This window comes from Brachyhypopomus gauderio, unplaced genomic scaffold (assembly GCF_052324685.1).
Source record: "Brachyhypopomus gauderio isolate BG-103 unplaced genomic scaffold, BGAUD_0.2 sc34, whole genome shotgun sequence".
In the NCBI taxonomy this organism is placed as follows: domain Eukaryota; kingdom Metazoa; phylum Chordata; class Actinopteri; order Gymnotiformes; family Hypopomidae; genus Brachyhypopomus; species Brachyhypopomus gauderio.
Genome location: NW_027506866.1, coordinates 3,932,810 through 4,063,207, shown reverse-complemented (window position 1 = coordinate 4,063,207; position 130,398 = coordinate 3,932,810). Strand labels below are relative to the sequence as shown.

Sequence of the window (130,398 nt, the reverse complement as noted above, 5' to 3'; positions counted from 1 at the left end):
CCACCGGCATCACAACTATTTAGTATTAATTTGGCCCAATTCAGAAATACATGAATGAGCATTATGATAATGCTCATTCATGTATTTCTGAGGGCCAAATAAATACTAAATAGTGCGTTATTGTATATAAAGTGGGCATATAATAATATTAATCAACAATATTGTTGATAATAATTATTTTATGCCCACTATAAAATTATATTTTGGGAGATTCCTTTCTGTAGGTTATATTTGACAGCAATAGGCAGGTTGTCATTTTTTCCAGTTTGTTGTCAAACAAATCCGCGGAGCGGATCAGAATGAAAACGGGGTTCACCTTATGGCCTACAAGGGGTTAGGAGGAAGAGAGGTGGAGAAGGCTAGCTCCAGGGTGCCAAATACCTGAGTCCAAAAAGAGAACAATTTAGGGCAAAACCAGAACATGTGAGGGTGATCTGCCGGCGAATGCTGACATCTGGGGCATGAATCTGATGTCGTAGGGAATATCCTCGCTAATCGAGCATTGGTGTAGTGTAGTTAATGAATAATTTTAAACTGTAACACTTTATGTCTGGCACATATTGAAGATTTATAGTCATTTCTGAGGATTTGGGCACACTGACACGTAAGACCCCGTTCCCAATCCGCCCTGCGCGGTTCGGTTAAATCCATGGAGGTAGGGGCTAGCTGATTATAAATAACTGAGATTAGGTCTTTAGTTGTAACGTCAATTGTCAAGATAGAATCTATTTTAGATTCAGGAGGGCGACTGGGAAAATGAGTAAATGAACGTGTGGCGTAGTGACGGATTTGGAAATAACAGAAAAGGTGATTATTCGGTAGGTTGTATGTATGTGCTAAGGCTGAAAATGTAGCAAAGAATCCATCTATATACAGGTGGTTTATTGAAGTAATGCCCTTGTTATGCCACACTGTAAAAACTGGGTCTGTAAGGGACGGTTGGAACTGACAATTATTTAGTATCGGAGCACAGGTGGACCCCTGTGTAAGGCTGTAGTGTTTCCAAAACTGTGACCAAATTTGAATAGAACTCAGCACAACTAGGTTATTTGTGACACCCCTGCAGTTTAAAGGAAGTTCTGCACACAGCAAAGAGAGAAGCGAGAAGTTCACAGAAGTTATCTTCAATTGCGCCAATGAGGGGGAACCTTTAAGAGGGCCCTGGTTTGACCAGTATGCCAATTTAAACAGGTTGCATGCTCAATAATAACGCTTAAAATTGGGTAAAGCAAGTCCACCTTCCATCACCGGTAAATGTAAAAAGCATTTGCGTAGATGAGCCAGCTTATTACCCCATATAAAATTAGTCAACATGCCGTCTAAAGTATGAAAAAAGGATAGATTTAACAGAATGGGAACATGTTGAAATAAGTATAACAATTTAGGGAGTAGCATCATTCTAATAAGGGCAACACGACCGGCCATTGACAGGGGGAAGGATGACCATCGCATTAAATCTCGTTTAATATTATCAAGTTTGGGACCAAAGTTTGCTTTGAATAAGTTTCTAAAGGAGGATGTAAAGTAGATACTACTAGGGAGTTTTTCCTTGCCACTGTCGCCTTTGGCTTGCTCACTGGGGGCTAGGACTCGGCACTTGTAAAGCTGCTTTGTGACAACAACTGTTGTAAAAAGCGCTATATAAATAAAATTTGATTGATTGATTGATTGAGATACCCAAGTATGAAAATCCTTCTGAGACTTTTTTGAATGGGAGTGAAGACAAAGGAAGTTTGCTGGCTGGTGCATTGATAGGATAGAATTCACTTTTTTGAAGGTTAAGTTTATATCCTGAAAGTTGACCAAACTTTTCTAAGGTATTTAAGACCGCTGGAAGATACGATTGGGGGTCTGACATATATAAGAGTAAGTCATCTGCGTAAAGAGAGACTTTATGCATTACCTGATTGCGCTGTATACCCTGAAAGCAGTGGCGGATGCTGGTCTTTCAAGGAGGGGAAGCTCAATTTCGGCTTGACTGATAGAAGTCAGTCTCCAAACACAAGCAGCTACAACAAAAACCACCAGAAATAGAAGCTCGATTTGTCGCTAGTCGTTTTTAACGAAGAAAATGCCGCCAAGAAGATTAGGAAAATCTCCGGTTCAACTCAGAACAGAATGAAAAAAAAATTAAATTAAATGCTCCCGCGGAGGTTTACACCAAAAGATCGCTGATTCGCTTATTTAGCTGTCAATCAAAAAGGGATTCAGCCTCAGACAGATCATCCAATCATCATGAAGAAGCTGAACGTCCAGGCCAGCCGAGGCCAGCCCACTGCCCCATAGACCCCCAGAGACGCTGAGCGTCCGATGGGCAGGACAAAGCCCAGCATTTATCCAATGGCTCGTCTCATTTCGCTGCACTCTTTGCTTCACTATTGAACTCTGTAGACGCTCAGCGTCCACACCGTTTAAAGCACTGTGAAGCTGCAGGACTGAGTGAGAGGAAAGCCGCATCGTTACCAGTGATAAGAAGCTGATTCTGAACAAAAGTTGAGCGCGTTGTAGCGCATATTTAGTCAATGACATGTACACACAACAGTATATGTCTGATCACTTATTTTTTGACATTTTAGGGGAAGCTGAGCTTCCCTTGCAGTCTTAAAGCAATCGCCACTGCCTGAAAGTCACACTTGTGACGTCTGCATGATGGGAACAGAAGCGGCCGGAGGCGAGGGTTGCAACTGAGGAAGTTTATTTTCCATCTCACAAAACGAGGCAAAAGAATAGCACTGCAGACAACAATGCAGTAAAACTCTAGGCGGGTATGGAAACTCCAACGGCAGCGTAGCGAGGTCCAGCTTCCAACAGCCAGCGAGGCAATGTGCAGCACTGGACCGAACGACTTGCGGGAATAAAAAGGTGCACAACATAATAGGAAACAGGTGCTAGTACTCTGGTGACCTTGATGGTGGGAGTGGTGTTGTGCTCGGGGGCGTGTGTGGTGTGTGGTTATGAACGGGCACATGCGCCCTCTGGTGGCGACCCGGCCTCCCCACCGTGACAACACTCAGAGCAGAGCCAAATGGCTAAAGGTTCAATTGCCAGATTAAATAATAAGGGTAATAGAGGACATCCCTGCCTGGTGCCTCGTTTTAGGGGAAAAAAGGTTGAACGAGTGTTATTTGTTGAAATTGAGGCCATAGGGGACGAATATAGCAATCGGATCCACGCTATAAAACCTGGGGGGAAGCCGAATTTATGGAGAATATGGAAAAGGTAATCCCATTCAATCCTATCAAACGCCTTTTCAGCATCTAATGAGATAACTACTTCAGGGGTTTGAGAGGGCAAGGAGTAAATAATATTCAACAAGCGTCTTGCATTATAGAAAGAATGTCGTCCTTGCATGAAACCGGTTTGATCAGGTCCGATTAAATGAGATAAGGCTGCCTGTAGCCGTGTGGCTAGGATCTTTGAGAGAATCTTGTCATCAACATTTAAAAGGGAAATTGGTCTATAATTGCTACACTGGGTCAGGTCTTTGTCCTTTTTTAGGATCACAGAAATCAATGCTTCATTCATAGACTGGGGTAATTTGCCACATGTCCAAGAGTCATTATAAAGCCGTGTAAGAATTTGTTATTAAATTCTTTATAAAATTCTGTGGTATATCCATCCGGGCCAGGAGATTTACTAGTTTGAAGGGCTTTGATTGCCATTTGCACCTCAATGGCAAGGATAGGAGCTTCAAGGGTTTCTACCAACTCTGCATTTATCTGGGGGAATGTCAAGTCATCAAGCACCTGAAACGGGACTTTGTGTTGGTAGTCGTGGTCAGATGAGTAAAGGCTGGAGTAGTAATGTAAATAGGGTCTGTTACAATCTCTTCATCAGACGTTTTTATGACGCAATTATTCTCGGGGTCGTTACGACTCTCACTTGATATGACAGGAATCTGCCTGCTTTGTCTCCTGATTCATAAGATGACATGCGTGCTTGGGAAAGTTGCAGTGCTACTCCATAATTCCATCGAATTCTGCACAGAGTTGTACACGTTGTGTATCTAGCTGCTGTGAGGGGTTAACGGAGAGACAGGAGTCCAGGTGCACCAATTTGTGTTAATCTGTTCCTCTCCACCTTCCTCGACTGAGATAAGTATGAGATCACCTGACCTCGCATATAGGCCTTAAATCCTTCCCATATCCAGGACAACGCAATATCAGGAGTGTCATTAAAAGCAAAATAGTTGTCTATATGAGTGTGGATGTGTTGGCTAAAACCCTCTTCCGCTAACATGTGGGAACTAAATTTCTATAGAGGTTTTTGGTATGCGACATCTGGTAATTTTAAGTCTAATGATACGGGCGCGTGATCTGAGATTACCATGGGATGATAGTTACAAGTTGTTACAAAAGGCAGAAGCTGATTATCAAGGAAAAACAAATCTATTCTAGAAAATGAATGATGTACGCCAGACTTCAAAAATCCCCCTATTGAGCCTAAAGCAAAGACATTCCAAAATTAAATGAGAACTTAACTTACAATCCCTACCCACACAATCCTGTGAGACTGAGCACAGGGAACTCAAAGGGTCCAAGAGCATCCCCTCTAAACGCCTATAAGCTCCAGCATTTAATGAAACATGAACATTTAACCAGAAAAAGGGAAACACCCTAATAACTATCAAACTGTAAACCAAAAATAAACATCCAGAAGCTAGTGTTTATGCATGTGTGGGTACATATATGAGTAAATTTATGTTGGGATGAAGGTGTGTGGGTGTATGTGTGTAAGGGTGTATGTGTGTGTGGGTGTATATCAAAAAGATCACAGCAGGTGGAAGAGCCTTTTCTTTTAAAACTCCACAATTGTGGAATAATCTTCCTGCCTCTATTCGGGACTCAGACACAGTCTCAATGTTTAAAACTCGATTAAAGACTCATCTGTTTAGTTTGGCCTTTGATTAATCTGTTACATATTTACCACATCACATATCTTTCTTCTCCGAGGTTCACCTGGGGAGTAACACTGCAGTTGGAGCCTACAATACCAGCATCGCTGCTCCGACACGGAATGAAAGCCTGGCGTTCATCAACAGACATTTACAGTGACAATATCATAACCCAGAACTTTCATTTTTACCTTTACTTAGTCTGATTGTGTGATTTGTGTGTGACTTGTGTATTTGTCTGTATTTTGTGTAATTTGTGTGTTAAGGGGCCACCCAATGGAGGAGGGGTTCCCTTTTGAGTCTTGGTTCTCCCGAGGTTTCTTCCTATTCCCCACCATCATAAGGAGTTTTTCCTCGCCACTGTCGCCTTTGGCTTGCTCATTAGGGTTCTGGACCCATAGTATTGTTAACCTTTTAAATCCTGTAAAGCGCTTTGTGACAACATGTGTTGTGAAAAGCGCTATACAAATAAACTTTGATTGATTGATTTGATTGATTGATTGATTGATTGATTGATATGTGTTTGGGTGAGTATGGATGTCCAATGTAGCAGCAGTTGGTGAACCATTGCAGTGGTCATTTGAGCTGTGTTTTTTTTCTGCCCTTCCCTTTTTATAATAAATAATAATAATAATAATAATAGTCTTTATTTGTATAGCACCTTTCATACATACATGCAACTCAAAGTGCTAAAAACTACTGAAAATAAGGTAAAAAAATTACTTGTCTCTCCCCCTCATTTCTGTCCTGTCCTGTATGGTGGAGACTGGGAACAGGCTGAACTACTCTCTGCAGTGGGGGTGGTGGGGCACCACATTTTAGGCTGTTATAGTTGGTGATTGTGTAAGGCACCTCCTCCTGTACTCTTTACTGTATTTTAGACATTGAGGGCTTTTGAGGGGATGGTGTGGATGAACACTGACCAGTGGCTGACCATGAACACTGAACACTTTTATTACTATTGTACTGTATTTTACAGAATTGTTTTCTTTTGATTCTTACATAAAAATAAAGTTGTCCACCACAGATGAGGGGGGGGGGGGGGGGCAAAAAAATAGAGTAGTGACTCTGAAATCTCTTCTGGTAAGATTGTTGTTGTGTTTTTGGAAGAGACACACTGTAAAAAGTACCATCTTGATAAGTTAAAATTGCTCAAGATTATTATTCTATTTCAAGTAGCTGAGAGTTTTTTGTATAAATTTGTGTAAAAATATCTTTACCTATTGGCAGTTTTTATAAGACAAAAACTACTGAAAATAAGGTTAAAAATATCTGTGCCATTTTGAATAATCAATATGCCACTTATATACCACTATAATTCAAATATTATGTTTGTGACTTCTGACTTCTTCTCACTTTGTGACTTCTTGCAAGAGAGCTTGCAGTCTCTTGTGGCAGGCAGCCAAAGGTGTGTATTGAAGCAGCCACCACCCACACCTGAGACACGCCTCATTTACATAACACTGGAGGTCCTGTGCCTTTTGGAAATGCTGTGGGACCTGGCAGGGATGACTGCCTTTTGGCAAAGGCTGAGGCACCCCAGTGTTAAGGACCTCACAATACACACAGCGTTGTTCGACGACCTCCGATGAGTAGTCTTCGAAGATGTGGATAGGGTTGCCCCGAAAGTAAAGCTTACCCCGCTTAGCACGCGCAGCTCGCACAATCTGTTCCTTAACTTGAAAGTAATGCAGTCGCACTATTATCGGTCGTGGTTTGGAACCTGGTTGCGGCTTTGGGGCTAGTGATCGATGTGCTCTGTCCACCTCGGGGGCAGCTGCCAATACATTGCCAAGAATCTCGAAGAGACACGAAGAAAAAAAAGTAGTAGGTTGCAGGCCCTCTATTGATTCTGGCAGGCCCACAATCCTTATGTTATTTCTACGGCTTCGTGATTCCAGATCGACAGTTTTAGCATGAAGCTTAGTCACAGTCGACTCTAACGTGGCGCAGCGGTCCTCTAGGGTTCGTACCCAGTCGTCAACGGCGTTCATGCCGGCTTCCAACGTGGACGTTCGTTGGCCAATGTCCAGTAAAGTGGTCTGGAGCTGGTCGAACCGGGTTTCCATCGCCGTGCATATGGAGTTGCGATGTTCTTCTAGCAGGCTAGTTAGTGTTGACATGCTAATCTCTGTACTCGAACAAACAGGTGAGTCTGGTTTTCCAAAAAAGTCCTTTTTCGCTGACCTGGATGATTTTGAAGTCATCGTAACGTTAATTAGCCGTACAGTGGTACCTCAAGATACGAGTTTAATCCGTTCCAGACCCGTGCTCGTATCTCGAACTGGTCGGTTCTCGAAGCAATTTAACAATGTAAAGTATTGTAATTGGTTCCGGTCCTTAAAAAAGTCACAAAACTAGCGTAAATGTGGAAAAAAAGACATGTTCTTTATTAATAAAGGCACACGCAACATGTATAATTGATACTGTATACACCGTATGTACTGTTACTCATTGCAAAGCACACGTGCAAATGGCTGTGATGACCGGGTACAGGAGTCGACCTTACCAACACCTCAAGAATTTAAAAAACGCTATTGGCTGCTAGAACGCGCTAAATGACGTCATCTCCGCACATACAGGTATGTTTGTGTTTTTGAACCTAAGGTTGTGGGGGAGGGAGAGAAAGAAAAGCGTTTGAGTGTGTCTTTGAGCTGATTAATGATTTCTTTTTTTCCATATAGTACTGTACTGCCACCTAGTGGTTCATGCTCGTATCTCGAGCGTGCACTCGGGTGTCGAACAGAAATTTTGCTCGTCTCGGTGCTCGTATCTTGGATCGCTCGTATATAGAGCAGCTCGTATCTCGAGGTACCACTGTATATGGTTTAATAATAAATTATTACGAAGGTGTATTGGCTAGGTAATCGAAGCGATTGACTAAAAGTTCTGCTAATGCTATATGGAGCTCAGGCATACATGTCTTATCCACTCCGCGCCATCTTAGATTCCAGTCTACACCTTTTCTGAGAGTTTCCATTATATTGAAGCGGGTTCTGGAACCGAGACAGAAACTGCTTCATCCAAAAATCCAGAGGAGGTAAACTTTATTTTTCACGCAACTCAAACAACAGCACTGTTTTCTCTCTCACCCCTTCCTCCACCCCTGGCACGTGCAGGCGCCGCCTACCCAGTGTCACTTAAAGGGCAAAGACTCCTTGAGTGGCCAAGTGCCTGTCCGTTAGGGAATTCATTGTGAGTAGTAGTAGTCGCTACAATATAACCTATTGGGTTTACCATTGTCCTTAAATGTGATGCCACCTTTTTTGGAAAACATAGGACCTCCCATAGGCCTTATTGGCTCCTTAGGGTCTATCCTTTAAGCTTCGTTGGTTACGGGTATTCCCCCTTCACACACTGGCATATGTATATGTGTGTTATATATTACGCCCATCTCCATATACAGTAGCATATGGGCTGGCTGCTCTTTTCCTAGAAAAACCCAAGATTTATGACCATTACATCATACACTGCTACTGCTGTCCCGATCATGTCTCGGTCATTAGAAGTCTGAGGAAAATGTGCATGCTCCATGTGTCTGTGCATGCTCCACACGTGTCTGTGCATGCTCCACACGTGTCTGCGCATGCTCCACACGTGTCTGTGCATGCTCCACATGTGTCTGTGCATGCTCCATGTGTCTGTGCATGCTCCACACGTGTCTGTGCATGCTCCACACGTGTCTGCGCATGCTCCATATGTGTCTGTGCATGCTCCACATGTGTCTGCGCATGCTCCACATGTGTCTGTGCATGCTCCACGTGTCTGTGCATGATCCACGTGTCTGTGCATGATCCACGTGTCTGTGCATGCTCCACGTGTCTGTGCATGATCCACGTGTCTGTGCATGATCCACGTGTCTGTGCATGCTCCACATGTGTCTGCGCATGCTCCACATGTGTCTGTGCATGCTCCACATGTGTCTGTGCATGCTCCATATGTGTCTGTGCATGATCCACGTGTCTGTGCATGATCCACGTGTCTGTGCATGATCCACGTGTCTGCGCATGCTCCACATGTGTCTGCGCATGCTCCATATGTGTCTGTGCATGATCCACGTGTCTGTGCATGCTCCACATGTGTCTGTGCATGCTCCATATGTGTCTGTGCATGATCCACGTGTCTGTGCATGATCCACGTGTCTGTGCATGATCCACGTGTCTGCGCATGCTCCACACGTGTCTGCGCATGCTCCACATGTGTCTGCGCATGCTCCACACGTGTCTGCGCATGCTCCACATGTGTCTGCACAGGCTCCATGAGTCTGCGCATGCTCCACATGTGTCTGTGCATGCTCCACAAGTGTCTGCGCCTTGTTAGCACTTGGCTAAGGTTTTTAGGAGTCCCCTAGATTTTTCCTCCACAGAAAAAGCAAAAAACAATACAGTTTTAGTGATCTGGTCTAAAGACCTGCATTTTAATAAGTAGGTGGATGCTTTTGCATATGAATTGGTGAGTAAGGAAATGTCTGGTTTAAGAGTTCACATGGTTACTGTGAGTTAATGGTTGGTTTAATGAGCAGAGCAATTGAGAGATTTGCAACTTGTTTGTGACGTTCGTGGGTCGGCGAAGGACGAGACACAGAATCCTCATTTGACTTACGTCACTTTTAATGTTTACACTGATTGCGCAATAGCGCACGAAGAACAGACACTCTTACACAGAGACAAGCATACACTACGTGCAGACTTAGACAACGACGAGCACAGGACACTGCGCGAGCACACATTAAATAGACAAACCACATTAGCCCCACGTGATCACGAGACGATTCACAGGTGAGACTTATTAATCACACAACATAACCCTAACCACGGATATCCACTGACGCAGACAAAGCACGTGGACAACGTTTACACACGCCCAAAAGGGAGGGGCCGGGGTCCTCAACGTGACAGACGCCCCCTCCAAGGGCACTACCCGTCCCGGGGTGCCAACAGGACCGAGTGCCCCGAACCCACGACGATCCGACGTCGGATCCGACGCGCTCAGTCCTGCGTCTGGGAGGTGACTGCCCTTGGCGAATCGTCCGTTACGAATCGCCTAGCACACCCTCCCTGGGAAGACGGGGGAAAAGACGTTAGACACACTAAACGGAACATTCACAAACACACACACAGGCACGTTTACACATAGTGGCACAAGAGGGAAAAATGGGTTAGGTACACAAAGGGGAAGACTGACAAACACTGGAACACACACACACGACATGGGCGCCAGGCTTCGCGCCAGGAGGAGAGCGAGTAGGGGAGAGAGATCCGGTGCTGCTGGCGCTGTGTTGGGCACTCCCCCTCCTGCCTTCGCTGCGAACCCTCCACCGGGTGCAGCGCGGCGGGCGTACGCGCCCGGTGCAGCACGGCTGTCGTACGCGCCCGGTGCAGCGCGGCTGTCGTACGCGCCAGGTGCAGCGTGGCTGTCGTACGCGCCCGGTGCAGCGCGGCTGTCGTACGCGCCAGGTGCAGCGCGGCTGTCATACGCGCCAGGTGCAGCGCGAGGGAGCTCCTCCACCGTGTCCATATTCTCCTCCTCGCCCTCCAGGATCCCCTCCATGGACTCCGCCGGGCTCTCACCCCGGGAACAGTCCATGGGGCTGGCCCTGGAAGACCTGGAGGACGCGTTCTCCCCCGGAGTCCTCCGCCCCTTTACAGTCCCCACGGAGGAGGGAAGGCTCTCTTCCTCATCCTCCGTGTAGGGGTCACTCTCCGAGACACCAGACCCCACGGACGGGGAATAGTCCTCCGGTACCGTAGGAGAGGGACCTACAGGCGGAGGGAGGTAGTCCTCCTCTTCTGACACCTCCTCCTCCTCCTCTTCACCGTAGTCCACGGTGGTGTCGTCGCAGATGGACGGAGGGTACTCCTCATCCTCCTCCCCTCCCCAACATAGTCAATGGTGGGAGCGGAGTAAACGGACGGAGGGTAATCCTCTTCTTCCTCCCCCTCCTCCTCATAGCCCACGCTGGGAGAAGGGCACACAGGTGGAGGGGGGTACTCCTCCTCCTCTGACTCCTCCTCGGACTCCCCCTCTCCAAACTCCTCCTCCGGGGTCGACGCGGTGGCGCCGACTGTGCAGGCGCCCACCCTCTGAGGCGAGAGGGCGCGGGAAGGAGCGGGGTTTCGCTTCCTCCACATGCGCACCATCGCGCCAGTAGTTACAACGCGGGATCCTCGGTCACTCCTCGGGGAGCGTGTAACGATTGTCGAGCGGCCGAGGGGGCACCTTGTAGCGATTGTTGTAAAATAAATGGGTCTTATTTTTTACATTGAGGGGGCGGGACACCTCGCCTGAGGGGGCGACGCCCCCATTCGCCCCCCCGTGGCGCCGGCCCTGCTTATTAATCACTCGACATAACCCTAACCACGGATATCCACTGACGCAGACAAAGCACGTGGACAACGTTGACACACGCCCAAAAGGGAGGTGCGGGGGTCCTCAACGTGACATTGTTGAGGAAAAAAGTATGAATTTATATTTTTGAAGTGATAAAATTACAAAGTCAGTGGTTCAAAAAATGTGCCGATTTCCCTTTTATATTCACACATGGCTACTATAATTGCTGGTACAACATTTGAAGTTCTAGTTTAATTTGTACACTGATAGTACATATGTAACATTTGTAAAAATAAAGTGAGAAAAAAGTTTACTGTATGTTATTTTGTTGAATTTATGTATATTTATGACTCTATTGACTCCTAGACAGAGTACAACAAAGTGCCATCACCAAGAACCAAGTGCTGACCATCTCACTAGGTTTACTAGCCTACACAGTGCTCAATCTGACAAGAAGCATACCCACTTTGAAAGCAAGATTGTCATGGAGCTAGTGTGTTTAAGTATCTCATGAATTGTTAAGATTTTTTTATTGCCATTGTACCTTCCAGTTAATAAATATGTATGCCCCTAATGATATGCACATTCTATGTACACACAATGTAATGACAAGAAATTATCCCACAAACTGTCTCCCATACAGACATTAGGTAGCTATTTATCTAACAAACTACATAGTGCTGAAACCCTTTTACACGCTGGGACTTCACTGAAAGCAAGAAAGTTAAAATAGTACAAAAGTGGGAAAATGTAGTACTTCAAAAGTACATGTAAATCCATATATACCATCAACAGTAGAAGAAGAGATGACTATGGTGTCATTTATGTTGACTTGTTCTTCTGTTCCATTGACATTAGATGTAATGATGCTGTGACTGTCAAAGGTCATATTGCCTGAAGTTGTGGTGTCACAGACCGGTAAACTCATTGAGCCAGAAACATCTAGCATATTAACAGACTGATGTTTTGTCCTTGGTCTGAGTACAGTGCTGGTTTCACTGTCACTTTCAGAAGTGGTATCTGCAATATAATCTTCTGCACTCTCTGATGAAGTGTCAAATGATTCACCAGTCTTCCGAGATCCACATCTTCCATCTAAAAAAGGAATATGTAATATGTAATATAAATTGCAGAGATGTAACAACTGATCAGTATATTGAACAAGTCTGAAAGCATGATATTTCACATTATGTTCATTATTATTCATTATTCATCATTCATTATTATTACTACATTATTATGAACTGAATAGTTTGTTTGTTTGTTTATTTATTTAAAAGGGGACAATGCATTTTCATAAAACACATGATTATACATGGTTAAAAAAGCCAGAATTAGCCAAAAGGCTAGTTTTCATCTGTAGTCCCCGGGCCATGATGTAAAAAGGCAGTAATAAATTAGAAAAAACTAATTAGAAATTACAATTTAAAAAGAAGAAAGTAAGAAGGGGAGGACAGACTACAATACAGTATAATACAGAAAAAACACTTAGTATGCAATTTAAAAGAAAGACAACAATTTATCATATCACTAAAACAGCAGGCTTATCTTTTAATGTTGGCAACTATAGGTATTAATAAGCCACATTTTCAAATTTTTTGTGAATAGTAATGAATAGTTTTACATTGTAGTCAGACCTGACAAGTACTGTTCTCTTGTCATTTAGAGACCATAAGTCATTTAGAGACTCTTGTCATTTAAAGAACATAATCCAATGAATAACTGACAAAAAATAATTTAACTAAGTTTATGTTTCCCACGTAATTGCAACGTACCATGATACATTTCTTCCTTCTTAGTCTTGGAATAAATATCTCATTTTCATTTTGAAACTCTGTTGCAATCTATAAATAAAAGCAATAGAAACATGGTAATGAATATTTCATATGAAATTAAACAAAAACAGCTGAACAGTAGGGTTGCCACCTATGTCTGACAAAAAACAAGGACACTGTTATACAGACACAGGGCGGCGAGTGTAATCTGTTGACGGGGGGGGGGGGGGGGGGGGTGGCGAACGTAAAATGTTACCGGAGGGGTTTAAAATGGACACAGCGAGAAAAAAAACAGATTTAAAGTGTGCAGAAACAGTATGAATCGTGGTTTGAACTAACCTAGTTTTTTTTGCCGGGACCGAGTATTAAAAAGAACAAAAACCGGGACAAACCGGGACAGCCCGGTAAAACCGGGACAGGTGGCAACACTACTGAACAGACTTTTGACACTTCATGCTCATGATAAAACACTATTACAGTTCCTTGTGTGAGCCAGTTAAGTCTACATTTTTTTCAGAAACGTACAATTCTTCAGAATGTTACTTTGATGTATATGGTGCACAGCATGTAAGTAGACTGAGACATTACATTTAAATGTTTGGTTTAATGATTTATACTTTAAAAGCTTAGGGTATCGCCACGGAGGACCACTGAAATATGGTAGTTATGCGCACGTCATCAAGTAGTGTCGCATGAAGGTGACGAAGTAGCGCGTAAGAACCTCCCAGTTCTTAAATCCTACCTGCGTGCTCCGTCGTTCCTCGGCAGAGGGAGGAGCCAAGACGTGAGGGAGGGAGGATGAAGTTCTGAGATATGTGACCTTACTGGATACTGTACTGCTGGACACTACGAGGAGCAGTATGCAGTATACAAGTATGCTCTTCGCAACAGCCTCGGTAATGCCCTTTTATCTTCGGTAACTGTGTTGATCGTTGTGTGAGAAGAAAATTCAGTTCCCTTTGGTGGGCCTTTTTCCAAAGTGAAGTGAAAATCTTAGTTTTCGTCCTTTTACGGACAAACCTTGACAGTATATACACTCCGGTTCACATTTTGAAGACCTAATATTTTGATTGTGCTGAAAACGTTTATGAACATAATGTCGTTGTGTGAATAGATTTATTTTCATGCTTATTTTGAAAACTGTTGAAAACACTAAAATTGCTAAACTAAAGGCTTATCTTCCTTATACTTAAATATTGGGTTGGGCCAGTAGTTCCGCTTCACCTCCGCCATAGCAGCACTGCAGACGAACCCAGGGTTAAGACGGCTAGCTACAACATCATCTGTAGCACAAGATAGATGACGTTAGCCAAACATACTGGAATTTAAAAGTTATCTACTTTAAAATAACACTGATATACGCATCTTATTGAATATTTTCGTTGAAGTTAATCGGAGTTTTGCTGGTAAGTTAAAAATGCTCCCTTAACTAGCTAACCTGAATCACTAAGCTATCCATGTTGAGTACGCGACTTGTTTTGTAGTTATGAGTAAACATTTGTGTTTGTGATCGGACAGGCCAAAGTGTTGCAGCCTTCGTGTCTACAATTTTGTAGACTTTGTTGTGCCATGACTGTTTCAGTCCAGAATAACGTTAATGTTAAATGACGAGGGTTGCTAGCGGTCCGATTACACCATTTCCGACTTGTTCGCATAGCAGCTAGTTAGCTAGCTAAACTCGGGTCCTAATAGTTAAACTTGAACGTAACGTTAACTACATTCATAATTCCCGCGATTGGCTAATTTACATTTTGTGGTGTAACGCTGGAAGATTTCCTAGTTTGTTCAGTTTTTATCCCAAAGAGTAATTCTAAAAATACTCTGGCTAGATATTTTCGACTGCAGATTACTGAAGGTAGTGTACAGCTAACCAGCGTTAGTGACACTCGCTCCACGGGCCGGCACACTGATGACCTGCATTTGTGGGTTTCTTTTGCATGTATGGAGTTACCGCTCTCTAGAAGACGGTCGTATGTTCTTAAATATTTTTCTTAAGCTCTTGCAGTAGTAGGAAAGCTGGATTATGACACATTGGGGAGCACCAGTGTCTACCTGTCCTAATGCTTTAGGATCAGCTAGCTTCCCCTGTCTGACTCAGTGTCTTGTGTGAACTCTCCAATAAAAAAGGAGAGGACGGGCTTTGCTGACTCCAGGAAGCCCTGTTCAGAATTTCCTTTTATAGAAGCTGCAAATACAAAAGGCCCCTGGTGTCTTCCTGTAAACAGTTCCTGTACACAGCTACACATCTGTGAAAGAGAGGAATGAACAGTTCTTTGTTTTTGCTCAGATTTGGTCAGATGAAGCATGTGACCTGTAGCTTTCATGGCTGTCAGGAACCGGAAATGCTTCTGTTATCCTTTATCCAATCAGATGAAGGGAAAATTGACGCATTTTACTACTTCTATTTTTTCTCCCTTAAAGTTTATTTAAATCAGTCTCTATTAAAGTATAAATAAATTTTCCTCATAATACATTTTAAGATTAATGTAGTTTTAATGTAAATTAAAACTAATTAAGATTAATGTGGTTGAAATGCTCTGATTAAAAGTATACTTGACTAGTGCTGGGCGGTATGACAAATTCTGTATTTTTCGAAATTATATCGGTTTCACGGTATTTGACGGTCGTGTCCATTAGCACAAAACACAGCGCTGAAGAGCGGAACGCGCAAAGTTACAAAAATCGAGAGGCGCACGAGCTCGCGAAAGCGGTGCCACCGCAATTGCGTAATTTTTGCCGCGCAGACGCTCGCGACACGCGTCAAGTATAAGCGTCTTTATGGGTGGTGCAGCAGATTGATCTTGATCTTGATTGATCTATGATAACAAAAATAAACACCGGTTTTTGGTGCGAACTGGTATACCGCCCAGCACTACTTGACAATAGTAACATTATGACTGTTCGTGTAGACAAATTAGGCAACAATTGATTATTTTGGAGAGTAGACAGTATGTAGTACTGTGCAAGTGCTGCATGGACATATTTATGATTTGCATTGTATTGGTTGCTTATTAGGATACTGTTTATATTTGGTTTTTATATTTTTAGGTTTTTAGGCTACTATATTGCATACTGCTGCATTTTGGTTTAGTTATGCATTCAGGGTTGATATGTTTTGTAGAATTGTGAAATAATAGCCTAAAGGTGTAAAAATGTACAAAAGCATTCTTGCAGCCCCATGGAACAGATCCTTCCACATTTCACTGCTTTGTAAAGCTTGTTACTGCAACATCTGAAATATTTTTATTTGTATATATATTATAATGTAGAAGAGGGGTCAGCGTTTTTCCGTAGGTTTTTTTTTACCTTTTCCCCTTGTGAGTATATATTGGTTTCTTAGCCTAATGTCCCAGAGAGGCAAACCCTAGTCATTATGGAAAAAGCAAGTTAGAACTTGAAGGCAGTCTTCCTTGCAGGGCTCCTCTTTTATGTGCTATGGCATTGTATCTTGGCTTGATCATTTTAAACTAATCTCCTATTACAGGTCTACCAAGCACTACTATCACTGCACATTTTCCCCTTTTCTAGTTCCTCTTAAGTTTAGATTCATGAAATTGAACATGTCCTTTTCACTACAGCGTGCATTTTTTTCTTCTTAGCTTTTTCTTCAGTTTCAGAGCCTGAGTTTATCTAACTGTATCTGAACAGCCATCCCAGCATCACAGCAGAAGAAGGCCTTCTCAGAGGCTCTGGTGTATTATGTTATCGTAGCAATGCGCATAGCAGAATGAGAACAAGACTGCACTCGTGTTGTTGGAGTCTGATCTGGAATGAGTGCTACATGTATCAACTTGCCACCTTTTTTCAGTGGAAGCACAAAAGTGACCCACTCAGTATTCTACACACATCCCAAACCTGGAACAGAGCGTGTCTACTGGAAGGGGTGAGTTGGTTCTTTTGGGGATTGGCATTTTGCAGCTTTATTTTGGTTTTGTCAGAAATCATGGAGTAGATGTTTATTACAACTTTTCAGCATTAAGTTTATAATGACTCAAAGAAGCCCATCCAGCTGGTTATGGTAATACATTTCTGGTTATGGGACCGCCCAATTTAAAATAATTGAGAGTTTATTTTGTGGATTCAAAATATGGTCTTGACAGTATATTTATATCATAAGGTAGTAAACATGCTTTGACTTTGTCTAAATCACCTGCTGAGCACAAATTTTCATTTTGAACATAAGCACTGTTTACTTGTTTTGTTTTCTGTCATTGTCTTTAGTTTTAGGATATGAACTAATCTGCATTGTAACTTAATTATATCGAGTTTTAAGGGCTGCATGTTAACACAAGTATCCTGGAGGAAACCATTTTATTAGTTGTTATTAGGGCTGGACAATACAGGCAAAATTAATTTCCCAATATATTTATTCATTTCGGTCAATATGATATAAATCCAATATCAATATGAACAATATAAACCCTACACAAAACTGCCAAGAATGCCCACAACGGATGTCTGTACCTACAAATGTCTGAAAAATGAATGTCAAGTATATGAAGCCTCCTCCTAAAACTAAACTGTATTTACTTTAAAAATAAAAATAGTACAAATAAATCAGTCAACCTTTTATTTGTATTCAGCCTTCATATATGAAAATGAAGTAAGACATCGTCAAATAAACAAACGTCAGCTTTGTCAATGTTAATATCTTCGATAGTCTCCTCTTTTATCAACTAGGGTAAACGCCCCTATTAAGCTCACCCAAATCTAAAATTTGACGTATTCAAAGCAAAAGTAATTGTTTAGCAGGAGATGTTAAGTTAAAATGAAATTTTAATCTCATGTAACAATGTTGATTTTAATCTTAATAGTTTTATAATTTATAATAGTTATTAAAATTTAAAAGTCAAAAGTCTGAGGTGTGCTTAATGGGTGCAGCTCACAAGAATATTTTACATAAAGTATTGTTAATGTAAATAATTTCAATAATTTAAAATTGAATTTAGACATGGAAAGTCTGTAAAAATAAGATATTGCTAATTATTTTACCTTAATTTATACAGAAAACTGACAATGATTGTTTTTAGACCATTAATGAACTATTCACATAGGCAGTCTAGTGAGCTTAGAGAGCACCCTGAGCTTAATGGGGACAGCAATACAGTGAGTCCCCGCTTAACGATGGGGTTAGAGTCGGAAAAGTCTGTCGTAAAGCAGTTGTCATTGTTAAGCATGACCCTAGATTTAGATACACTTTGATTGTAAATACAGTATAGAAAAAACGATGTTTTCGTGCGTGCGTACAACGTGAGAAGGGCTGCGGTGGAGGCTGTGCTGCGTCAGCTTATTGTACACAACACCCCACCAGTGGAGCAAAAAGGGGGTATGCAGCGTATGCGACGTATAGGGGCGCTGCACTAGAGGGGGCGCCAAATCGATGAGCTATAATACTTAATTTGTGTCCATCTTACGTTCGAGCCCCCCCCGGGTCAACAACTTTCGTTGCACCCCACTGTGCTGGAATAAAAAAAATAATAATAAAATTAATAATAAAAAAAAAACGGACTCCGGTCCGTCGTTAAGCGGGGACTCGATGTACTTTCACATAAAAAATATAATGGACTTTTTGGAATAATGGAATGGAATATTTAACGCATAAAAAAAATTATCGCGATTGACGCAGCTGGGCATTTTCTTCCTGTGGAAAGCTGATCTGTGACCGTCCGAAATGCTGTACTTCCAGGTAGCATGTCCGAGGTTATGAAAAGTGCCCAGTTGCCTACTGAAAGAACCCACTGCTTTAATGGTTGAGCAGAACGTACTGCATAGAAATCTAGTGCCTACTGCTTAAGTATGGCTTTTCGGATTCAGCCAAGGATGGAGTTTTAGGTGGAAAGTTTTCCTGAAAACAAAAGTAATTTGCATAGTCTGCAAAGCAGAATTTAATTATCACAGAAGTAATTCATCTTTGACATATCACCTCAAAGCAAAACACTCTACCAAAATGATCTTTTCTTGTTCTTTAAAATTTGCACAGTTGGTAATAATAATATTCTTTATTTGTATAGCACCATTCATACATACATGCAACTCAAAGTGCCTTACAGAATAAATAAAAAAGAAACATTAAAAGGAAGCAAATATAAGTAAACAAAAATAAAATATTAAAAGAAATTAAGATAAAAAAGAAACAAACACAATAAAATTATGAAATAAAGTGACAAATTATAAAATAATAGACAACATAATGTAAATAAATGTAAATAAGATGGAGTTTCTTAACTAAAAGCAGATCTAAACAGGAAGGTTTTGAGATTATTCTTGACGCTGTGCAGGGATGAAATGCCTCTGAGCTCTTCAGGAAGAGAGTTCCAGAGCTTTGGGCCATAGTGGCTAAAAGCACTATCGCCAATCTTTTAATCGGCTTTTACAACATAAACGGGGGGGGGGGGGTCTGCTATCTGTTTATTGTTGCCATAGAGGCAATCCCCAGCCTCGTCTTGAGATCGCGGTGCGCATTTTCAAAATAAGAGCGGATGGCGCGATTGGAAAAAAAATCCTAAAAAAAACTTTTCAAAACAGCTCGCGGACCAGAAATAGATGGCCCCCGGGCCGCTATTTGATTATGGGGGTTCTAGAGAAATGTAAAGTTGAGTGTCATCTGCATATTGATGATAACTCAGAATCAGAATCGCCTTTATTGTCATTATAATTTACATTACAAGGTGCTTGCCAGTACAGTAAATACACACACAACATAAAACATAATCTATAAATTGAGGTAGTGCCGCATATACATGTTTCTTGGATTACTTGCGTGATATTTTGAATATTGCACAAGCTATATTACAATGTATGTTACAAATATTGCACATATTACAAATATTGCACATATTGCCCGTGGGAATTATTTTCATGGGTTATATTTCACATGGCTTGGGAACTTGCATTTAGTGCAGTGATGGCTCTAGAATAAAAGCTGTCCCTGAGCCTACTTGTACGAGTTTTGTGCAACCTTGCAACAGGTTAAACAGGTGATTGCTGGGGTGGGATGAGTCCTTGGTGATGCTGACTGCCCTTCTGAGGTAGCGAGAGGAGGCAATGTCCTCCAGGCTGGGCAGGGAGCAACCAGTGATCCCCTGGGCCGTGTTGATCACCCTCTGCAGCGCCTTTTTGTCTGCCACTGAGCACACTCCGTACCATGCCGTGATGCAATACTCGAGGATGCTCTCAATGATGGAGCTGTAAAAGAGCACCAACAGTTTCTCCTCCATCTTGTTCCTCTTGAGCACTCTCAGGAAGTGGAGTCGCTGCTGGGCTTTCTTCAACACTGTTGTGTTTGCAGACCAGGAGAGGTTGTCGGTGATCTGCACACCCAGGAACCTGATGGAGCTGACCCTTTCCACGCAGACTCCGTTTATGTGAAGCGGGGCTGGGTCAGTCCTGCCCTTCCTGAAGTCCAGAATTAGTTCCTTGGTTTTTTTAATGTTCAGAGGCAGGTTGTTGGTAGAGCACCACCTGGACAGCCGGTCTATCTCATCCCTGTAATCCGACTCATCTCCCCCTGAGATGGGCCCGACCACGGTTGTGTCATCTGCAAACTTTATGATGGTGTTAGAAAGATGGGTCGGAGAGCAGTCGTAGGTGTAGAGGGTGAACAGGAGAGGGCTCGGTACACAGCCTTGGGGGAGCCGGTGCTGAGTGTGATGGTGGAGGAGAGGTGGGGGCCTAATTTAACAGACTGTGGGCAGTCTGTGAGAAAATTCTGTATCCACTGGCGTATGGGGGTGGAGATACCCAGAGCCGTGAGTTTGTGGACCAGAATCTCCGGGATGATGTGGTTAAATGCTGAGCTGAAGTCTAGGAAGAGCATTCTTACGTAGCTCCCCCTATGCTCCAGGTGACTCAGCGCAGTGTGGAGCGTGATGTTTGTCGTCCTCTGTGGACCGGTTTACCTTATAGGTGTTTAGAGACCAGACTTTCAAAGCACTTCATGACTACTGGTGTAAGTGCAATAGGCCTGTAGTCATTTGTGCTCTCCACCACAGACGTCTTCGGGACTGGTATAATGATGGAGGACTTGAGGCAAGGTGGAATGATGGCCTGTGACAGGGACATGTTGAATATGCAGGTGAAGACCCCCGCCAGTTGGTCGGCACACGCTTTTAGCACCTTTCCCGGTACTCCGTTGGGGCCAGCCGCCTTCCTGGGATTCACCGCCTTCAATTCAGACTCCATCCGGATGAGCCAGCAGCTGCTTGTTTACACAGGCGAGCAGCGTGCTAAGGGCTATGCTAACGTTAGCATCGGAAGCGATGTAAACAGCGAACACGATGACTAATAATAATAATAATCTTTATTTGTATAGCACCTTTCATACATACATGTAACTCAAAGTGCTTTACAGTATAAATAAAAGAAACATTAAAAGGAGATAAGACAAAGACAAAAAGACAGAAGAAAATTTTAAAAGAAATTAAAGATAAAAATATTAAAATAACATAAAAAGTAAAAAGTGAAGTAAGTAAGATAATAAAAAGTAAAGTAAATAAGATAAGAAACTCTATCTTAATAGTTTTAACTAAAAGCGGATCTAAACAGGAATGTTTTGAGACTGCTCTTAAAACTATGCAGGGATGAAATGCCTCTGAGCTCTTCAGGAAGAGAATTCCAGAGCTTTGGGCCATAGTGGCTAAAAGCACCCTCGCCAATCTTTAATCGGCTTTTAGGAATCACCAGTAGATTACTGTTTGAAGACCTGAGAGACCTGACTGGAACATATCTAACCATCATTTCACTTAGGTAAAGAGGGGCAAGACCATGAAGACATTTAAAAACCATGACTAGAACCTTAAAATCTATTCTAAAGCTGACAGGTAACCAGTGCAGTGAGTGGAGTGCAGGTGTAATATGATCTCTCTTTCTCCTGCGGGTCAGAACCCTTGCAGCCGCGTTCTGAACTCGCTGTAGGTGCGAAATAGAGCTCTTTGGAAGAGCAGATAGAACAGCGTTACAATAATCTAGCCTTGATGTGATAAATGCATGGACAAGTTTTTCACTGTCAGCAGGAGAGAGCATATCTCGGACCTTAGCGATGTTTCGAAGATGAAAGTAAGCTGTCTTGCATGTAGTCATGATGTGTGATTTGAAGCTGAGCTCATTATCAAAGGTGACGCCCAGGTTCTTAACACATTGTCTGGCTTTCAGATTCATTTGATTTAAATAAGTCTGGACATCATTCCTTTGTGAATCACTGCCAAGAACAAGAACCTCTGTCTTCTGTTTATTTAACTGCAGAAAATTGTCAGACATCCATGTCTGTATATCATCTATGCAGTCAAACAGTGAGCAAATTGATTTTAGGGCTTTAGGTTCTAGCGAGATATAAAGTTGAGTGTCATCTGCATATTGATGATAACTAATACCATGTTTATTAATGATGTGTGGTAATGGAAGCATATATAGGTTGAATAGTAACGGCCCAAGAATTGATCCTTGGGGGACACCACAAGTTATTTTTTGACGTGTGGAGGAAGAGGTACCTAATGCTACATAGTAATCACGCCCAGTTAGGTACGATCTAAACCAGTCTAAGACTAAGCCACTAAGGCCTACCCAGCTCTGTAGTCGATCAAGAAGTATTTCATGATCAACGGTGTCAAAAGCGGCGCTTAAATCTAGCAGAAAAAGGACTGAGAGTTTGCCTGCATCCTTATTCAATCTCAAGTCATTTACTACCTTAACTAGGGCTGTTTCAGTGCTGTGGAGAGCTCTGAAACCAGATTGAAAAGTGTCATTTATTTGATTTACTTTGACATAGTCATTCAACTGGATTGACACTACTTTTTCAATGATTTTGCTAAGAAAGGAAAGGTTAGATATAGGTCGATAATTATTAAGAATTGTGGGATCAAGATTTCTGTTCTTTAATAGTGGTTTAACCATTGCAGTTTTAAAAATTTTAGGGAATTCACCCAATTGCAGAGACTGATTAACAATCGTTAGAACTTCATTTGCTAATGAGCTCAGAACCTGCTTGAAAAAGCTTGTTGGTAAAGGGTCCAGTTCACAAGTAGAGGATTTTAGTGATGAAATCACATCAAGTAGTGTTACCATGTCAACTTCTTGGAAATAAGACATATTAAAGTTAGGCTGAGTAACTGATATAAGGGTTGATGGTCTATTAGTGCTTGTTGCTATGTTCTGCCTTATACTAGTAATCTTGTCCTTAAAAAATATAGCAAACTCCTCACATTTTTCAACTGAAACAGTCTCAGGGAAGCCACAGGAGGTGGGGTTTACTAGCTGATCTATGCTTCTGAACAAGACAGCTGAGTTATTATTGGATGAATTGATTAAGGTAGAGAAATAGTTTTTCCTTGCTGATTTCACTTCACTGTTGTAATTCTGCAATGTTGTTTTATAAATATCAAAATGTACTTGCAATTTTGACTTTCGCCAACGTCTCTCAGCCTGCCTACAATCTTGCCTAAATTTTACAATAGATGGAGTGTTTCTCCAGGGCATCTTAATTTTACCAGAGATTATTTTAGTTACCTTTGGTGCCACAGCATCAATACAGTTCCTAACTCTGTGTGTGAATGTTTCAACTAGCTCATTCCCATTTTCTGAGAGGGGAGGGAGGGACTGTATCATGTCTGTGAAGGCCACGGCACTGCCAGCACTGAGATAACGCTTGGTTATTGTGCGCTTTTCACTGAGTGTTCTAGTAGATAATGACATGTTGAAAAATACACCAAAATGGTCAGAGATTGCAACATCAGTAATTTCAGTATTATTAACCTCTATACGTTTAGAAATGACCAAATCTAAAATGTGGCCATGCTTATGAGTTGGGCCTGATACATGCTGTATGAGATCAAAAGAGTTAAGCATCCTCATGAATTCTGAAGTGATTGGATTTGTGGATATATCCATGTGAATATTAAAATCCCCAGCAATTAAAACATAATCAAAATCAATTAAAATCCTTGAAAGCATTTCTTCAAAATCTTCAAGAAAATCTGCATGTAGTCTGGGAGGATGATAGATAACAATCAAAAGAACTGAATAAGTACTGTTGAGTTGTACTGCCAGATATTCAAACGTAGGATGTTCCCCTAATGAGATCTGCTTACATCGGAATGCTTTATGGTAAAAACATGCAACACCACCACCTCTCTTATTTACTCTGGAGACATTAAAATAGTTAGTCGGGAGGTGAAGCTTCATTTAGCACTATTGCTCCATTGCTATCAAGCCAAGTCTCTGTTAGAAAAAGAAAGTCCAGACAGTAATCTTCAATTAATTTAGCTATTATAAAAGACTTGTTTGTGAGTGAGCGGACATTTAGTAAGGAGACTTTGAAGACTTGATGTGTTTGATCAGCATCGCTTACATCACTTGTGCATTTCACTGGGATCAAATTTTGTTTGTTACAATGTATTGTACCCTTATGTTTTCTTCTGATTACATTTTTATTTCGACTCTGAGAGCCATGCCACCGGCTATTTAAAATAACTGGAATGTAGCACTGACTAGGAGCATGGGTTCCAGTGTGTCAGACCTGAGAATTCACTGAGTGTGCAGGAGAAGTGGGTGAGTTCCTGCAAGACAGCAGACTGTAGTGTTGCAGAACCTCTTCAATCTCCTGGAGTTTACCTCTGAGACTGTGGACAGATTCTCTGACAGGAGATGGTGGGCTCCTTTGACTGACATTACTGACGTTACTGCTGGCGGTTGGGTGCAGATTCCGCATGTGAGTGATTCCATACATTAGATTGTCCACAAGCATTTGAGTCCCAGCCCTGTTAGGGTGAAGCTGATCAGGTTTAAAAAGCTCAGGACGCCTCCAAAAAATGTTGAAATTGTCAATGAAGTTTACCTTCCGATGTGCACAGGCTGTAGTGAGCCAGCTGTTTAGAGCCAGCAGTCTGGTAAAGTGACCACTGCCTCGACGTGCAGTTGGTATCGGTCCAGAAATGAACACTTCACACCGGGAAAACTCCAGAATGTCGAGCAGATGGTTAAAATCCTGTTTCAGTATCTCAGACTGTTGTTTGTAAACATCGCTAGAGCCGACATGTACAATCAGTCTTTCCGTAGCTGGATGGTCATGCAATATGTGTGGAATCATGGGTATCACTTCACAGACAGTAACACGAGGAAAGCAAAAGGCCTTAATACTGTTGCTCCATACATCTCTGATGACTGAGTCCCCAATTAGCAGCGTTTTGGGCTGTGGCGGTGTTCCTCGTCTTCTTTCACCGTTAATGCCTCGGCGGCTAACATGGTTACCACCCCGATGGCCAACATGGTTACCACCCCGATGGCCAGCATGGTTACCACCCCGATGGCCAACATGGTTACCACCCCGATGGCCAACATGGTTACCACCCCGATGGCCAACATGGTTAGCATCCCGATGGCTAACCCTCTTAGCATGCTTGTTAGCATGCTGCTGGCTAACACAGTTGGCAGCCTGGTGGTTGGTCCGCGAATGGCCAGAGTTATTTGCAAGCTTAGCAGCCAGACTGGAGTCGGATCTCTGATGCTGATTGGGGTGCGTTTGATGTCCTTGATGTCCTGGAGAGGGAGGCAGTATGTTGTGATGAGACTGCTCAGTTTCTGCTACTTCAGTTGAGGCAAGAGCTTCATATCTGTTATCGAGAAGAATGTTCTGTTCTGAAGATTGCTGCTTTCCACCGCTGCTGTGCTGGTTTCTGCTACGTTCCTTCCCCCGAACAAGAGTCCAGCCCTTATCATTGTTGTTGTTAACAGGATTAGGAGTTGAGGCCAAGATGAGCTTAGGCTTTGCCCCCAGTACATCCCAGCGACAATGGAGAGAAACGTCTCTTTCTTTGCCAGTCACAGGGACGGTTTTGTCAGCGGTTTGTGTGGCAAAAATCGAGTCCAGATATTCTTCCTCCTCCCTTATAGAATGTAAGGTATGGATTCTTTCCTGAAGTTCTGCAACCCTCTGAGACAGTTTGATACACTCAGAGCAAATAGATGATGTGGAAGCATGAGGCATAATCGCAAAAGCACCGGGCACAAGGCTCAAATATCCAAGTTAAAAATCCAAAGTGCAAAAATAACACCCAATAAGTTCTGGCAGGTATTTCACAGCTGAAAACAATATCAGCTGCTGATAAAACAGTGCACAAAAACCACTCACAAGGAAGAGGCGCAAAAAACAGTTCACTCGCAGTGTCGGACTGTCGGAATGTAAAAAATGCTAAATAATCCTTTATAGATGAATGTAAAAAAGCTTACCAAGTGAAGTAACGAGTAATGGATCCTTTTAACTTGTAAAAATAACTTGAACTTGTAGATATAACTCAAATAAATGAAAGGACAAGCAGAGCTGACAGAAAAGCGTCTGTACAGGAGGAAAGCAGGAAGTCACTCCCTTGGAAGATAAAAAGGTCTGCACGAGACTGCCATGCCCTCTAAATCAGGAGAACAGTGAGAGTCTACAATCCTGCTGCTGCTGCACCACTCACGGTTTACGTAGACACATAGTCCCCCACCTCTGCTCTTACCGGAGTCGCTGGTTCTGTCCTGCCGGTGTAGCGTGCGGCCTGCTAGCTCTACTGCAGCGTCGGGGATCAGTGGGTGTAGCCACGTTTCCGTGATGAGCGAAATACTGCAGTTCCGCACAAAGCTGATTGTCGCCATTTGTAGCTCCAACTCGTCCATTTTGTGAATGATCGATCTTGCGTTTGAGAGGAAGAGACTCTGTAATGCTGGTTGTCTGCGTAGCCTAGCCTCAGGGCCTGACCGGCATCCACGCTTTTGTTTCCTGTGTCTCCACCTCCCCTTTCGCTTGCCGGGCAGGCTGGTGATCCACGGAGACCCCGGCGGTCTCGCCATGTCCTCTGGAATGTTGTATTTATGTTGGAAATCGCTGGTAACAGTCAGATTGTGCCTCAGACCGATGTCTATCAGGTCCTGTCGGCTCAGTTTAGGGTCAGCTTGACTAAAAACTATAAACAAACATGAAAAAACAAACAAAAACAAGCTCCAGATTGGAGAGCTAAGAGCCGCTGCACCCGTGCGCACTGCCATCTTGCGGCCATCTAACTAATACCATGTTTGTTAATGATTTGTGGTAACGGAAGCATATATAGGTTGAACAGTAACGGCCCAAGAATTGATCCTTGGGGGACGCCAGAAGTTATTTTTTGACGTGTGGAGGAAGAGGTACCTAATGCTACATAGTAATCACGCCCAGTTAGGTACGATCTAAACCAGTCTAAGACTAAGCCACTAAGGCCTACCCAGCTCTGTAGTCGATCAAGAAGTATTGATCATGATCAACGGTGTCAAAAGCAGCACCTAAATCTAGCAGAAAAAGGACTGAGAGTTTGCCTGCATCCTTATTCAGTCTCAGGTAATTTACTACCTTAACTAGTGCTGTGGAGAACTCTGAAACCAGTCTGAAAAGTGTAATTTATCTGATTTACTTTGACATAATCATTCAACTAGATTGACAAAACTTTTTCAATGATTTTGCTAAGAAAGGAAAGATTAGATATAGGTCGATAATTGAGAATTGTGGGATCAAGATTTCTGTTCTTATAGTGGTTTAACCATTGCAGTTTTAAGAATATTAGGGAGTTCTCCTAGTTGCAGAAACTGATGCAATCGTTAGAACTTCATTAACTAATGAGCTCAGAACCTGCATGTTGGAAGAAAAGCATGTTGGTAAAGGGTCCAGTTCACATGTAGAGGATTTTAGTGATGAAATCACATCAAGTAGTGTTACCATGTCAACTTCTTGGAAATAAGACGTATTAAAGTTAGGCTGAGTAACTGATATAAGGGTTGATAGTCTATTAGTGCTTGTTGCTATGTAGGGTTGCAGCGGTAACCAGTTTCACGGTATACCACGGTATTAAAATGCACGGTTATCATACCGTGTGCGTTTGCTTATTACCGATAAAAAGCAAGCCAGCGGAGAAACTGACCCGCGCAACTCCGCTCCGGTTCAGCTACTCAGCACAGCGGTGAGAATGGCAGAAAGTGTATCAGACTTAACACATTTTTTAACAAAAAAAAGCTAAACTAATGTCAGTGGCGAAAATGACGTAATCGCGGTGGCTGTGCCCGTGCGCGAGGGTCTCACGCGCTGTCGATTAGCGAGGTCGTGCACCTCTCGAATACCTCGAATTTTGTAACTTTGCGCGCGCCGCGCCTCAGCACAATGAACAAAGTATTCGAAATAATTCGCTTTTTCATCACATTATTTAATGGTTTATTTTCAAAACGCCCAATCTTAACGTCTTCACGTTCTCTCGTTTCGTCCTGGAATTACAAGAGGCTCGTATTTGTTAACGTAATACAAAAGAACTGTGCGGAGTCGCGCGCTACGGTCACTAGTGAAAAGAATAAACCTAGCTTTTTATGGTCCTTGCTTTCACTGGATGTGAAAGACGCCATTAATTTACATGCGTTCATTTTCAAATTCTAACGTGCCTGTTTTTCATATGTTAAAACCAGACTCGGGGTGAAAGCCTTAAAATAGAAATCTCTATTGTGATGATGTCAGAAATAAATCCTATCTTTCTGCAGTATCTGGTTATATTCTAACTTGGCAGTACAATGGACGTTTACAACAGTTGTTGATCAGACACTGACCCAGGCTGAGTTTATCAGATATTAAATAATTTAAACTTAAATAATTGTACTGAAATCCATGGTTTAGGTTTCTCTAATTTTGCAGTATTTATATAAACATGTTTACAGTGTATTTTTTTTAAAGGAGACATTTTGTATACAATAGTTGCAGGTTTCTACAATAGTTAATTGAACAAAAAAAACTTGTTGTAATTTCTTTAAGGGTCAGTGTATCTTTTAATAATATACAAACTAACTGTGATACCGTGATAACCGTGATACCGCGGTATTTTCTGAGACGGTTATCATACCATGAAAATCTCATACCGTTGCAACCCTATTGCTATGTTCTGCCTTATACTAGTAATCTTGTCCCTACAAATATTGCAAACTAATCACATTTTTCAACTGAAACAGTCTCAGGGAAGACACAGGAGGTGGGGTTTACTAGCTGATCTATACTTCTGAACAAGACAGCTGAGTTATTATTGGATGAATTGATTAATGTTGAGAAGTAGTTTTTCCTTGCTGATTTCACTTCTGTTGTAATTCTGCAATATTGTTTTATAAATATCAAAATGTACTTGCAATTTTGACCTTCGCCAACATCTCTCAGCCTGCCTACATTCTTGCCAAAATTTTACAATAGATGGAGTGTTTCTCCAGGGCATCTTAATTTTACCAGAGATAGTTACCTTTGGTGCCACAGCATCAATACAGTTCCTAACTCTGTGTGTGAACCAACTCATTCCCATTTTCTGAGAGAGGAGGGAGGGACTGTATCATGTCTGTGAAGGCCACGGCCATTGATTTACATGCGTTCATTTTCAAATTCTGACATGCCTGTTTTTCATATGTTAAAACCAGACTCGATGTGAAAGCCTTAAAATAGAAATCTCTATTGTGAGGATCCTGTCAGAAATAAATCCTCTCTTTCTGCAGTATCTGGTTATATTCCAACTTGGCAGTAAAACAGACGTTTACAACAGTTGTTGATCAGACACTGACCCAGGCTTAGTTTATCATGTATTAAAAAATTTAAACTTAAATAATTGTACTGAAATCCATGATTTAGGTTTCTCTAATTTTGCAGTATTTATATAAACAAGTGTACAACCTATTTTTTTAAGGAGACATTTTGTATACAATGGTTCCAGGTTTCTACAATAAATAGTTCATTGAACAAAAAAAGAATACTTTTGTTGTAATTTCTTTAAGGGTCATTGTATCTTTTAATAATATATGTAACAAACTGTGGTACCGTGATAACCGTGATACCGCGGTATTTTCTGAGGCGGTTATCATACAGTGAAAATTAAGCATCCTCATGAATTCTGAAGTGATTGGATTTGTGGATATATCCATGTGAATTTTAAAATCCCCAGCAATTAAAACATAATCAAAATCAATTAAAATCCTTGAAAGCATTTCTGCAAAATCTTCAAGAAAATCTGCATGTAGTCTGGGAGGATGATAGATAACAATCAAAAGAACTGAATAAGTACTGTTGAGTTGTACTGCCAGATATTCAAACGTGGGATGATCCCCTAATAAGATCTGCTTATAGTGGAATGCTTTATGGTAAAAACATGCAACACCACCACCTCTCTTATTTACTCTAGAGACATTAAAATAGTTAAAGTCGGGAGGTGGGTGGTGTTGACTTTGTCTGAAATTCAACTAGCACATAGTTCACAAGAGATAATCAGTGTTAAAACTTGAAAAAAGATTAAATCAAACAAACATACATATGAATATAAGTACATGTCTTATGATGATTTTTATTTTACATTTAAATATATATTACTAAAATAAAAAAAAAGAATTACTAAAGTCTTAATAAGGAAAAATTTGATGATTCGTGATTAATCACAACAAATTTTGCAATTAGTTATTTTTTATGATCGACAGTTCTAATAATAATATAATAAGCTAGAAATACTGATTTTGTTTATACTTAAGCTTTTCTCCAATGGGCTTATACTGATGCTCTCCAGTTTTTATGCTGCTGTACCCTTTAAGCTCATGTAAAAATGATAAAATATTTTTTAAACCCTGCAATCTACAAAAAAAAAATTCCCATCCATTTGGAAATAAATGATGTGCTAAATAGTAAACACAAGAAATTATCATATGTGATTTAATATATTGGTGTCTTCAGCAATCTCGTACGACTAGCATGCTAATTACCAATTTTTAATTAACTGTAACTTTCTTTTGCATCCAAATTCCAACTTGTGCTAGGTTGTGTTAAAATTAATAATCTTTTAAATTTGTGAACAATTGGTGATACTTACCCAAATTAAAAGTTGCTGAGGGGTCTCTCCAGATCAAAATGTGGCTTTCAAAATGGCCACCGGGAAGTGGGAACATTGACAGGATGATTTCAGAATATGCAACTGTATGATTAGCTTTAAAATGCATGGGATATTTAAACAACTACATGTATTGATTTAGTTATCAAGCGAGATAACTTGTTTCTGTATTAGCATAATTTGTGTTCAAAGTTGCAAGTGTGCTTAATCAGTAAGTGAGCTTAATAGGGGCATATATAGTCAGCTTTATTATCGCTTGTTGAAGCTCGTTCAGTCACGTTTGTATTACAGTCAGCGGTACTCATTTTGCAGCTAGTACGTGTCACGTTGGAGCCAAACCAAAACGAGCATTGCCTGCCGTTGCTGAGCACAGGCTGTGTGCACGTGGTGGACGTCATCAGTCACTGAATGCAATGAACTAATTGTAGCGCCCTGTTATGTACATTGTAATGTTGTAAATATCGTTTATCGAAATCATATCATCGTTATTGAAAAATGTTTCTATTGCAATATGTATTGATATTGAGTTATTGTCCAGCCCTGTTTGTTATATTAACATTCTTGTTTTTTTTTTGTTTTTAAATAAGCATTAGCCTAAACATTATTAACATCCTCTTGGACTGCTCCTCTAGAACTACTTGCTGTATTATGAGTAAACATACTCCATTGTTAAATATAGTGCTTTTTAAGCAAGAGTTAAATAATACCCTCATGGTACCTCCATTATTGGGCTTTCTTAATTCCTTGATATTGAGTTTTTAAAGCATAGCATTTTCTACGTTTAATTATTTCTTAAGGTCTGTTTCCTATCATTGGATTTTTCCTGAGTGTGTGTTACTTTTATGGCTACTTTTATGTTTAGGGAGGAACCAGAACTAAACCTTCAAGATTCGATTCAAGAGAACTTTATTGTCAAAAATCTATGTAACAAGGTTAACACAGAAGTTTGAAATTGCGTTTAACCCATGGGTTAAAGTTCTCCGTCACTACGACGGATTTCCGTCATTTGATTTTTTTGGGGAAAAAATCCGTCAAATCATAATAAACAACACACGCGCGTGCTATCTGTTTTGTGGCCGAAATATGATTCTCACTGGCGCTCATCAGCGCTGGATGGATGACGGCGGTGTCATTTGATTGACTTGCGGTTCATTCCGCCTTCAGATTTGCGGATGTTACGTAGAAAAGTTTTTACCCCCCTCCTGCCTGGCGTGATCGTAGCGCGCGACTCTGTACACCTGCGCGAACGGCGGAGGCTACTTGCTGCGTCACATTCTTTTTGCAGTGTAGTCCGAAGCAATATGTGGTAGTATAAAGAAACACCCCTCAAAACAGGGGAATGAACATTTACCTGACCAATTGTAATGTTGCATTAGTGCTGGAATTTAGGCTAAACTACTTTAAAATGCTTGAAAATGTAACTACTTCGTTTCACAACAAATATCTGTCTGACTGAACAGTTATTACGTTAACAAATACGAGCCTCTTGTAATTCCAGGACGAAACATGAGAGAACGTGAAGTCGTTAAGATTGGGCGTTTTGAAAATAAACCACCATTAAATAATGTGATAAAAAGCAAATTATTTCGAGTCATTTCGAGTATATGTATAAATATTTAACTTAAATGTAACGTTGAGAACGCGTTGAAATGGACCTTGAAAGTGACGTACAAGTGCTTTAATTCCACCTTATAAAGGTGTATGAACCCGGCAAACATGACTTGGTTCACTGCGCTGAAGCGCTGTGCGCGCTAAGTTACAAAACTGCGAGGCTCTCGCGCACGGATGGAGCCACCGCGATTACGTCATTTTCGGCGTGCGGACCCTCGCGCTGCTCACGCCACTCGTGCTGCGTCAAGTATAAAGGCTTAAACCAGGCTTAACATGGATGGTGTTGTTCTGTTTGTATTTAAAAGCTCTATCCAGTGGTGTTAATTTTTTGTAACATACCTACTTAAAGCATGTAATCTTACGGCTTATGTTTTTGCGATGGTGAATCTGATAAAAACAAGAGAGCTTCATACCTCTCACCAGGATTCACTAAATTTGACTTGATCTTTAAATAATTTTCTGGAAGAGGACCCTCAGATAACTCCATTATATAAACATTTATGTACATTTATTGCTCAGGTGTTCATTCTCTCTTCTCTCCTTACACAGGCTGTTTAGATAAATATACTTTATAAATGTGTTTATTGTGTAGAATTAGGCAAAAGAGGCCGTGTCCCAACTACACTACATTTTCAGTAATTGCTGGCATTGTCTTTTGCCAGGAAAAATTTTTCAGTCAAATGAAAATTTCTTGCTTTAACCCATGGTTTAACCAGTTCCAATGTGCAGTTAAGCAAACGTATAAATAGGACATTGATAATCACTCACACGCACACACACACACACACACACACACACACACACACACACACAGACAAGCAGTGCAAATTAACATACTGTTACAAAACATTAACATAGTAATACAGAGACACAAACACACACACACACACACACACAGAGTGTGCAGTAAAAAAGACTAGACACACACACACACACAGTATGCAATAAAAAGGCTAAAATACTAATCAATAAGTAGACATACATACATGCACATAGCTGCAGAAGGAACAGTCGTGGTCGTATAGATTATGTTTCAAGTAATTTGGATGCAATATTACAAGGTGCAAGGGTAAGTGCACGAGGCATGGTGAAAGAATTATGCATGGAATGTTCATAGGTAACTTTGAAATGTTCATATAGTTCACATCAGTGTGTTGATGAGTCTGATGGCTTGTAAAAATAAGCTGTTTCCCAGTCTGGTAGTACGGGACCGTAGGCTACGGTAGCGCTTCCCTGATGGGAGTATTGAAAACAGTTTGTGTGCTGGGTGTGTGGGATCTTTGGTAATGTTCATTGCTTTCTTGAAGCAGTGTGAGGTGTACAGATCCTTGATGGCTGGTAAGGGTGATCTGATGATCTTTTCTGCAGTCCTCACCACCCTCTGTAGTGCTTTCTTGTCTGCAGATAGACAGCTGCCATGGCAGACAGAGAGGTTGCTGGTCAGGATTCTTTCAATGGCACCCCTGTAGAAGGTGGTGAGTGCGGATGTGGGCAGGTCGGCCCTTCTCATCCTCCGCAGGAAGTGGAGTCGTGTCTGCGCCTTCTTGACCAGGGCGGTGGTGATGCTGTCATTGTTGTCTGTGATGAGACCCACCACTATTGTGTCATCGGCAACTTTGATGATGTGATTTGTTTCAAATCTGGCACAGCAGTCGTGGGTCATCAGCGTGAACAGCAGGGGAGATAGCACACATCCTTGCGGCACCCCGGTGTTTATGATGGTGGTCGCTGAGGAATTATTGCCAACTCTGCCTGACTGTCTGTGGTCTATTTGTGAGTAGGTAAACCTTGCCTGGTAACCTACTGTAGCTTGCAGCAGTTTTGCAATAGCTGTATTGTGTGACAGTTTTTGTGACAAGTCACTATTCTCTCAATGTGATTGTATTAGACCTTGTGTTGTTATATACTAGAGGTGTATTCAACTAAGGATTTTCATAGTCGAATCTAATTCGTCAGATTTTCCCTTTAGTCAACTAATAGTCGAATCGGGGTTTTTTTTTTTTTTTTTTAAATCATTTAGAGCTCCTTAAACGGGATCCCATTCTCATTCAGGACTTTTTTCCACTTCAAAGTAAAAGCGTAAAACACTCAGATAAATAAATAAACATGGTAGGTAGGCTTTATTCAGCTTTTATTTATTTACTTATTTATTTTTTAATGAAACGTTAGAGAACATTAACAAAAAACCATCAGTGCAGTGCGCATATCGAACTGTCAGACAGGCACTGTGCAAAATGTCAAAATATATTAAAGTATGCCTGCCTGAAAATTATTTTAAAAATTGCCACACAACAGCAAAAAAATTATAAGGAAAGATTCAAGTAATGGGGTTTAAAAAGCAAACAACAACAAAAAATGTTTATAGGCCTACTTGTTGAGACGCACCACGACGAGACGACATGACCGAAACGACAAACGACTGAACTGTTTTTTTTTTTTTCTTTGCCTTACGCGTTTTAAATGGTATGCCATGTTGGTTGTTGTCGTGCGAAATGAAAGACGTTGATGACAACTTGCACTTTACTTTGTTTCATCTCTATCTTTTTCAAAATATGGAGTAGCCATTATAATCTTGGTAGATGCTGACTATCCTGTAGCGTGTTCAGCTCCGCTCATTTGGATTGTGCAACTGCAGGGTGTGATTTATTAATGTGTAGTAAGGAAGATGCCTATTGTTAATGCGCACACATCATTTAAAATATTTATTAAAAGAAATTAGGATGATTTTATTTGACAAAAATCTATTAATAACGAAAACAAAGACATTTCATGTTGCAACTAATTCTTAGCAGCATCCTTGGGCACCCCCATGCAGTTAGAATGGTACATTCGACTATGACGTTCATGGTCGACTATGGGATATAGTCGACTATAGTCGAATCAGCAACTATTGCAGGTCACCCCTATTATATAGCCTACCTTCATTCAGTCATACCTATTAAGGCTTCATTAATGAGATCGGATTTCTGGGATGGTAGGACATATCACATTCATTTGGTTATGCATTCAGACCTGATGACTTTCTTAGTACAACCTCTAACAGTAAACTAAGCCGTTGAGATGCAAAAAGATATTTCTATTCAGAAACACTGGCTATGCTGCTGTCTGAAATTTCAAACATACAAGTTAATGGAAGGATACAGAGTTCTGTGACACAAGAAATGTAAGTGAAGTAATGGTTCTCCATCCCATGGTTAAAATATATTGACTCCAACACATTCATTGTGATCATATACAGTCATGGCCAAAAGTTTTGAGAATGACACAAATATTATATTTTCACATGATATTCTGTCCTTTGGTTTTTACGTGTTTGTCAGATGTTATTATCACATACAGAAATATAGTTGCAATCATATTATGAGTAGTGGTGGGCGTTAACGGCGTTCGTTAATTTGATACTCTTATCGGGCGATATAAAAATTATCGCCGTTAATCTATTCTTAAAGTTGGGTTGGGAACTGGGTCAAAATGGGTAAGCAAACTATGATGACTTTCAACTTGATAGTTTAGTTCGGCTGTATTCCTAACCAAATTGCACAGTAGAGGCGAGAACGAGTTTTCAAACCTGTGAATTACAAATCGTACGTGTGTTTAGATGGATACAGCCACGAAGTCACCTGGTTTGCTTCATGGAAAATTCATTTTTAGGAACGTAAAGTGTTACCGGAGCGGCGCTCGGAGCGGTCGTTTTCTGCATGGTCCTAGCGCTAGACTCGTCGATATTTAAATATTTCTTTTTAACCGTTAAAACTGCAGAGGACCAAAACCGGCTTTTGAAAAAAATTACGTAATTACATATTACGTCTGTGAGGTTAAATGTACTAAATGTTGGCTTACATTTCAAATATCATGTTTAGCAGAATATACATGTTATCAACCCCTTTTAATGTACAGTATGTAGGCTTACAAATTCATGTTTAACTGAATAAATCATTGAACACGAGTAGCCTACATTTTATTGAGCATGTTTTTTTTTCTTCAAGTATCAAAGTAGAACAGCTTCCTCAGCAGTCATTGATGCATTTTGGAAACAGGAGATGAGCCCCTGGTCTAACGCACCCCCTGTATTAAGAAACCCTATCTCATAAACTGACTTTTAGTCATTACTTGGGTAGCACGCACATGAGACATTTTAATAGATTAATTCCAAGATTTCAGTGAGATTAATCTAGATAAAAAAAAATTAATCTATGCCCACCCCTAATATATATATATATATATATATATATATATATATATATATATATATATATATATATATATATATATATATATATATATTATATCAACTTAATAAGCAAACGGAGCACTTCCGAAATCGGCTATTTCAATGACACAGTGGCCAGCAGTTTCTGCCCAGAACCAATCAGAGGACAAATTGCGTTCCAATCATACAAACGTTCTTCATTCATGTTGTGACGTTATTCATTTATGGCTAAGTGGGATGAGAAGCAGGACCTAGTGCTATCTATGCCGGGGACAAGGCAGAAGAGCGTACATTTACCACTATAAAAAATCTTCATATTTTGCGGTAAAACAGTTACTGCCGTTCGCTACAGCTTGCGTTGAACACTGTCAGAGCTAGCCACAAGCTCTTGTGACCCATTTTCATGCCTGTTTAAAGAATTAGGCTTAGGCCAGTGGTTAGCAACAACCAAGAGGCCACTTCAATAGCCGCTTTGTCATGCTGGTATTAAAAAATATTTTGTAGGTTAAAAAAGTATTAAATTCAACTTAAAAATCTCTGTATATACCCTGTTAGTGCACACACTGTCTGCTCATATTTTATAGATATATATATTATCATATTGACTTAATAAGCAAACAGAGCACTTGCGAAATCTGCAATTTTAATGACACAGTGGCCAGCAATTTCCGCCCAGAACCATCGTAGAGGCCAAATTGCGTTTCAGTCATACGAACGTTCTTCATTCATGTTGTGACTACATTTACCACTACATTTACCACATCATACATTTACCACTACATTTACATTTACATTTATGGCATTTGGCAGACGCCCTTATCCAGAGAGACATTTTTATCTCATTTTTATACAAGAGAGCAATTGAGGGTTAAGGGCCTTGCTCAGGGGCACCTCAGTCATGGCCTCAGGTCTGGGAATCGAACCCACGACCCTCCGGTCACAAGACCAGTTCGGACATTTATCCCCACATTTACCAGATCGTACATTTACCAGTGGATTTATTTGGGTTATTAATGGTTTAAATCGTTTTCATATTTTGCAGTGAAGCGAAGTTACTGCCGTTCGCTACAGCTTGCATTGAACACTGTCAGAGCTAGCACAAGCTCTTGTGAAAAATAGGTAGATAGACCTATTAAGTTCGCCTCAACCCCATGTAGTTAACGGTGACATAAAATAAGAAACATTTTTTTTCTAGTGTCTCTGTAGTTCTAACTGGTGAATCCACGGACGTGTGAGGATAACATTCGCGCCGGGGCTGAAAACGTTGAAGATGAAGTTGTAAACTCTAGGGTTAGGTAACCCTAACCCTAGCTTTCAGTCTTCATTGTGAGAAAATGGAAGAAGACGGGTACAGTTCAAGTCAAGGCTTGAAGTGGCATACCAAGCAAAATCTCGAATAAACAGAAGCGAATGATGTTGAGAACAGTTAGAGTCAACCCACAGACCACCACCAAAGACGTACATCATCATCTTGCAACTGATGGAGTCACTGTGCATCGTTCAACTATTCGGCACATTTTACACAAGGAGATGCTGTATTGAAGAGTGATGCAGAGGAAGCCTTTTCTCCACCCACATCACAAACAGAGCTGCTTGAGGTATGCTAAAGCACATTTAGACGAGCCAGCTTCATTTTGGAGTAAGGTGCTGTGGATTAATGAAAACAAAATTGAGCAGGGTACCCGCGGGTCCTTAAAAAGTCTTAAAATGTCTTAAATTTAGTTTTCCATATTCAAGGCCTAAAAATGTCTTAAAATGTCTGGAATTTTATGAGGGGAGGCATTAAATTATTATAAGTGTGTGTTGTTCAGTTGTTCTGGCGCGGTGTGAACTTTGCCGAATCTAGCGCTAGGACCATGCAGAATATAACCGCTCCAGGGTCCTAGTGCTGGATTCAAAGCGTTGGAGTATACGGCCTCAACAACGTCAACAATTTTCGTTCGCCACCCACGTCAACGATGTGGAACACACCTGCATCCCCAGTAATAGTATTATTTTTTCTTGTGAGAGGTATTAAAAAGGTTTTAAAAGTCATTGAATTTGAGATTTAAAAATGTGCAGATACCCTGATTGAGTTATTTGGCCATAACAAGGGATGTTATGCATGGAGGAAAAAGAACACATCACTCCAAGAAAAACACTTGCTACCTACAGTAAAATTTGGTGGTGGTTCCATCATGCTGTGGGGCTGTGTGGCCAGTACAGGGACTGGGAATCTTGTTAAAGTTGAGGGACGCATGGATTCCAATCAATATCAGCAGATTCTGGAGACCAATGTCCAGGAATCGGTGACAAAGCTGAAGCTGCTGGATCTTCCAACAGGACAACGGCCCTAAACACTGCTCAACATCTACAACGACCCTAAACACTGCTCAACATCTACTAAGGCATTCATGCAGAGGAATAAGTACAACATTCTGGAATGGCCATCTCAGTCCCCAGACCTGAATATTATTGAAAATCTGTAGTGTCGCTTAAAAAGAGCTGTCCATGCTCGGAAACCATCAAACCTGAATGAACTAGAGATGTTTTGTAAGGAAGATTGGTCTAAAATACCTTCAGCCACAATCTAGACTCTCATTAGAAGCTATAGGAAGCATTTAGAGGCTGTTATTTCTGTGAAAGGAGGATCTACAAAATATCTTGGTGAGGACTTTTACTTTCTGAACCTGGAGTGTCCACCTCCTGAAGGTAATCCATAAGCTAAAATTGTCACTGTGCTCCAAATCAATGGGACTGAAATGCATTAGATCTACCCTCTAATTTCAAATTTCATCTTCTCCAAACAAAGTCTTACCAAGGGCAGCAACAAGCTCAAAACTCTCAAATATAATAAACAGGTGACTTGTGGGCAAGTTTGGGAAAAAAATAAAAAACCCAACATATAATACTGCACTTAGATTCACTAAATTCCATTTAGTTTTTTACAGATATTGTATGCAATTTAAGCAATAAAAATGGTTTGTTAAAAAAAATAAACCAGTTGTGTGACGATGGGGGCGTGGCGAAGGATGAGTCACGGAATCCTATTTACGACTGACGTCACTTTTATTATATATATGTAGAAAGCGCGTATAGCGCACGAAGAACACTAAACATCAACGGAGACGTGTATACTTTAGACAACGACGAGCACAGGACACTGCGCGAGCGCACATTAAGACAAACCACATTAACCCCACGTGATTATGAGACGAGTCACAGGTGAGACAGATTATCACAAGACATAACCATAACCACGTAGTTCCACAGACGCAGACTAAGCACGTGGACAACGTAAACACATGCCCAAAAGGGAGGGGCCGGGGTCCTCAACGTGACAAGTTGTTTATTAAGAGACCTGTCTTCTCTTCTGAATGTTCACTATTCCTCCGTAGTAAAATATTTCTTATGCAATGACTTGATTAATTGATGGAGTGCTTGGTAGAATATGTGATTGCTAAAATAATATATGGCTACTAAGGATGTATATCTTCACCACTAAGGTAGATTCGATACACATCTCGATACACTATCACCGAAATGCTTTATAACTGCGATACTCTGAAACCCCTTGTCGATACGATGCGATTCAAATCACTCCTGTTCACGATATGATGCGATTCAAAATGATTTGATAACGATATGACTTATCAAACCGAATCCTCATATAATAAGTGATCATACGATACAGTTAGTTGAGGTTTGAGGATGTATTGGCCTAACCCATCAGTTTACTCAATAGCACAATTCTACTTTACTCTCTAACAATTTAAGGGATGTATGCATCTGGTTGTTTTCAATGGAGCAAAACCAATACATAATATAAAAAAATGCATAATTCAGTATATTCAGACAGAGCATTAATTTATTCAAGTGAATTATTCAGTTATTTTCTCCATCTATATTCATACAAAACGTTTAAAACACAAGATGAACAGTTTTTAAAAGTACTGTATTAACAATGTGCATAGTGAAAATTATGATCTGCAACACTACTGTCTGCTAGACTTACGAGGGGGTAGCGGCCGCAGAGATGTCCACACCGTGCCGTCTTTTCATGTGTGTCGCCAGGTTCGTTGTGCTACTAACGTATTTGATAGCCCCACGGCATTGTTTGCAGATTGCGTGCGTTTTGTCAAGTTGACCACCTCACTTAAAAAACCTGAAATATTGCCACACGTTTGATTTGTGTGTCTTGCACATATTTGGTGCATTAAATATCTCTTTGTCGTTGCTAATTTGTTTCCCTGTTGTGTACATCTGCGTGCTTGCGTCGGTACCTGAGTATACGATGGTGCATTTATGTTGCCTTGAAAAACAAAGAAATCAATAAAAATAAAAAGTATGTTGCCTCTGTAAATACGTTAGAATAAGGAATAGATACTGGAAAACAAAACACCCGATTTAACCATGGTATTTGCAGATGCAAAAAGGCTAGAAGAGATGCACCGTAAATTCGCCCGCAAATTAAACCCGATGCACGTTGAATCGTAGACATGTGTGCCGAATCACCGATGTGAATCGGTGAATCTCCCCATCCCTAATAGCTACAGTTCTAATTGTACATAGCTCAGAATTCTGAGAATCATAAAATATGCATACAAATAGAGGGTCTTTATTCTTTGTAACTGATTTTACAAATGACCAATAGGTAACTCTGTGACACACCCCACCCCCCATGCAGTGATCTTTCAGTCACCCTAACCCTAGGATCAGCAGTGATGTCCAACCGGAGTCCATGTCATCTGTCCTCTAGCCAAGGGTTTTTTTTTTTTTGGTTGCTTTTACTAGATGCAAAAGCAACCAAAAAAAAAAAACAACTTGTAGTGGACTAAATTACATTGGTTTGTTATAGTTGAGATATGCATGATGTCATGTGAGAAAGCTTCTCTATATATTGCGGAAACCACAATATCAATTTTGCAGTATTCATTATCAGTTTATTTATAAGTGTTCTTTGCTACCATCAGCAGGTTGGTCTCTAAAGCCCTCCGTGTGTGTGCGTGCATTTTCCTGTCATGTCTGATAACGGAGAGCTGGAGGACAAACCCCCTGCCCCCCCAGTCAGGATGAGCAGCACAGGCAGTAAAGACGGTGTGCCAACAAATCACAACTCCAAGCCCCTCCCTTCTGTACCTGAAGAGAGAAAGTCCTCCCGGAACAAGATCATCTCTATCTTCTCTGCAGAGAAAGGTCAGATGGGAAACGAGAGGAACTTCCTTAAACTTTACTTTGGCTTCCTGCATGGTGAACAACACCTTGTCAACTTTTGGTCACTTTGTATCTTGTAACTTCTGTACTTTTGCAAAATGCAGAAATGTTGAGCCTAAAGCAGAGTATTTACAAGTGTTTGTGCTTTTAATGAATGAAATTACAAATGAAAATGACTAGAACTTGTCTAACATTTTTATTAAACACAAAATGATAAATTATGATTTTACTAAAACTCCTTTCTGGAGGCTTCTGTTCATAGGTGACCGTAGGTGCATAGCAGTCACAGCACTATGTTCCTCAATAGTGCTAAGACCATTATTGGATGCCTTTAAGTCAGTGTAGCTGTCCTTAGTGATTACAGCTCTTAACTCTTGCACAGGACCATAAACATTTATCATGATGATAGTTTAATTAGACTTATTATTGCAGGAGCAGTTTGGCCAACCATGATGTATAAAATGTACCTTAGTTGGAACTGTTATGAATCAGTGTTTACATACTGACGTGCTTTATATGCTTTGTCCTTTATATGTTCGCACAGCACTCTCGCTGATTATTAATTTTTTTTACTAAAGCAGGTTGCAAAGGCTGTTAATTAAAAGAATATAACCATATCTATCCCTGAATATAACCATATCTATCCCTGAATATAACCATATCTATCCCTGTCTCCCCTGCTTATTACAGGAGGACGAAAGAAGGACAAGGATAAAGAACGGCCAGAGATCTCTCCTCCCTCAGACTTTGAACATACAATTCATGTTGGCTTTGATGCTGTTACAGGAGAGTTTACTGTAAGTGACTCTTGCTCTGTTTAGATTTACTTGAGACAGAAGAAGAGATCCACCGACTCAGCTCTGTTTTTGTACTTTAAACATTTGATATTTGGTAAGTATTTATATATCCTTTATTTTGTTTGGTTTTTGTGCAGGGGATGCCAGAGCAATGGGCTCGGCTGCTACAGACCTCCAATATCACCAAGTCTGAGCAGAAGAAGAATCCTCAGGCAGTGCTGGACGTTCTCAAGTTCTATGACTCTACAGGCAATGGCAAGCAGAAATACCTCAGCTTCACAGGTGCGCATTACCACATTTATTTTGTTTTTTGCATTGAGTTGAGAGTTGAGTCTAGATTTGGATTTTAGGGGTTAGGAGCAGTACAATTGGTATTCTGGACTTTAAGGTGGAATTAGTGGTACTGATCACGCATTAACAGTGTCAATGGGGCAGAGCGAAGCCAGTGTGGGTTTATGTCTGAATAGGTGTTTGTTTGGTTAAAAAGTGAACATGGAGGGGGACCGAACTTGGACGCTAGACCTCACAGAGCTTTCTGGAGGTATTGGAGGCTTAATTAAGTGACAAAGATAGGTGCCTACATGACAACTAGGGAGATGATGATAACTGCAAAGATTTTGCAAAAAAAATCTCAAAGAAATACATTCATTTTGGAACTCCTTCAGATAGAACCAATAAACTCAAGAATAAAGAGTAACTAAACATGCTGAACCGATTGATTTATTAGGTCCATTCATCCATTCATCATCACTTCATACTTATGGTTCTCATCTATCCATACCTTTTGCTCTTTTATTCATCCCTCCATCCTCCCATTGGAATCCAAAGAATTTATAAATCCTTTAATTTTTAGGTTATTGCCATCAAACTTGGTTGAAAGTCTCAATCGATGACCCCAAGCACCAAACTGCATGTCCTTCTGATGACTGTCTTTACACCCCTTCTATTCTTTTATTCATCCCTGCATGAATGTGTAATGACAAAGGTTCATTTCATTTCATCCACCCACTGATTTTATAACTCTTTCAGGTATTAAGATAGAACATCTGACTTTGCTTTACTGATTGCACTACTAGGCCCAGTCACCATCCTGCACTTCATACTGGTGGCATTGTCTATCCATTCTTTCAATTGTTTCATTCATTCCACTATCCCTCCATAGGAATCAATTCATTTTATAACTCCTTCAGTTTTCAACTTATAGCCATGAAGCTTGGTGAAAGGTTTCACCAGCTGAAACCAAGCATCAAACTGCACTTCATTCATCCCCCCACCCTCCCATAGGATTCCAAGTGCTTCAGCTGTAAAGACAGATTAACTAAATTTGCTGTAGTTAATAAACTCCTAGGTTCTATTGGAAAATGCTTTATGTACAAAAATTTTGTTTACAAGCTTTCTAGTTACAATTCTGTCCTTTACTCTTAGATAAAGATGCTCCTCCAGTGAAGAAAGGTTCACAGCCCTCACCACCCAGTGGCAAGGACTTGGAAGATTTTGATGACGATGATGCACCTCCCCCTGTAGTTGCACCACGACCTGAACACACCAAATCTGTAAGTGATCTGACTTTGGTGATTTAAAATGTATCCATCGGGTGTTTGTTTGATGGCTTGCAGGTAGTTTGTTCATAACAGATTAAAAGTTTGAAAATTGTCCTTTTGAGTACTTATGTTGTCCTGGCAGCATTTTGCCCCTCTCCTCCTTTTGATTCCTTAGTATGTATTTGTTGTTTGCTCCATACCTGTACAGGTACTTACTCGGCCCTCCATGATTGACCCCATCCCACCACCTGCTGCCAGTGGTGACATGGATGGCTCCAAGGCTGCAGAAAGACAAAAGAAGGCCAAGGGCAAAATGACCGATGAGGAGATCATGGAGAAGCTGAGTAAGAATCTTTCTCTCTTAAGCTTGGAACACAAACCTTGCAGAAGAAATCTATTTAATGTTCATAAGACATCTTAAATCTTCTTACGAAACCTAAGAATCTTCTTTTGGTTTCTGATTTGGTTTCTGATTGCATACTGAGTTTAGGTTTATTTTCTTTTAGGAACAATAGTTAGTATTGGAGACCCCAAGAAGAAATACACACGATATGAAAAAATTGGACAGGGGTAAGTGTGTGAGAATCATTGCTTCATCATTGTTTCAACCTCAGGAACCTGAATATCATCAAAATCATTTTCTTTAAAAATGAACAAATCTTGGGCCCAGATGAAATGATGCAAAGAGCATATCTATTCTTAGTGAAACATTCTACGAAAAGTATTTTCAGGACTGGAACAAGGGCAGAAACTACAACATATGATTCAGTCCACAGAATACCATTATAACTGTATAATGTTAAGTCTTTAATGGCAAAGTCCTTAAAGTTTATTATGTATGTCAAGTCAAAAATGCTGGAATGGTTAATGAAAGCAGTCTGGATAAGATTATGCAAGTCATAATACTAATTTGTATATAGTTCTGATTGTTCTCTTTGTGCTATATATACTGTGTGTGTGTTCTCTTTGTGCTATATATACTGTGTGGGCGTGAGTGTGTGTGGGCTGTGCGTGTGCGGGCGTGCGTGTGTGTGTGTGTGTGTGTGTGTGTGTGTGTGGGCTGGGCGTGCATGTGTGTGTGCGGGCGTGTGTGTGTGTGTGTGCATGCACGTTTAGACATTCCACAAGTTTTATATATATATATATATATATATATATATATATATATATATATATATATATATATATATACACACTACCGTTGAAAAGTTTGGGGTCACCTAGACAATTTTGTTTTGCCCTGAAATTTCATATTTTTATTTATCAAATGAGTTGCAAAATGAATAGAAATATAGTCCAGACATTGACAAGGTAGAAATAATGTTTTTTTTTTTTATTTGAAATAATTTTCTACTTTAAACTTTGCTTTCGTCAAAGAATGCTCCCTTAGCAGCAATTACAGCATTGCAGACCTTTGGCATTTTAGCTGTTAATTTGCTGAGGTAATCTGGAGAAATTTCACCCCATGCTTCCAGAAGCCGCTCCCACAAGTTTGATTGGGTTGATGGGCACTTTTTTCGTACCATACGGTCAAGATGCTCCCACAACAGCTCAATGGGGTTGAGATCTGGTGACTGCGCTGGCCACTCCATTACCGATAAAATACCAGCTGCCTGCTTCTTCTCTAAATAGTTTGTGCATAATTTGGAGGTGTGCTTTGGGTCATTGTCCTGTTGCAGGATGAAATTGGCTCCAATCAAGTGCTGTCCACAGGGTATGGCATGGTGTTGCAAAATGGAGTGATTAGCCTTCCTTATTCAAAATCCCTTTTACCTTGTTCAAATCTCCCACTTTACCAGCACCAAAGCAACCCCAGACCATCACATTACCTCCACCATGTTTGACAGATGGTGTCAGGCACTCTTCCAGCATCTTTTCAGTTGTTCTGTGTCTCACAAATGTTCGTCTGTGTGATCCAAACACCTCAAACTTTGATTCGTCTGTCACTTTTTTCCAATCTTCCTCTGTCCAATGTCTGTGTTCTTTTGCCCATATTAATCTTTTTCTTTTATTAGCCAGATATGGCTTTTTCTTTGCCACTCTGCCCTGAAGGTCAGCATCCCGGAGTCGCCTCTTCACTGTAGACGTTGACACTGGCGTTTTGCGGGTACTATTTAATGAAGCTGCCAGTTGAGGACCTGTGAGGTGTCGACTTCTCAAACTGGAGACTCTAATGTACTTGTCTTCTTGCTCAGTTGTGCAGCGGGGCCTTCCACTTCTCCTTCTACTCTGGTTAGAGCCTGTCTGTGCTCTCCTCTGAAGGGAGTAGTACACACCATTGTAGGAAATCTTCAGTTTCTTGGCAATGTCTCGCATGGAATAGACTTCATTTCTCAGAACAAGAATAGACTGTCGAGTTTCAATTGAAAGTTTTATTTTTCTGGCCATTTTGTAAGTTTAATCGAACCAACAATTGTAATGCTCCACACTGCAAAAAAAAAGTCGTAAAAAAACGGTAACATGTCTGGCAGCAAAAGTTGCCAAACAGTTACCGTAAAATTACAGTAAGATACCACACATAATTCAACAATGAATTACTGTAAAATTACAGATTTTCCCTGTATTTATTCTTTGTAATTTCACAGCCAAATTTGAGTAAAATTACAAATTTTCGTTGTAAGAAAACACAGCTAGAATGTTAAAATAACAGCATAATTAGGTTACTTCATGGTATTATTTAAACAATCTACAAATGAACTTGTCAAAGTACAGAGGTAATCTGTGAATATATGTTCATATCCTATAAACTTACAGTGGATAACTGTTAAATGTTGGTTGATTAACGCACAAACTCTTACAATGTACTGTTTATCAATGAGATTTCAACATTAAAATAATTGGATTCTGCTTTTTAAATACACAAAAATAATGTAAAATTATATTTTAACCCTATATAAAAGTAGTTTCAAAAGTTATGTTTAATTTAACATCCAATGGTCCAATAAATATGCTACTCTTTCCTATTAATTTACGGTGCTTGGGATGTATTAACATCTTAAGTTTCTGTTAAAACTACCAATATTACAATACATTTCTGTAAACATAAATATGTGGTTATTTTGGTCTTTAAATTCCAGCTTACATGAACATTTTACAGTTACCTTTTATTTCAGCAGATAAAAGAATGGTGTACTTACATAAATTAACAACATATAAAACAATGTAAAAACATTAACCAAAACAATAAAAGCAATAATAAAAGCTCAGCCATAATACATACTTTCAATCTCTTTATTTTGACAGTTGAACTTCAACAATCATGACAACTGAACTGACTCTAAAAAAAATAAAAAAAACACAAAAAGATGGTTACTATGGATTTTTACAATGTTCTCGAAGTTGAAAAGATTTATATTAAATGGGATTCTAAAATATAAACAATAATTTGAACTAACAGCACTAGTTATCTTATATCATTCTCAGTTTATTGTGTAGTATGGACTGTAGCAGCACGTGCCAATTAAAAGATTCAGATTAGGATTGCTTGGGAAAAATGTTTTTGTTTCATTTACACACCCAGTAGAAAATCAACAACTTGAAAAATTTAGCTACACTGAATATGCTTCTACAATGAGAACTTTTAATTGGCTAATACAAAGCACAAGGGCCAATCACAGAATCTAATACTTCAAAAATCGTTACAGATCATAAAAGGGCTTACACAGTTGTTTAAGGCATTTTCAACAGTAACAGTAAGATGGTAAGGGTGCTGAAATTATTTTAAGAATTGCGCCTAGCTATATAAAACGATCACATCAAATATCTCATAGAACAACATCACTTCATTACCACTGTGCACTTGTGTTCAGTCCCAGTTCACTCACTGTTAGCTGTCACTACATAACAGTTTATCATTAACTTTATCAAAAAAGATGTCGTATTAGGACACATCCAGAAGGAAGAAAATTCCATAACTCCAGGTTTTGAACATTATGGCAGTTTCTCTCAATGATCTTGTTAGGCATCTGTCACGTAGGGCTACGCCCCCTCTCCTAGGTGTCACTCCAGTTTCCCTGTTCCTCGTGTCTGTAGTTCCTTGCCCGTTAGTCCCGCCCAGCTTGTCTGTTTCTATGGTTTCCCATTGTCTTCCAAGCCCTTGTCATCAGTGTTGTCACCTGGTCCTAGTCTAGTCCTGTGTATTTATAGTCCTTGTATTTCCCATGTCTGGTTATCGGTTGTTTTGTGCATTCATGTTCCTTGTGATCTCTAACGTTCGTAGTTTTCCGTTTCATGAGTGAGTCCTCCTAGTTGTGTTTGTAATTCATGTCCAGATTGCCTGACCTTGACCACGTCTTTGGAATTCCTTAGAATAAATCTCGCTCTCCTCAGCGTTTGTGTCCGCCTCCCTGTTCTGCCTCGCGCAGATCGTTACAGCATCATTAAACCAGTGCCCACTGCCGCATCTGTGAAAAGAGAAAATCAAATGTTTGTTTTAACCTGCAACCTGTAGGCTATATAGTAATTCTGGGACATCGTGTGCACTTTTTAATCAATTTAGAATGCATAACATTGTAATGTAAAATGCAAAACAATTCTGAAATCACAATAACCCCAAATATCAGACAGTTTTGTTTGACATCCAGGAAGATACGAGGCATGTTGGTCAGAATTGGGCCTGATTTTGGCAGCTGTGTATGGTTTTGACTTTTTGACATTTTTACAGGGCTTGCAGCTGTAGAGTTCTTGCCCCATTATTCAGTTTCTAAAGTAAACCCATCCATTTCTGACCAGGCTTTTATTAGGGTTCACACACATAGTGTGGGAACCCTATTGTAATTGCTCGAGTTTTTCTTATTATTATTATTTTTCAGGCTGTAAAACGCATACTGCAGCCTAGACCGTAAGGCCCAGAAACACCAAACTTGGCAGACAGGTGCACCAGAGGTGCAATGAGGGAAACCCAGACAATGACCCACATTGGCCTGATGGTGGCGCTATAGCGCAGCATTTTGTGTTTTGGTCCATATCTCCTACACCGTAGGTCATAGAAACGAAATTCCACTTCTGATGGATTCCTTGGCTCAAACCAAACAAAAAAGCCTCAAGGACCCTTTAGCTCCGCCCACTTAGATTTCGAGTTAATTTGCATAATGTGCAAAATCGCACACATCTTTGAGCCCAAACTTGTCCCTGGATTTTTCACATACATGCACATATGTGGTATCAAAACGTTCAGAAGAGTCTGAACTTTAAAATCTATCCAGCAAAAATGCAAATTTCATCACTACCTAGTCAGTATAAGCCAATCAAATGAGAGGGTGTAAACTCAATAGTAAATTTTGCGCATATGAAGCTCTAACTGCAGAAAACTTGCATGCAATGAGATGACACTTCACAGACAGCTTCCCTCTGAGGGTCTGGGGCAGCTCGCAGAGGTTGCCATACCTCACCTGCTAGGGGGCGCTATAACATGCAAAAATTTGCCCCATGCACTCAGATTGGCCGATCCACATGAAACTTGGCAGACATCATCTATGGGCCTCTGGGAACCAGGTCCTAAAGCAGACATGCCATACTTCCAAAATGGCTGACGTAATCGGCCAATCAGTGATCGGCACGCGTTTGACAGGCTTACCATTGGTCGATCTGCACGAAACCTCTTGGGTGTGGACAAGTGCACACCCCCTATGACATAATCCAGCCGGGTGTCGATTGGCCACTGGGGGGCGCTATTGCAAATAAAGCAAGTATATCCCCTACATAATTCCACTTGGGAACATGCAATTAGACTCTTTTGATTCCTTGCAGTAGTGCGAACAACTTTCCCATTACATGTCCTATTAAAAAATGCACAGTTTATTTACAGTTATTAATAGTTTGAAATCATCACTTTTCATACTCCTCCTAGGATTTTCATACTATCATGTCAAGCAAAGTCTTATAATACTCTACAGAGTGTGAAATCAAAAAACAATCCAAAGATTTTGGATTTTAGGACACTTATACCTGCTAAATATTTTTTTACGGACAGCATCGATACATATAATATTCATATTCTTGAAGCTCTTTCATATTTTATCCAATTCTGACCAAAATGCACAAGCCCATTCAGAATCCCATCCTGAACAAACTTGTCAAGTTTCATCTAAATCGGTTATCGTATGGATTTACAATGCAGTATTATATACAATGCATAAAAATGCATGTAAAGTCCCTCTGTCACCTTCTCCTTCTCACACGCACGTAAGCTGAAACTCACACACTCAGTCTCTCTCACACTCTCACCCACATTCCCCCTCCCATCTCTGTGCCCTAAGTAAACATTGCTCTGGCTACCTAGATCTCTCTGTGTCTATTAACCAGGCACACACACATACAGGCGCAAGCAGGCCTTCCTATAGCATTCACAATGACACTTCCCTAGCCATACCCACCCATATCTCAGTGACTAACACATGCTCATACAAACTGATATTTGGCTTCTTTTTTGTCTCTCTCTCACACAAACACACAGACACACACACCTTTATACCTATATGTATGTATAGTTTCTATGTATACTTATGTATGTATGTATTAGTATATGTTGTCATAGTTTGAATACATATACTACCACACACACACACACACACACACACACACACACTTCTACCTAAATGTATGTATAGTTTGTATGCATATCTATAGTATATGTATAGTATATGTCAGTCATGCCAGTGATGTCAGTCATATCAGACATGCCAGTCCAGTCATGTCAGTTATATCAGTCATGTCAGTGATGCCAGTCATGCCAGTCATGTTCTGCCAGTCATGTAAGTCATGTCAGTCCTATCAGTCATGTCAGTCCAGTCATGTCAGTCAAATCTTCAAATCATTACAGTCATGCCAGTTATGTCAGTCATATCAGTCATGTTAATTTTGTTCGTCATGCCAGTGATGTCATTCCAGTCATGCCAGTCATATCAGTTATGTCAGTAATGCCAGTCATGTCAGTCATGCCAGGCTTTGCAGACTACATTCATACTTTGAATACACAGGCAGTCATGTTAGGCGTGCTACGTGTACAAGGAGTGAAATAACAAAGCATAGTCTCTGGCTCCCTCAATCTCTCTCTGTCAGTAATATACAGGCCCAATCATGTATAGACAAGTGCAGGCCTTCCTATACTGTTCACATAGATGCAGCCATAGCCAGATGTGCTATTTTTGTGTCTCCCTTTCTGACACACACAGATGTCATCACACTCTACATCTGTAGAGCACACACTGGCCAAACCCAAACAGCTTTTTTTTCACTTTTAGGTCTAAAGGACCTTTTGGGCTTCCTTTTGCCTATTGAGGCCAAAATGCCTATTGGTGTGTGAACCCGCCAATCGCCGCTTGCGGCTATATTTGGAGTTTGTGATTGCTTAAAGTGGAACAACTTTCAAAAGTGACTGCACATAAGCTCATCATGGGACCATTTAAAAGTCATACAAATGTTTGTATACATAACCAAAAAACATAGCTGCTTATCAAGTAGTGAAATAGTATTACTCATACTGGTGCCTTGATTTGTGTGCACATACTAGTCTTGAAAGAGGAGTTAGCAAAGAACATAGTAGAGGTGAAACAAGTGTAGATAGGGTGATGTGTCTGAAGATAGAAGTAGAAGGTCTGACATTGAATGTTGCCAGTGGTTATGCTCCACAGGTTGGATGTGAGGAAGAGGAAAAAGAGAAGTTTTGGAAGGATCTAGATGAAGTGAAAGTATTCCCAGTGAGGAGAGAGTGGTGATTGTAACAGACCTATATGGACATGGTGAAGGAAACAGATGAGGAGGAAGCAATGGGTAGGTTTGGTGTCAAGGAAAGGAACCAGGAAGGACAGATAGTGGTGGATTCTGCCAAGAGGATGGAAATGGCTGTAGTCAACACTTATTTCCAAAAAGGAACATAGGGTGACCTATGAGAGTGGAGGGAGGAGTACACAAGTAGACTACATTCTGTGTAGAAGACAAAACACGACAGAGATTGGAGACTATAAGATTGTGACAGGAGAGAGCGTGGCCAAACAGCATCGTATGGTGGTGTGTAGAATGATGTAAAAAAAACGTCAAACCAGAGAAGACAAAATGGTGGAAACTGAAGAATGAAGGAATGTGGTAAAGAGTTAATAGAGGAGCTGTTAAAGGCGCTGGGTTAGACTTGTTAAGGATAGGAATGGTAATGGTTTAACAAGTGAGGAGAGTGTGATGAGAAGATGGAAGGAGTACTTCGAGGAGGTAATGAATGAAGAGAATGAAATGGAACAAAGAGTAGAGTTTGGAAAGTTTTGGAGGGGATGAAGAAGGGAAGGCAGATGGACCTGATGGCATACCAGTGGAGGTACGGAAATCTCTAGGAGAGATAGCAGTGAGGTCTTTGACTCAACTATTCAACTTTGCTTTGAGGATGGACCGGTAGGGTCAGAAAGAACTTCACTGAGTGCTGTCTGCTTTTAGAGCTTGTCAAAGCAAGCTATGAACAAAAGGGAAAGATCTGACTTATTTTTATATTCCCTCATTCCGTACATGGAAAAAACACTACCACACTGGCAAAGGATACTAGTTTGCGTTATTTTTAAGGAGGCTGTCGGTCTAATTAATTTACATTTCAAAACTTTAACATTGTTGGATATCCCGAAACACAATAAATTAGGATTCAAATACAGAAATGTAATGTCTCTCTGAACAGCAGCATGTTAATTTGTTTTGTTTTTTACTGTGTAATGAATCCAGAATAATTCCAAATATTTTGCAGGTTTATTCAACAATAGATGAAATCTAAAATTACACGTGTACAAGTAATAATAGTGCAAACATTTTGTGCAAGGCTGTGTTCTCTCAACATTTAGTAATAATAAATAATAATAAGTAAATAATAGAAAAATAAGGTTAAAAAATAAAATACAAACAAAAGCTCTCTTTTCTGGTAATAGCACAAACTTTTTATAGCTAGAGCTCAGAATCACAGAAGCAACATAGCCAACATAAAAGCACAAAAACTTGCAGTTTTTTCCAAAAGTTAGGTATACTCTGTAAAATGCTGTTTGTCTGTACAACCTAAAAAAAGACATTAGAAGTATTTATTTAAAGTTGATTAAACACTTGGCCTGGCTGTGCTCATTTTAACTATGTTTATACTTTCGAGACTGACCGTAGCGCGCGACTCCGCACAACTCGCGTCACATTTTTTGCAGTTTTGTCCGTAACGATATGTGGCAGTTATAAAGAAACACCCCTCAAAAACGGGAAGTAACATTTACCTGACCAATTTTAATGTTGCTTTGTGTTTCAGGTTTGAAAAGTGCTGGAATTTAGGCTAAAGTACTTGAAAATGCTTGAAATTGAAACTACTTCGTTTCACAACTGTCTGACTGAACAGTTCTCCTGTAGCCTATTAGGTTAACAAATACGTACGAGCCTCTTGTAATTCCAGGACGAAACATGAGAGAACGTAACGTCCTTTTTTAGGTTGTAAACAACCATTAAATAATGTGATAAAAAACGCCATGAACAGATTAAAATAAACTGGCTAAAACACGTTTGAAACCAAAACTACTATAACACAACGTGTCAGACATCAACTTGTCGTCAGAATGCTGCTCATAATAAAATAATTAAACACTCCCGGCAAAGCAGCGATTTTTGAAAAAAAAAAACTAAGACATATCTTCAGTTGATATTGAACACGGACACTTGGCGTGAACTGGTGCTTCTGTGCTTCAGTCGGGCTCGTCTTTACCTGCGACTCTGAATAACTGAACGTAACGTCTCCAGGCACCTGGCGCTCAAATTCAAACTAGTGATTCTCAGCATTCATTGGCTGAACAGACCAGGCACCCACGATTCTGTCCAATCACCACACAGAACTGTTTGCTGATCTGTTTCCTGATGGATGAATGTATGGATGGGTCAATCGATCTCTCTCTCTCTCCCCTCCGCAAACTTATTTCTATATATTGCAAAGTTTTAACAGGTTATCTTATGGGCCTTTCTGAAAAAAAATCTCCTAATGCCTTATATCTTTGGGCCTTCTCACGAAAAGCCCTTGATTGCCGAGGATTGAGGGCCCAAATATTTTATATTATTCACTTGCTTGAGCAGAGTGGAGCAGTATTGCGTTCTAAACTTGTTGCTTTAAATGTCATTTCAAATAAAAGGCTGTTGTTCAGTACTTAGTGTATCTGATTCAATTTACAGCTGGTTTGGTAGCAGAGTTATTAATGTATATTTAGAGAATTGGAAATGGGAAATTTAACAATATTTTACTTCAAATCTTAATTCACTATAATTCCAGCTTTGGTCAAATGTAGATGTTAGGCTGCTGTTTTTTGGTTAAATATAATTTCTTTGATAACATGGAATTTTAATATGCCATGAATTTACTGTTTGAAAATGGAAAATTACTGTGAAGTTACAAAAGGCATTGTTCTGTGTTTTTACACTGAAAACTGCATTTTTACACTGATAACTACTAAATTAAAACTCAAGACCCTTAAAAAAAATATACAATCCTGTTATAAAACAAGAAATTCTTGTAATTTAAATTTACACTTTGACTGTATATTTAAAGGAGTTTTCTTTAAAAAAGTCATTTTCCTGTATTTTACAGGTATATAAATACAGAAAAATACTGTATTTATTTACAGTAAATATCTGTAAAAAAAATGTTTTTTTTACAGTGCAGATTCTCAACTAGCTTAAAGGAAGGTCAGTTTTATAGCTTCTCTAATCAGCAAAACTGTTTTCAGTTGTGCTAACCTACTTGCACAAGGGTTTTCAAGGGTTTTCTAAATATCCAATAGCCTCCTTACAGAGTTAGCAAACACAATGTACCATTAGAGCACTGGAGTGATGGTTGTTGGAAATGGGTCTCCATACATCTATGTAGATATTGCATTAAAAACCAGACGTTTACAGCTAGAATAGTCATTTACCACATTAATAATGTATAGAGTGTATTTTTGATGCATTTAATGTTAGCTAAATTGAAAAAAAACAGTTTTTCTTTCAAAAATAAGAACATTTCTAAGTGACCCCAAACCTTTGAACGGTAGTGTATATACAGTTGTGCTCAAAAGTTTACATACCTTGGCAGAATTTTTTGCTTTCTTGGCCTTTTCTCAGAGAATATTAATGATAACACAAACCTTTTTTCCACTCATGGTTAGTGGTTGGGTGAAGCCATTTATTGTCCAACCACTGTGTTTTCTCTTTTTTAATTATAATGACAACCAAAAACATCCAAATGACCCTGATGAAAAGTTTACATACCCTGGTGATTTTGGCCTGATAACATGCACAGAAGGTGACACAAATGGGTTTGAATGGCTACTAAAGGTAATATACTCACCTGTGACCTGTTTGCTTGTAATCAGTGTGTGTGCATAAAAGCTGAGTGAGTTTCTGGGATCCAGACAGACTCATCCAGCATCTGGATCTGGAAAATTGTTCGTGATGCAAAGAAAAACCCACAAATAACATCAGCTGAAATCCAGGACTCTCTGAAAACTAGCGGTGTGACTGTTTCAAGATGCACAGTAAGGAGGCACCTGAAGAAAAATGGGCTGCATGGTCGAGTGGCCAGAAGAAATTACTGCTTGATTACTACTTAAACTTGGTCAAAATTGATGGAAAGATGAATGCAGCACATTATCAGCAAATACTGGAAGCAAATTTGCACTCATCAGCCCAGAAGCTGCGCATGGGACGCACTTGGACGTTCCAACATGACAACGATCCAAAACACAAGGCCAAGTTGGTGTGGCATTGGCTACAGCAGAACAAAGTGAAGGTTCTGGAGTGGCCATCTCAGTCTCCTGACCTCAATATCATTGAGTCACACTGGGAAGATCTCAAGCATGCAGTTCATGCAAGACAGCCCAGGAATTTACAGGAACTGGAGGCTTTTTGCCAAAAAGAATGGGCAGTTTGCCATCTGAGAAAATAAAGAGCCTCATCCACAACTACCACAAAAGACTTCAAGCTGTCATTGATGTTAGAGGAGGGGGCAATACATGGTATTAAGAACTGGGGTATGTAAACTTTTGATCAGGGTCATTTGGATGTTTTTGGTTGTCATAATTTAAAAAGAGAAAACACAGTGGTTGGACAATAAATGGCTTCACCCAACCACTAACCATGACTGGGGAAAAAAGGTTTGTGTGTTATCATTAATATTTTCTGAGAAAAGGCCAAGAAAGCAAAAATTCTGCCGGGGTATGTAAACTTTTGAGCACAACGGTATATAATGTAATTGTTAATACATAATAAGTAATCAATAATAGATTCTACTTGTTGTAGAAGTACCACAATATTGTGAAAACACTGTACATTCTATTTTGATTTGTTTTATTAAATATGTTTAATTTATAATTGACATGTTTATTTAGAAATGTTATTTACAAAGCAGAATTTTTCCAGAATTATTTACAAAGCAGAAACATTTTATTATTTAAAAAATTTTATATGCCTAAAAGTCAAAGCGGATTTAATTCCATTAATTACAGTTAATATTATAGTAGAATTATTTATTTTTAACTGGTTTTGATTATTCTTTTTTCTGCAGTGCATCTGGAACTGTGTTTACTGCCATCGATGTTGCTACGGGACAAGAGGTAAGTTAGCATGCCGTTGTGTGATTATTAACTTGTTTTTCTTAATGTAATGTCTAATATATGGCAATTTGTTTTCGCTTATAAATGTAATGGTGAATCTTCTATATTAAAGATGGGATCACAATGTAGATATGTGCTTGAGAGATTATTTACAATACCACTATAAATATAATGAAATGATTATTAAATAGTAACTATTTATCACTGATAATTAACACTTTTAATCTGAAATACATGTAAACATTGTAAGGCATAGTGCATGTGGAATAAATGGTAAGTATACAGAACTCACTAATGAGTTATCATAAAATAGAAAGAAAACTAAAGAAATTAACCATAAAACCAGAATCATCTTACATATCTAAAACCACACAAACAGAAATCTATCTAACCTGTGCAGACAGCCTATGAATATTAGTTTGTCTGTCAGCTTGAGGAAAATCATGCAGGCAGTCATGGCCTGGTGGTAGGGAACTGGTCTTGTGATCGGAGGGTCGTGGGTTCGATTCCCAGACCTGAGGCCATGACTGAGGTGCCCTTGAGCAAGACACCTAACCCCAACTGCTCCCCGGGCTAGGGCTAGGGCTAGGGCTGCCCACCGCTTTGGGCACGTGTGATCCACAGCCCCCTAGTAATCACTAGTGTGTGTGTGTGTGTGTGTTCTAACTGTACAGATGGCAAAAAAATCGGAGGACAAATTTCAATTGTGGTGAAAAAAATCACAATTGACAAAAAAATATGGCACACAATATAAATCTAAGCTTGCAGAACAAGCTTAGATTTATATTAAGGCATTTTCCTAAAAGAAGGGGAAATAAATGTGTGTGTGTGTATATGTATGTGTGTGCGTGTATGTGTATATATATATATATATATATATATATATATATATATATATATATATATATATATATATTAGTATATATATATATATATATATATATATATATATATATTAGTATATTAGTATTAGTATATTAGTGGTGGGCCGTTCGTTAATTTGATACTCTTATCGGGCGATATAAAAATTATCGCCATTAATCTATTCTTAAAGTTGGGTTGGGAACTGGGTCAAATGGGTAAGCAAACTATGATGACTTTCAACTTGATAGTTTAGCTCGGCTGTATTCCTAACCAAATTGCACAGTAGGGGCGAGAAACCTGTGAATTACAAATCGTTCGTGTGTTTACATGGAGGCAGCCACGAAGTCGCCAGGTTTGCTTCATGGAAAATTCATTTTTAGGAACGTAAAGCTTCCTAAAAAAAAAAAAAGTTACCGGAGCGGAGCTCGGACCGGTCGTTTTCTGCATGGTCCTAGCGCTAGATTCGTCGCTATTTAAATATTTCTTTTTAACCGTTAAAACTGCAAACAGGGTTGCCAACTTTTGACGTTCGCTTAGAGTGAGATTTTAACCTGGAGGAGGTGGCGAGAGTAAATTGTTGAGCGGGGGGGGCAACGTAAAATGGACACAAATTAAGTATTATATCACGATCGATCGATCGCCGGTGGTTGGCGCCAGAGCGAACTAGTAACTCATTGAATCATAGATGTAGATCAGAGATAAATAAACTAGATTTTTTTTTTCCGGCGTGAGATATCGGAAGTGTGGCGTGAGAGCGTGTGAAAACGGTCAAATGCGTGTGTCTCACGCTCAATGCGTGAGAGTTGGCAACCCTGTGCAGAGGACCAAAACCTGCTTTTGAAAAAGTCCCCCCCAAATTACGTCCGTGAGGTTAAATGTACTAAATGTTGGCTTACATTTCAAATATCATGTTTAGCTGAATAAACATGTTATCAACCCCTTTAATGTACAGTATGTAGGCTTACAAATTCATGTTTACCTGAATAAACCGTTGAACACGAGTAGCCTACATTTTATTGAGCATGTTTTTTTTCTTCAAGTATCAAATTAGAACTGCTTCCTCAAGCAGTCATTGATGCATTTTGGAGATGAGCCCCTGGTCTAACGCACCCCCTGTATTAAGAAACCCTATCTCAAAAACTGACTTTTAGTCATTACTTGGGTAGCACGCATATGAGCCATTTTAATATAGATTAATTTCAAGATTTCAGTGAGATTAATCTAGATTAAAAAAATTAATCTATGCCCACCCCTAATATATATATATATATATATATATATATATATATATATATATATATATATATATATATATATATACACACTAATGACACAAATTATGGTAAATAAATAGTGTGTGTGTGTGTGTGTATATATATATATATATATATATATATATATATATATATAAAACGTTCTGCGTAGCACAGAACAGGGAGGCGGACACAAACGCTGAGGAGAGCGAGATTTATTCAAGGAAATTCCTTGGACAGAGTCGAAATAGCAGGCATGGGTCACAACGGGCAGGCAGTCCAGACATGAAACATGAACAGACATAATCGGACAGAGTACTAACACTATGGGGGAAACACGGAACAGGCAGGAATACTGGCAGCGGAAACAATACTCACGATGAACAGGTTTGACAAAGCACAAGGCACAAAGTAGACAAAATCACGGATGACTCGACTGGGGAATGACGGGACATATATACATAGAACCGAAACAAGGAACAGGTGATGACAATGACACTGGGGCGTGGCAACAAACAAGCAGGGCGGGACAAACAGGCAGGGAACACGGACATGAGGGAACCCAGAGTGACAGCTACGAGAGGGGGCGTTGCCCTACGTGACAATATATATATATATATATATATATATATATATATATATATATATATATATTAGGGGTGGGACGTGATAAAAAAAAATTATCTAATTAATCGGAAGCTTTGTGATTAATTAATCGCATTTTAATCGCATATTCAGTACTTTAAGTTTGAATGATTAATGAATCAATGAACATAATCATAAACTTCAACATCTTTCCACCAGTCTACTACACAGACCAATAGATGAGTGCAGAAAACACTGTTCAAACACAGTGTTCAAAACACTGGAAATTCTGACAAAATGTTGTTTAATTTTGCAAGTTTTGCTCAGGATATTGGAAGAATTGAAGTAAATCAGAAGATGTTTTTTAATACCATTTTAGATGGTATATTTTTCTTTAATTTCCCAGGCCTCTGCCACAGGCATCTCCATAGTGCCTAGAAGTGGTCTTCTGCATGCTCAAAGCAAATGACTGGATCTTCATCATCTACAGATTCATCATCTATAATATGAGCTGTCACACCAAGTTAATTCTTGTTGCTAACAGAGGTCCATTGATCCCCAGTCAGAGCCACATTTGTGGCGCTCTTCACAATAACCTGTTTTACTTCCCTTTCCTCATCATACAGCTGCTGGATTTTCTTCGACATTGTCTTTCTGGACGGCAGTTCGTAACATGCATCAGTTGACGCAATGTGCAGCACTTCTTGTAAGCCTTTATCTTCGACCACAGAGAGCGAACAGCACTGTAAATAATGTGACGCGTCATGTTTAAACGCGTGTGGAGTCGCGCGCTACGGCCACTCGCGACAGTTTAATCCAGTCTTAATGGTCCAATGAAGGTAATTTAAAAACCAGGACATTTCCTCACTTTAAAAAAAACCCGGGACGCCCGGGACAGGATGTGAAATACGGACATGTCCCGGGAAATACGGACGTTTGGTCACCCTATCGTATTTAGCAGCTAAGTTATCATTACTGACCTGCGCGTTAGCCCCAACATGTTTTGCGTTGAGGTGGTAATGAAGGGTGGAAGTGCTCCTGTGATAAGCGAACTCCTTCCTACATAAAGTGCAAATAACACTATTTTTGTTTGTACTTCCATCTGGAAGTTTCTTATATTTAAATTTCCCATCCACCAGCGTAGCCTCTTCAGTCATCTCCATCATGATCTTATTGTGCTTCCATATAATCTGTATGTCTGGAACTCGTGCACTGAGAAACATTCCACGGTGCAAAAGTGTCTCATGCGTTAAAATGCGTTAATTTTTTTAGTGCGTCAATTTTTTAATTAATTAATCGAAATTAACGCGTTAAAGTCCCACCACTAATATATATACAGTTGTGATCAAATTTATTCAACCCCCAATGCTGCGAAGGGTTTTATGGAATTCAGTGCACATTTGTAATTGTGTTCATAATGAAATCTTACAAGGACTTGTTAAAGAACTAAATGCAACTAAGATAGCATCAATTTTTTTTGTCATAAAGTATTAAATGGCCTTTTTGTGATTTCTTCATTGACACAATTATTCAACCCCTTTACGACTACCACTCCTAAGAACAGAGGTTCATTCCAGTGTTTTCCATCAGGTATTGAAAACATCTGTGGATGTCAACGAGCAGCAATCAAGCATGATAAGCACCAATTAGGCAGATTTAAAAGGACTGTGATACTCAGCTCCTTCTAGACATCTACTGGTGTGTTTCCAAGCATGGTGAAGGCAAGAGAATGGTCCCAGAAGACAAGAGAAGAGGTTATTGCTCTTCACAAGAATGGCAATGGATATAAAAAGATTGCGAAGTTGTTAAATATTCCAAGAGACACTATCGGAAGTATCATTCGCAAGTTCAAGTTAAAGGGCACAGTGGAAACGTTTCCTGGTCGTGGCAGAAAGAAGATCCTGACCGCGACTGCTGTGCGCTACCTGAAGCGTAATGTGGAGAAAAATCCCCGCGTGACTGCTAAGGAACTGAAAAAAGACCTGTCAGATGTGGGCACTGAAGTTTCAGCTCAGACAATAAGGCGCGCACTGCATAACGAAGACCTCCATGCCAGAACGCCCAGACGCACCCCCTTGCTGACTCCAAAGAACAAGAAAAGTCGACTGCAGTATGCCAAAAGTCATGTGGACAAGCCACAAAGGTTTTGGGACAGTGTACTGTGGTCAGATGAAACTAAATTAGAACTGTTTGGGACAATGGACCAGCGCTATGTTTGGAGAAGGAAGAACCAGGCTTATGAACAAAAGAACACCTTGCCTACTGTGAAGCATGGCGGGGGGTCAATTATGCTTTGGGGCTGTTTTGCTTCTAATGGTACAGGAAAGCTTCAACGTGTGCAGGGTACCATGAATTCCCTTCAGTACCAGGAGATCTTGGAGGAAAATGTGATGGAGTCAGTCACAAACCTGCGGCTTGGGAGACGTTGGACCTTCCAACAGGACAATGATCCGAAGCACACATCCAAGTCCACTAGAGCATGGTTGAACATGAAAGGCTGGAACATTCTAGAGTGGCCATCGCAATCACCAGACTTAAATCCAATTGAGAACCTCTGGTGGGACCTAAAGAAGGCAGTTGCAGTGCGCAAGCCTAAGAATGTGACTGAACTGGAGGCTTTTGCCCATGAAGAATGGGCTAAGATACCCATAGGTCGCTGCAAGACACTTGTGTCAAGCTATGCTTCACGCTTGAAATCTGTCATAACTGGAAAAGGATGTTGTACTAAGTAATAATGATGTGAGCACAGTAAAGACATTTGTGGTTATTCCATCATAAATATTATGTTATGTTTGTCTAATTTATAAGTGCCTCTTTGATATAATTGTAAATAAGATGACTGAAATGATCAAAATCAATGTCAAACTGGCCAAAACACTTTATTTCAGTGGGGGTTGAATAAATTTGATCACAACTATATATATATATATATATATATATATATATATATATATATATATATATATATATATATATAGATATATAGATATATATATATATATATATATATATATATATAGATACACACAAACACACACACACACACATGCAAATTATGGTAAATAAGATAAAATAAAAATACTTCCTTAGCCCTTATAATTCAACAGCAATGACAGCTAGTTGTTAACCTTCTTGTTGCTTGTGAGATGTATGTATGTTTTGGCAAAGGTTAGAATCTAGTAGACATTCAGGAGTTTTAATTAGGATTACAGATTGAATGCGAATCTGTCCTTAATTTCCAAGAGGGTGCCGGTTTATGGCTTTTGAGTTCTCCAGACAAAAGTCAGATTACCATAAAGGTGGTCCATGTGTGGTGGAGCTCAGACACAATGCTTCTGGTCATCCAGGATGGGTGTTGTGGGTTATTCACAGATTACAGTTCAGATTAAATAAGTAAAATGTTACTGTTCTCCACTTTAAGATCATAACCAGATGTCCAGTTCAATGTTACAGTTGGTTAGGAAGTGTATCATATTATTGTTCATTTACAGACAATTCACCACATTTGAGCTTTCATCTCCCTGCAGGTAGCCATCAAGCAGATTAATTTGCAGAAGCAGCCAAAGAAGGAGCTGATCATAAACGAGATCCTGGTGATGAAGGAGCTTAAGAACCCCAACATCGTTAACTTCTTAGACAGGTAATTTAAACTAGCTGTGTGTGTGTGTGCGCGTGTGTGTGTGACAGAAATTGGCACTCAAGTGAGCGACTCGAGTTGATGTCTCATTTAAGTTGCCTAAAAAAAGACTTCAGATATGACTTGAAACTCGTTCCTAGTGACTCTCGACTTGATCTCATCCAAAATAACCCATGAATCAAGAATCAGTTCGTTTCACACCGTGTGCAAATGTTATAGAAAAAAATCTTTCTGTGTGTTTGTTTCCATAATTCCTTACTTTTGTTTTGGTGATCTGAATGAAGCGCTAAATGTAATCAATCAAGGGTGTCATGGCTTCAGCTTGTACATGGTAGCCTTTGGCTATAGGGAGTTTAAAACCCTAAGGATGGCAACATGTAAAGAGTGTGGGGAAGCAAACAAGACACTGGAACGTCCACATCAAACTTCATAAGGCACCTGAAAACACACCCATTTAGGTCTGTTTAGTTTACACCAAGGGTTCTTAACCTTTCTGACATCGGGGCCCAATTTGTTGAACATAGTGTCACAAGGCCCAGTCAGATATTACCAATGTACGTGTCACAAGGCCCAGTCAGATATTACCAATGTACGGATCAAAATGATAATTATTCAAAATTTTTGTTTAGTTTGTATTGTATTTGCATTATAACTAAATAGTTTAAAAGTAAAACTCATGTCAAATAATCATTAAAAAAAAACTTATATTGTACCCTGCCCATAACAATTGAACAAATACAACGATCAGACCACTCTGACTTATCAACACAAAATAAACTGTATCTGTATTAAAAATTGTAAAGCGGCCTTGGGTATCTAGAAAGGCCCTGTATAAGTTGAACATTCATTCATTCATTCATTCATTCATTCAAATAAAATCATCAGATGAATAAATGAGGCATGGTAACCCCTACGAATTATGGGTAGAAACCTTTCCAAAGTTCCCAATATCTCAGGATGGGGTTGTTTTTAATATCAAGACAAAGACCTGAAGCGTACATCAAAGAAAACAGGAGTGATGATTCAGATAATTCTGTTAATGGCTGAGCCAGACTTTGCACCTAACAAGAAGAATAGGAGAAACCTCTAACAATTTTTTGCCAAGCTTGTGGGCTTATTCCCAAGAACAGTTGAATGTATCCTTTCTGTCAATGCAAGTAAGTGAAAGGTGGAATGGAGTGTATTGGTTTTTCTATTTTTAATAAATGTACAAATTTTCCCCAAAACTTATTAATTAAGGAAAAATAGTTGAATGCATTTTACAAGTCTGAAATATGAAAGGGTCTGAAAACGTTCCATATTTGTTTGATTTTTTTCAGCTACAAATATATCCTACTTCCTCAAATTCCACCCAGCTCTGGAACATGCACATCCTGGCATGATGATTTCCTTTTTAAACATTTCAGTTTGATCTAAAAAATTGGTTTAAATGATGTCATTTATGATGCAAATCACATCGAAATGCCTGCATATCTCACTTAAATGCCCTTCCAGTAAGATTGAAGATTTCCTCCAGAGAAGAATGGAAATTTTTTGAATACTTTCATGACTCTGATTTTTCTTATAGATGATGCCTTTGCTTGTGTTGAGAAAACGGATGCTCTAACAGTCTATATACAGTCACCGGCCACTTTATTAGGTACACATGTCAAACTGCTCATTAATTAAAATGTTGAATCAGCCAATCACATGGCAGCAACTTAATGCATTTAGGCCAAGACATTCTGCTGCAGATCATACAGAACATCAGAGTGGGGAAGAAAGATGGTTTAAGTGACTTTGAACGCGGTTGTTTGTGCTAGATGGGCTGGTCTGAGTATTTCAGAAACCGCTGATCTACTGGGATTTTCAAGCACAACCATTTCTAGGGTGTACAGAGAATGGTCCAAAAAAGAAAAAATATCCATTGAGCAGCAATTCTGTGGGCGCAAATGCCTTGTTGATGCCAGAGCTCAGGAGAATGACCAGACTGGTTAGAGTTGATAGAACGGCAACAGTAGCTCAAAAAGCACGATAGTAACCAGCCATACCTAGAAATCTGCGCAGTTTGCACCTGGTGTGTGGTACAGAGTAGTCTAGAATAGCTTTTATTTTTTCTGCAGGGGTCCGTACCCTACCCTGACCTACCTCTCAGCCCAAGTATAGAACAGTAGCCTTTCCGAAGTCATACTTTGCAAGATTCAAGGTCTTTTAACATCTCCATATGCTCATCCCATGTGGATGAATGCACCACAACATCATCCAAATATGCAGCACAATTTGGTAGACCATGGAGGACACAGGACATCAATCTCTGGAATGTTGCGGGTGCGTTTTCGCATTCCGAAGGTCATTACCGAGTATTGCATAAAGGAATCCGGGGTCACAAAGGCAGAAATCACAGAAGCACATTCTGTTAAAAGAACCTGCCAGTATCCTTTAAGTAGGTCTAACTTAGTCACATATTTTGCATTTCCCACACAGTCTACACATCTTCGATTCGGGGCAAGGGAAAAGAATCAAGGACCGTAACAGCATTCACCTGTCTATAATCCATACAGAAACGTTATGTCAATGTCAATGTAAGTTTATTTACAGTTCGGATTATTGACCTGCCTGACAGAAGTATTAGCAAAGTAACTTATGCTAATTGGGATTAGCAATTTACGTTCAGAAATACGGATTGTCACCATTAAAGTATTAACAGTGTAGATATCATTTGAATGTACTTTAGATTCAAGTGTGTTTTTGGAAAGGCTTCGCCGTGTTAACGTCTTAGTTATGTAGTTTAGCTGCTGAAGTCTTTATTTATTTTATCAATATGTGAATATTTTAAGAATATTTAACACTAGAAGCGCTGCACCTCATTTACATACTTATACCTAGAAGCGCGGAGGGCCGGTTATCTGACTGCTTTCACCACTTACTACTAGCGCCGTGTTGTTTTCACCTACTTAAAGCGCGCCTCGGGTGGTTAAAAGACCTTTCTTTACAGGGAAGTCTTGTAAAGTCTTTACACAGGGAAGCTGGTACTGACACATAATTAACGCTAGATGACGTTTTGCACAAAAGGAAGAATGAGCCGCCCAAACAAAATATTCGTAATGGTGACATTTGCACTTAACGTCAATATGTTAACAAATTAATGTGACTAAATAACCTTTTAGAATCAGTGCCTTGTGACCTTGTTCTCAGTAGCTTCCCCATTGTCAGTTTTGTTTAGTTTCATATTGCATTTCTTGGTTTGTGCAAAAACATAAATGCAAAATATTGTTTGTTTTGTTTCTTGGTTAGTGTAATAGTTTGCTTATTTGTCTGTGTTATTCTGTTGGCATATATGTCACTATATTATCATGTTCGTAAGGCACACCACTAGCCCACTGGCCCGCACCCCCCACTGTGAAGCGTTAACGTCTTTTGCCTTGCTAATGCAACAGACTGCTTGTTCTGTGAAGTCTGTAAAGTGAAGCCCGTAGACTGAGCCAAAGCAAGTTTATTTGTATACTCAATGTTATGCCATTTCAAGTTTTAATGTCTAAAAGTTGTGTATGTTAGTGAATTGCAGGCTATGGTGAACATAACAAATCTACAAACAAATGTCTATAATGTTTTGTGTTCGACAAAGAACAAAAAGCACAAATAGGCAAAATTAATTACAAAAATATCATTATAAAAGGTAGGCTATGTACCTTTGCCTAACAAAACGCAAAATTATTAAAATGATACTTTTGATGGCTTCACGAATACAGTTGCCTCTCTCCTCTCTAATGTTCACTTTGTTCTCTCGCCGTATTGTGTTGCTGTTTCAAATGGAGAGGTGTTTGATCTGTGAATAGCTGATGTGATCCCACATCCTAACAACCATGTCACCAATTAGTTGTTTGAAGATTTTTCCATCACAATATGGAGGTTCACAAGCAGCGTTATCACCATTCGGCAGTTTACAATTAGCTTATATTGCATAAGTTTCTTTCCCAACCTCAAATTAAGTTCCATTTATGTAGTGAATTGTGAACTTGAGAATAAACCTCCGTTGCTGTGGTTAATGTTCATGCCCTAGCCGCTTTCACCATTTTCTGCTGTGCACACAGCTCCTTTACCAACTCAAGAATAAACCTTCGTCTGCTAAGGTTAACGTTCATGCACTGTTTGAACAATATATGTGCATTTATTGCAGCCAGGTCTAGAAGGTTGTAGAAAACCGTCATAGGCCAATGCCTCCCTTCACTGAATACAGTCGTGCCATTTGATCCATGACATCAACGCCACATTGTTTTGTTATAATAGGAAACGGTTTCAGGCAGTTTCTTTGCACCATTATCAATGGAATGGATCAGTTGAAACTGTCTGATGCATTGAGCTCAGGATGCATATGTTTTTTTTAGGTTTTGCCTGGTAAATTGTTAGTTATTTTTCCAGCTCGCAACACCTTGGTGGAAAATCTTTCAGACTGTGCCCGTGTACATGGGGGCATATACACACTCACGTCAAATTTTATTAATTGTACCAACAATAGTGGTTTTGTTCACCAAAAGGGTGTTTGCAAGTGCCAATGAAGATAAAAAATTGTCAGTCATTACATTTCTTCCTTTACCCGTGAAAGGCTCCATCAAACACAACACAATATTTTCAGTCAACCATTGACCAGCCGGCCTGCTTTCATCTTTACCTAGATAGGGAATTGCGTTCAACATATATTTTGTTTCAACATCAGCGGCCACCCAGAACTTAATCAGTTGCTCATCAAATTTGTCAAATATCTCCAAGATCATAGCAAATTTATCAGTCGCAAGGTGGGCAGCCCTTGTGCTCTTGTCATCAAAGCGCAAATAGCGCATGATATCTCTGAATGCCTGTCTAGACATTGGGATTTCCCAAGTCAGCAGACCAGTATTAAACAAGTTTCATGCTTTTAGGGGCTGTTATACCTCTCAAATATGTGCACCCCACATTTCTAGGATGAAACATGAGAGAATGTAAAGACGTTAAGATTGGGCGTTTTGAAAATAAACAACAATTAAATAATGCGATGAAAAAGCAAAATAATTAGAATCATTTCGAGTATTTGTATAAATATTTAACTTTAAGTTTAACGTGCTGGGAAATATTGAACTGGATATTGAAAGTGATGTACAAGTGCTTTAATTCCACCTTGTTTAGGTGTATGAACCCTGCAAACATGACTTTGTTCATTGCGCTGAGGCGCGGCGTGCACGAAGATTCGAGAGCTGCACGACCTCGCGAATCGACAGCGTGCGAGACCGTCGCGCACAGCTAGCCAACGCGATTACGTAATTTTCGCCGCTGATTTTAGTGTTGCCTTATTTTTTGTTAAATGTTTTTAAAGTCAGATGCACTTTCTGCCATTCTCACCGCTGTGTGCTGAGTAGCTGAACCGGAGCGGAGTTGCACATGCGTGGATGAGTTTCTCTGCTGGGTTGCCTTTTACCGGTAATAAGCAAACGCACACGATATGATAACCGTGCATTTTAATACCGTGGTATACCGTGAAACCGGTTACCGCTGCAACCCTAACGTGCAGTCATCATTGCACTGCACAAAAATGGCCTAACAGGGAAGAGTATCACAGCTAGAAAGATTGCACCTGAGTCAACAATCTTATCGTATCATCAAGAACTTCAAGGAACTTCCATTGTTGCCAAAAAAGCTCCAGGGCGCCCAACAAAGACTAGCAAGCACCAGGACCGCCTCTTAAAAGTGTTTCAGCTGTGGGATCGGGCTACCAGCAGTGCAGAGCATGCTCAGGAATGGCAGCAGGCAGGTGTGAGTGCATCTGCACGCACTGTGAGGCGAAGACTCTTGGAGCAAGGCCTGGTCTCAAGGAGGGCAGCAAAGAAGCCACTTCTCTCCAGAAAAAAAATATCGGGGACAGACTGATATTCTGCAAAAGGTACTACAGGGAGTGGACTGCTGAGGACTGGGGTAAAGTCATTTTCTCTGATGAATCCCCTTTCCGATTGTTTGGGATATCTGGAAAACAGCTTGTTCAGAGAAGACGAAGTGAGCGCTACCACCAGTCTTGTCTCATGCCAACTGTAAAGCATCCTGAAACCATTCATGTGTGGGGTTGCTTCTCAGCCAAGGGAATCAGCTCTCTCACAGTCTTGCCTAAAAACACAACCATGAATAAAGAACGGTACCAGAATGTCCTCCGAGAGCAACTTCTCCCAACCATCCAAGAGCAGTTAGGTGATCAACAATGCCTTTTCCAGCATGATGGACCACCTTGCCATAAAGCTAAATGGCTCAGGGAACAAAACATAGAGATTTTGTGTCCATGGCCTGGAAACTCCCCAGATCTTAATCCCATTGAGAACTTGTGGTCAATCATCAAGAGACGGGTGGACAAACAAAAACCTACACATTCTGACAAAATGCAAGCATTGATTGTGCAAGAATGGACTGCTATCAGTCAAGATTTGGTCCAGAAGTTGATTGAGAGCATGCCACGGAGAATTGCAGAGGTCCTGAAGAAGAAGGGTCAACACTGCAAATATTGACTTGCTGCATTAACTCATTCTAACTGTCAATAAAAGCTTTTGTTGCTCATAATATGATTGCAATTATATTTCTGTATGTGATAAAAACATCTGACAAACACACATAAAAACCAGAGGGCAGCAGATCATGTGAAAAATATAATATTTGTGTCATTCTCAAAACTTTTGGCCATGACTGTAGTCTAGTATGCAGATAAAGGTACACTCAACAGAGTTGAATCAAGACCACATACCACTGCATAAGAGCCACAAAACGTTTCTCTATTCAGGGGTAACACCTTACTTGAGAGTAAAGCCTGGGCAGCACCTGTGTCTCGTAATATCCCAACCGGGACTCGACACTTGTCCATATTAGACAAGGCAATAATCCCATCAAAAATAAAAGGGCAGAAGGTCTCATCACATTGATCACTCTGGCTTCTGCCAGTAGTCACCAGAGAAGCAGAAATGCATGCCACCTCTTTGGGTTTGTCCCTCTTTCTGTTCCACAAAGCACAGTCAGCGATTAAGTGATCTGGGCGTCTACAATAAAAACATACCAGAGTCTCAGAAGGATGTAAAGGAGACTCCCCAGCAGTCTTGTCTCTGTTTAGGGACTTTTCATTCATAGGAGAAGCCTTAAACCAAACCCCTTGGCTTCGCCCATTTCTTTTCTGCAGTGCACTATTCCCAGGTAATGTAGACCTAGTGGTTTTCACAGAAGAGTTTTATGAGTTAACACATCTGTTAACACAGGAGCTTCAGAAAGAGTCACCACCCTTTGCTCATTTAAATGTACCACCACAGCCTCAGGCAAAGCATTCTTCAAGTCCTCAAGCAAAAGATGATCTTTCAATTGCAAAAAAGTGGTTACTTTAGAGGCGGAACACTACTTTTCAAACGGCGCTTTTCTCCCTCGCAAACTCAACAAATGTTTGGTCTGCCGATTTCAAGTGGAAACAAAATCGCTGTCTGTAGGCCTCAGGCACTAACTCGTAAGCCCTGAGCACGGCAGCCTTAACCTGGTCGTAGTCAAAATTTTGCTGCAAACTTAGAGGAACGCACTTCCTGCCCCTTACCTACCAGCTTACATTGAAGTAACAAAGACCACATATCTTTTGGCCAGTGTAGAATAGCAGCAACTCATTCAAAGGCAGTGAAGTAGGAATCTACCTCAGATTCCCTAGGTACCAAGGAGATGTGCTTGCTAATGTCAAACTCCGAAGAGCGTGTGACCTAGACTTGCCTGTGGGAGGACGCTCTACTTGCTTCTAACTCCAGAGCACGCACACGCAGCAACTGCGTTTCACGCTCCTGCTGCTTGATCGCAAGGTCCAACTCCTTCAGCCTTATAGCCATGTTCAGGTCCAACTCTGCCAGAGAACTTGGCCCAGGGGGAGTAGTGACAGGAGCTATGCCCGGTGATGTTCTGGGTGTCTGTTCACTGGCCTCCACCGGTGACAAGACTCCCAATTCGTCTTCTGCAGCACCGGCATCCTCTACCCCAGCCAACACAACAGACTGTGCTCTTAAAGGGGACCACAAATCCGGAGACACTGGCAACCTGCCATCATCCCGCAGTTTAGCAAGCAAAACATCCCTAATCTCTGCTTTCCTAGCAAAACATCCCTAAATCAAATCAAATCAAATCAAAGTTTATTTGTATAGCGCTTTTCACAACACATGTTGTCACAAAGCGCTTTACAGGATTTAAAAGGTTAACAATACTATGGGTCCAGAACCCTAATGAGCAAGCCAAAGGCGACAGTGGCGAGGAAAAACTCCCTATGATGGTGGGGATTAGGAAGAAACCTCGGGAGAACCAAGACTCAAAAGGGAACCCATCCTCCATTGGGCGGCCCGTTAACACACAAATTACACTAAATACAGACAAATACACAAGTCACACACAAATCACACAATCAGACTAAGTAAAGGTAAAAATGAAAGTTCTGGGTTTTGATATTGTCACTGTAAATGTCTGTTGATGAACGCCAGGCTTTCATTCCATGTCGGAGCAGCGATGCTGGTATTGTAGGCTCCGACTGCAATGTTACTCTCCAGGTGAACCTCGGAGAAAAGATACAAGATGTAGTAACTATGTAACAGATTAATCAAAGGCCAAACTAAACAGATGAGTCTTTAATCGAGTTTTAAACATTGAGACTGTGTCTGAGTCCAGAATAGAGGCAGGAAGATTATTCCACAATTGTGGAGCTTTAAAAGAAAAGGCTCTTCCACCTGCTGTGATCTTTTTGATCCTAGGAACAGTTAATAACCCTGCGTCCTGCGAGCGAAGTGAACGCGCTGGGTTATATTGTTCAATAAGTTCACTAAGATAGTCTGGAGCTAAGCCATGCAGCGTTTTATATGTTAAAGTATTTTATAGTCAATATGGAATCTAATTGGCAGCCAGTGTAATGACGATAGTACGGGACTAATGTGATCAAACTTTTTAGTTTTTGTTAAAACTCGTGCTGCTGCGTTCTGAACCAGCTGGAGTTTGTTTATCGATTTACCAGAGCATCCAGCTAGGAGACTGTTGCAATAATCTAAACGAGAGGATATTAATGCATGGATTAGTTTTTCTGCATCACTAATATTTAATATGTTTCTAATTTTGGCAATGTTGCGCAAGTGAAAGAACGCTACCCTAGTTATATTATTAATATGTGTATCGAACGAGAGATCTGGGTCTATTGTGATGCCCAAGTTCTTTACCTCTGCGCTGGGGGTTATAGTAAAAGAATGTAGATTCAATGCTACATTACGTATCTTGTCTCTCGCAGCCCTAGACCCAACTATTATTAATTCTGTTTTATCGGGATTTAGTGCTAGAAAGTTACACGCCATCCAATGTTTTATCTCTTCTACACATTTCTCAATCTTACTGTCTTACTGCGCCTCTTACTGCGCCTTACTGCGCCTAAATCATCAGGTTTTGCCGATAAATATAGCTGAGTGTCGTCTGCGTAGGAATGGAAACTGATCTCATGCTTATGCATAATCTCGCCTAAGGGTAACATGTACAGTGTGAATAGAAGTGGTCCTAGGACTGTCCCTTGTGGGACACCATATTTAACCTGCACAGATTTAGAGGTTTTATTATTAACACTTACACATTGGAAGCGGTCAGTTAAATATGATCTAAACCAGGAGAGTGCGACTCCTTTAATACCTACCGTGTTTTCTAGTCTATCCAGCAAAATGTTGTGGTCTACAGTATCAAAAGCTGCACTAAGATCTAACAGTATAAGGAACGAGACAAGCCCATTATCGGCCGATATTAGTAGATCATTCACTACCCTGAGTAAAGCTGTTTCAGTGCTGTGGTTTGGTCTAAATCCTGATTGGAACTTTTCATGGATACTATTTGATTGGAGATAGTGGTTTAACTGATTGGAAACTGCTTTTTCTAAAATTTTAGAGATAAATGGGAGATTAGAAATGGGTCTATAGTTAGCTAGAATCTGCGGATCGAGATTCTGTTTTTTAATCAAGGGTCTAATTACGGCGCATTTTAATTGTTTGGGCATGTAACCTAGGTTAAGGGAGGAGTTAATCATATTAAGTAAGGGCCCTGCAATGGCTGGGAGTAGGTCTTTAAATAGACGGGTTGGAACTGGGTCAAATATACATGATGTAGGCTTAGACGAATTAATCAGTGTTGTGAGCTCTTTTTGCGATATAGGATCGAAGATATTTAGCTCAGTAATATTTTTGGATGCATAGTTACTAATAACTAAACTACTGGGGTTGGACTGGAGGTTAGGCTGCGATGTGTTATGACTCTGTAGTCGGCTATTATCTATTTTATTATTGAAAAAGTTTAAAAATTCATCGCTAGTGTGTGTAAGTGCTGTGTTAGAACTAGTGTCGTTGATATTTCTTGTTAGTTTAGATACCGTCGCGAAGAGAAATCTAGGGTTATTCTTGTTGTTTTCTATTAGTGTTGAATAGTATGCGGCTCTAGCTTTTAATTAGGGCATGTTTATATTTGACTATGGCGTCTTTCCATGTGATTCTAAACACTTCTAGTGAGGTGGATTTCCATTTTCGCTCCGCTGCTCGAGCTGCCTGTTTTAGAAGACGAGTGTGGTCGTCATACCATGGTGCAAGCTTTTTCTCCCTAATTAATTTTGTTTTAATTGGAGCTACACTGTCTAAGGTATTGCTGAGTGTGGAATAAAACTGTTGTGTTGCCTGTTCCAATTCATTGGGCTGCAGTGGCATAGTGTTCGGGAGCTCCGGCAGTAAGTTTATAAATGTTGCTGCAGTGTCGGATGTGATAGTGCACGTGGTTTTTGTATGGCGCATCTGATGTACATTGTATAAAGTCATTTCATATATTAGTAAGGAATGATCTGAAATGGCATAATTTTGGGGGATGACTGCCAAATGTTCTATGTTTAATCCGTAAGTAAGTATTAAGTCTAAGGTGTGTTTACAGCGGTGGGTAGGCCCTGTGACATTTTGGGCTATACCTACTGAATCTAGTATGGAGTCGAACGCAATTTTCAGTGGGTCTGATTCATTTTCATAATGAATGTTGAAATCACCCACAATTACAAATCTCTCGATGGTTAAGACTAGTTCCGAAAGAAACTCAGCAAATTCCTGAAGAAATTCTGAGTAGGGACCCGGCGGTCGATAGATGGTCACTAATTTAAGCTTTGTTTTATTGCCTATAAAATTATTGCCTATTTCACCTATCAAAGCCTCGAATGAGTTAGTAGAGGTTGTTGGTTTTACAGTAAAACCTATATCTGTGTCATATATTGTGGCTACTCCACCTCCACGCCCTGTGATACGGGGCTGATGAACATAACTGTATCCAGGAGGAGCAGCTTCATTAAAACTTACATATTTGTCTACTCTAGCCCATGTTTCTGTTAAACAGAGTGCATTTAGTCTGTTATCTGAGATTATTTCGTTTACTATCACAGCTTTTGATGCAAGCGATCTAATGTTTAAAAGTCCTAGCCTTAGCTTAATATTGCTGCTCACTTCATGTTGATTATTTAATTTAATTTTAATTAGATTTTTAAAACATATCGCCCTGTTATTCTTATACCTGCCACAGCTAACAGACACCGTCTCAATGGTTTGGTAGTTAGGGAAGTAAGTTCTACTTAGCTGATTTGCGTGGTTTGTTGTGGCTGGTCAGGCCTGGCGTAGCACGTCCTCGATGTTCCTGGAGAGGACTGCCGAGCCTAGGCGACTGGGGTGAAGTCCATCTCGGCGGTAGAGTGATGGACGCTCTCGGAAACTCTCCCAGTTGTCGATGTAGTCCACGCCGGCGCTGCTACAGGTGTCCCGGAGCCAGCTGTGGAGACAGAAAAGACGGCTAAATAACTCCCACCCTCGCTGGAACGTTGGAAGCGGACCGGAGACAACAAGCCTGGCCGACGTCTTCTTCCGCGCGGTGTCCAGAAGCGATCGGTAGTGCTCCTTCAGGATCTCGCTGCGCCGGGCGAAGGTGTCGACAGCCCCCACGTGAAGGACGACGGTGCTGAAGTCGTCTCGCTGCTTCAGCGCCGAGGGAAGCCACCTGGCCACGTCCAGGACACGAGCACCTGGAAAACATGACACAGTGGGGGTTCTTTTAGCGCCTGGCAGGCTAATCTTTACGTGTCGTGTTATCGAGTCGCCGATAACAAGGATACCGCCCTTATTCTTCTTCGGTGCCGGCGCTGGTGAGGTTGGTGTCGGACGCAGGGGTGAGGGCGAGGCGGAGGACCTGGAGCTGAGCACCTCGAACGGATTTGCAGAGGAGAAGTCCGCCTGAGGTAGGGGTGACGACGCCGGCTGCCTTCCGCGTCCTCGCTGGCGCTCCCAGCCTGTTGCCCGGGTCAAGATGGCGGTCGCGCTGAGCTGCCGTGACGAGGGAGTGGAGACGGCCGAGTAGGCAGCGTCGCGGGCGGTCTCGAGCCTGGTCTTCTCCTGGGTGAGCTCCGCTTGCTTCTCCAGAAGACTCTGGATCTGCCGACCCAACTTGTCCAGCTCCGAGCCGAGCTTGACGAGAGCCCGTTCCTCCGCGGTAGCCATGAAAAACAGGGGAGACTAAACAGAGGGAGAAAGAAAGAAACGGGGAGAAAACAGGGAGAAAGAAAGAGACGGGGAGAAAACAGAAATGAGATAAAATAATCAGATGTCGGTAAGTGTATTATACTGATTTAGAATTGTAGTGTTTAATGTAAGTGTATTAGGCTATAGCTAAGCTATGCTAATGTGATACGTGAATCCTCGTTTGCGTGCGAGCGTGCTGCCGTGCGCCGGTGAAACAGGAAAACAGGCAAACTCTGCTACCATCAGCAAATCTGCCTTTCTACACTGGACCAAACCTTCCACAGAGGGAGACAACACAAACATAACCAAATGAAACTCAATACGCACCCCAAAAGGAGAATACACCACCAAACACCCCCCCCACCACCACCAAAAAAGAGAGAAACAAACAACAACAAAAAAAAACCCTAGACACAAAGACAAGCCCCCATTTGTTACCAGTCAGTCTAGACGATGAGGTGGAGGTGGTTGTTTGGCTAATACAATGAAAACCACAGAGACCCCGCATGGATTCATTTAAGTGTATTTGTTGTAAATTGCACCAGACCAACAAAAGAATAACCGGCCATTTCTCCAGGGGATAAGCAAGGCCAACACAACAAACAACCCAACACTAACTCCAGCCCAAACACTACCTTCAACTTACAAAACAAATATTCAACAAAAGACAGGAATCGGGCCTAGCTCCCTAGCTAAGCCAAAACCAGGAAAAAATCAGAATAAAACTGGCACTTACCCCCTTCCAGCCATAGGTGTGTTACAATACACAAAAAAGAAGGATAACAAAAGGAAACAAACGTATTTATAAATGGGCACATACAAGTCAAGCTATAAAGCGATCTAGTAAAAGAAGGATTCAACCAGCTAGTGTACACACACACACACACGCACGCACGTTACACAGTTCCCCAATAATTGCCAACAAACACACACACAGGTTTGAAGGGCAACATTCTGGAGCACCCTGTTCCCACCTTTTTCCTCTCTCTATTTCCTGGATCACTCCACCTTTAACCTTCTCTGGGGGACGGACTCCGCCCACAGCAGCCACACCTGGATTCGGGGAAGGGAATAGGAGGAAAAAGACAAAGAGAGAAAGAGAAATCGTACACACACACAAAACAATATCTAGCCCAACTGCCGTAACACTAGTCCAGGGGTCTCCAACATGTCGCTCACGAGCTACCAGTAGCTCGCCACCCCTTTCCGAGTAGCTCGCCAAAGGTCCAATGAATTACATATAAATTTGTAAACCTAATTGGTCCCATCGAGAAATCGACTTAAATTTATGTCCAATCAAAATTCACAGTTGTCCCTCCCCTTCTAACACTAAATGATTATTCGCCAATTATACAACAGTTAGTTCACAATCCGACTGGTTGAGAAGTGTTCTAACCCTGCAGATATGTGTGATAACAGCACGGTATTCTCATTCTCTGTATCACTCCGCGGACGCGTTGTCAAGTAACGGCATGTACATATATTCACGATAACACACTCCCTCTCGTGTTCTATTGCTCAATTAGCTGTCAATCAAAAAGTTAGGCTGCCGTCAATATTGAATAAACCAGGGGTCACCCACGTCATGAGTCGCTTGTTTTAAAAATAGCTCACTATAGCGCCATGCACCAAAGCGCTGCATCGTTTATGTTTTTGCTACTATTATAGATTGTCCGCGGTTGCTAGCGGTCTTCCCGCTTAGCAATTGACACTTGCACACGCAACTTTCGTTCGCCGCCACCCCCCCCGGTAGCCCTCCGCAATAACTGGGCTACAACAGCAGAACAACACCGGGTGCCACTCCTGTCAGCTAAGAACAAAAAACTGAGGCTACAATTTGCACAGGCTCACCAAAATTGGACAATAGAAGATTGGAAAAATGTTGCCTGGTCTGATGAGTCTTGACTTCTGCTGCAACATTCGGATGGTAGGGTCAGAATTTGGCATCGACAGCATGAAAATATGGATCCATTTCAACAATTCAGGCTGGTGGTGGTGGTGCAATGGATATTTTCCTGGCACACTTTGGGCCCAATTGAGTATCATGTCAATGCCACAGCCTACCTAAGTATTGTTGCTGACGATGTCCATCCTTCCATAAGGATAACGTGCCATGTCATAAAGTGCGAATAATCTCGGACTGGTTTCTTGAACACAACAATGAGTTCACTATACTTGATTGGCCTCAACAATCACCAGGGGCCTCTTGTACAAAGACTTGTATGGATTTCTTACTAAATATTGGCGTACATACAAATCCAGAAAATGGCGTACGCATAAAAAAATCTGGATGTATCAAACCGTGCATACGCCGGAATCCACGCACATTTCTTTTGTACATCCCAATCAACATGGGAGCGCACATGGTGACACGCCCCCCTATAAATATGCAAATTCATTTAAATTTGCCCTGTACCGGGGAAGTTTGCTCTCTGATCTATCACAAACCATGTCTAAACGGGGAAAAAAGAGGAACTTCACCGAATGTGAAAGTAGAGACGCTCCTGAATGAGGTAGAGGTGCGGAAAAATGTTTGTTTGGCACGTTGTGGCATTACGGCAAAGCGCAAAAGGTCTGAGTGGGACAGCGTGTGTGAAGCTTTGTTGTGGGGTCAGAATAATGCACACTGGCAGAATAATATAATGCACCTAAAAATATCAGTGATGCGCTCACTAGCATCAGCGACTCAATAAAATAATTTATTTAAAATTTGCACTGTGCATTAATTTGTCCTGGCTCTGGGTTCGCTGGGTGCTCCACCACCTCTAACAATGGCACTGCATACCTGTGCGCAACATTGTGCAAGACCCCACATGCCCTCACAATACGACACACCTTCTCTGGCCGATACACGAGCATCCCCCGGTCCTGTCCAGCCAGCGCCACTGGCTTTGCAGCTGCCCAATCGCCCTCTCCATGACTGAGAGAGTCTGGGTCATCAGCCATGTCTTGAGCACGTAGATGCTGTTTCCTAAGTAATTTAACAATTACCCATGTTTAAAATGAATTATTCTAAGCTGGAAATGTCAAATGCTTTTATTTAAATGCTTACATTTTGCTGCTTACCAAGAAGCCACCCATCACGCACTCTGCTAGCTTGTAATGTTATCCCAACCATGCAGTTTGTAAGGATGTACGAATCATTGGGTTGATCCAGGCCAACGTGCCACTACATTAGTAAGGCACATTTTTGCATCACAGATTATTTGCACGTTTATGGAATTAAAGTGCTTTCTATTCACATAAGCAAATTCCTCCTCAGATGGTGCCTTTATAGAAATGTGCAATCGATCGCTCCGATTACATTAGGGAACCCGGCTATCGCTGCAAATTGCGCTTTAATGTTTGCCTGGTCAACCCCTTCATATGGGAACTTTATATATCTAGCTGACATTCAGATGATCCCATCCAAAACAGCTGGCATGGCCCGGCTCAGAGATGAGTGGGATATCCCCGACCGGGCTGCCAGTTCTCTTTGAAATAAGCCAGTTGCCAGGAAGCCGAGCGTTGTCGCTGGCAATGCGCAACTCCTCGCGTTTATCTCTCCAAAACTGGACCCAACTCAACACAAGAGGACAGTTCTTGGAAATCTGAAACGGCTTATAAGCCACTCATCATCATGGGCTAAAGAATCATAATGGTCACGGAAAACGCGCTCCCGGCGAATTCGGCCATTATCAATATCTTCCAGTAATGCCAACGCTGCCATCTCCCAAGAACTCCAGCGCAACATTTAATGCATGTCTATATAATCAAGGCTAAGTGGAAACACGTTGAATGATTATTTCAGTAAGGCAGTGAAATTGTGGTGAGCGGTGTCGGCCAGAGGAGGATGGGTTCCCCCCCCCTGAGTCTTGGTTCCTCTCAAGGTTTCTTCCTCATGCAAAAAAACTAGGGAGTTTTTCCTTGCCACTGTCGCCTTTGGCTTGCTCACTGGGGGCTAGGACTCGGCACTTGTAAAGCTGCTTTGTGACAACAACTGTTGTAAAAAGCGCTATATAAATAAAATTTGATTGATTGATTGATTGTCTGATTAATTTACCGTTTAATTTTCTGATTCATTTACTTTATTTTACCCAATAAGGGCTTACTACAATATGTGCGTGAAGGATATCTTAATAGTTGTAATTTCAATACATCACCTCTAAGTGTCGCTAATTTACGAAAACACATTAGAAACATGCGTACGCCAGAGGTGAAGGTGTCATGGGTGTACGCACTTTCTCACGTTCAAATCACATTTCGTACATCTGACCGTTTGCGTGAAACATAGCGTACGCAATGTTTTTGTGCGTACGCACCGTTCGTACGTGAGGCCCCAGATCTCAATCCAATAGAGCACCTTGTGGTGGAATGGGAGATTCGCATCATGGATGTGCAGCTGACAAATCTGCAGCAACTGCGTGATGCTATCATGTCAATATGGACCAGACTCTTTGAGGAATGTTTCCAGTACCTTGTTGAATCTATGCCACGAAGGATTAAGGCAGTTCTGAACGGTCCAACCCAGTTCTAGCAAGGTGTACCTAAAGTGGCCGGTGAGTGTATAAAACAACACGCTTTCCTTTTGGAGCTCACTTATTATTCAATAAATAAGAGTGTATATTATAATTAAACCCTTCATAATACTCCAGAATGATGTAGAGATGCATTCTTTTTCAAGGAAACTACTACGGTAATTGTACTAATCCAAGATATGAGTGTCGAGAGGTACACAAATCAGTTGAATAATTGTACCATTGCCTGCACCTGCAAAATGTGCTACATTTATAAATTCACTAGCACAACCATTAAAATAACCAGAAAGGTCAATTGATTACCCATTAACCCCTTCCTCCTCATTACTGCAGCGGTCTGTTGAAGCCCATCAATGAATTTTATGATTTTAACACCTTTAGCATTTTGAACATAAATGTCTTTAACTTCCTAGAGCTCCAGTAGCACTTTGCTTGGTGGGTGTGTGCGTGCGTGCGTGCGCGCATCAACTACAACATTAAAACCATTTCCAGTTAAAGTGATTAGCATTCATTATCTCATTACAGTGGCATATGTCAAAAAGTTGGAAATATTAGGCAGCAAGTCAGTTCTTGAATTTCATGTGTTGGAAGCATTAAATGGGTAATGAGAGAATTTGACAAGGGCCATGGATCTGAGAGAATTCGACAATGGCCAAATTGTTAAACTGTGATGGAAAGATTCAGAACACAACTAGCTGCATCTGACTCCTGTCTACTGTCAAAATTGTCTACAGATACCTGGGGGATGCTTTGACCAATGTTCTGCTGGGAAACTTTGGGTTGTAGCATTTACATGGATGTTTGATATGTACCATCTACCAAAACGTTCATGCATAGCCCATGGCAGCCCCACCTCACAACACACACACATACACAAACTACCAGTCAAATGTTTGGATGTCCTTTAAGGTTTCATATAGGGCCCAGTTCACACTTCACTCATAATAACCTCCGAAAACCCACTACCTCACAAGTTCTTCATAGGAGTCGGCAGGTAGGCTGCCAACAACACTCAAGAATGAGGTCTGGATAACTCTAGCACCCTAGATAACTGTATGAGAGAGAGATGTATCAAGAAATTTCAAAGAAATGGTTTCAAAGAAATAAGATAATTTGTCAGATATTGGCTGTGCAAGCAAAGTACTTTTGAAACCTGTTACACAGTAATACATTTTCTATTGCTTGTATTTAAGTGTGAGTGGAAAAAAAAAACATTTTATGAACTGTGAAGTTGTGAAATGTGTATTGTGCTGTTTTATTTTATGTAATTTATTGTTTTTTTTCTGAGTGCAGTTTCTTAGTTGGAGACGAGCTGTTTGTGGTGATGGAGTATTTGGCGGGAGGCTCCCTGACTGATGTGGTGACAGAAACGTGCATGGATGAGGCCCAGATTGCTGCAGTGTGCAGAGAAGTACTACACTTTCATTCCTGTTTATCACAAGCTTACCCCTATGATTCCATGGTTACTGATGCCTGTGCTCCACCACAGTGTCTACAGGCTCTGGAGTTCCTCCATGCTAACCAGGTCATTCATCGAGATATCAAGAGTGACAATGTGTTGTTGGGGATGGATGGCTCTGTCAAATTGAGTGAGTTCATCTCCTGCTGCAACACAATCCTCTATAAAATTATTTAGTTCTTGGTCATTTTATAGTACACATGGAATTTTGTTGCAAACCCTTACTAAGTTAACTAAATACCTGCAGTCAAATGTTGGAAACTCATAATCTTGTGAATTAACTTTAACCTTTTCTCTGATTCTAAAACACCTGAAGTGGAATACTCATTGATCCTAACAGCATGTATAGGACTTTCTGATTTGGATCTCATAATGCAGGTGTAGTGAGGTCTGGGATTTGTTGCTAACCTGAAGCTTTATCTTTCCTGCTCCCTAGCGGATTTTGGCTTCTGTGCTCAGATCACCCCAGAACAGAGTAAAAGAAGCACCATGGTGGGAACCCCTTATTGGATGGCACCCGAGGTGGTAACGCGTAAAGCCTATGGCCCCAAAGTTGACATCTGGTCCTTGGGTATCATGGCTATTGAGATGGTGGAGGGAGAACCTCCCTACCTAAATGAGAATCCTTTAAGGGTGAGCTTGCACCGCCCTGCTTGAATCAAATAGTAACTCCAGATAGTACCTCTATAGTCCTAAACCTCCAGATGGGTAACTATAAATAACTATAATCCTATACAATCTGAAAAGGCTTTGTTACCGTCATGCATTAGATGCAGATGTGATGCATCAAATGAATTGCACTTGGTAACCCTTGAAAGAAAAATAATTGCACACAAAGTAGTACAGTACAGAGCTCAAAATATCATTGTATAAAAGAAACATAAATGTCAATAAACAAGAATAAGCAGTCAGATTTAAGATACAAAACAGAAGACATAAAAGGCACTAAATTAAAATAAGCACTACGGATGGCAATGAGAGCTAGAAATGACTTCTGGGAATGCAGAGGACATCCAGTAATCTTCTAGCTGGAGTTAATAACCCTTTGCAGTGCATTCCTCTCAGTGGTCCAACATCCAGCATACCATTCTGTGTGCATTACTTGTTCATGCTTTAAATATTGGTCCAATAGAAGATCACCAGCAGCTTAAGGTCTGATTTTAGTTTTTCCTTAGGATTCTAAAGCTAGGTTTATACTTGACACGTCGCGACTGGCGCGAGGATCAACTCTGCAAACATGATGCATTCGTGGTGGCTCCGCCCATGCTCAAGGGTCATGATGTCGTGCACCTCTCGATTTTAGTGACTTCGCACCTGCCATATGAACAAAGTCCTCTTTGCAGTGTTCATACACCTTTACAATATGGAATTCAAGCACTTGTACGGCACTTTCAAGGTCCATTTTCAATACTTCCAGTGCTTTAAGCTTGATTAAGTTACATATTTATACAAATACACATATATTCACGTTCTCTCATGTTTTGACCTGGAATTACAAGAGGCTAATGTAATACAAGAGAACTGTTCAGTCAGATACAGATTTGTTGTAATTGCAAACATTTTCAAGTACTTTAGCCTAAATTCCATCACTTTTCAAACCTGGAACACAATGCAACATCAAAATTAATCTAGTAAATGTTCCTTCCTCTGTTTTGATGAGTATTTCTTTACACTACCATAGATGTGACGCGTCCAGTATAAACACTTGCGCCTCTCTCACAGGCTCGCGTGAGGTGTGCGGAGTTGAGCGATACAGAAGGTGTAGTCACTGCTGAGCTTTATCACTGCTGTGGTGCTAATGGACCAGGAAAGCTCCTAAGAAATGTACACAATACAGGGTGTATACATGGAAGGTGCCATTTTTAAGGATGGCGCCATCTCTATGCAGTCACTGCTTATAAAATGGGGCATGGGTAACTAGTTTTACAGAAGTCCATGATAATTCCCTTTTTCACTGTGTTCAAAATCAGAATGTTGGCAGCACACCACGCTGTCATGTGCTGAATCTTCTCTCTAGAGCAGGGTGGGCAAACTTTGTGACTTGGGATTCATAATAGGTTCTAAAATTTGACAGAGAGGCAATTTCAGGAGCATTTGGACACTCACTTTAATTTATTATTAATTCAATTGAAGGTGTAAAGTTAATGAAATCAACATTTACTGGAAAAAGATAAATGGAACACTTTCAAAACATTATTACCTAACGAAATACTCAAGCTCAATAATTTCTAATTGTTTTAAACCCTGTAAAATCATGGACAGATTGTTCAGAGAGACAGACTGCATTAAATATCCTGCCTGCAGTATAAACTAGAAAGGGGTCTTTAAATTGAGAGCGATGTGCGGTGTGTTAATTAAGCTACTGTACCGCTGCTGTGAGTAAATGCGCACATTGTGCTTAATTAAAAGAGGCTCCTCCAAGCTTTCCATATGCATTTTTTTCACAACACAGTAGAGAAACTGCCAACCTCTGAGCAGTAGCCGCTCGTCCTTCTGTTGACTGCTTGCTAGTGTAGTTTTCATGCTGCGTAGCAAAGTGACTGCTGATATTGTACTCTTTTGGCGCATTTCCACACGGGCCTGCTTGCGCAACGAAGCGGTAGGGTCGCGTTGTATTTCCATTACAATGGTGGACCACCACAATGTGGGTGGAGTCGCTGTTGGCGCGCAGGTTGTAGTGTCGTGACATAATTTGTATGCGACCACAACACCGTACAACAATGGACGAGAGTCGATAGCGGAGGAGTCGCTCTCCTGTGACGCAACCTGTGACGACACTCCCTGGCCAATCAGTGTCATGCTGTTCCTCCACGTCACAGAAGTTTTCTACTTTGGAACGGTTAGAATCTCGAGCGAGTAGGTACGAAAAAAGTACCTGAAGGTATCGGCAAACTTGTACCTGGTACTAATGGAAACGCTCACAAACCATCGCGAATTGAACCGTACCGTGCCAAGCTGGCCTGTGTGGAAATGCGCCATTAGAAAACTTCAACCGTTTCTTGGTATATCGGACACACAGCCGTTGATCGGACCTCAGTAAAAAAACATTTTGTTGTCCACTCCACACACTTTTAAACACTTGTCACTCAGTGTCCACTCAGTGTTCTCTTTTCTTTGGTCTGCTCATTTTTACCGAAGGGAAAAAACGGCAGCGGGAAATTTACACTCCAACAAAGACCAATGTGTCTGGACTAGTGCGCCATCTATTGGGGAAACGAGGGTATTGCAGGGGAAAGGTGAAAAGGGGAAATGGTTTTTACAAAATACTCAAGTTCGGTGGGCCGTAGTTTACCCATGTCTGCTCTAGAAGCATTTCATCCCCTTCTGTGATGAGCCTGACTGTCACATCTAGCCCCACCCCCAACTGTCACTCATGTCTCTCTTTTGCTGGTCCATGTGCCAGTGTTTTTCCATGCCTGTTTTTCCCCTTCTAGTAACTGTAATGCCCTTTGTTATCAGTCTCATGTGTTCCTAGTCTAGTTCTAGTCTTGTATTTAAATCCTGTGTTTCCATTGTTTTTTTTTTTTATCTTTGTTTGTACAGCCCTGTTGTCTGTGAGGCTGTTAATGTTTATTCGGTTTGTTCTTTGTGTTATGTCTAAACAGTCTCTATGTGTTGGTTATGTATGATTCCTTATTGGATTCAACCCAGGATTGCTTATATTACCCTTGTTGTATGGATTTCCCTTGAATAAATCTCGCTCTTCTCCCATTCACTCCATGACTCCCGAGGCGTTACGCTGACCAAAGTGGTATTATATGCTAACTTGATAGTTTTGGATAGATGTGACAGAAGTGAGCTTAGTACTCTGATATGAGCCTGTGCTGAGTGTGTGAGAAGGGAGCCACATTTAACAGTTTGTGATCTGTTGGTGACTCCTTTAACAATGCAAATCCTTTAGTTACGCATCCGGTTCTCTTTCCCCAGGCATTATACCTTATTGCTACTAATGGCACCCCTGAGCTCCAAAATCCTGAAAAACTGTCCCCTATTTTTCGAGACTTCTTGAATCGTTGTCTGGAAATGGATGTGGAGAAGAGAGGTGGTGGCAAAGAGCTCCTACAGGTGAGACCTGTGTGTTTAAGCACCACATGCATGTAAGCATCCTATAGTAATATTGCTCATATATGAACATGTGATACAGCATGAAATGTACATTCTGTAAAACTGCTTGTTGAGTGTTATGTACAGAATATATGAAGTATAAATGAATCATTTTATGCCAACTCAAGTAGAATGAATTTACGCTAATATAACTGTTCCTTTGTAGCATCCATTTTTGAAGCTTGCCAAACCACTCTCCAGCCTGACGCCTCTTATACTTGCTGCCAAGGAAGCCATGAAAAGCAGTCGCTAGCACCAGCAACTCCCTTCTAGTGAATGCCAATCTTGCATCCCTCTGCCAGTTGCTGTGGACCCTTCAACTGAAACCTTCCATCTGTAGTGCTCAGTGAGCATCCAGTGTCTCTTCCTTAGAGCTGCTGACATGCACAATCAGGATGAACCATTCTGACTCTCCTTCTCATGCCAAGCTCTCTTGCAGTGTTCCCAGGTGCCTCTATGTTTCAAGTGCCTACATAAAGGACTTGCGTACCAGTCACAGTTGTGATTTTAGGTTTTTCTTGTGAATTGTTTGATTTTATTTTTCAAGTGGCTGTCATCACTGCCTTGATTTCATTTGGCTTGACCTTATTGCCTGATTGGTCGTTGACATTTTAGGTATTTATTTTTAATACGATTCATGATTTCCACTTATTCAATAGCATTGTTATACTTGAAATCTCATATCATAGCCCTATAATGTCATGACGAACACAGCACCTACAACCCATTTGCCTTATTTTTTTATGTTTAGTAGAATGGAAAATGTTTTCTGTATGGAATAAAATTTATGTATTTGAAAAATTTTGTTTTAGAAAAAACTTAAAATGTTCCTGCATTAAATCAAGCCATAAATCAATGTTTTTGAATACCAATTTTTTATTTGTGTACATTTACTGTATTTTATATTTTAACTAACAGTCTGAAAAAATTACATTACATGTATTTTCAATTGTTTGAGATTAATTTACTGTTTCTGTTTGTTAAACAATTTTTAGAAATGAAAGTACATTTCAATTGCAGATTGTGATGACATTCCAAATAAACAAGCATTACACATTTGATCTTCCTCCCCTCCATAAGAAATGTAGTATTGCTTTTTTTTTAATAATGAAAAAACCATATTCTTTGTAAATTATTATTAAAGTAGACTTTGGTCAATTTTAATTGCCTCTTTGAGCTTTTGTTTCCTCTTTCATGTGTAATGTGCTTTCTTATTTCCATCTGCGCTTGGTTTCACAACATTTGCAAGTTTCTTTTTAGTGATCAATATCAACCCTTCTGTGCTATTTGTATTTTTATTATATACTTAACATGATGACTCCAACGACATGCATCAGTCCACATAACTTAGTTAGGGTTCACACACGTAGAATGGGAAACCTATTGTAATTGCTAGAATTTTTTCTTTTTAGGGTTCACACTCGTAGTGTGGGAAATTCTTGAGGGTGTGAACCCGCAATCGCCAGGCGCGGCTATATTTCTCCTTCCTCCTATGCCTTCCCTCCCGGAAGTCCCCCCTGTCTTTCACAATAAAAGTACTCCAAAATTTGATTTTTTTACAAAAAATCAATAGACCAAGTGAGTATACATAACCACTGAGTAAACGTATAGAACCACCTAAACAGGACTTTAGCTCACTGAACATGAAAATATATCTTGCATTCTTCAAGCTCTTAAATTTGATAAACAATCATATACTAAACACCTGTGCACATTTTGCTCTCTGAATCTCAGTGGTGTTTTGATTAATCTTCCTGATCTCATGTGATAAGGCCGTTTTAAATCGGATGCATCACAAATGTCCTCAGTTTGAACTGGTTTTGTTGATTGCTTAAGTGCATTCCCCTTTTTATATGTCACAGTCCATATCGCAAGACATTTTGCTTGATGGAGGTGGAAACAGTCTGCAGTCTGTCTCCTGTTAAGTCTGAGACGTCTTCCTTGCAAAACCACATAGGAACATGGTTGTTCATGCTTTTTCAGAACCACAGTTGGCTTCCATACATCTCCAGTTTGCATCCTCACTTTATCTCCTGCACATAGCTCAGACTGTGTGGCATGACAATCATAGTAGATTTTCTGTTTTATTTGTCTGTCTTTCAGGTTTTTGTGCACACTAAGTGCCTTTTCAGGAGTGAGAAGTGAAGTGGAGGCAGGTAGTTTTGTCTTTAACCTGTGCCCCATTAGCATCTGGGCAGGTGACGTTCCTGGTTGGCACAGCCATAGCTAGTGAGCCCTCGCAGCGGGGCGAATGGGTGATGTCTCTGCGGCATCGCCATTGGGCTGAGCACCGTTCAACTCAGGTTCCCGTGTCAAACAGGTTTGCCCCACTCAGTAATACACAGACTGAACGACCTGTTAAAAGAGCTCTGGTTATAGGAGACTCTCAGCTCCAACACGTGAATGTAGCGACCCCTCTAGAGCAGGGGTTCTCAACTGGTCTCAGCCCGGGACCCACTTTTTCTCATTGTCATTAAGTCACGACCCAGTTTTATACAGTACAAATGTTATAACAAATTAAAAGCGTAAACAATTGGTGGTTACCATGGCAACAAGATGGTTCTCATGATGGGCTACATACAAAAAATTACTCAAGGAGCCAGTAGGTCCTAAAAGGAAAAAATCAGGCGCCAATAACTTTTTCTAGGTGCCATAATATAAACTAATAAGCACTCACATCAGGTCAGCTGTTATTTAGGATCTCTGTCGTCCAACATGACTGATGTTTTCTCTTCCTTGTAACTGTGGTTAAGTTGGTTTCATATTCGCGTATTCGGAATTAGACATGTTTTAAATGTACTACTATTACCATCTACAAATGACCTTAACATGGAGAAAAGTGGTGGTCGTAAAGGCCCCAGAGCACTGCGCACTCTTTTTTTCTGCAAAGATTAAAAAAATTTTTAAATGATTCTTCACAAGATAAAATTAAGTTGTATAAATATTAAGTGCACTTTTTGTCAAATGTTTAAATAGCTTTTAAAATGTCCATCATAAGAGCATAAAACAAGTTATAGTTAAGTGCATCCTAATCAACAACCTTGTTTTGTGGAATTATGATGGCCCATTTAAAAGCTATTGAAATATTTGACAAAAACTGACCACCACACATTGGTGCAAGGTATAAATACCCATCTTTTAGTTGTAGGTTGTTATTAAAGATTAACTTTATGTAATCCAACTTCTTTGGTGGTCTTAGATGGACCGTTTAAAAGCTATTGAAATTATTGCAAAAAACAGAGTGCGCAGTGCTCTGGGGCCTTTACGACCTCCACTTGCTTCCGTGTTAAGGTCATTTGTAGACGGTGCCTTAGACGTTGCAGCGGTGACAGGAGTATATTTAAAATAACATGTTTTACATATATTCCTGATGTAAACAAAGTTGTAGATGTTTGTCTTGGGTGCCAGAAATAGGAATTTGCATATTTTGGTACCTTTAACTTAAAGGTATTGAAGAAAGAATTCCGAATATGCGAACGTGAAACGAACTTTACCAAGTTTCATAGTATGTATATGAGTGACTTTTGATCCCATTAAAATGAACTTAAAACTATGTACAGTTATAAAGGAGTGTGTCCTCTTATGGTCCGACAGAAATGTAGACTGTGGAAAAAATCCAATATTTTTGTCTTCGCTATTTTCAACAAGCTAACGCTTAGTGTTAAAGTTTCAGCTCGGCTCCGCTGCTTTGCGAGTCACGCTGGTGATTCCCGCTTTTGTTAATGGGCAGAGCGAACATGAGAGTGGGAACTACAGCATATCGGTTAACTTTTAAAATACAACCTCAAAAGAAAATTGTGGATATCTTTCCAATGACAAAAAATCTTCACCCATAAAATATAATGCTTTTGTATCACCTGTCGCCACTGGCGAGTGAAATAATTTTATTACTCATTTATGGTCGCAATTGCGACCATTGTAGTCGCAGTCTGGAGCTGTGGCATGTGCCTCTGTCTTTTTTCAAGATAAAAGACGAGTACAAAATCTGAAGAGTAGACTTTCTTTTTTTTTTAACAAGCTGTCCGCGACCCACCAAGAACGTGTCCGCGACCCACTTTTGGGTCGCGACCCACCAGTTGAGAATCACTGCTCTAGAGACACCAGCGGCCATAGTCAAATGTATCCCAGGGGCTAGAGTGCCTGACATTAGGGCTAATCTAAATAATTACTATTTACTGCCCCCCTGGTTCACTCTTTTTTTTTCAGGAGTTTTCAGACTTCCTGTCTCATGTAGTGGTTTCAGCCTATAAGGTGATTAAAGTTGGTGATTTTAACATCCATTTTGAGAATCTATGTGACTCTTTTAGCAAAAACTTTCAAGCAATTCTTGATTCAATGGGTATCACTCAGAATGTGGTGGGTCCTACGCATAATTGTAGTCAAACTTTAGACATGATCTTATCATTTGGTATTAACATATCCAGTTTTGCAATTCTTCTCCAGAGTGAGGCCGGTTTTGACCACAGTCTCATAACGTACAAGTTGCATTTGAATAATGGTATTCGTCGGCCGCCCCGCTACCAAACATACGAACCATAACCAGTACCATAGCTCACTGATATTTTACCAGGTCTGACAAACATTGATCCACCTGCAGCTCTGGAAGGACTAGAGCATTTTACCGAGCACGTTGAGACTTCTCTTCGTACAGCTTTAGACAAGGTTACACCATTATGATATAAGCGAGTCGTTGAGAGAAGATTCTGGTACAACGAGCACACGCGTAGTCTCAAACGAGCCATGAAGATCCTGGCGTAAATGGTGAAATTCTAAGTTAAAAGTGTATAGAGTATCATAGAAAAGCAGCCTTATTGAATATAATTGAATTAATGGTAAGCATGCCCTCCATACGGCAAAATCCTCATACTTATCAGCTTTAATAGAAAAACAAACAATTCATGCCAAACAATTCAGGACTCCTATTTAAAACTTTTTCTTATGTTACCTGATGCTGACCGATGGTAAGTGGAACAGAAACAGACTACACACCAAGTAGGTTGACTCCGAACTTTACTTCCCGCGCCCGGGCACTCTCTTACAAGAGAACATCCTCCCCCCACCTTCTCTAACCTCCAGAGGGCTACAACTCCTCTCGGTTACTTCCACAGACCTATTGCACACGTGAACGTACTTGCAATCGGACTTCCTGCCGACGCTGCTTCCTGCTACCTGCCGACGCTGCTGCGGAGCGAATTTTGAAATTGTTTTTCTAAAGTGTACTAATCTGTTTACGTGCTAATCTTTATTTTTTTGCCTTCCTAGATAATTTTTTACAGATAGTACTTCCACCGTCAAGACGGGCAGTTGAATATTCCGGCCGCTGATCAACTTTCTGCTTCTGAAAATCAGCTAGCGTAAGTTTGTATAAATCGGCTAGACACGGTAAGTGTTTTGATTTATTCATGGCTGGTGTTGGTTTGTTTCCTTGTTCGGAGTGTGGCATGTTTAGTCTAGACCCTTTCGCCACTGATAGTAATAGTGATGGTATTTGTGAGAGGTGCCAGTTAGTTACTTCTCTTGTGGCGAAAGTGGAAAGTTTAGAGCGCCGCGTCCACTCATTATTGAGGGATAGAGAGACAGGGACAGGGTCTGTAGTAGGTGTGGACGCGCCAGGGAGAACTAGCGCCTCCGCGACTCCGGCGATAGAGCCCTCACAGCGGGGCGAATGGGTGACGTCTCGGCGCGTAGTCGGAGAGCGAGGGCTGCAGCTACCGCTAACGCCAGCGCTAGCCCACCAGAGCACCACTCACCGGTTCACGTGTCCAACAGGTTTGCCCCGCTCAGTGCTACACCCGCTGAGGAGACTCTCGTGATAGGAGACTCTATAGTTCGGCACGTGAAAGTCGCTATTCCTGTAGGGGCACCAGCGGTTACAGTCAGCTGTTTACCGGGAGCCAGAGCGCCGGACATTAGTGGCAACCTTAGACTGTTAGCTCATAGGAGGTTTTCTAGGATAGTGATTCATGTAGGGGCCAACGATATACGTCTGCGGCAGTCAGAGGTGACTAAGGCTAATGTTAAAGAGGTGGTTAAATTAGCCCAGACGATGTCCGATGCCGTAATCTGCTCTGGCCCCATCCCAATGCGGCGCGGTGATGAGCAATACAGCAGGCTCACGTCGCTAAACCGCTGGATGTCCAAGTGGTGCTCCGAAAATCAAGTGGGCTTTATTAATAATTGGAAAGAGTTCGAGGGCAAGCCTGGTCTTTTAGGCAGGGACGGTGTCCACCCCACCCGGGATGGCGCTGCCCTGTTATCTTGCAGCATAGCCCGTAGTCTGTTAGTTAGTGGGCAGTGTAGTACTAGGAGCTGCTGACTAACCAGAGTCGCGACCAGGCCGCAGACTAACGGGCTAAACCTGTCTGCGAGCTGCTTAGAGACGTCACCAAGATCCCATAGGATTGAGACTGTGTGCCCCGGGTTAAATTAAATCATAAGAAAATAGTCCGTCCTAAGTTTTTAACTAATATTCAAACTTCACATCCAATTATTACCTATATGACCGATCTGAAAATTGGATTAATTAATATTCGATCACTCAACTCTAAAGCAGTTTTTATGAATGAACTTATAACTGACCAGAAAATTGATATTCTATGTCTAACTGAAACGTGGATTCAATGTGGTGACTATTTATCTCTAAACGAAGCCACTCCTGTGGGATATAGTTATATACATAAACCTAGATTGTCAGGCAGAGGAGGAGGAATATGTATAATATATCGTGATTGTTTAGAAATTCATCAGAAATACTTGGATATCTTTAATTCATTTGAGATGCTGTCTATTAATGTAATTAGTCCATCTGAAAATAAAAGTTCATTTTCCCTAACAAATGTATATAGACCACCAGGGCCTTACTCAGATTTCTTAAAAGATTTCACAGATTTTACAGCAAATTTAGCAGTTAGTAGTGACAAAATAATAATGGTAGGAGACTTTAACATACATTTTGATAATGCGGAGGATCCACTGACAAGGGCTTTTACTTCTATATTGAACACTGTTGGCATTACACAAAACGTTGTAGGACCCACACACTATCAAAATCATACCCTAGATTTAATCTTAACGTTGGGTATTGACGTAGATAATATAAATATACTCCCGCAAACCGTAGCTATCTCTGATCACTATTTAGTCAAATTTGAGATTCATCTTAACATAAATACCCACCCGTCTCCTCGGCAGTGTATAAAGCGCTCGATAAATTCATTAACAGCAACACAGTTTATTGAAGCCCTCCCTGATTTAACTGCTCTAGCCCACTCGCCATCCTATCCAGGAGAGTTAGATAGTCTAACCAACTGCATAGAGAATACCTGCAGATCAGCTCTAGACATAGTAGCTCCACTCAAATATAAAAAGACTAGATCTAAAAAACTCGCTCCGTGGTACACTGACCAAACTAGAAACTTAAAACAAATAGCACGTAAATTAGAGCGTAAATGGCGATCTACTAAGTTGGAAGTATTCTACTGTGCCTGGAAGGATAGCATCATTGACTACAAACGGGCACTCGCTAAAGCATGCTCAGCATACCTAGCCTCACTGATAGAGAAAAATAAAAACAATCCTAGATTTCTTTTTAATACTATTTCCAAACTTACAAAAAATCAAGCAGGCGCAGAACCTCAGATTCCAGTAAACCTCACTAGTAATGTATTTATAGATTTTTTTGATAATAAAATAGAGAATATTAGACAAAATATAAAACCTTTTATTAGCAATACAACTGGTATGTCATCTGGTTTGGTTGACATCGATTTAAATCGCATACTGGGAGAAAAACTTGATGCTTTTCATCCACTCCCACAATCAGAATTAGAGAAAATAATTTCTTCCTTAAATTGTGCTACCTGCACACTAGACTCGGTTCCATCAAAGTTATTAAAAGAGGTATTACCAGCGGTAACTGAACCTCTTCTAACTATAGTTAACTTATCCATTACAATAGGTCACATGCCCAAATCATGTAAATTAGCAGTTTACCAAATTTTGATCCTACTGTACTATCTAATTATAGACCCATTTCAAACACATCATTTATATCTAAGATCATAGAAAAAGCTGTTGCCCAGCAATTATGCCTATATCTGCATAGGCATCACATATTTGAAAAGTTCCAATCTGGTTTTAGGCCCCATCACAGTACTGAAACAGCATTAGTTAAAGTAACAAATGACCTCCTCCTTGCTTCAGATCAAGGTTATGTATCGCTGTTAGTGCTTCTTGATCTTAGTGCAGCTTTCGACACAATTGATCATAGGATCTTGCTAGAAAGGTTAGAACACTGGGTTGGAGTCTCTGGCACAGCCCTTTCTTGGTTTCATTCTTACTTAACAAATCGCTATCAGTTTGTAGAGCTCAATAATATTCCATCCAAACATACAAAAGTTAAATATGGGGTCCCGCAAGGCTCCATTCTAGGACCACTATTATTTACATTATATATGCTACCACTGGGCACAGTTATAAACAAACATGGTGTCAATTTTCACTGCTATGCAGATGACACTCAACTTTACATATCAGCCAAACCTGATGACAAACTCAGTTTAAGAAAAATTGAGGCCTGTGTAAGAGATATTAAATGCTGGATGTCTCTAAACTTCCTCCAACTTAATGAGGACAAAACAGAAGTTCTCCTTCTGGGCCCAAGAGTATACGGCGCAAGACTGGGAGACTCTCTCACCATGGCTCTCTCATCCTGGCTGCACCGCGCTGGTGAAGTTCCGTTATAGTATCGCGTGATAGGAATTTCTAAATAAAAGTAATAAATGCAAATTTACCGTTTCTACATAAATAACTACATATACTAGTTATACCTTCACTCTTTGTATTTACGAAACATCCCATATGGCATTATAAGGATGTTTGCAAAGGATTTGAAAACTTCAATGCACATTAAACTTAATGTTTTGCAGATAAAATTCAGGTAGAAATACATGAAAACACACAAACAAAATATTTCCATTTAGAACTTTATTTTTGCAAAAGCCGCATGGCTTCCCCTCTTTAAACACTGTTCAATTTACAGTTGATTGGTATTCCCAATTTGTCAAGCATTGTTCATTGCTCCCATGCGAAGTTTACAATGCAGAGAACTTAACAGGCTATTCTTAAATGTTTTCCTCTCCATAAAGTAACTTTATGAACATATACACTGCCAATACAAGACTAGAATGTAAGATTCGTTTGTCTACAAAAACGAGGTATTTTAACTTACACTAAACGCTGGCGTCGGCCATCGTTTTGCACACGAACGAGCATGCGCGAGATCAGGAACGCGTTTGTGCCACGGCCAGGCAGCCACGCACACGCAGCCACGGGGAGGTGGTCTCTTTTCTCGAGCCGTACCCTCCTCTCTGGGCCCTAAGGCCTCAAAACAGAAAATTCCAGATCTAATGCTTAATCTTGCAGGCTACCCCATTACACCTGGCACAGTAGCCAAAAACCTAGGCGTCATACTCGACTCTGACCTATCATTTGATAAATACATAGATAATACTACTAGGATAGCTTTTCTACATCTCCGTAACATTGCTAAATTAAGAAATGCATTATCACAGGATGATGCGGAAAAATTGGTGCACGCCTTTGTTAGCTCTAGATTAGACTACTGCAATGCACTACTGTCAGGATGTTCAAATAGGAATCTAAATAAACTTCAAATAGTTCAAAATGCCACAGCCAGGGTTCTGACCAGAACTAGAAATTTTCAGCATATCAGTCCAGTCCTATCAGCCCTGCATTGGCTCCCAGTTAAATTCCGTATTGACTTTAAAATTCTTTTATTAACTTATAAAGCACTGCACGGGCTTGCTCCTGAGTACCTTCAGGAACTTATTTCCTATTACGAACCCCCATGCCCACTAAGATCACAGGGTGCTGGTCTTTTATTAGTTCCAAAAATTAATAAGGTAACAGCAGGGGGAAGAGCCTTTTCTTGTAAGGCCCCCCAGCTTTGGAATAATCTTCCTAAATGCGTCCGGGACTCCGACACAGTCACAATCTTTAAGTCTAGGTTGAAAACCCACTTATTTAGTTTAGCGTTTGATAATTAATATCCCCCCTTAGATAAAAGTACAGATCCAGGGGTTCATAGACGAAGGGTTTTATGGTAGACTGGGGCGCTGGTGCTGTCGTCCTGTCACTGCTCGTGGTCACTCAAGTTTGTTGACAGTGCAGTGGACGGATGCCATTGTCTCAGAATGCCTCCAAGCCTATGTTACCTTCTGGTTCTGCCTTTTTAGCTAGGCTGTAATAATTTAACTAAATGCCGGAGTTGCTGCCACACTCCGGAAATGTTTATAATTTTACCGGTCCTGTATATGTCCTCATACAGAGCTAATTTTCCCTGTTTCATTTCTCCACATGGCTGCCCGCCTGCTTGAGGAATAATGAGATGAGGAGACCAGCGATCCATCCTGAGCCAGCCACCTCCTGCCTAACCGGATGCATACATCATGATGGACATTATTACATATTTTTCCTTTTCTTTCTCTTCTTTCTGTCTAAATTGTTGTTGTTGTCATGGTGACCGGTGTCGGCCAGAGGAGGATGGGTTCCCCCCCTGAGTCTTGGTTCCTCTCAAGGTTTCTTCCTCAAGCAAAAAAACTAGGGAGTTTTTCCTTGCCACTGTCGCCTTTGGCTTGCTCACTGGGGGCTAGGACTCGGCACTTGTAAAGCTGCTTTGTGACAACAACTGTTGTAAAAAGCGCTATATAAATAAAATTTGATTGATTGATTGATTGACTTCCTAACAACATTTCTAGCCTAATGAGGAGTCATGATGTCATGCTACAGCCCCTAACCCCTCCCCTTTGGGCGTGTCTACGTTTAGTCGTCTGCGTCTGTGGATCTTCGTGGGTGTGGTGGTGTCTGAGCGTGTTCATCGGGCTCACCTGTGGCTCGTCTCTTGATCACTTGGGGCTTATGTGGTTTGTCTATTTAATGTGCATTTGCGCAGTGTCCCGTGCTCGTCTTTGTTAGTCATTCACGTTTGAATGTTATATTTGTTCCACGTGCCGTCTGCGCTTTTTGTATGCAGGTGCCTGTATCCAATCGTCTTGGGTAGAGCCATGCAAGAAGATAGATAATACAGACTGAGTGGACATGAATTTAAACCACCATTGATTTAAATGTACGTAGCTCACGTGCCAGTGATCAGCATGTGGCTCCGGCAGACTAATCTATAGCAGCATAACTAAAGGGAGGGGTTCAGAGGTGACCACAGGCATGAGGGCTCACTGAGACATTGCTTTCCAGTCAAGTCATAGTCACAAATAGAGTGATGCCAAGACACAGCTGGATGACAGCATCAACATCTCAGATCACCAGAAATCTCAACGTCTGGGGGCCCCCAAGCCCCTACACCTTACAAGGGGAATTTTAGCTGAAGGCTTGACTAAACAGGTGAGTCTTAAGTCTAGATTTAAAGATTGGAACTGTGTCAGAGTCTCGGATTGGAGCTGGAAGGCTATTCCATAATTGAGGGGCTTTAAAAGAGAAAGCTCTGCCTCCGGCTGTAGTTTTACTAATTTTTGGAACTACGAGAAATCCAGCATTTTGGGAGCGCAAAGGGCGAGATGGTAGGGCTGAACGATTTTGGAAAATAATCTAATTGCAATTTTTTATCTATAAATTGCGATTGCGATTTAAAATCGCGATTTTTTCCCATTGTTCCACTTCAGGAAACTCTGTTTCGGCATTTTTTATACACCTCAGATACAGGGTTGCGGGAGGGGGGGGGGGTGTAAACAGAGGCGGTCTTTGCATAGAGGCGTTGCTAGGCAATTGCCTTGGGCCCCTCCCACTGTAGGGCCCCCTTGTCTAGCTAAAGCCAGGTTCACACTACACGACTTTTCAGTCATCAGGTTTTTGTGCCGTTCGCACTACACGACTGGTTGTGCTGTAATCGCAAGTCTTTCAGTTGTTGTGGCTTTCACACTACATGACTGATCGGTGACGTGGGCTCACGAATTAAACGACTGGGGAATCGCCGACTCATCTGGCTGCCGTCCAAAAACACGAGAACACGGAAATGAAACACTCGCGAGAACCAGCAACACCACGAAGTAAATTAAAAACAACGTACATGTACTCCACATTTTCGTTATTATTTTTTTTTTTTACCGTTTAACCACTCCATAGTCCCAAATTGCCAGAATTATTTCATCTCTCCGTTGCAGTGAACATAGATATAATCAATCGCACTATTTCTCCAGTGCTGTCACAATAACTTAAACACAGTCTTGTAGTAAAGTTGTATGAAGCTAGACGCTGCTGTTGACTCACAGTCACCGACTGGGCTAGATATGAAACATGCTAGATATTAAACATGCTAGATATCTGCCGGTCGTCTGCGATGAGTTGGCGGCCACTCGGCGAGCGTCTTTCAGCAGTTCACACTACACGACTGAGCGAGCGCCGAATGATCCCCGATTTGCGTCCGACCACAGTTTCTGTCGGCGATCTACAAAAACAGTCGGCGACTGAAAAACCAGCCTAAAATCTTGTAGTGTGAACCTGAACTTATTTCTCGCATATTAATGTTGATGGGCCCCCTAGCTAAATTCGCCTTGAGCCTCCAAATTGCTAAGTCCGCCACTGGGTGTAAAATGGACTAAATTTAAGTATTATTATTATATCGTGATCGATCGATCGCCTGTGGTTGGCGCCAGAGCGAACTACTAATTTTTTTGTCTAAGACGCTCAATGCGTGAGAGTTGGCAACCCTGCAGGTATAGCAACTTGGCTAAAATATGTGCGTGAGGGCATTTGGTAGCGCATATCCAGTGTGTTTAACAAAGCCATGAAGCCGGGCTTGTTCACTATATTAACGGGCATCATGTCTTTCACTATGAACTCCGTTACTGCCCGAGTTATTTCAGCGTGCCGCTTCGAATTACATCCATAAGGAGTTACACTTTCAAACGGTTCGGTCAGTGAACCCTGTCTGCTGGAACGCAGTCAAGCTATCCGCGCTTTCGCGATTCATCCGTGCTTTAAATCTTATTGCGCCTATATCCGTGATTTTACGGTATTTCGCTGCTCACCGCATACTAAAGCTGTATAAGCGCAGAGAAACACTTTGGCGTATTTGAAGATGCAGCACTGGTCGTTGGCATTTTAGCCTTACAAATATCATACGAGGCTTTGTGGTGTTTTTTAATGCTGAAGGTTTGTAGTGTTACCTCGCATCGTAGCAACAGTAGCAAGGCATGTTTTGCAGGGTACCTGACGTTGAGCAGCATCTTTTTAAAAGCCAAAGTAATTTCACACAACTTATGTGCTGCCCCTCTTTGGTATTAGACTTTCAGTTGTGTCAGCTTCTGTCGAGCTTGAAGCCATTGTGCAACAAGTTAAAGTGCGCTGTGTTAACTTCACTTCTCCACCTCCCTGCCTCCTGCTCGGGTTTGCTCCGTTCGTCCTCGGCTCGGCTCGCTCCCAAGTCACGTGACCAGTTTAAATCGCAGCCTGTGCGATTAGACAATCGCGTTTTAAAAAATCGCGAAATTATCGCAAATGCAATTAATCGTTCAGCCCTACGAGATGGGTTGTAGTAATCAATGAGTTCACTCAGATATTGTGGGGCAAGACCATTTAACGCCTTATAGGTTAACAGGAGAACTTTAAATTCAATGCGATATTTAATCGGCAGCCAGTGTAGTGCGGCGAGAGTGGGACTAATATGATCGAATTTCCTAGCCTTGGTTAGGACTCTAGCTGCGGCATTTTAGTGACACCTATAGGTGGTATTGTACCATTCTGTAGTGAAATTATTCTGTGCAATCAGAAGGATTCATTTTAATGACAGTGTAAATGCAGAGTAAAATTGATCAAAATGATAATTTAGAGGGCCTTTATTTTGAAATGGCACATCACATCTGCTTGATCTTGACAGAGTGACACCTTTAGTTGGTATTCTACCATTCTGTAGTGAAATTATTCTGAGCAATCAGAAGGATTCTTTTTAATGACACTGTAAATGTAGAGTAAAATTGATCAAATCTGGTCATTTGATGGACCTTTATTTTGAATTGACACATCAGATCTTCTTGATCTTACATGAGTGACACCTGTAGGTGGTATTCTACCATTCTGTAGTGAAATTATTGAGTGCAATCAGGAGGATTTATTGTAATGACCCTGTAAACATAGAAAAAAAATGATCAAATCTGGTAATTTGAGGGACCTTTACTTTGAAATGCCACATCAGATCTTCTTGATCTTTACTGAGTGACATCTGTAGGTGGTGTTCTACCATTCTGTAGTGAAATTATTGAGTGCAATCAGGAGGATTTATTGTAATGACCCTGTAAACATAGAAAAAAATGATCAAATCTGGTAATTTGAGGGACCTTTACTTTGAAATGCCACATAAGATCTTCTTGATCTTTACTGAGTGACATCTGTAGGTGGTGTTCTACCATTCTGTAGTGAAATTCTTCAGTGCAATCAGGAGAATTTTTTTTATGACACTGTAAACATACAGTAAAATTGATCAAATCTGGTTATTTGAGGGACCTTTACTTTGAAATGCCACATCAGATCTTCTTGATCTTGACTGAGTGACATCTGTACGTGGTGTTCTACCATTCTGTAGTGAAATTATTGAGTGCAATCAGGAGGATTTTTATTAATGACCCTGTAAACATAGAAAAAAAAATCAAATCTGGTAATTTGAGAGACCTTTACTTTGAAATGCCACATCAGATCTTCTTGATCTTTACTGAGTGACATCTGTAGGTGGTGTTCTACTATTCTGTAGTGAAATTATTGAGTGCAATCAGGAGGATTTTTATTAATGACCCTGTAAACATAGAAAAAAAAGATCAAATCTGGTAATTTGAGGGACCTTTACTTTGAAATGCCACATCAGATCTTCTTGATCTTGACTGAGTGACATCTGTAGGTGGTGTTCTACCATTCTGTAGTGAAATGACTTTGTTCAATCAGGAGGATTTTTTTTATGACACTGTAAACATACAGTAAAATTGATCAAATCTGGTTATTTGAGGGACCTTTACTTTGAAATGCCACATCAGATCTTCTTGATCTTAGCTGAGTGACATCTGTAGGTGGTGTCCTACCATTCTGTAGTGAAATTATTCAGTGCAATCAGAAGGATTCCTTTTAATAACACTGTAAATATAAAACGGTGTAAAAGTAACAAATGTAATAATTTAAATTTACTTTCAAGGTTTTCATTTTCATAGACATTAAATACAGTTTGATTCATGATTTATTAGTTCTGAATTAAACGATTTACTTGTTTATTTATTGTTTTTTTTTTACTCATTCTGTACACCATTTAGATTTAAATGTGGAATCACAGGCAGCATCACCCATTACCGTAATCTATGGTATACGCGCAACTTCGCAATTTTTTCGGGGGCTGGCTTGACCAAGATTTTTTAAGTGAGGGCTGGCTTGACCGCAGTTGAACTTCGGTATAGCCAGTGTGTATTTTATTTAAAATAATTAACACCCCATTTGCCGTGATGGATAATTAAAGTCTAGCTCTTATTTATGCATAGAAACGTAAATTGACAATATAATCTGTAGCGTCTTTATGCGGATGTATGAGGGGAGTCGGAATTCGAACACAACACCGGCTGAAAGCCAAAACTGTCGCACGTGAAATGCTACAGGCACCGTTCAGAAACTGATCAGTTCAGTTATATTCAGTTAAATGTATTCAGTTCAGTAGATATACGCGACTTTTAGCCCGGTGCGGCATATAAAACATTTTCCATTTTTTAATTATTATTATTATTTTTTCCGTTTTCCATTTTTTTAAACATTGTAGGTGCAGCTTATATTGAGGTGCGCTGTATAGTCGAGAAAATACAGTACTTTGTGACAACAGACACGGCTCCTTTCTTTGGCTAAAGTTCCTTTGGGGCATCATCTTTTACTTCAGTATTTGGTAGAATTTCTGGTTCAGAACGTCCCTCGTTTTCAGCAAGAAAACGAAACAATTGAGAAACAATTAACGACAGTGCTGCATTCCGGACACGTGAAGGTTATTTAAACTGGTTTGGCAGGTTTATGAAAAATTCTTATGATAACAAAAATAAACACCAGTTTTCGGTGCGAACCGGTATACCGCCCAGCACTACCCAAATAGTTATTTGTACTCAATTTAGCTAAATAGAGTAACTTTTATTAAATGAGTTAAGCAGCTCTATGTGTTTTGTGTACTAACTGACTTGGTATGAGTAAAGATATGTTTATCATTCATTTTAAGTATTGTTGATTTGAACTGTTTAAGTTGTGATCAGGGCAGTCATGGGCAGTCAAGGGCAGTCATGGCCTGGTGCTTAGGAAACTGGCCTTGTGACTGGAGGGTCATGGGTTTGATTCCCAGAGCTGAGGCCATGACTGAGGTGCCCCTGAGCAAGGCCCTTAACCCTCAATTGCTCACTTGTATAAAAATGAGATAAAAATCTAAGTCGCTCTGGATAAGGGCGTTTGCCAAATGCCATAAATGTAAATGATCATTGATTCAGACAAAGGAAATAAAACCCATCCCTATTTCTGACGTCATCACTGAGCTTTGCACACGGCTCTAAGGTGGTTCGCCCAGACTTGTCCAGATTAGAAGCAATCTTCGACACAGAGAAGAGTTTTAGCCACACTGGGGGGGGGGGGGGGGGGGGGGTTGCCGAATGTAAGTTATTGAGCGGGGGGTGTGTGCGAATGTAAATCGTTACCGGAGGGGTTTAAAATGGACACAGCGAGAGAAAAAAAGCAGATTCAAAGTGGGCAGAAACAGTCTGAATCGTGGTTTGAACTAACCTAGTTTTTTTACCGAAAAAAAAAGAAAAACCGGGACAGGCCGGGAAAAACGGGACAGCGACATGAAAACCGGGACAGGTGGCAACACTAGTTAACATACATATTTCTTTATCTGACCCCATATTAGTGTTTGACAAAAAGAAGCTTGCAGTAAGAGATCATCCACCACTGTTCAGCCTCCAAGGACAGCCAGCGAAGGTGATACACATCAAATTCTGATTCTTTAATCTAAAATGTGGAATTGCAAGTTGTGCAGTTTTTCTACTGCGATAAAAGTCATGTTGCTGAAGCATTATCGGCTTAGCCATGGTCAGTACTCCACAATTTCACCTTTGCCCTGTCTCTACAACACCTGCCTATGTACATTTAGTAAATTTAATTTATTAAAGATACATATATCAAGAATGCACACTGCTACACAGAGGAAAGACAGCTATTATCCAGCTTTTAATGAATATGGATTTTGTTGCCCTGTGTGCACCTGCCAATCAGCACCTGCCACATGTGTTTTATGCTGCATTGGATGAATATGCTGGTCAGCTGATTGTACTTTACAAAAAGAAGAAAACTGGACGGGTTGGTGAAAAGATGAACCAGTTTTTGTTGGCATATGAGAAACAGGTACTTTCACAAATTACATTCACACTATCATTAGCATGATAGTTCCCATTGTCATGATTTATCCTTTAAGGACAAAAATGACATTCATGCAAGAACAGCAGCCCTGGCTGGCCTACCCATTTATCTCAAAGAGGATTCCTCAGGTATCTTCAAAGCCTGCAAGTAGGGCTGGGTATCGATTCAAATTCCAAGAATCGATCCGATTCCGATTCTGAAAATTAAGAATCTATTTATTTCGATTTAATCCGATTTAATCGATTCGATCCAATTCAGGGTTTAGTGTTATTAAAAATGTATTTGAGCTGTTTCCTGACTATGTACAGAAGCAACATGTTAAAACTAGTATTATATCAATATTAATCAGCAAATAGTTACTGATAGTTGATAGTTACTGATGGCTGGAACACTGGTGAAAAGGGTCATCATAAATCTACCTTCAAGAAAGGTAATCCAGGACAATAAACAGAGGACATCTTTGAGGTGTCTATATCTGCAACAGTGGACTCCTACTGGGACACTATCCAGTGCATTATTATTATGATTGAAATAATTAAGAAGTCACCCAAAAGCTGTTGCTGCCAAATGCATTTTTATTTTTAAAGTGCTCACACTTAATAAACTGAAAGTATAAAATGTAAACGTGTATTTTTCTTTAAAGTGAGATTATAAGAACAGAACTCTCACGTTACGGTCCCCGACCCCTCCCTGTTGGGCGTGTGTTAACGTTGTCTGCGTCTGTGGATCTCTGTGGGTGCGGGTGCGTTTTGTGATAATCCTCACCTGTGACTCGTCTTGTCATCACGCGGGGTTTTTGTGGTTTGTCTACTTAATGTGCGTTCGCGCAGCGTCCTGTGCTCGTCGTTTGAGTCACACATGTTCTATGTAAACGTGTTTTATGTGCGCTGTCTGCGCTTCGGTAAATTTAATAAACGTAACGATTTGGAAAGTGCAAAGGATTCTGTCTCGTCCATCGCCTTGCGCCCAACATTACAAGAGCATTTTTAACTTTTTTAAACTGTAAAAACACTGGGTAAACTGTCAGTAACATGGACTAACTGTAAATAGTCACTGACACTGCATAAACTGTCCTTCTGTTTTTAGATTGGCGATTTGACTATCGTCGTTACCGTCACTTTCCGACGCCATGTTGTTTTACAGTTAGTTAGACCGAGCGCGCCTGCATGAATTCAGTGACGAGGTGGGGGTAAAAGTTAACTAAAAAATCGATCTTTGGACGTACGAATCGATTATCAGATCATCATATGCGAATCGATTCTGAATCGGAAAATCGATTTTTTCAACACAGGCCTACCTGCAAGGTATGGTATAATTGGGGATTGCAATAAACCTCAATAATACATTGCAATAAAAAAAAATGTCAGAATTAATTTTTTAAAATGTAGCTGACTGTTTTATTCACCCTTTTTGTCTTTGACATGGATATTTTTGTTTGATAATATTGCACACTGTTATATTTCAGAATGAAATGGAGTTTTATGAAGGCGCTGTTGCTCTGGTTGCTGATGTGGATGAAGAAGAGGACAAAGCAGTTGAGAAGCCACATGTCTTTATGCTTACAGTTTTACATTTACATTGTTGAACATAAATGTTGCATTATGCATGGGAATTGTTACAGATGTCCTTGTAGTTCAGTTACATTTGCATTTGTGTATATCAATATATCAGAATATCGTGCACAAGTAAATTGTAATCGTTAGTCCAATTTTTTCTTAAAATTCTGAGGATTATGGCTGATAATCTAAAACACCTAAAATATTCTATAAGCATTTTGAGCAAATTGAGTAATAAATAAAACTCAAAAGTGCTGGGTTTAAAAGACTTTAAAAGGCTTTTTGTAGCCTTATGTATGAAGCTGAAGTTTCAGTTATTAAAAGCTGAATGGAAAAAGTCAAAGGTTTGTTGTTATGTTAATACTACTCGTACAGTTTGGTGCAATCGGTTTCCCCAATTGGATTGAGTAATCCTACTACAGTTTTAAGTTGTTTAAATAAGAACCATTCAAGTTTATTAAACCCAATTTGAATATTAACATGTAACTCTTTTAAATTAGTATGAATACATACAGCGTTTTAGTCTAACAAACATTAATGGTTTAAGTTTCAACATACTAAATAAAATGAGTTAAAAATGTGCATTTGAGTTGCCTTACTATAATTGGTATCGGTTCAATAAACTCTAATCACATTATTAAATAAACTAAAATTGAGTTACAAAACTTTGTGCAATCGGTTTCCCCAAATCATTTAAGTTAAATTAACTTATTGGGTTTTACAGTGTACGCTCAACAACTGACGTTCGCCACCCCCCCCCCCCCCCCCCCCCCCCCCTCAACAATTAACGTTCGCCACACCCATATATTATTATCGCCTGTTTCTACTACAAGACGTGTAGTCATATTTTAAAAATCCCATACAGGACTCGCCGTTTTCTCCCAACTTTTGTTGTGGTAATTTTGCAGCTAGCATGGCGAGCAGGAGCTCTAAACAAGAGACGTGACGGACCATGAGGGTCGTGTACGCTTCTGCCAGCTAATATAATACTTCTAGTGAAAAAAATCGATCTCATATCGGTCCACAAGACTTATAAATAAACTGACAAACACGAAAACGAAGGGTATCCTATCTATAATTTCAGTACGTTTTAGTTAGTTTTCTAAACATGTAATATAGTTACAGTTACTTATCGTTTTTTCTTTTAATTACCGTTATTATTTATTTCAGTTAGCGAAAATGTTTTTTCAATATTAGTTTTCGTTTTTTCGTTCGTTTTCGTTAACGATTATAACCTTGGCATAGACACATACAAAATGTCATCCAGTTACTGTTCCTGGTGGTATCTTGTGTATGTGTGTATAGGATTTTCTGAGTGTCACACTGCCATGGTGGGAAACCCCACGTGGCAACACACACTCCTCTGTCAGTCTCTTTGTTTGTGGGTCCCAGCACAGTACAGTGGCAATCACTTCATTCTTGTCATCCCTGCCGCCGGTGATAAAGAGCTTGTTACTGCAGGCAGCAATGCCACAGCTGGCTCTCTCACAGCCCAGTGGGGTGACCAGTGTCCAGGTATCTCTCTCAGGGCTGTAGGAAAACATTGCTTTCATTGCCCCACCTTTAACACAGAGACAGATATTCTTACATACTACTCAGAACATGCCCCATACCTGTGTCAGATTGAGGTGTTAATAGCTGAAGAAAACAAATATTTTAGCAAATTATTTGTGTCTATTCAGTAAAAGAAAATATTGTCTTAAATGACTAACCAGCTACATAGATGGAGTCCCTGAAGGTTACAGCATTTGTACATTTGGCTTCAATGGGCATTGGACATTTCAGGGTCCATTTGTTGGCTGCTTGTTCAAAGCATTGCAAACTATTTGTAGCAAGCTTTCCATTGGGCCCACCTCCTATCACATAAATGCATCTGCCATAGCTGGTGGCAGAAAAGGAGCTCACATTCACCAAAAGTGGTGTAGCCTGGAAGGTACGTACACATACTTTCACCTAGGTTCCACATCTTATGACTAGGTTATTACAATTTCTTATTAAATGCTTACTAGTTACATAAAGTTTATTTAGAGTCATAATGGCAGGTCCTACCTTTGTCCAGCAGTTATGGAAGGGATCATAAGCTTCCACACATTTGAGCCTTTGAATGCCATCAAATCCTCCCATTGCATAAACCTTTCCTCCCAGAACAGCCATTTTGTGTCTCCAGCGCCCAGTACTCATATACTCAATCTGGATCCACTTGTTAAGGGAAGCATTGTACTTCCATGCATCATGCTGAGTTTCTTTACCACCTGTTACAGATTTATTGTGACTCAGTCAGTGTTGGCTCTCCACACAGGTTAAAACCTCTCCACAAACAATAGGTTTTTAAACAAGGCTTTGATTTTATGCTATTTTTATTATATCAATAATACATAACACAGCAAAAAGCAATTGAAGCCTTAATAAAATCAATGTATTAGAGATTTTGAGGTTAGCAATGAGCTATTTCTATAATGACAAATTTTTACCCAGGAAACAAAGATTATGCACTGTAAAGCAAATGAGGCATATTATGATGCAGAGTTCCAATCTATCCAGCACCTATTTTTAGCTTATGTTGTATTTACAGTATATGCTTTGTTTTACCATGCTTTCAATATTTAAAAACTACATGGTGGGAGGCCTACTTACCTGATATGTACACTTCATTTCGAAATGTGATGCATGCAAACTCAACCCACTTTTTATTGTCACTCTCTGACTCCATCTCAGTGTTTGGCAGCTTGGCCACTTCTAGCCGACTTCTGCGCAGCGGGTCTAGACAGGTCACCTCTGACACAAACCTGTCATCTTTTGTGCAGCCTCCAATAATCGTAAACACTTCAGACTGAAATTCCTGCATCCTTGGTTTGGTATGCTCAGAAATCACCTTTAACCAAACCATTTGTCAAGTTAATGATAATTATAACAGAATGTACAATAGGCATATTAATTTTTTTTTGCATTAGAGATCATTCTTAATAATTATTCAAATCTTGCACATTTAATAACTACACGCTTTTTTCTTTTAAAATGAACTTACCTATTTACATAAGTCTAAAGAAAATAGTTGTGTGCTTTGAAGTGCTTTTCAGAAGTACGGTGATTATTTTTATTTTTACCAGAATTGTTTATGTAAATGCTGTTTGGCCACTGAACTCGAAGGACAATTTTAAGATTTAACAGTGGGCTGTCTCTTAAAAACTAACCTCACTTCCTGATAGGTGATAAACACGAGTCTCCTGTAGCAATGGGAACACATCTGGACAACCTCTGATCAAGGAATCTCCTTCCACCTTCTCCACAAAGTACCAGGGGTCCAGCAGTGGCAGACGTACATGAGTGAGGACAAAGGCCAGCAGAGGCACTCTGTCCATCTCATGTGCCCTCACCCAGCGCATCACCAACTCAAACACCTGCTCCTCCTCCGTTACACTGAGGTCATCTTGCTGAAGCAGGCTAACCAGCACATCTGTCGGCAGTTCCAGCACTTCATCATGCACTGCAACCTGAGAAAAGTTCTGGATGATGTAGTTGTGCACATGGTGCTTTAGAGCCACTAATGAATGGGTGTCAGCCAAGTGCAGAATTCCCACACAATTATCTGGACAGAGGACCTCAGCAAGGTAACTGGCACAAGTGTTTACCACTCGTTGGAACTGCAGGGAATAAGTGAATGTATTATTATGCTGCTCCCTGTAGCATGCATGTAGCACAGTATACTTGGCTGCCTTTGGATTCTCTATTGATGGAAACATTATGTACAATAGCAGGGATAAAAAAAAAACCCAAAAACATGGAGATAAATGGGACATTAAAGGTGTTAGCACACTTCCCTCTGTTCTACATAAAACACTTATTTGTTTTAAAACATGAATATTGCCATATGGAGAGGAAATAGTGCCAAATTGAAAAGTAATCCCTAATAGTCAAAAATGGAAATGCAATCCACAAAATGCATTGCTTTTCCATACAAACATGCAGAATATGTGCCAAAATGAAATGCAAAAGCACTACTACATTACATTTCAATGCACTTTATCTCTTTATTGAAAAACAATACACAAGAATTTGCATTCAAAACCAAAACGCTGAATTTGTGCCAGAATTGAATATAATACAGCTCGAAATGTAATCACGGCACAGAGGTATTGCTTTTCACCGTACGGTATTTCAGACATAAATGTCTCCTTTAAATGTAATGATCACGAGATTGATTTAAACACTGATGTGATGAAAACGTGCCACAATTAAAAGTAAAAATCTCCAGTGTGTGTGGATTTGTATTTAAAGAAAGAAACGCTGAATTAGTGCCAGAAGCCACCTTGAAATGCAATCGACTGAACGTGATTGTATTCCACTGTGTGTCTCTGCGAATCTGCAAAAGCAAATCACAATGTGTAGGATTACATTCCGTCTAGAGGCAGCGGAATAAAAGAGGAAATAAACACTAATTGGACAAGTTGAGGCTGGTGCAGTTACAGACAACTACGTGCTTAACTTAATTAAGCTGAAGGTGCTGGAAAATATTGAAAATGGACCTGGAAAGTTCCGTACATGTGCTTGAATTCCACCTTGTAAAGGTGGATGAACCCAGCAAACAGCGCTGAAAGCAGAACGCGACCTTGACACGCCACAGCGTAGCCCGTATTCAGCCCGATTGCTACCTGTATTTTCCAGATTATAAACCGCTACTTATTCCCTCACGCTTTGAACCATGCGACTTATAATGAGATGTGGCTTTTCTGTAGATGTTTCTTCACCCGTTAGGGTTGGAACAAAAAGTTAATCAGGTGGTAGGACAACGTTGTATATGAAAGAAGAAAGTGATTATAACTTAGTTCATTGAGCAGTCTAGTTTTGTCCTAACTAGATATTTAGACATAATACTTCTGTAATACTGCAAAGTCGTGGTCAGAGGTGAACTTTGGTATAGCCAGTGTGTATTTTATTTAAAATAATTAACACCCTTGAGCCAGTGTGGCTTTGGACATAGATAATGCCGTGCCAATTGCTGTGATGGATAATTAAAGTTTAACTCTTATTTATGCATAGAAACATAAATCGACAATATAATCTGTAGCGTCTTTATGCGCGGATAAACGAGGGGAGTCGGAATTCAACAACACCGGCTGAAAGACCTTACAGGCATGAACTCTGAACTGTCAGGCACCGTTCAGAAACTGATCAGTTCAGTTAAATGTACAATGAATCCCCGCTTAACGATGGGTTTAGAGACTGAAAAGTCCGTCGTAAAGCAGCTTTCGTCGTTAGGGTGACCCTAGATTTAGATACGCTTTGATCAGAAATACAGTGAGAAAGAGCGATCGCGTTGCCGAGATGGGCATATTGTACACAACACTCCACAACACTCCACTACAGTCCACTACACTCCACAACACTCCACTGTGCTGACGACGCTGAAGTTGGTTACTTATTCGCAGTTTGAGATTCATTTGGTTACTTATTCGCAGCTCCTTATTCAACCGCTGAAGTTGGTTCCTTATTCAAAAAGGGTGTGTTCACGATGCGTGTTTGCTGCGCACTTTGTTTAAAAGAGATAGATTAAACAAACGAGCATAGGAGCAAACATTTAAGAGGTTATTGTTTCCCATACTGATTTTGTGAATGTAGAAAGCATTCCTTTTTAAAAATGGTTTCTATTTCAAGTCGTTCCAATTGTACGCGATTTGTACGTGATGATTGAATTCGTCAGCATTTCCAACGTAAGGAAACATTCTTAGATTTGAAAACTAAAAACACAGAAATGCTGTTCTAAAACACAAATTAATCGGAAGAAGAATACCAGCACACAACATGGCATATTGAGCAGTGGGCATATAGGTGAACGAATTTAAAGGGGCAGTTTCAGAGGCTTATTGAAGGCCTTATTGTTGGTGGGCCAGAGAAATAACAAATGCATCATGAAGAACAGGTCTGTCGTTAATTGTTTCTCAAGGGATGCTTTTTATTGCTGCGCCGCTAAGCACACATGCAACAGAGCGAATATCTAGCTTGCTGAAAACGAGGGACGTTCTGAACCAGAAATTCTACCAAATACTGAAGTAAAAGATGATGCCCCAAAGGAACTTTAGCCAAAGAAAGGAGCCGTGTCTGTTGTCGGGAAGTACCGTATTTTCTCGACTATACAGTGCACCTCAATATAAGCTGCACCTACAATGTTAAAAAAAAGGAAAATGTTTTATAAGCCGCACCGAGCTAAAAGTCGCGTATATCTACTGAACTGAATACATTTAACTGAACATAACTGAACCGATCAGTTTCTGAACGGTGCCTGTAGCATTTCACGTGCGACAGTTTTGGCTTTCAGCCGGTGTTGTGCCGAATTTCGACTTCCCTCGTTCATCCGCATAAAGACGCTACAGATTATATTGTCAATTTACGTTTCTATGCATAAATAAGAGCTAGACTTTAATTATCCATCATGGAAAATGGGGTGTTAATTATTTTAAATAAAATACACACTGGCTATACCGAAGTTCACCTCTGACCACAACTTCGCAGTATTAAAGCAGTATTATGTCTAAATATCTAGTTAAGACAAAACTAGAGTGCTCAATGAACTAAGTTATACTCACTGTAACTCCCGAATATCATCTGTAGCGTCTTTATGCGTGTGCAAACGAGGGGACTCTGAATTCGGCACAACACGTTCATTTGAAAAAATGTCTCCGTTGTGCCTGCTGGTTGCATGTGCTAAATGAAAATGAGCACTTTCTTCTTTGATTTACAACTTTAACTACCACCTGATTAACTTTCTGCTCCACCCCTGACGGGTGAAGAAACATCTACAGAAAAGCCGTACCTCATTATAAGTCACATGGTTCAAAGCGTGAGGGAAAATACAGGTAGCAATCGCGGGATCTCCGCCATGGCGTGTCGAGGTCGCATTCCGCTCTTCAGCGCTGTGTTATGTTTGCAGGGTTCATCCACCTATACAAGGTGGAATTCAAGCACATGTACGGCACTTTCAAGGCCCATTTTCAATATTTTCCAGCACCTTCAGCTTAATTAAGTTACATATCTATACAAATACACATATGGTTGAAATCATTCAAAATAATTCGCTTTTTATCACATTAAAAGAGATAACGTTACGTGGCGAATGTAACACTCGTGACGCAGTGTTTTTTCAATAGCGCTAAAATAAATGCTCCGGTTTAAATTTAATTCTCCCGTCAAAATTAAAAAATATTTTAAAAATTTTTTTCTGGGTCCGGATGGGATGGTATTTGGGTTCGTATCCAGTTAATCAGGAATGAGATTGGGTCCGGATCCGGACCGCGGTCCGCCTGTTATTGACCTCTGGTATAGAGCACTTTCTTTTTCAATGCACCTCTGTAAAACGTCAGTACAACACAAAACACAATCTAAGGTTGCTGTGCAGGAACAGTATTCCTATCTAAAAGTAGCAACTGATAAAACGCAAGAAAATGTATGTAGCCAACCGGTGCCATAACACAATGCAAAACGAGAGGGAACAAATTCCAGTATAACAACTAAATAAAATTGTATAGGTTCACAAATCTATCCTAGGTTACTGAGCAGGAACAGTATATCGTCCACAGTCCCACGTTTGAGCTGCGTTCTGCGCTCTTGGATAACAAATCCTAAACGCTGTTCTCTCTCGTCATTTTTCTTTGTTCTAGCACGGCCACCCATTTAGCTTTGTAACCACCAAGGAAGCTACAATAAATGCCTGGTACTGCGTTATAAGCAGCCTCTGCTCATGTTTCCGCTGGAAAAGAACCGAAATTTGGGTATTACCCCAGAACGGATGAAGAGTAAAGTTCAGCCCGCTCTGGCCAACGGAGCTACAGTATAAGTAAGCTCCCCCTGAGCTTCGCCACCACGACCGGGAGGCGGTAATCAGGCAAAAGGTAACACTATGTTCATTACGTAGAAAATAAAAGTCTACTAAAAATGACCACTTATTTAACTTACCTCCCGATACCCACCAGTATTTAACTTACCCGCCCGCATACCCACCCGTAAAATTGCGGTATGTGTAAAACCACCCGTTTCAGCATCTATTTGCCCGTACCCGCGGGTACCCGACCCGGTGCAGGACTCTGTCAGACTTCAAATTGGTAATTGTTTGAAGTTGTTGTAGCTAAATTTATTATTTTGTTTTGATAAACAGGTGAGATTATATGCAGAATGGTGGTGCCAGAAAGTAAAACTGCAGTTTGTACAGATAAATAGTTAATTATTATCAGGTTCTCAATAGTGTTTCAATTCAACGGCGGTCGTGAAAATTTTTATGATCCCTAGGGGGGGCATGACAGAAAATAATTGAGAACCACTGCCGTACGGTGAAAAGCAATACCTGTGTCGTGATTACATTTCGAGCTGTATTATATTCAATTCCGGCACAAATTCAGCGTTTTGGTTTTGAATGCAAATTCTTGTGTATTGTTTTTCAATAAAGAGATAAAGTGCATTGAAATGGAATGTAATAGTGCTTTTGCATTTCATTTTGGCACATATTCTGCATGTTTGTATGGAAAAGCTATCCATTTTGTGGATTGCATTTCCATTTTTGCCTATTAGGGATTACTTTTCAATTTGGCAATGATTCCTCACCATATTACCATGTCAAGACTACTCTTTTGTGAATTTTGATTTTGTAGTCACAGTCAGGGATTTCAAAGCAGGGATTGCTACTGTCATGCTTTGCATTCAGCAGGGATTAAGCAGCTGAAGGAATATTAATGAACCAGTAGAACTCTAAGAACCAGAAGGAAGTGACAAAAAGAATTATGCCTTAAAAACTATATGTTGTTTCTATTCAGTATAAAAGTGATATCAGAACCTACATTAGTATAATATGCAGTGTGGACTATATTAGTGCAATGTGCAAATGTACAATATTTGCTCATGGAAAAAGTAACTGCCCCAGACCCCTCACATCGGGCGTATGTAGTTGTAGTCCGGGTCTATATATATATACTTCTGTGGGTGTGGCTGTTTGTGTAGGTGTTCACTCGTCTAATTAGTCTAATGTGATACACGTTGTGCTCGTTGTGTGTTAAGCATATATTATGTGCATTTTGTCCCGTGCTCGTCTTTGTGAGTCTACAATCATGCTTGTTACATGTCTGCTACCTTTGTAGCTAGTGTGTTAATAAATGTTGTAGCTAGTGTGTGTTAATAAACGTTGTCATTCTGGAAAGTCAACTCGTCATCATGCCCCATTCCTCGCCCATTACAAAAAACCTATAAAAATGAGGAGATGGTAAAACCCTAATTGTGACTTTAAGGAGTTTAAGATTAGATGTTTTTTGGTTGCACTGTGACCCACCCTGCACCTGTTCAGCTGCTTTCTAAAACACCCTGAAATGAAAATATTTTCTCTGAACAGTTTTTTTCACTTCCCTGTCTGCTATTGACATTTTTCTGTGCAGTGAGACCATTTAGAGGTATTATTTTTTTCACTTGAATTAAATGAAAGGACATGTAAATTAATTGTATTAAATGTGTAAATCACATATACTGCAGTAATTGTATATGATGACAAGTTAACCACTGGATTACCAGAATGAAAAAGATCAATTAGCAATAAACTTTTATTTATATAATTTATATAATAAGTAAACTATTTATATAATAAGTAAACTATTGGTAACTTAATGGATTAATCCATTACTTGTTCTGATTTCAGTACTCAGGTGTGCATCCTTCATCGATGCATAACTACAATGTTTTGTAGCCATTTTTTACTGTAAATGGGTGACACTGTTCATCTTTTTAAAGTCAAATTTCATGGTGTGAATCTCCCCAACTTTGTTCTCCCTCAGAATATATAGAGGTTCTTGGTTACTGTGTAAATATTTACTATTATTAAGTGATATTAAGTGATAAATTGTGCTGTAGCCTTGCCCCATTCCTGTCACATTTATATTGACAATTATTACTACTTGTGATAGTACTGACCTGCAAAAGGTTGGCAGCTTCAAGAATTTTCTGGACATTGTCTTTGGTGATGTGCAGTTTGCTAGTGTATGTGTAGTCTAGAAGGATCTTCATATATTCTGCACTGATTCCCTTAATATTTACACTCTCTTCATGTTTCTCTCGTAGATCATTACAAAACATTGCTCTAAAAATCATTAAAAAGTAAAAAAGCTCAATTTCTGTAAATTGTAAATTCTGTAAAGTGTAAATAATTAATCATAATTTTACTACAAATATTAAAATTCATACTAATAATGAGTGAAAACCACACTGAATAATACAGTTTCCCTGTGAAGCTTTGTGGCTCACCTGAAATACAAACTTGCAGCAGCCATCACAGCTCGGTGGCAAGGGAAGCTGTGGCCCTGTACATGGAGTGTGACATCTGTTAGGCAGCCCTCCAATCGAAGATTCTGGAGTCCACACTGAAGCTGTTCAGACAGCCTTGTGTCGTTAATCATCACACTGCCATCTTCCAGCTCCCTCTGACTCAATGCCTCCATCATGCCCAGGGCCCATCCACATCTTTCCCCTTTTACAGGATGAAGCCTGTCTGAGCTCTTCTCTAGAGAGTCCCCCATTGTTCATTATGAAACAGTGATTGGCAGGAAAAATGTTTTCTGATGCTATCTTACTCCAGAGTGGAAGACCACATGTGTCCAGGTAGATCTCACAACTGATGCGTAAAAAGTTGAAGAGTGTGCAAATGTCAGGATGTAGCAGCTTCAGCCCAGACTTCCTGTTTTCTGAATTGAGGTCATGTGCAAAAACAGGAAGTTTTGAAACTTCCCCAATCTGCTTCTGAAACATTTAGAGGCTGTGTTTTTGATCATTTCTTAACTTTGAACAGTTGCTTGTGGTCATGATTATTACAATATGTATTACAATATTGTTTAATATTTACACTTGGACTGCAACTTTTTTGCAACATGCATAAATAACCACTTTTTGGCCAGTCTCAGGGCTCAGGGGAGACACCCCGTTATGCCCTCACAGTCACCCATTTACTGACAATTATCACCTGCACCTGTTTCACATTAATACCCTGCCTGTTTAGCCCTACCAGTCCCGCCATTCAATGCTGTGTAATCCTTGTGCCACGAGTGAGGGAGAGACTCTTCTCTACAGATCCCTCCATGTTTGTCATGTGTGACTGTGTTTGCACCCTTATGGTGTGGCAGATGTTATTGTAGCGCTTTATGTGCTTTCCTCATTTTTGTCTGTTGGGAGCTGTTTTATGTTTGTTTGATGCAATGGACATTTAAACCTTTCAAGTTCCAACCACACCCTCTGCTGCTTCCTTAATGTCACAAGATATGGTGATATAAGGCTTATGTATGCCTTATTTTGAAGTATGCTGAGATGTACTTCCGGTTTTCGATTTTGTTCTTCCGGTTTCCCACTAGCAAGCAACTTTCTATATGCAAGTAGCAGTAAGGAAGCATAATCCAATACCGTCCATGCTGAATAGTCAGACAGGAATGTCGTAAGTATTACTAATGGTTTATACAGATGAGTTTTGTTTATATAAATGTTTATGAAGGCAAGTAAACACTGCAACCAAACTGCAGGGTCTTCGCTTGTGGTTTATCTTGGTGTCACTAACATCCTTGTTGAAAACACTACAGTGAAAAGATATCAACCTACCATCAATCTACCATTCATAAAAAATGGCAGCCAGTAACAGTTTCAAGACCAGTCACTCATCTGGATCAGCACTAAGCACTGCCCATGCATGAGCTAAAATGGAAGCTGCTAAGGTGAGAGCACCTTACGCAAGCAAATCTCAGTTGAAAGTTGAAAAAGAACAAAGTGAATTGGAAATGGCTAAAATAGATGCAGAATTAGAAGTGCTTACGTTATGTAGTGGAGACAGCCAAGTATTTCTTCACTATCACCCCAGAAAGGACCCCGTTCCCCATAGTGTGAGAAACTGACTCATCCAAATCCCTTTGATTGTATGTAAAGGTAAACATTGGATATCCAACCATCACTAGGCTCTAAGGAATCCACATTCACAATGGTTTTCGTCTCCCAACGCTTAGAATTCTAACCTTATCTGAACTCCTGAGCTTGGGAGAAAGGCCATCTAAGAGTTCTGGTCAGAATCAACCTTCCTTTGAAGGACACAGGGCTCACAACTCAGGAAGGACCTACACTTATAAAACTCTAAATTCCAACCTTCTGTTAAAATCCAGAACTGAAGATGCAAATATTTCAGTAACTGTACATGGAATTGGAACCCAGCCTATTGGAACCAACACAGCAAACTCAATCTAAAGACACCAAACTCGACAACCTTCAAACCAATGAAAGGGTAATTATTCTTAAAACCAGTATTCAGTTTTCCAGCCCTTAAGGAACCAGGACAAAGGACCCAGGCATAAGGTGAACCATGTGCCTCTGAATTTGAACATTATGTGATCTGTGGTTGATATAAAGACACAAATTATGATCTTTCATGTACTCAGTAATAAGTGATTTTATCTGAATACCTGTTTATATATCATTTCACATTGTTGCATATTCATGTATTACTGTGTTTCAGTAGTTCAGAAGCGAACCGTGACCATTAAACTTGGGCCTGCTCCCATTACCCCTTTCCCCCTTGAAAACAAATTGTTTCCTTTCCTAATTAACTGCAATAAAAAAAATTGAGATGAAAATTAGAAATGCAATAAACAATAACATTTGTACTAGATAACTTCTTAAACAAAATAAGGTTCCAGCCCATGTTCCTCGGGAGTAGAATATGTAAACAACGCGCACGAGGACATCAAAGGACTGAATCGAAACTAGTTAGCGGTGGTGCTAACGACAGCTAGAGTCGCCACAGTAGGCGGAAATGATCATACAGTTAAGCGCGCCCACTAAGAGGGAAGATATGATTGGTCAATTTTACTGTCATTTGAAACTGGTATTGCGCTGAATTATCACTGCCAGGCCCTCTAAACGAACAGCGGGCATCACAGTCCTGATAGGGGGAGACACAGGCTCACAGGCTTCCACTTCACATAACCCCTCCTTCCAACACAGATTGAATAGACACGGTTGAATCATTTATTTGCTTATATTTTTGTAATTGTTTAGATGTCGATTGTGTTTCAGTAGTTCAGAAGCGAACCGTGACCATTAAACTTGGGCCTGCTCCCATTACCCCTTTCCCCCTTGAAAACAAATTGTTTCCTTTCCTAATTAACTGCAATAAAAAAAATTCAGAGAGTAGATAAAATAAAATTGGATAAATTATATTATGTATATTTATGTTTTAAGAATATTTTAGGCCCTCTGAGAGGGCGTAGAGGGCCCTGACGGTTCCCCACTGCAGTAGTTAGATATACTGTAACAAATCTAACTCAGAGGGAGCAGGGGGCGGACACAATTGCGGAGAGAAATCATTTAATATGCATGAGCTCTCGAAGGAGTGAACAAAAGACAAATAACCAACTGACAGATCAGACTTAGACTTACGAGCACGACGGGGCATATTGACTAAACAGCGAACAAGATTAACAACAACAACATTTAGATCAAAAACCAACAACAACAGATCAAAAACCAGTGTACTACGAAACTTAACCAAACTACCAAATAACACCAAATCTAAAAGAATACAACACCTGAAGACACAACTCAAACTCACTAGACAAGGAACTGCTAAACGCTAAATACACTTCTACCAAATCAGTTAAAGAAAACCAACAAAACAAAACTAAGTATGACACTCCGGAATGACCAACACAAAACACTGCAACAAACAGCATAGATCCTACGACTTATAACTACGAAAACACGTATGACTATCCGAGGAACTGACTTCAAGACGGTATTACATTTACACTAATGCACTGGGACAAGAGAAGGAAAACACCCGAGAACCAAAACACGAAACACAAACACGAAAGGAAGAACACAACATAACACTTATGCACAAGGACTGAAAATAACACTCAGGGATTACCAAAGAACAAAACCAGAATTTAAATGTAAAGCCTTGACCTAAGACAGGACTTGAACATGAAACTCTGCCGAGACATAAGTACATAGAAACATATGTACTTATATACATAGAGGGATCACATGTTACATATACATGTTCTTGAACTGCAGTCTTGAACTGTATTGTGAATGTATGCATGCATATATATATATATATATATATATATATATATATATATATATATATATATATATATATATATAGGAATATATATATTCCTGTGTGTTCCGCTGTTTAGATATGCTCATTAATTCAAATCAAATCAAATATATTTATATAGTGCTTTTCACAACACATGTTGTCACAAAGCGCTTTACAGGATTTACAAGGTTAACAATACTATGGGTCCAAATCCCATATGAGCAAGCCAAAGGCGACAGTGGCAAGGAAAAACTCCTTAGATGGTGGGGAATAGGAAGAAAGCTTGGGAGGACCAAGACTCAAAAGGGAACCCATCCTCCATTGGGCGGCCCGTTAACCCACAAATTACACAAAAACAAATTATACAGACGAATACACAAGTCACAACCAAATCACACAATCAGGCTAAGTATAAGGTAACTAGAATGAAAGTTCTGGGTGTTGATATGGTCAATGTAAATGTCTTGTGATGAACTCCAGGTTTTCATTCCGTGTCGGAGTGATGATACTGGTATTGTAGGCTCCGACTGCAGTGTTACTCCCCAGGTGAACCTCGGAGAAGAAAGATATGTGATGTGGTAAATATGTAACAGATTATTCAAAGGCCAAACTAAACAGATAAGTCTTTAGTAGGCAGGAAGATTATTCCACAGTTGTGGAGCTTTAAAAGAAAAGGCTCTTCCACCTGCTGTGATCTTTTTGATCCTAGGAACAGTTAATAACCCTGCGTCCTGCAAACGAAGTGAACGTGCTGGGTTGTAATGATCAATAAGTTCACTAAGATACTCTGGAGCTAAGCCATGCATAATTCTGTCCATCCATATTCATGTGCTGCATTATTTTAGACATATCAATACACTTGTATTCCGGTGTAGTATTCATTTAGATTTAACCAAGTATCAACATGTAATGTGCTATATTAGACATATGCATATCTATGTATTAGTTTGTGTGTTACTCATCAAATGTAATCATTTTCATGTGTGCTCATGTGACCACAGACTCATGCCTGTCTGTGGATTATGTGTCACTTATTGTCCAAAAGTGGAAATTAAAAATGGCTCAATGTGTAGGCTGATAGAACCAAACTAATACTTATTTAGGCAGTGTATGCAAGTCAATTTATTTAAGAATAGGGAATTCCCATTGTCTTGAAATTGTGCTAGTCTGCCTTTCGTCACCCGTTAACTGGACCTGGGGGAGACAGGCAGTTGTCACAACTCTCCCCCTTTCTCTCTCTTTCTTCCCCCTCGGAGAACCTCCTCTCCGGGCAGAGGTAATGAATATTCAGTAATCAAAGTCCAATGGTCAACAACATAGTGACCGAGAAAGTGCCTGTAACGTCAGGAAGAGACAGAGAGGGATCCTTATGCAAAAGCACAGTGCTCTTTATTTGGCAGATAGATACAACCAGAGAATGCGAGATGTTAATGCATAAACGGAGTTGATCTAATGCCGTTTGTTGAGAGTGGTCTATCCGGTCCGGGGTCGTAACGGGAAGGCAGAGTCCGTACGGTACCTGAGGGCTAGGCAGAAGACGGGGTCGAGGGAACAGGCAGAGGTCGGTACACAGGAGAAACAGCACGGTATGATAACGCTCGGTATGCAACATGGTTGGCAATACTTCGCGACGAGGTGTTGTGATGACGGTGTATATGAATGCCTGGAATGTGGGCGTGGTGATGAGGAACAGCTGAGTCCTTAATGGCTATCAGGTGACATTCCTGACATTACCCCCCCTCAACGGAGCGTCTCCTGACGCTCCACGACGCAAAGGCGGACGGCCACGGCCCCGGGGGGCAGGAAAATGTGGATGGGCAGCGTGGAAGTCGGCGACGAGCGAGGGACAGAGTACGTCCCGCGCGGCCACCCAGGTCCTCTCCTCAGGACCGAAGCCCTCCCAATCGAGGAGGTATTGGAGACCACCACGCCGACGTCGGGACTCCAGCAGCTCCCTGACGATATACGCCGGCCAACCGTCTATGTCCAGCGGCTCCGGGGGACGGGCAGGAACAGATGAGACAGACATGGGGCTGTAATGGACAGGCTTAAGGAGAGACACATGAAAGGTGGGATTAATGCGATAATGAGGGGGCAAATGAAGTTTGTAGGTTACGGCGTTAACCCTCTTCAGCACTTTAAACGGTCCGATGTAACGTTGACTGAGTTTACGGCAGGGCTGACGCAGGTTGAGATTCTTAGTCGAGAGCCATACCCGCTGACCAGGGTGATAGATCAGGGCCGGGAGACGACGGCGATCAGCATTCATGCGGCGGGTATGGAGGGCACGTCTCAACTGAACGTGAGCTTGTTCCCAGGTCCGAGCACTGCGCATCAGCCACTCGTCTAGTGTAGGGATATCAGAGGGCGTCTTATCCCATGGGAAAAACGGGGGTTGATAGCCGTAGACGATTTGGAAAGGAGTGAGTTTGGTTGAGGAGTGTATTATGGAGTTGCGTGCATACTCAGCCCAGGGGAGATATTTATGCCAGTCTCTCTGAGATGTGCAGTACTGGCATAGAAACCGACCCAGTTTTTGGTTGTACCGCTCCACCTCACCATTGGACTGGGGATGATATCCTGACGTCAGGCTGGCTGTCACTCCGAGCAGTTTGCAGAACTGGGTCCAGACGCGCGAGGTGAACTGAACCCCTCGATCGGACAGGATGTCTTCTGGGAGTCCATAGATCCGGAAGACGTAGTGGAAGATGTCCGATGCTGTTTCCATGGCCGTAGGTAACTTGGGGCGAGGAATCAGACGACACATTTTCGAAAACCTGTCCACTACAACAAAGATTACGGTATTGCCTCCTGAGACAGGCAGATCGGTAACAAAGTCGACCGCTATGTGTGACCATGGCCGACGTGGGATAGGTAACGGGAGGAGTTTACCAGTGGGTAAGGTGCGTGGAGTACGCGACTGAGCGCATATTTCGCAGGCGAGTACGTAGTCGTGAATGTCGTCCTCCCACGATGGCCACCAATACTTCCGAGCGATGAGGTGGCGAGTGCGAGTGATGCCCGGGTGTCCAGTCCCTGCCGTGTCATGGGCGAGCTGGAGGATTCGCCCTCGCAACGACACCGGGACATATTGCTTACCCTCGGGACAGTCTTCGGGACTGGGGTCAGTGAGTAAAGCCGCATCCAAGTCGTCTTGCACATCCCATCTTATGAGGTCGAGGAAGCAGGAGTCCTTGAGAATATGCACCGGCGCCTCATCGCTCGGTGATCTGTCGTGGATCCGAGACAGAGCATCCGCCTTGGTATTCTTGGAACCGGGCCTGTAACACACTGAGAATTTAAACCGGGAAAAAAACAGAGCCCACCTTGCCTGACGCGGATTCAATCGTCTGGCGGACTTCACATACTCTAGGTTCTTATGGTCAGTATATACTATAAACGGATGTTCGGAGCCCTCCAGCCAATGACGCCACTGTTCTAGCGCTAGTTTCATAGCCAGGAGTTCTCTATCTCCCACGTCGTAGTTTACTTCGGCCGGTTTCAACTTTTTTGAGAAGTAAGCGCAGGGAAACAGTTTAGGGGGGTCTCCTTGTCGTTGGGATAGAACAGCGCCCACACCCACCTCCGATGCGTCAACCTCGACGATAAACTGGAGTTTAGGATCCGGGAGGTGCAATATGGGTGCACTGGTGAACGCAGTTTTCAACGTGTTGAACGCTTGATGCTCTTTGGAGGACCACACGAAGCGCGTCTTCTTCCCCCCTTTCAGGAGGTCGGTGAGAGGGGCCGCTATCGAACCGAAGCTCCTAATGAAACGACGGCAGAAGTTCGCGAATCCCAGGAACCGTTGCAGTTCTTTCGTCGAACTAGGTACCGGCCAGTTAGTCACTGCATCCACCTTATCAGCATCCATGTGCATTTGGCCCGGCGAGAGGGTACATCCTAGGAACGAGACGGTAGAAACGTGGAACTCGCACTTCTCAGCTTTCACATACAGTTTATTCTCCCGGAGACGTTGCAGGACAGCGGAGACGTGTTGGACGTGTTCGGTGATTGAGGGAGAATAAATCAGGATGTCGTCAATGTAAACGAAGACAAAACGATCTATCATCTCACGGAAGATATCGTCCATAAAGGCTTGGAATACTGACGGACTGTTTGACAGCCCATAGGGCATCACCAGGTATTCATAGTGACCTCGAGCAGTAACGAAGGCAGTTTTCCACTCATCCCCCTCCCGTATGCGTATCAGATTGTAAGCGCTCTTCAGGTCCAGTTTAGTGAATACAGTCGCTCCCATCAATCGCTCTTGCGAAGCAGAGATAAAAGGAAGGGGGTAAGCGAACTTCGAGCACACGATAATCAATACAGGGACGTAGTCCACCCCACTTCTTCTCCACGAAGAATCCGGCTGCTACTGGGGACGTCGATGGGCGGATGAACCCCTTCTGCAGTGCTTCACTGATGTAAGATTCCATCGCGGCATCTTCGGGACGGGAGAGAGGGTATGGCTTGGATCTCTTGGGCAAAGACGACCCGGGGAGAAAGTCGATGGCGCAGTCGCTAGGTCTGTGAGGGGGTAATAGACTGGCCTGAGTCTTGTTAAAGACGTCCTTATACTCCTGGTACTGTTCAGGTACGACTCCAGAGAGGGGCGTGTCAGGACTCTCCACCGTAGTGGAACGAAGAGGTAGGTGTATACAGGATTTTAAACACTGTGGTCGCCACTTGGTGAGTTCTCCAGTCCTCCATGAAATTTCTGGATCATGTGTCTTTAGCCAAGGAAAACCAAGTATAACTGGATCTCGGGGAGAGGACACCAGGTAGAACTGTCTCAGCTCTGTGTGGAACATACCAACTCGGAGAACGACAGGTTTGGTACGTACGGTCACCATGCCGTCACCGATAGGTTGACCATTGACAGCATTTATGTGTAGCGGGGGTTTCACTGGTTCGGTGGGAATGTTTAGAGATTTGGCTAAGTCCGTGTCTAGGAAATCACCTCCGGCACCAGAGTCCACTAAGCCGAATAGCGATTGGTGATACCACCGCAGGTGAGTAGTATGGGAAGGCTAAGCTGGGACCTACCACTAATGAAAAACAACGGTGTTTTTATTCTTTCTTGCGAGGGCGATCTGTCTCTGGAGTGGATTGGACGTGTAGGACAGCCAACCCGGAAGTGACCTTCCTCACCGCAGTAAACACACAGGCCCTCGCGGACACGACGAGCCCGTTCCTTCGGCGTGAGGGGAGATCTGCTCAATCGTACGGGGTCTGGGAAGGCATGGGGTGTCTCGCCGAGGGGTTTGGGAGACTGAACACGGGGAGTTGACACAGGAGATCTCTCACAGTTGGGACGGTGAGTGGCTAATATTTTATCCACGTTTACAGCAGCTTGCATGTACTCTGTAAGGGACAGGTCGTCACTCTGACAGGCTAATTCCACCTGGAGGTCGATGCTAAGGCCGCGTCGGAACACGGTCTTCAGTTCTGAGTCCCCCCAGCCACTCCCTGCAGCCAACGTGCGGAACTCCCGGACGTAATCGGCTGCGCTGCGTCCTCCTTGTTGTATTTCACACAGCTGTGTGCCGATGTCCAGCCCCGCTGGGGGATGATCGAAGACCAACCGAATGAGGGCTGTGAACTGATCTTCCGACTCCAGAACAGGATCTTCACAGTTCCACAGGGCTGTTCCCCAGGCACCTGCCTCTCCAGTAAGGAAGGAGACGATGAAATGAACCTTTTGGCGTTCGGTCTGGAACTGGGTAGGATGGTACATGAAGTACAACCACATTGCATAAGGAAGTGTCTACAGCGTTCAGGGGATCCGTCATATCGCTCCGGAACAGCGACAGGAATACCGGAGGGTAACACGGAGGCTATTACTGGACTAGGAGTACCGAGGTTCTGCGCGGTGGTGGCTTGATGGAGGGTCTCCGAGAGAGCCAGGATGGTAATCCCTTGGTTACGAGTCGTCTCGGTAAGTAGTGTGATTTCCTCCTTCAACGCCGCAATGCTGGCTGCTATGCACTCCGGATAGGTTTGAGCTTCTGCAGGATCCATGTTAAAGGCGAAGTATTTTGTAATGTCAGGAAGAGACAGAGAGAGATCCTTATGCAAAAGCACAGTGCTCTTTATTTGGCAGATAGATACAACCAGAGAATGCGAGATGTTAATGCATAAACGGAGTTGATCTAATGCAGTTTGTTGAGAGTGGTCTATCCGGTCCGGGGTCGTAACGGGAAGGCAGAGTCCGTACGGTACCTGAGGGCTAGGCAGAAGACGGGGTCGAGGGAACAGGCAGAAGTTGGTACACAGGAGAAACAGCAGGGTATGATAACGCTCGGTATGCAACATGGTTGGCAATACTTCGCGACGAGGTGTTGTGATGACGGTGTATATGAATGCCTGGAATGTGGGCGTGGTGATGAGGAACAGCTGAGTCCTTAATGGCTATCAGGTGACATTCCTGACAGTGCCCTATGACGACGCCCCTAAAAGTTAGTTAAAACCCTTTGCTCAAGGAGAAACGAGTCGCAGAGACTCACAAGAGACTTGAAAAGGAACTAGTTGGAAAAACGCCAAATACCACGACAAACACCGCAGAGTCAACTGGAGTGATGCCAAAAGACTGCAACTAAGCTCGAAATGAGTCCAACTACTAAGAACATTCTTTTGTATTATATTTTATCTTCTTTATTTTATTTTTTCGAGGAAAGTATTTTTAACCTAGTTTATGTGTCGTCATCAAACTTACTTTCATTTCATCTAGTCTTCAAGTCAAGTCATTTTTTTCTTAGTTAAGTTAAAGTTAATTATGTTTGGCCGATGGATATTGATTTTAATTTAACTCCGAGTACACCCTCTCAAGTGAACAGCAACAAGTTTGACTATGCCCCTCCAGTTAAGTCTCCACCATTCAGAGTTCATATGCTGCCTTGGGGTTGCCAGTTCAATTTGTTGTCTCCCAACTTCTATCTCTCCCAGAGTCCGGATTAGCAATTGTTGTTACCATTAGCCTCTGCCAGAATCCTTCTTCTCTCCCTTCCTAATTTCCTTCGAAGTCTTTGTGTCCGTACCTGGGTCCTACGCTAGTTACAGATGTATTAGGTTAGCCATATAATCCATTTTAAATCCCATGACCGTCGATAGTTGCTTATTATTCTGTTGTGTTTAATATTCTATTCTTTGGTTAGTTATCATTATATCTCTGGTTTAGATTAGTAGATTTATATGGAGGGATTTTTGTTTCAAAAGTTCTACAGAAGCAAAAGTGAATCTGCAGGCAAAATTCTTAGCATCAAGAGCAGAAAGTATATGAATGCAAAACAGATTTCGTTTCGTTATTTTCGTTTGCATTTTGACAAGTTTTTGGTTCCATTGTTTTTGGTTTTTTTTTTGGTTTTTCCCAGTAAGGTATTTTGCTTCTGGAATCTCTCTTTGCTTCTGCTTCGTTTTTTGCTTCTGACTTTTGGAACACATTTCACGTGTGGGAGGGGCTTAGATGAAGGCGTTCCTCTGCAATCTCCATTGGTCACTAATTCCAGACTGACAGAGCTCTGAAACACGCCTCAGAGACCAAGCCATGCCCATCCCACCAGCTTCCCAGCGTTTTCAAACATGGCGGAATGCATGGGTTCTGTTTCACAGCAGCATATACACTGCTCAAAAAATAAAGGGAACACTCAAATAACACATCCTAGATCTGAATGAATGAAATATTCTCATTGAATACTTTGTTCTGTACAAAGGTGAATGTGCTAACAACAAAATCACACAAAAATCATCAATGGAAATCAAATTTATTAACCAATGGAGGCCTGGATTTGGAGCCACACACAAAATTAAAGTGGAAAAACACACTACAGGCTGATCCAACTTTGATGTAATGTCCTTAAAACAAGTCAAAATGAGGCTCAGTATTGTGTGTGGCCTCCACGTGCCTGTATGACCTCCCTACAATGCCTGGGCATGCTCCTAATGAGGTGGCGGATGGTCTCCTGAGGGATCTCCTCCCAGACCTGGACTAAAGCATCCGCCAACTCCTGGACAGTCTGTGGCGCAACGTGACGTTGGTGGATGGAGCGAGACATGATGTCCCAGATGTGCTCAATCGGATTCAGGTCTGGGGAATGGGCGGGCAGTTCATAGCTTCAATGCCTTCATCTTGCAGGAACTGCTGACACACTCCAGCCACATGAGGTCTAGCATTGTCCTGCATTAGGAGGAACCCAGGGCCAACCGCACCAGCATATGGTCTCACAAGGGGTCTGAGGATCTCATCTCTGTACCTAATGGCAGTCAGGCTACCTCTGGTGAGCACATCAAGGGCTGTGCGGCCCTCCAAAGAAATGCCACCCCACACCATTACTGACCCACTGCCAAACCGGTCATGCTGAAGGATGTTGCAGGCAGCAGATCGCTCTCCACGGCATCTCCAGACTCTGTCACATCTGTCACGTGCTCAGTGTGAACCTGCTTTCATCTGTGAAGAGCACAAGGCGCCAGTGGCGAATTTGCCAATCCTGGTGTTCTCTGGCAAATGCCAAGCATCCTGCACGGTGTTGGGCTGTGAGCACAACCCCCATCTGTGGACATCAGGCCCTCATACCATCCTCATGGAGTCGGTTTCTAACCGTTTGTGCAGACACGTGCACATTTGTGGCCTGCTGGAGGTCATTTTGCAGGGCTCTGGCAGTGCTCCTCCTGTTCCTTCTTGCACAAAGGCGGAGGTAGCGGTCCTGCTGCTGGGTTGTTGCCCTCCTACGGCCTCCTCCACGCCTCTCCTGGTGTACTGGCCTGCCTCCTGGTAGCGCCTGCAGCCTCTGGACACTACGCTGACAGACACAGCAAACCTTCTTGCCACAGCTCACATCGATGTGCCATCCTGGATGAGCTGCACTACCTGAGCCACTTGTGTGGGTTGTAGAGTCCGTCTCATGCTACCACAAGTGTGAAAGGACAACCAACATTCAAAAGTGACCAAAACATCAGCCAAAAAGCATAGAAGTGGTCTGTGGTCCCCACCTGCAGAACCACTCCTTTATAGGGCGGGTCTTGCTAATTGCCTCTCATTTCTACCTGTTGTCTATTCCATTTGCACAACAGCAGGTGAAATTGATTCACAATCAGTGTTGCTACCTAACTGAACAGGTTGGTTTCACAGAAGTGCGGTTGACTTGGAGTTATATTGTGTTGTTTAAGTGTTGTTTATTTTTTTGAGCAGTGTATATTGCGTTTCAATCATACGAACGTTCTTCATTCATGTTGTGAAGCAGGACCTAGTGCTATCTACACCGGGGACAAGGCAGAAGAGCGTGCATTTACCACTATATTTACCAGATTGTACATTTACCACTACATTTACCAGATCGTACATTTACCACTACATTTACCAGATCGTACATTTCCCAGTGGATTTAATTGGGTAATTAATGGTTTCAATCGGTTTCATATTTTGCGGTAAAACAAAGTTACTGCCGTTCGCTACAGCGTTGAACACTGTCAGAGCTACACAAGCTCTTGTGATAAATAGGTAGATAGATAGGCCTATTAAGTTCGCGTCAACCCCGTGTAGGTAACGGTGACATACAATAAGAAACAAGATTTTTTTCTAGTCTGTCTGTAGTTCTAACTGGTGAATCCAGGGACGTGTGAGGAGAACATCCGCGCCAGGGCTGAAAAGGTTGAAGATTAAGTTGTAAACTCTTGTCATTTAGTTTACCCTGTGCTTTAGCCCATATTAGAAGCCTTTTGTGACTAAATAAAAACACGTGGACCCTGGTATTTTTTACACTCATTTTCGCCGCTGATGTTATTTATTGGTTCATTAAGACGTAATGGTTTTGACTGAGCCATCTGGAATGGCGAAAGCGGCTTCTCGCGATCTGGCTCCATCCATTGACAAGACGGGTCAATATTGTTCAGCGCGGACATTATCGTGAGAGGAGTCGACAGGGAAGAGTGTGTCACAAAAGGTTTGCCGTGTAGAAATGCCTTTATTGGCTATTACAGCAATCAAACGCTTCCTGTAATTGCTGACCAGCTTTTTGCATGTCTCCACTGGTATTTTTGTCCATTCATCTTTAGTGATGAGCTCCAACTCTTTGAGGTTGGAGGGTCTCCTTGCCATCAACCTGATCTTTAGCTCCCTCCACAGATTCTCAAATGGATTCAAGTCAGCACTCTGGCTGGGCCACTGCAAGACATTAATATTTTTGTCTGCTAACCATTTCTTCACCACTTTGGCTGTGTGTTTTGGGTCGTTGTTGTGCTGAAATGTCCACTGCTTCTCAAGGCCAAGTTTCTCTACAGACTGCCTGATGTTGTTGTTGAGAATCTTGATGTATTGCTCTTTTTTCATGGCCATTTACTGCGATCAAGTTCCCTGGTCCATTGGCTGAAAAACACCCCCAAAACATTAGTTTCCACCAACGTGTTTGACCGTGGGGATGGTGTTCTTAGGGTTGAAGGCTTCTCCGTTTTTACGCCAAATGGTGGACACATCATTGTGGCCAAACAATTCAATTTTTGTTTCATCTGACAATAAAACAGAACACCAGAAGTCTTCTTCTTTGTCCAGATGAGCATTTGCAAAGGTCAAGCGGGCTTTTGTGTGCCTCTTCTGAAGAAGTGGTGTCCTCCTTGGTCTGCGTCCGTGGAACCCAGCAGTGTGCAGTGTCCGTTGGACTGTCGGCCTTGAGATGTCGCCACCAGCAGAGCCCAGATTCACCAGGATGGCCTTGGTGGTGATGCTTGGATTTTTCTTCATCTCTCTCACTATTCTCCTGGCCAGCACAGGTGTCACTTTTGGCTTCCGACCACATCTTCTGAGATTTTCCACAGTGCGGAACTTCTTGTATTTTTTAATAATACTTTGCACTGTAGCCACTGGAACTTGAAAACATTTTGATATGGCTTTATAGCCCTTTCCTGACTTGTGAGCGGACACAATGCACAGCCGCAGGTCCTTAGTGAGCTCCTTTGTCTTAGCCATGACTGTCCACAAACCAACTGCAGAGAGCTGCTGTTTTTTCTCCAGTTGAGTTGATTAAAACAGCTGTTCCCAATGAATCAGGGTAATTAGGATGCTTTAAAACAGCTTGGACTATTTGGAATGGTATAGAACATTGGATTTTCCCATATATTGTAACAGTTTTCAAAGGTAATGAATAATTTTGGACATGCCACTTTTTGTTCAAATGTGAATAAAAGCTGAGAAATATTTTTTGCCCACAATGATGCCTCTTGTACATCATCATATTATCTCCTGGGAGATGCCTGTGTCATAATTTCTGGTTAAATAAAAGTAAATTTAAGTCAAAATTTGCCAGGGGTATGAATACTTTCGGGCATGACTGTATATATATGACCGTTTCTCACCTTTTTAACCCCTGACCCATTTTCATGCCTGCACTTTCATTAGCTGATGCAGAGAAGCTGGTCCATGCTTTTGTCTCGTCGAGATTGGACTACTGTAATAGTCTTCTAATTGGATGCTCTAAACAGTCCATAAAGAAGCTACAACTTGTACAAAATGCTGCAGCTAGAGTCCTAACTA

General features: G+C 41.0%; 3 protein-coding genes and 1 long non-coding RNA gene across 13 annotated transcripts; 1 reads left to right on the top strand and 3 right to left on the bottom strand.

The window, feature by feature from the left end:
- Positions 1–11,575: 11,575 nt before the first annotated feature.
- On the bottom strand, positions 11,576–14,217 carry LOC143485437 (uncharacterized). Its single transcript, XR_013122883.1, has 3 exons — positions 13,742–14,217; positions 13,000–13,068; positions 11,576–12,319 (listed from the first exon to the last, which is right to left on the bottom strand). It is a non-coding gene; the product is annotated as an uncharacterized LOC143485437 (long non-coding RNA).
- Positions 13,755–86,939, top strand: pak2a (p21 protein (Cdc42/Rac)-activated kinase 2a). 8 transcript variants are annotated; one of them, XM_076984870.1, is made up of 15 exons: positions 13,848–13,895; positions 16,808–16,882; positions 41,655–41,874; positions 42,583–42,689; positions 42,827–42,971; positions 44,115–44,242; positions 44,439–44,574; positions 44,737–44,800; positions 56,760–56,808; positions 63,038–63,150; positions 81,506–81,623; positions 81,702–81,801; positions 82,108–82,304; positions 85,599–85,736; positions 85,942–86,939. In XM_076984870.1, exons 3-15 carry the CDS (start codon positions 41,700–41,702, stop codon positions 86,026–86,028), a joined length of 1,557 nt encoding a protein of 518 aa, XP_076840985.1. In that variant the 5' UTR covers positions 13,848–13,895; positions 16,808–16,882; positions 41,655–41,699; the 3' UTR covers positions 86,029–86,939. The 8 variants fall into 8 exon arrangements, with proteins under 8 accessions (XP_076840982.1, XP_076840986.1, XP_076840985.1 ...); XM_076984869.1 differs by having other exon boundaries at positions 13,850–13,895; positions 41,652–41,874; XM_076984868.1 differs by lacking the exon at positions 13,848–13,895 and adding an exon at positions 14,252–14,405.
- LOC143485434 (uncharacterized) lies at positions 64,254–111,710 on the bottom strand. Its single transcript, XM_076984876.1, has 4 exons — positions 111,585–111,710; positions 76,670–76,748; positions 75,037–75,689; positions 64,254–74,952 (listed from the first exon to the last, which is right to left on the bottom strand). The coding sequence occupies exons 3-4, from the start codon at positions 75,672–75,674 to the stop codon at positions 74,790–74,792; spliced, it is 801 nt and encodes a 266-aa protein (XP_076840991.1). The 5' UTR covers positions 75,675–75,689; positions 76,670–76,748; positions 111,585–111,710; the 3' UTR covers positions 64,254–74,789.
- On the bottom strand, positions 103,846–115,464 carry klhl6 (kelch-like family member 6). Of its 3 annotated transcripts, none has more exons than XM_076984863.1 (7): positions 115,046–115,464; positions 114,716–114,881; positions 107,968–108,279; positions 107,411–107,648; positions 106,826–107,028; positions 106,489–106,702; positions 103,846–106,337 (listed from the first exon to the last, which is right to left on the bottom strand). In XM_076984863.1, exons 1-7 carry the CDS (start codon positions 115,315–115,317, stop codon positions 106,036–106,038), a joined length of 1,707 nt encoding a protein of 568 aa, XP_076840978.1. In that variant the 5' UTR covers positions 115,318–115,464; the 3' UTR covers positions 103,846–106,035. The 3 variants fall into 3 exon arrangements, with proteins under 3 accessions (XP_076840978.1, XP_076840979.1, XP_076840977.1); XM_076984864.1 differs by having other exon boundaries at positions 103,848–106,337; positions 107,968–108,267; XM_076984862.1 differs by having other exon boundaries at positions 103,849–106,337; positions 107,968–108,417.
- Positions 115,465–130,398: the final 14,934 nt, after the last annotated feature.

Bases quoted from the DNA above. Each gene is read 5' to 3' on its own strand.
- pak2a (XM_076984867.1), top strand. From the start codon at position 41,700: ATGTCTGATAACGGAGAGCTGGAGGACAAACCCCCTGCCCCCCCAGTC. The intron at 44,243-44,438 runs GTAAGTGATCTG...ATACCTGTACAG, and splicing joins GACCTGAACACACCAAATCT to GTACTTACTCGGCCCTCCAT. The intron at 82,305-85,598 runs GTGAGCTTGCAC...CTCTTTCCCCAG, and splicing joins TAAATGAGAATCCTTTAAGG to GCATTATACCTTATTGCTAC.
- LOC143485434 (XM_076984876.1), bottom strand. From the start codon at position 75,674: ATGGCTACCGCGGAGGAACGGGCTCTCGTCAAGCTCGGCTCGGAGCTG. The intron at 74,953-75,036 runs GTCGGCCAGGCT...CTGTCTCCACAG, and splicing joins GACACCGCGCGGAAGAAGAC to CTGGCTCCGGGACACCTGTA.
- klhl6 (XM_076984862.1), bottom strand. From the start codon at position 115,317: ATGGGGGACTCTCTAGAGAAGAGCTCAGACAGGCTTCATCCTGTAAAA. The intron at 108,418-114,715 runs GTCAGTACTATC...TATTCCCTGCAG, and splicing joins AAGCTGCCAACCTTTTGCAG to TTCCAACGAGTGGTAAACAC. The intron at 106,703-106,825 runs GTAGGACCTGCC...CGTACCTTCCAG, and splicing joins TCCATAACTGCTGGACAAAG to GCTACACCACTTTTGGTGAA.